Source organism: Halichoerus grypus, chromosome 4 (genome assembly GCF_964656455.1).
Source record: "Halichoerus grypus chromosome 4, mHalGry1.hap1.1, whole genome shotgun sequence".
NCBI lineage: Eukaryota > Metazoa > Chordata > Mammalia > Carnivora > Phocidae > Halichoerus > Halichoerus grypus.
The window spans coordinates 10,613,059-10,734,954 of NC_135715.1; the positions used below are offsets into that span (position 1 = coordinate 10,613,059).

General features: G+C 43.1%; 1 protein-coding gene, 2 long non-coding RNA genes and 1 other non-coding gene across 8 annotated transcripts; 2 read left to right on the plus strand and 2 right to left on the minus strand.

Annotated features, from left to right (window-relative positions):
- Positions 1 to 19,294: 19,294 nt before the first annotated feature.
- LOC118539395 (uncharacterized) lies at positions 19,295 to 60,712 on the minus strand. Of its 2 annotated transcripts, none has more exons than XR_004919156.2 (3): positions 60,596 to 60,712; positions 44,789 to 44,868; positions 19,295 to 20,534 (listed from the first exon to the last, which is right to left on the minus strand). It is a non-coding gene; the product is annotated as an uncharacterized LOC118539395 (long non-coding RNA). The 2 variants fall into 2 exon arrangements; XR_013446863.1 differs by lacking the exon at positions 60,596 to 60,712 and adding an exon at positions 46,876 to 46,932.
- On the plus strand, positions 54,260 to 117,970 carry TMTC4 (transmembrane O-mannosyltransferase targeting cadherins 4). Of its 4 annotated transcripts, none has more exons than XM_036097798.2 (18): positions 54,260 to 54,413; positions 59,915 to 60,130; positions 64,407 to 64,522; positions 65,635 to 65,851; positions 71,716 to 71,803; positions 89,761 to 89,861; positions 92,943 to 93,035; positions 93,266 to 93,430; positions 94,302 to 94,504; positions 95,995 to 96,166; positions 96,253 to 96,384; positions 104,455 to 104,534; positions 104,693 to 104,800; positions 104,910 to 105,051; positions 110,995 to 111,109; positions 112,471 to 112,583; positions 115,472 to 115,541; positions 116,722 to 117,970. In XM_036097798.2, the coding sequence occupies exons 2-18, from the start codon at positions 59,969 to 59,971 to the stop codon at positions 116,868 to 116,870; spliced, it is 2,226 nt and encodes a 741-aa protein (XP_035953691.2). In that variant the 5' UTR covers positions 54,260 to 54,413; positions 59,915 to 59,968; the 3' UTR covers positions 116,871 to 117,970. The 4 variants fall into 4 exon arrangements, with proteins under 4 accessions (XP_035953691.2, XP_035953673.2, XP_077926248.1 ...); XM_036097780.2 differs by lacking the exon at positions 54,260 to 54,413 and adding an exon at positions 54,499 to 54,614; XM_078070122.1 differs by lacking the exon at positions 54,260 to 54,413 and adding an exon at positions 54,499 to 54,614 and having other exon boundaries at positions 89,764 to 89,861.
- Positions 58,982 to 59,945, minus strand: LOC144381553 (uncharacterized). The gene is made up of 3 exons (XR_013446864.1): positions 59,836 to 59,945; positions 59,612 to 59,748; positions 58,982 to 59,111 (listed from the first exon to the last, which is right to left on the minus strand). It is a non-coding gene; the product is annotated as an uncharacterized LOC144381553 (long non-coding RNA).
- On the plus strand, positions 64,729 to 64,835 carry LOC118539407 (U6 spliceosomal RNA). The gene has a single exon (XR_004919164.2). It is a non-coding gene; the product is annotated as a U6 spliceosomal RNA (small nuclear RNA).
- Positions 117,971 to 121,896: the final 3,926 nt, after the last annotated feature.

Genomic DNA, 121,896 nt, shown 5'->3' on the forward strand with positions numbered 1-121,896 from the left:
GCAGGGATCTTTAGGAGACTTCTCCAGGAACAAAGGACCTGGTGGTGGGTGCCATTGCCCTCCCCAACCCCCGAGCCTAGACTCATAAGCATCTATGGGAACCAGCACAGCACCAACACTCTCCACCCAGCTTGCTAAAAGCACACCCCACCACTGAGCTCTCCTGAAGACATGTCCCCTCCAGCCTTTGGCAGGAATTTTCATCTGGGACATATTCCTCTGTCTCATCATTTTGTCTAACTCTCTCTGTCTAGGTTGCTAGTGGCTACAGGTCCCCTCTTACAATAGACCTGCACAAACCTTGCTAACACCACATGCCCTCTCCCCATGTTCTCCTGCAAACCTGCTCTGCCCAATATGCCCTTGGCTAGAGCCCATTCAAAGTGGTGCCACAAGCCTGGTAGAATGCAAACAGCTCCAACAGGGACCAGCACCACTCCAAAGTGACTCCTGCCCTGGGGAGATAGAAAGATAACCACACACACAAGTCCAACTGTAGCCCCAGCAGTGGGCTGGGAGCAAACATCTGATCTCAGTGTAGGCCCTGCCCACCAACCAAAGCTTCTCAGGGGACAACACAGGGGAAACATCCTGCAGTTCAGTGCAACCACAGCTCTGACACACACCTGGTCTGACTCAACTCAAGCCCTAGGTGGCCACAGACTGGCCCACTACAACACAGGGACCAAACCTTGCCCACAATAAGGCAAAGAAGCATTGCAGATGACTGCCCTGAAAGCAAACCCAGCTCAGCCACAATAGTAGGGTGCACCCAACATACATAGGAGATAACCTAGACATAGAGAGTTAGACAAAATGAGGAGACAGAGGAATATGTCCCAGATAAAAGAACAGGACAAAATCACAGCAAGAGAGCTAAATGAAATGGAGATAAGTAATATGCATGATAGAGAATTAAAGTAATGGTCATAAAGATATTCACTAGACTTGAGAAAAGAATGGAGGAACTCAGTGAGAACCTCAACAAAGAGATAGAAAACATAAAAAAGAAACAATCAGAGATAAAAAACTCAATAAATGAAATTAAAAATACACTAGACAGAATAAATAGCAGACTAGAAGAAGCAGAAGAACAGATCAGCGACCTGGAAGAAGAGTAATGGAAAGCAATCAAGCTGAACAAGAGAGAGAAAAAATAATAATAATAAATGAAAATAGACTAAGAGACTTGGCAACACCACCAAGCACAATACCATTCACATTATAGGGATCCCAGAAGAGGAAGAGTAAGAAAGGGGAGCAGAAAAAAAAATCTATTTGAAGAAACAGTAACTAAAACATTCCTGAATCTGGGGAAGGAAACAGAAATTAAAATCCAGGAGTTATAGAGAGCCCTCCAAAAAAGCAACGAATAAGGACCACGCCCAGACACAATTAAAATGGCAAAAAGTAGTGATCAGGAGAGAATTTTAAAAGAAACAGGAGAAAAGAAAACAGTTACATACAAGAGGAAACTCCATAAGGCTATTAGCTGATTTTTCAGCAGAAACTTTGCCAGACAGAGGGAGTGGCTTATTCTCAAAGTACTGAAAGAAAAAAAACCTGCAGCCAAGAATACTCTATCCAGAAAGTCTATCATTTAGAACAGAAGGAGAGATAAAGTTTCCCAAACAAAAGTTAAAGGAATTTATGACCACTAAACAAGCCCTACAAGAAATGTTAAAGGGCACTTTTTGAGTGAAAAGAAAAGAGCCTAAGTAGAAGTGAGAAAAGTAGGAATCACAAAAGTAGTAAAATTAAGTATATTAAGTATATCTATAAAGTAAGTTAAGTATATCTATAAAAATCAGTCAAGGGGATTCACAAAATAAAAGGATGTAAAGTATGGGGGTGGGGAGAGTAAAGAATAGGTTCAAACTTCAGCGATAATCAACTTAATATAGATTGCTATATGCATAAGACGTTATATATAAACCTAATGCTAACCACAAATCAAAAACCAGTAATAGATATGCAGAAAAATAAAGGGAAAGCCAGCAAATATGTCTAAAGAAAGCCAGCAAACCATGAGAGAAGAGAGCAAGAGAAGAAAGGAACAGTGAAGAACTACAAAAACAACCATAAAACAAGTAACAAAATGCCAATAAGTACATTCCTATCAATAATTACTTTGAATGTAAGTGGACTTAATGCTCCAATCAGAAGGCATAGTATGATGGAATGGATTAAAAAAAAAGCAAGACCCACCTATATGTTGCCTACAAGAGACTCATTTCAGACCTAAAGACACAGGCAGATTGAAAGTGAAGGGATCGAAAAATATTATCAGTCAGATGGAAGTGAAAAGAAAGCCAGGGTAGCAATACTTAAATCAGATGAAATAGATTTTAAAACAAAGACTGTAACAAGAGACAAAGAAGGACACTATATAATCATAAAGGGAACAATCCAACAAGAAGCTATAAAGAATTGTAAATATTTATGCACCCAACATGGGAGCACCCAGATACATAAAGCAGCTAATAACAAACATAGGGGATGTAATTGATAGTAATACAGTAATAGTAGGGGACTTTGACATCCCACTTACATCAGTGGATAAATCATCCAAACAGAAAATCAACAAGGAAATGGTGACTTTTGATGACACATTGGACCAGATGGATCTAACAGATATATTCAGGACATTCCATCCTACAACAGCTGAATACACATACTTTTCAAGGGCACATGGAACATTCTCCAGAAGAGATCACATATTAGGCCACAAAACTAGTCTCAACAAATTCAAGAAGACTGAAGTACCATGCATCTTTTTTGACCACAACACTATGAAACTAGAAATCAACCAAAAAAAAAAAAAAAAAAAACCAATCTGGAAAGAAAACAAATACATGGAGCTTAAATAACATGCTACTAAACAATGAAAAGGTCAACCAAGAAACCAAAGAGGAAACCAAAAATACATGGAAACAAATGAAAATGAAAATAGAAAGGCCCCAAGTCTTTGGGATATAGCAAAACCTGCCCTAAGAGGGAAGTTTATAGCAATACAGGCCTACCTCAAGAAGCAAAAAAACTCTCAAATAAACAATATACCCTAACACCTAAAGGAGCTAGAAAAAGGAAGAACAAACAAAACCCAAAAACAGTAGAAGGAAGAAAGTAATAAAGATTAGAGCAGAAATAAACAAAATAGAGCTTAAAAAACAAAGAACAGATCAGTGAAACCAGGAGCTGGTTCTTTGAAAAGATCAATGAATTGATAAAACTTTAGCTAGGCAACAGAGAGACAGAGGGAGAAATCAAATAAACAGAATCAGAAAAAAGGTGGAGAAATGAAAACAAACACCCACCACAGAAATACAAAGGATTATAAGAGAATATTATGAAAAATTATATGCCAACAAATGGGACAACCTAGAAGAAATTAATAAATTCCTAGAAACATATAACCTACCAAAACTGAATCAAGAAGGAATAGAAAATTTGAACAGACCAATTACCAGCAATGAAATTTAATCAGTAATCAAAAAACTTCCAACAAACAGAAGTCCAGGACCAGATGGCTTCACAGGTGAGTTCTACCAAACATTTAAAGAAGACTTAATACCTGTTCTTCTCAAACTATTCCAAAAAAAGAGAAGAGGAAGGAAGCTTCTAAATTCATTCTATGAAGCCAGCATTATCCTGATGTCAAAACTAGATAAAGTCACTACCAAAAAAGGAGAACTATAGGCCAATATCTCTGATGAACATAGATGCAAAAGTCCTCAACAAAATATTAGCAAACCAAATCCAATAATACATTTAAAAAATCATTCACCACAATCAAGTGGGATTTATTCCTGGGATGCAGGAGTGGTTCAGTATTCACAAATCAATCAACATGTTACATCCATCAACAAGAGAAAGGATAAAAACCATATGATCATTTCAAGATGCAGAAAAAGCATTTGACAAAGTACAACATCCATTCATGATAAAAACCCTTATCAAAGGAGGTTTAGAGGGAACATATCTCAACACAATAAAGGCCATATGTGAAAAACCCATAGTGAACATGATACTCAATGGTAAAAAAACTGAGAGTTTTCCCCCTAAGATCAGGAACAAGACAAGGATGTCCACTCTCACCACTTTTATTCAACATAGTACTAGAAGTCCTAGCCATAGCAATCAGACAAGAAAAAGAAATAAAAGGCATCCAGATTGGTAAGGAAAAAGTAAAACTTTCACTTTTTGCAGATGACATAACACTATCTATGGAAAATCCTAAGACTCCACCAAAAACTACTAGAACTGATAAACAAATTCAATAAGGTTACAGGACACAAACTCAATATACAGAAACCCATTGCATTTCTATACACTGATAATGAAGTAGCAAAAAGAAATTAAGAAAACAATCCCATTTACAATTGCACCAAAAATAATAAAATACCTATGAATAAACTTAAACTTAACCAAGGAGGTGAAAAACCTATACTCTGAAAACTATTAAACATTTATTAAAGAAATTGAAGATGACACAAACAAATGGAAAGATAGTCCATGTTCAGGGATTGGAAGAACAAATACTGTTAAAAATGTCTATACTACCCAACGCAATCTACAGATTTAATGCAATCCCTATCAAAATAACAACAGCATTCTTCACAGAACTAGAACAAATAATCTAAAATTTGTATGGAACCACAGAAGACCCTGAATAGGCAATGCAATCTTGAAAAAGAAGAAGAAAACTGGATTTTTCAAGAAGTACTACAAAGCTGTAATAATCAAAACAGGATGGTACTGGCACAAAAATAGACACACAGACCAAAGGAACAGGATAGAAAGCCCAGAAACAAACCCAGGATTATATGGTCAATTAATCTTCTACAAAAGAGGCAAGCATATACAATGGGATAAAGATAGTCTCTTCAGCAAATGGTGTTGGAAAAACTGGACAGCTACATACAAAAAAAAAGTGTATCTAGACCACTTTTTACACCATACACAAAAATAAATTCAAAATGGATTAAGGACGTAAATGTGAGACCTAAACCCATAAAAATCCTAGAAGAAAGCACAGGCAGTAATTTCCCTGACATCGGCCATAGCAACATTTTTCTAGATATGTCTCCTGAGGCAAGGGAAATAAAAGCAAAAATAAGCTATTGGGACTACATCAAAATAAAGTGCTTCTGTGACAGCAAAGGAAATAATCAGCAAAACTAAAAGACAACCTACTGAATGGGAGAACATATTTGCAAATGATATATTCAATACAGAGTTAGTATCCAAAATATATAAAGAACTTACACAACTCAACACCCAAAAACCAAATAGCCCAATTTAAAAATGGGCAGAAGACAAACAGGCATTTCTCCAAAGACATACAGGTAGCCAACAGACCTGTGAAAAGATGCTCAACATCATCAATTATCCGGGAAATGCAAATCAAAACCACAGTGAGATATCACGTCACACCTGTCAAAATGACTAAAATAAAAAACACAAGAAACAAGTGTTGATGAAGAGGTAGAGAAAAATGAACCCTCATGCACTATTGGTGGGAATGCAAACTGGTACAGCCACTATGGAAAACAGTATGGAGTTTCCTCAAAAAATTGAAAATAGAATAACTATATAATCCAGTAATTCCACTACTGGGTATTTACACAAAGAATACAAAAACACCAACTCAAAAAGATACATGCACCTCTGTGTTTATTGTAGCATTATTTACAATAGCCAAATTATGGAAACAGCCCACATGTCCATCTATAGATGAAGGACAAAAAAGATAGTGTAGCCTGGTGATGGGTATTAAAGAGGGCACATTCTGCATGGAGCACTGGGTGTTATGCACAAACAGTAAATCATGGAACACTACATCAAAAACTAATGATGTAATGTATGGTGATTAACATAACAATAAAAAATTTTAAAAATATATATAGTGTATATATATATATATATATATGTATAAAACAGAATATTACTCAGCCATGATAAAAGAATGAAATCTTGCCATTTGTAGTGACGTGGATGGAACTAGAGGGTATTATGCTAAGTGAAATAAATCAGAGAAAAACAAATACCACGTGATTTCACTCCTATGAGGAATTTAAGAAACAAAACAAACAAACAAAAAGACAAACCAAAAAATAGACTCTTAAGTACAGAGAACAAATGATGATTATCAGAAGGGATGTGGGTGGGGGGATGGGTGAAATAGGTGAAGGGGATTAAGAATACGCTTATTAAGATAAGCACTGAGTTATGTACAGAATTGTTGAATCATGATATTGTATACCTGAAACTGTGTGTTAACTACTGGAATAATAATAATAATAATATCACCTTAGCTCTTATTATTTAAAGGGGTTCATTTGTTTTCTTTATAAATACTTTTATCAAGTAGATAACTATGTGCCAACCATTTCCTAAGAGCTTACATATATTAACTCATTTAAACTTCACAACAACCCATTTTACGGGTAAGAAAACTTAGGCATAGAGAGTTAAAGTAACTTACCCAAGGTCACGCAGCTAGTAAGGGGCAAAGCCAGGCTTTGAACCAAAGTAGCTAGTGTTCAGTTCATGAACTTAATAAGTACATTAGACTTCCCATAATTTTGTCAGTTTAAGGAAACAAAATTTGTCAAAAATAAAGGAAGAAAACTGATTTTAAAAGATAAAAGCTGAAAATAATTAAATAGAAAAGATAAAAAGTATGGAAAGAATGATAAAAACTAACACCTGTTATTTCAAAAGATTCCTAAAACAGAAAATCCCTCAAAAACATAATCCCCCAAAAAGAGAAAGCTAATACATAATTCTTAGGAATGAATAAATAGATTTAACTATAGATGTGAAGTATATTAAATATCAAAAATATTAGATGCACTTTATAATAATACATTTGAATATCTAAAAACAAATTAGTATTACAGAAAGCAATCCAAAAGTAGAACACCTCAAAAGACCAATACCAAGAGATGAGATTGGAACATTAAAGAGCTAGTTTTTAAAAAGGCATATGGTCCATTTGGTTTTATTGCTACTTTCAAACTTTTGGATAAGAGGAAATTTTTATTTCTTAGCCTTTTGTAGACTAGAAAAAAGTAGAAGACATCCTTAGTATGACCTTAATATGAATTTCAGAGAACTATGCACATGTGTTTCCCTTTTATAAAGTAAACAAAAATGTAAGTCTTACATATGTGTATACGTGTTGTTCAAGCAAGTTGTGAAAGGTTATAAACCAGGTTGCTAGTGTTATTTGAAGAGACTGAAAGTTGGGAGGAGTGGGGGTTTAAAAATGGGCTTTGAGTCAAACAAAGCCAAGTTTGGATCCCAACTGTACCATCTCCTCTTTTTGTGACCTTGGGATTCTTAGATCTCTGTCTTCATATGGGGTTATGATAATAACCAGTGCATTTAAAATGCCTGGTGGTAAAGAAACACTGGCTGTGGCAACTAGGATTCCCTTTTTCTCCCAATGTGCTTTTTGTAGTAATAAGAAATGAGTGTGTGTGCGTCCCTCAAGTTCACTTCTTTCAATGTCAGCTGTTTCCTGAAATTCCTATTCTGCATGTTTGCAGTGGTACATAGGCTTTCTAAAGTCTCCTACATGGTATTATTAACTTGCAAATTTCCAAACTGTCATTAAAAAAATCAGTTGGGAGGAGGCCTTTCAGCAAAGTCTAGATGCGACTTATGAAGGAAGGCTGTCTTCAAACAGATTTTGCCTGTTTCCAATTTTGCAAAAATTCACAAATCCATCCCCCACAAATGTGCAAAGAGAAAATATCTAGTCACTGGTTTTAGAGATGTGGGCACAAGCCGTGGCCACCATAGTCACTGGCTCACTGACTCTAAAACATACCCAGTGCAGGAGTGGGAACACTAAAAGCAGTCATGTGGGTGTCTGGAGGTGAGAGTTGTTACTGGGTGTAGCCTGTCTCCTAGCAACGATTATACAAAATTAACTCAGAGGGTTGACCTCTCTGATGTCCTAGTCAATTGTGCTTCTCTCCAGGTTAACATGAAATTACCCTTTACTGAAGAGTAGCAAGCAGTATGCAGACCAAACCCTCCCAGCCCAAGGATGAAAATGTTTAATGGAAAGGTGCACACACTTCGTTCTGTTCAGCCCTTCTCTCTCTTGTAGAAAAAATTCATCTACTCTACACAAAGCAAGCCTGATTGTTCTGTATCACCTTTTGCTGTCCTGTGTGATCACAAATTGATTGAGGGGTGACACATCCTAGTCACATCCAGGTGCAGCAGGTATAGGGAGCTGCTCGGTAATTACTGAACTCATCCTTTGTCCTTTGAATAGATGGACACAACTGCTGTCCCCCTCCTGAGTATAGGGAACTTCCCACTCTTACCATAGATTGTCATGGTTAGTGTCGTTTATAATTAAATCCATCACTTCTTTTAGATGAATTCTTTTGTTCTGGAAGAATAGACCCCTGATCATGTTGGCCAAAGGTGCTATAAACTAGAACACAATGACAGATCAATGACCACTTGGAAAATAAATGCTCTATGCCAACCTAAGTGCTCATAGTGTGTGTTTGTGTTCAATGCAATCCAACACAATGTTGAGGTTTCACAATATTCCTGACATATTATCATAGAGAAAACTGTTCTTCTGCCATAACATCCCCAGAATTGCTTAAACTCAAGACAGCAAGAAAACTACATTTCTGGTTCTAACAGTGGATGTGAAATTGTGAAATTCATGCACAGAAAAAGACAGGTATCTTTTGAGGACCTGTGTGGTACAATTGGGACCACCATCTAGCTGTCAGGCGGCTGCCAGAGGGAAGAGAAAGAAAACCTTTGGTTGTGGCTCCCATCCTCAGGGAAGGGGAGATTGGGAGTGATGATTCTTACCATCTTATTGTGTACATGACGGAAGACTTCCAGCAACTCATTTTCTAACCTAATAACATAGTCATAAGCTCTACCTTGATATAATTCATCACCTATAATAGACTGAATTTTGTGTCCCACCCCCCCAAAAAATTCACATGTTGAAATTCTGACCTTCAAGGTGATTGTATTAGGAAGTGGGGCCTTCTGGAGGTGATTAAGTCATGAGAGCAGAGCCCCCACGATGGGATTAGTGCCCTTTGTAAAAGAGAATTCAGAGAGTTCTCTCATCCCTTCCAACATGTGAGGTTACAAAGAAAAAAGTGTCTAGGAAGTAGACTCTCAGCAGACCTCAAACATGCCAGGGCCTTGATCTTGGACTTCTTAGCCTCCAGAACTGTGAGAAATAGATGTTTGTTATTTATAAGCCACCGTCTATGGGTTTCTGTTACAGCATCCCCAGCAGACTGAGACACCTGCTAAGGATGATGCTTACGCTGCCAGGCAGATACCAAAGGCTAACATCCAGGCTTTACAAACGGGACTTTCACAGTTCTCACTGAGAAAAACCAAATGCGAAGCACAGTTTAATTTTTGGTAGAACACAAATGCTTTGCCTAAATCCATATTTCTCGCACACAATATATCGGAGCCAAGAAGTGTAAAGGAACTAGAGAGGGTAGAAGAGGACAAGCTAAAGCCATATCTTTTAGGGGAAGTGCCTCTAGAAGCTGTTTTGTTCTGGAAATACGGGCCATATCTCCAAATGCCAAATTAACTGAGGGGATTAGCTCTATAATTCAAGGTTTCCAATTACTTTCACTAGAAAGAAATATCCTGCTGATTGTGCAAAAGTGTTTTCTGGGAATTGAATAATGTGGGTAATTGCCTCAATTCTCGATTATATTTTGGCTGTATCAGTGCCATCCAGTCAGCAACGTGTGAGCTAACTAAAGCTGTAAGTATGTTGGCAATGTAAAGGTTGTCTTCTTCCCACATTCAACTCCACATTCTTCATGATTAGCTCATCTCCTGCGGCCGGGCGCCCTGCAGGACTGGAAAACAGCCAGCAGCTGTCATGGATGCACCAACAGCTCGTGGTTCTCAGTGCAATGCATGTCCCACAGGTCCCTAACTTTGGGGACATGCCATTCACCCCAGCACTGGCTGGCACATTGACAGTTCTGTCTGAGGAGGCGTCTTCACCAGCACTGTCCTCTTGGCAGGGGTTTAGATGATGGGATTCTGCAGATATTCATCTTTTACTTGAGGGCATGTCATCTTGCTAAACGAGGAAGCCGGACAACCTTTGGGGTTCCCTCGGTCTCCAGGGCAGGGGAACACATGTACGCTCACCTTATGCAGCTTCGTCTGGCCTTCTGACAGCTGCCGTCCAGCAGCAGGAACAGCCTGAATGCCTGGCAACCCCCAGTACCAGTGGGTGCAGATCTTGTTGCCCCTTGGCCCCCCACCCAGTGAAAGGTGTGGCGACCTCTCCAGCTTGAGACCACCAGCAAAGGCAGCAAAGAGGTGAACACCCAGTGAGGGGGCAAAGGGTACAGCACTGACATTAAACACCACCTAGGAAAATGAAAAATGATGTTTCACTGACCTTAGCCCAACCCTCTGGCCATCGTCTTGGAGAAATTCCAAGTTTTTAGCCTTCAGAGGAAGCTCTGGCAGAAGCCTAACGTGCTGTGTATGCTTCAGAAATTCATGAAAGTCTTTCCTTGTGGCCCCAGGCCCCGTGGAGGAGGGTGGGAGCTATGGGAGGCACCAGGGTGATGGATGGGGGCCCCAGGGGGGTAGTGAAAGTGGAAAATGGAACAACAGGCTGAGGAGAGGGAACACTGCACCATCGTCAGCCTTTAGGCAGGCTGTGGGTGAATTTCCTTAGTGTGTGTGGGGGGGGTAGTGACATGTAGGATTATGGGAACCAAAGGAGAATAAGAAAATATGATTTGTGTCATTTATTTTTGCCCAAGTTCTAGCTACGTAGCAGCCAAGAAGCTCACGGAGGCCCATGGTCTTGCTCCTTTGCATCAAAACCCAATAGGGACATTTTGATTTATAGTTGAAAAGGTAGCAAAAGAAAGGAATTGCCCTTAAAAAAAAGAAGAAGAAAAGAGGTTTTCTAAATCTCTGTTCAAAGCAAAGAGCCTAAGACAGGGAATGTAGAATACATCGATCTGAAATCAAACCACCATGATTGCTATCTTTGTGGCAGCTGTGTGTGAGAAAGTGTGTATATCTGTGTGCCGTGTGGGTGCCTATATGTGGGAGGGGGACAGGAGACTGGGTAGAAGATAATCTTTGTTTCATATTTGGGTGATTTTCTCGCTTTCATAATTGGGAAATACCAGCACCTTGCTACCCACCCCAATCTACCCAGTCCTTGACGTTACTGTGTTAAGAGCAATAAGCTTGAAAAGACCTAAGAAGGAATACAGACCAATTCATAACTGCTGTAAAAGTTGGGGTGATTAAACCAAATTCCTGATTTTCGCATAGAGCATATTCACTAAAGTTTAGAAGTGGATCTAAAAATTGTAGTATGCACCTTTCCATAAAAATAATCGTTGAGTGACTGTTGTATGTCAGGCGCCGACTCTGCTAGGTTCTAGATACATAATAGCAAACAAAAGTGACCAGGTGCCTCCCCTCAAGTAGCCTGAAGTCCAGCCCGGGAGAAAGACCTTGTACGGATTATATATAATTTAAAATTAGATAAACGTTCTAAGAAACAATGCAAAAGACTTCAAGAAAGACTCAGGGGAGGACCTGGATTAAATTGTGGGGCCCCAAAAGGCTGAGGCCTAAATTTTAAGAAGGAGCTAGCAGGCAAAGGGAGTGGAAAGGGAGGCCCTGGAAGAGGGCACAGCTTGAACAAAGGCCAGGAGGTAGGAAAGAGATTGTGTGTTTGAGGAACTGAAAGAAAGGAACAGTGGAAGGAGATAGAAACTAGATGTAAATAGAGGCCAGATCATATCAGGTCTTTCCATCGTGGTACCAGTTTTGTATTTTGAAAATAGTAGCTTTACAGTGAAAAAACCTGATAGATACCACGTTAAACAACTAATCAAAGTTAACAGGTGTAATGGCATGTGATAATCATCATATGCCACCTGATAGGATGCACTGGGAAGGACGTAACATCATTTCTCTGGTATTGTTGCCCATAACTGCATAACCTGACTTAATCATGAAAAAAATAATCAAACTAAAGATGAGGGGCATTTTACAAAACAAGTGGCCCATAATTTTCAAAAATGTCAAGGTCTTGAAAGACATAGAAAGCTTGAGGGACTCTTCCAGATGAAAGGAGACTTGAAGAGAAAAGACAACTAAACGTGTGATTCCAGTTCCAAAAAATGACATTATGGGACAGTTGGTGACATTCAGTCAAGGTCTGCATATTGGAGAAGACTATTGCATCACTGTTAAATTTCTGAATTTGACAGTTGGACTGCAGTTTTGTAAAACGTTGTCATTTGGGGAAGCTGGGCGAAAAGCATATAAGAATTATTCGTACTGTTTAAGTTTTAGATTTCATCCTAGGTACAATAATGGCAAACCCTTAATGCGTTTTGACAAAAGGACTGTCTTGCTGTAGTTTAGGTCTTTACACATCACTCTGACCGCTCTGTGGGAAATGGCTCGAAGCAGGACCACGGGGAGGCGGTCCTGGTGGCAGGAGATTTGAGCAAATGGCATCATTTCTCTGGGCCGATCTTCTCGGCTGTCAAATGAAAGGACTGAACTGTCTGTATTTACCAAGGCAGGTTCATGACCTGCACTGGAATCACCTGGGGAACTTCAAACATTCAGGTCCCTGGGTCCCACCCCCTCATGCCGACCTGTAAGGTGTCTCAGTCAGCTCCAGCTGCCGTAACAGAACACCATAGACTGGAGGGCTTCAAAGCAGACATTTATTTCTCATAGTTCGGAGGCTGGTAGGTCCTAGTCAAGGTGCCAGCCAGTTAGGTTCCTGGTGAGAGCCCTCTTCCTGGCTTGCAGATGGCTGCCCTCTCACTGTGTCCTCAGGAGAGGGAGAGAAAGGGGGAGAGGGAGGGGAGGGGGTAAATACCTGAGATAAGTGTGTGAGCCTTTTTACCTGGTGGACCTGTCTCCCACTGCGGTCTGTTTCAGGGACCATGTCTTCATGTCTTGGTTCTAAGACAAACATAGTCCCTTCCTTGATTTGCCTTTTCCCCAAGCACCAGCAAAGCCTGCTCCAGCTCTAACAAATGCTCGAATGGATGACTGAAGGGCTATGATTGTGTTTAACAGTGAAGGGAGAAGCTCGGGGTAGGAATTAAAAAAGGGGGACAGAATGAGGCACCAATTCCAACCTAGCCACCCAGACATCCTCGGCTGGTCCGGGCTCACTGGGATAGCTGAGATGGAGCTTCTTCTTGTTTAGCAGATGACAGCAGGTGCCTCTTGTGCCCACCTCACCTTGGACTCCTGCTGCAGGTGGACTCCTGCTGCATGTGTAGACAGCAGCCCCAAGTAGCTTTCACTCCATCTAGTGTCTGCCCAAGGACCTTCCCTTCACCCCGTACCTCTCAGAGAACTGGGAAGGAGCCCACTCTGTCCATTTCCGTGCAGAGCTTGGGAGTTACGGGAGCAGTTACTATCCTCAGGGCAACCCAGGATGGGAGCCACAGGACAGACGCTCCTCCAAGACCATCCTTGAGTGCACAGTTCTGCTACAGCGGCTCACAAGGGCTGAGGAGACTGATCCCACTGACCCCCAGCAGTGACAAGCCCAGCAACCCTCCCTTCTACTGGCTTTTCTGCCTTGCTTTTTTCACTCTCCCTGGCCCTCACTTCTAGTCTTTGACTTTGAAAAATGAGGACAATTAAGAAGATGGAGAGAAGAGAGCAGAAAGTAGATTGGAGACAAAAAGGAAGGGAGGTTAGAATGGCAAAAGGAGGAGGGAGATCACTGTTTGCTGCTGTTATGTGCACAATGTGTGTGATTCAGGGTAGAGCTTGTAACCTGAACGGGTGGACAGGTCATGGACGAGTGAACGCAGGTACCAGACCCACCCTGGTTATCAAATGCCGGAAGTGTGGCAGGAGGAGCAGGGAAGAGGGAGAGTACAAAACAGCCGGAGCACATCTGTGTGTGCACCAGCAGCCCCAGAGAGAAAGTCACCTACACCGCTGACTCCTGTTTAATAACCGGAGCGACATTGCCAAAGCCATCCATTGCAAAGCCATCTCTCTCTAGCTTTCCAATCAGCTTCAACTGGCTTGATGGGTCCTAAATAAGAGGACCATTGTGCCACCTTCGTGATGCATGTGCTAACGACATAAATATGTAAGCAGTTCCAAATTAGCATTAATTAGCAGCAGTAGCCTGGAAATGCTTAGCATAACGCTGAGAAGCACTAATGGAATTGTGTATCTTTTCCTCCAGAATGAGCAGTCAAGAATCATGCATAATGCAAAAGCAGAGAATGCAGCTGGTAGCAGCAGGCTGGATCACAGGAGATGATTTCAACTTGTTTTTATGATCGTGAAAAACTACCTTTCAGTCAGGCCCCAAAAGCGAATACTATCCTACAGCCCTGGGGGCGTGGACATACGCAAAATCAGCCTACATAACAGTAAATAACAATCCCGCATAGAGCCCCCAACGCTGGGCTCCTTATTGATGTTCAATCCACGTTTAGAGAGTCTCAGGGAGTGCGTGCGGGGGCGGTGGCAGAAAGCAGGTGCCACCTGACCCTGTGGGAGGCTGGTGGAGACACACGGGCTGAGCCCATCTCCGCTGGGGCAGAGGGCTGCTCAGCCCAGGAAGCAGCGCCTGGACGGTGTTGCCTAATCTTGAAATTGTTCAGACCCAGGACAGAAGGACTGCAAGAGAGGAAGGCCTGTAGTCTCCACTCGCCGCCTGGTCCTAGAGCCTCCGAGGTGGGTTAGAGGGCAAAAGAAAATTGAGGAAAATCCCAGAGGCTCCTCATTTTCACCTGTTCTCCTTGCCTTCCCTTTCTCAACCACTATGGGTTTTTGGAGGGTTTTGTTAACAACCAATTCACATACCATATAACTCACCCACTTAAAGTGTATCGAATTAGATAGGTTTGGCTATATTACATTATTCATTTTTTTAAAGATTTTATTCATTCATTTGTCAGAGAGAGAGAGAGCGCACAAGCAGGCCAGAGCGGCAAGGCAGAGGCAGAGGGAGAAGCAGGCTCCCCACTGAGCAGGGAGCCCAATGCAGGACTTGATCCCAAGGCCCTGGGATCATGACCTTAGCAGAAGGCAGACGCTTAACCGACTGAGCCACCCAGGTGTCCCACATTATTCATTTTTTTGAAGTTGTGAAATATATATAACATAAAATCTTTCATTTTAACCATTTTAGGTAGGATCATTTTTATTATCGTAAAATATGTATAACATAAAATTTGCTGTTTTAACAATTTTTTTTAAAAGATTTTATTTATTTATTTGACAAAGAGCACAAACAGGGAGAGTGGCAGTCAGAGGGAGAGGGAGAAGCAGACTCCCCACTGAGCAGGGAGTCCGATACGGGTCCCGATCCCAGGACCCCGAGATCATGACCTGAGCCGAAGGCAGATGCTTAATGGACTGAGCCACCCAGGCACTCCTGTTTTAACCATTTTTAAGTGCACAGTTTTGGGCCATTAAGTACATTCACACTGTGCAACCATCACCAACATCCATCTCCAGAACTCTTCATCCCCCCAAATATAAACTCTCTGTTCATAAAGCAATAACTCCCCATCCTTCCCTCTTCCCCTACCCCCCAGGCCCAGGTAAACTCTAACCAATTTTCTGTCCCTCTGAATTTGCCTATTCTAGATATTTCATGTGAGTGGAATCATACAATATTTATCCTTTTGTGTTTGGCTTATTTGACTCAGCATAGAATCTTGAAGATTCATCCATGTTGTAGTGTGTGTTAAAATTTAATTCCTTTTTATGGATGAATAATATTCCATAATATGTATACACTACATTTTGTTTATCCATTCATTTGTTGATGGATACTTCAGTTGTTCTCACCTTTTGGCTCTTATGAATAATGCTGCTATGAACACTGGCCCCCAAGTATTTATTTGAGTTTCTTTTCAGTTCTTTGGTATACATACCTGAAAGTGGAATTGCTGGCTCATATGTTAATTTAGCTTTCTGAGGACCCACCAAACTGTTTTCCACAGCTACACCATTTTACAGTCCCACCGGCAATGTGTAAGGGTTCCAATACACTTCTTATTTTCTGTTTGGGGTTGTTTGTTTTTTAATTACAGCCACTATAGTAGGTGTGAAGTGGCGTTTCATGGTTTTGACTTGCAGTGCCCTGTTGACTAGTAATATTCAGCATCCTTTCATGTGCTTATTGGCTATTTGTAGATCTTCTTTGGAGAAATGTAGTAGTTTGCTAGGACCGCCATAACATAGTACCACAGACTAGGTGGCTGGCTTAAACAACAGAAATTTATGTTCTCACAGTTCTGAAAGCTGGAAGTCTGAGGTCAAAGTGTTGGCAGATTTGGTTTCTTTTGAGGTGGGTCTCTCTCCATAGTTTTTAGAGGGTGTCTTCTCCCTGTGCCTTCATTCGGTCTTTTTTCTGTGCCTATCTGTGTCCTAATTTCCTTTATGAGGACACCTGTCCTACTGTATTAAGGCCTACCCCAGTGACCTCATTTAATCTTAATTACTTCTTCAAAGACCTTATCTAAATATTGTCACATTTTGAGATACTAGGGGTTAGCATGTCAACATATTAATTTGGGAGGGAGGGGACACAATTCAACCCATAACAAATGTCTATTTAAATTCTTTGCCCATTTTTTTTCAGTTGGGTAGTAACCACTGTGAGTTTTGATGTTGACTGTGTGGTTTTATCTTTTATAGAGGTGAAGGTAGGGATAGAATAGGAGAGAGGAAGGTTATTACTAGGTTTTAAATCTTGAAATGTTTTATTTGATTAGGTGTAAGCACACTCACACTGTCCCAAAGGACATTTTCCCACTTTTCCCTATAGAGTTCCAACCATACTATCTCTCACTAGAATAATGCAATAATATCCAACAGCAGCAAGCAAGAAATCACTATATTATGCCTGAATCATAGTAAATCAGTTTTCAAATGCCTGCTAGACTATAACTTACTTAAAGGCAAGTGTCATTTCTTACCCAACTTTGAGTCTGGCTCAACATCTGAGTCCCAGGCCACGACAGCATTTTCTCATGTGATAAACAAAATAACCTATGCAGTAGCTCTTATTATCCCCACTATACAGCTGAGGAAACAGAGGCTCAGAGGGATCAAGGGGCTTGCCCAAGGTTACACAGTTAAGTAGCGGAAGGAAAGTATAGACCTGGATCTAGCCAACTCATCCTTCCATCCACTGTGATTTCTTTCCCCATAAAGGTAGAAATGGGGTATAAGGGCACAGTAAGCAAGCAGCATTGAACCCATTGAGATTTCTGAGTGAGCCGAGCTCATCTCCAAGGGGTGAATGCTTACCATTTAGAAGGTAGCATTGTCTGTCTTCACACGGTTTTTTTTTTTTCTTTCCGTAGTTCCTAACTTCTTATTTTAAGTCTTGCTAAAATCAAGGGAGATTGCATCTCTTAGGCTTTGCCTACCAAAAGCTTTAACAAAAGAATGGGTCCTGAATGAAGTTGTGCAATGTATTAAACACTCTCCTGTCTCCAGTGGTAAGTAAAAGAGCTATGTAATCAAGTCAATCTCTCCATCACAGCTCAATTTTACACATTCACTGATGAGAATCCCCTTGGTATTGTTAGTATAAGCTACAATTAGTTTTTGAAGTAAGGTTTTCTAATGTCAACATAAAGGAATAATATTTTAATTTCTCATGCACATATCAATTAAGTAGATATTATAATAACAGATAGGAACTCAAGTTCAGTCAATATGCTACATTCATGGTAATTGTAATAGAGACAGAGGATTTTTTTTTTTAATAAAAATTGAGGGGATGGGGCAAAAGGTTATTAGATAACAGTTTCAATACACCAAGATAGTGAAAACAGTCAATGATTATTGTCCTTTTAAAAAAAATTTCTCAATCTAAGACAATGATAACAGCATGCACAAATTATCCACACTGGTTTTCAGCCCTCTGCTGGTGAGATGAATTTTTCTTTTCTTGTCTTTTCTTTTTTTTTCAAATATCCAAATAGGCCTGGACTCTTCTTGGTAATGGACAAAGAAGCTTTTGTAGGCAAGTCCCAGCCCAACTCCATGGCACTCTGTGCCAGCTGCTTCACAAAGAGAAGGTGTCTTACCCTTTATTACTCCCATGCTGGTAATCTGGGCCATGGTGAATCCAGTCATCGCTCTTTTAACTCATTTGATAAGTTTTAATGGGCAGTTTTTCTCCAGTGGCTCCATTGACCAGCAGTCACCAAACTTGTTAGGTAAAGAAGAAATTTATCTAAGGGATTTTGCAAATATTGCATGTTCTTCCCTTGCTGAGTATTTCTCCTTTGAAGAAGGGCATACAGAAGACCCACCTGGTAACTTGTTTAATTAGAATTTTGGGGGCGCCTGGGTGGTGCAGTCAGTTGAGCGACCAACTCTTGGTTTCACCTCAGGTTATGATCTCAGGGTCTTAAGCCCAAGCCCTGCATGGGGCTCCAGTCTCAGCAAGGAGTCTGCTTGAGATTCTCTCTTTCTCCCTCTGCCCCTCCTGCTTATGCTCCCTCTCTCTAAAATAATAAATAAATAAATTGTTAAAAATAATAAGAATTAGAATTTGTTCATTCCAGCTTTTTTCCCCCAAGGGGAAAAAATAATCACATGTATAGAATGTGTGGGTGAAGTCCTTGGTTCATAAAGGGGAATCTGACCAAGGAAGTCTCATAACACCTTTTCGTGTTTGTGTTTTCATTGTGTGCTCTGCTTTACCTTATGTTCTCAACATGCTAGTTGTTCAATGGGGCATAGGCCACAACAGCACATAGTGGGGTATGTTAGGAAGACACATTACACACTGGGTGCCAGAACGATCTCTTAGTAGCATGTTCCCAACTTTCAATGACTATGGTCATATACTCAGGACAGTTTTATAGTCCAAATCACACATGTTATATCAAAAGCATCTGGTCCATAGTTTCTGTAGTTCTTCTGATGAGGGACTATGTGGGTTTAGTAACCAGTAGGATGAGATTAACTTTTCTGATTGGTTGCACAATTGCTCACAATGCTAGATTCAAAGTCTGGCTTCATATGTGGGCTTCTAAGAACAGGGATTCCAAAGCAATCCTACATAATGGTTTGGATTGGGTGGCCAGGCAATTCCCCTTGTTCTTATTCATTTCCTTACCCTATTTCCCCCTTGATCCCACTCAACCAGTGGTCTCTCCAAAAAACACATAAATATATTTGTACAAAAATTTATTGCCATTTTAAAAATTTATGTTTTAAAGGACATATGTCACACAGTTTGCAAGTGATAAAGTATACAATATTCTTCCTTGTAAATTTTAGTCAGTTGATTCTCACAGAACACTTCCCTTGATCTTTTGCGAAACTCTTGTGTCTACGTCAACCCATGGTTGCAACTGATAAGCAAATGTAGTTTTAACAAGAATATCGGTTGATGTTTTTATTTACATTAAGAAGTAAATGTTACTTTTACTTGATCATCGTGGACATTATTGACTTCCTTGTTGAATCAGATAATTTTCTAATGCAGGAAGAATATTTCCTCAAATTTTTGTGCTGTTCACAATGTAATGGCTACAGATGTGACAATCTTAAAGTTTAATCTGCATTGTTAATATTTCCTCCATCCCTTCTTCTGTCTAGACAGTCATTAAACCAATAAATCAAGCCCTAACTTATAGCAGTTGTCAACTCCCATGTCATAAATACTCCCACCATTGCAGACTTCAAGCTACCAAAGTGACATTGAATGTGAACCTGGGGAGAGATACACAGTAGCACACCATTATATACTATTCATATCATATAAATACAGTAGATGTTAAAACCTCAAAAGGTTAGATAGTAAACAGGAAGTGATGAGTTTGTTTTTTTAATATAACTGATTTAATTATAAATGTATGCAATTTAATTTTCAATAATGGCTGTGTTTAACAATTGGTCCTCAAAATTTCTGAATTTAGCCATAAGTTCTTATAAGCTGGTAGGAGCCAGCTTCAGCACACAACTGCACCCAACCCACAGAATCTTACGTTACAACACCAACGTTAGTAGGGAATGCTTTAAACTACAGGTAATAGTATCTGGCTAAGAAGGGCTAGATTTAGCTCCAGGAGGTCAAGGATCTTTGTTCATTGAGATCTGTTAAAGTACCTAGAATAGCTCCCAACATACTAGACATGCTTTAGTAAACTTTGCTGAATTGAATTTGTTGAAATAACAGAGGCGTTTAGTTATCACACACAGTGAGAAGCCTCAGTGCAGGTGGTTCCAAAGCCAGTCCATCCAGGGCACTGGATCAACCACTCTGTGAGGTTCTGGCCTTCTCCTTATGGCTGGCAAGGTGGCTGCCACAGCCCCACTCATACCCTCACAGCACAACATCGAAAGGAGGAAGCAGCAATAGCCATGCTGTAAGCGACATGTCCTCAAGTGCTTTCCTGTTTTCTCAGCTAGGTCAAACACGATCAGTTGCAAGGAGGCTGAGATAGCAGAAGCCCCCTTTTTGGACCCTGTGATGGGAAATAGGTAAAGAAAAAGAAGGTCAGGTGTCATTACACTATCAAATAATTTCCTTGGTTTCCTACTAGGCCAATTCAATGCTAGGAATCAAGTAGTACAAATATTTATTTTGGTTCAAGTGTCGTCTGAATATAATCATTGCTCTGGAATTTTTTATTTGTACTGAGCTCCTTGAAGTATTGTTTTAAAATAAAATGTGTAGGGGCACCCAGGTGGCTCCGTCAGTTAAGCGTCTGCCTTCGGCTGAGGTCGTGATACCAGGGTCTTGGGATGGAGCCCCACACCAGGCTCCCTGCTCAGTGGGGAGTCTGCCTCTCCCTCTGCCCTCCCCCTGCTCATGCTCTCTCTCTCTCTCTCTCTCGGTCAATTGCTCTCTTGCTCTGCACTCTCTCTCTCAAATAAATAAATATAATCTTTAAAGAATAAAATAAAATGTGTAATGAATCCAGGAAGAATCATTACACATTTTATTTAATTTATTTTTTAAAAGATTATAATTAACCTTTTGAAGGAAATCTAGGATCAATTGCTTATGTACAATTTGACTAAAGAAGGTTTGTATCAGATTATCACAAATCAGATTTCTGTTATAATAACATAGCTACAAAGAAAAAAAAAATCCCTTGTAAAAATGCTCTAGCCCATAAAACATTCAAATAAAATAACAACAAATACAATAACATTCTACAGAGAATTTGAACAGTTTTTAGGAATATATTCTCCTGGATTTTGATCCACGTTAGTATTACTAATAAAGAAAACAACTGAAAACTAGTCATACACAAAATATTTGCACTCAAACAACCCTCAAATATTTTGAGGGGCCTCCTTCTACCCATGACTCAGGGAGCCCAAGGAAATAAGTGCAGCTTATTTGGGGATCCCAAGGTCTGTTGGCACAGATTCTGGTCACTGAAGAAGATTCTTTCCCATCTGTCATGATCCAGACACATCTGTGGCAGAAAGAATCCCTGAGTTCAGGAAAAGGCAGCAAATAAATGTCAGAATTAATACCATCTGGGGTTTACTCTTTTCAGACTCAGAAAACAATCATAGGACTTAGAACTACAATGGACTCTAGAGATTATCTTCTTCGCTTACATTCAAAACTGTGTTCTCCTTGCTGAGGTCATTCTAGAAAATGGTTTTATACAGAAGAAATGGGGCATTTTACTCAAGACTTGTGTACTGTAAATCTAAAAACAAAACAACTATAATACCTAGCTTTTCCAAACATGATATAACCGTGGGATGCCCGCCCCCTTTCATTTTGAAATGAAGCACATATTTTTTTTTTTTAATTATGGTAAAAGACATATAATAAGCACCCTGGTTTTGATCAGATTGTATGTTTAGGTAGCTTTGTTTTTTTTCTAATGTCCTGAAGACATTTCTAATATTTCTAATATCTGCAAGATGCTTACCATTTTTACTTAGACAGCCTGTTTGTTTTGGGCAGGTTTCAGGAGGAAGTTTATGACTTACATAGTAGGCAAAATCTCTCCTACTCAAGCCACCCCTTGATAATGCTGTGGAAGAGCTGATATGAGGGTTCTTGCAGAAGGGAGAGAATATATCCTACATGTGGAAGGCATATGAATTGTTGTGACCAAAGTGTGTCCTCTGATGTAGGGTTCAACAATTCATTAGTTGTGTATAATACCCAGTGTAGTGTGTAAACTTACATCAGAAGCTAATGATGTGCTATATATGGGCTACCTGAACATAATAATAATTTTAAAAAAGAAAATAAGCAAATAAAAGCTAATCTAAATTACATTAATAAACAAGGTGTCCTTGGCCAGCCTGTGTTTTCCAAACATTGCCACCACAACAGGTCCTGTCCAATGTGCTCTTCTTACAATGTGACCTAGACGCTCCTCCCATAGTGAGAGGGTCTCTGCCCTCTCCCCACGAATCTGGGTGGAACTTTGAAGGCTTCACCAATATAGTAAGTGGAAGTGACTCTTTGTGACTTCCAAGGCTTAACAGTGCCACACACACCTGCCTTGGGAAGCTGGTGCCCAGAACTCAGGCACAATGCTTGAGGAAGCCCAAACTAGCCTGTGTGGAGAGATGCTGTGGGAAGGGCACATATAGGTGTTTGAGCTAAGAACCTACCTGAGAACCCAGCTGACGGCCAGCACCAAACACCAAACATGTAACTGAAGATGCTACCAGATGATTCTAGCCCCTACCCTTGGGTTACCCTGTGGCTTCCAGTCTTCCCAGCTGAGGATCTAGACATCATGGAGCAAGGACAAGCCAGCTCCATTTCTCCTGTCCAAATTCCTGCTTTACAGAATCTGTGAATATATTGGAAGGGTTATTTTATACTCCTGAATTGTGTGGCAGGTTATGAGACAATAGTAACGGAAATGCATAAGAATGGGAGCTATGTATTTTATTTGCTGGATTTTTCTTTGCCAGTTCCAGGAAAGCTTTTGTGCTTCCTTTCCTTAAAAGTAGACTTTTCTGGAACCCTATCGCTCTTCTGCAGATTACATCCCCAAGATGGAAAGGAAGAAAATGGTTGCATGGGAGAGGGTGGGAGGAAAGGAAGAAAACTCTGGGTCAATCAGAAACTGTAAAGAATCTCTTGAAATTACAAAGTAGGCAAGAATAAAGAGGAAAAACTGCAGCCCAGGATGAAGGTGGAAGAATTCTGCTAAGAGCCTCAAGGGTACACCAGACCAACTGGGAGGGAATCCAGGAGGAGGCGGCAGCTGAGAGCCACCAAGGTGAGAACAGGAGGGCAGCCCCCGAGCATCCCACCTCTTCCCCGGGCTTGGCAGCAGGCAGCCATGGTGCATGTTCTCACCTTCCACCAAGCAGTGGGCACAGGAACTCCGGGAGCAAGAAATAGAGGGCAGGGTCTTGGTATGCCTTAAGGACCAGCTGTGAGAGAGCCTATCCTGACACATCACAGAAGCTTCTGCCACGCTAACTGAAAACAGTGAGTACAAGCCTGAATGGCTGTTCCTACACCCCTTCAACCAGTCTGCATAAATTGTTACAGCAAATCTGTAACACGGAATCTTAACATTAAGGTACCTAAGCAAGAATCAATGTTTGAGGAGAGCCAACACCATAACATAGAAGGGAGCGGGAAGATGAATGGAAAAAGGAAAACGTACAACTAAAGAAGTAGATTGAATAGTGCAATCATAGGAGGTTTTTTTTTTAAAGACATGTAACTATATCAAAGGTTTAAAGAAATAATGTAATCAAAAGAATAGCTAGAACTAATAAAAGCTGTTGGGCATTAAAATTATACTTGTTGAAATTGAAAACTTAATATGATGCATTGAGAAGCAGAATGGGCACAGCTGAGGAGCAAATCAATTGGAAAATGAAGCCGTAGAATTTGCTCAAAAGACACAAAATTAAGAGACTTCATAGAATAAATCTAATTCCAGCATCCATTACAAAAAGGAATTACAAAAGAGCCTAGAGAAAATTAAAATGTAAAGAAATAATTGATTAGAAATTTACAGAACTAAAGTAAAACATGAGGTCTCTGGAAGAACTCATACCCAGTAGGATCATTTTTTTAAAAAAATTATTCAGACACAGTTGATACTAGAGAACAGTCTTGTCCTCATAGCTTAGCTATTGGGATCAAGAACCAAGACCACCTGTTTAAACATGGCTTATGTGTTCCAGGAAATCCTTCCCCAGAAAGATAAGGCTGTAAATCAATAAATACTTGCTGTTTACCTCAGGAAACACCTGAAAACCAATTTGTCTGGGCAAAGGGTATGTGCATCTGGGCAAACAGTTTTCCTCTCTGAACAAGAGTGTTTACACCTGAGCAAACAGCTCATTTATCAACAACAGTTTATATATCAATATTTGCTTTGAGCTTCACTGTGTCCACCAAACTAAACTATTCGTTAGGAATTTTGCCCAATCCTAATCAGTTCCCTGCCTTGAAAGACCTTCCTTAAATCACATGAGCCCTGACTCCAGAACCCTGTAAATATCTTCCCCCTGACTTTCCCCTTCTGAGACACCACTAAGAGCCTCTCAAGGTGATGGTCTCCCTTCCTACAGTAGGTTTAATAAACTCAGCGTGGCTTTATCAAAGTTACTTTCAGTAGACATTTTGGGGAGTTGGCTATTGAAAACCCATGGAGAAACTTCACTGAAATAAAAGGAACACCCTTAAACCTTCTAGAGAGGTATAAACCGGTTACCTGCAAAGGAAGAAGAATCGGGTTGATGTCAGGCTTCGTGGCAACAGCGGTGAATACATAAAGACACTGAAGTAATTATCTTCAGTATCTAAAGGAGAATAACTTTGAGCCTAAAAATCTATACCCAGACAAACTATCCTTTAAAACAGAGGGCAGCAAAGTATGGCCAGTGGGCCAGCCGTCTGTTTTTATAAATAAAAACTTCTTGGAACACAGCATGCCCATTCACTTACCTGTTGCCTTTACATACGTAGTCTGTGGCTACTTGCACTACAACGGCAGAGTTGAGTGGCTATAACTGAGACCGTGTGGCCTGCAAGCCTAAAATACTTATTATTTGTACCATGAAAGAAGTTTCCTAGGGGCACCTGGCTGGCTCAGTCAGTAAAGCATGTGACTCTTGTTCTCGGGGTCCTGAGTTCAAGTCCCACGTTAGGCATAGAGCTTATATCTAAAAAGAAAAGTTTCCTGACATCTGCTTTAACATAAAGCCTACAGACATAAGCTTTCCTGAAGTTTACTATTCAGTCACCCTTCTTGGAAGCATCACGATGAAAATTATGAGGATAGGGAGAAAGGAGGTTCAGGATGAAGAGGGGAGATTTATAAAGGAACAAGTTACAATCACAGCGATAAAATTGTTACATAAAATAAGTATTAAATATTTAAATTTTAAGGAAGACATCCCGTGCGGCGTGGGATTTCACGGAGACAAGTGAGATTGCGAGTAGGTAGGGGAACTCAAAGGGCAATAAAGTTCTTACCTTTTTGTTGGGAGTGTGGAGGATAGAAGATAAGACTAACTCCAGGCAAAGTTTATTACTTCTAGATTATTTCTAGATAATTATGCTTTCTAGGCAATGTTAAGCATTTAAGGGTAAGCATTACAAGTTTACATTTAAGATATGTACATTTCCAAACCTACAGAAGGGAAAAGTGGAAAACAAAAAAATACCAGTTAACCCAGTTAAAGCAACTCAAAAGCATAGTAAGACAAATGCAAATAAGACAGCAGGAATAAATCCAAACATGTCTGAGTTTGGTACATAAGACACAGGTACTTTTAGTTCAACATCGTGTTTATCACGTGCATCCTTCGTGGCAGGCATTATCATAGGCAGTAGAGACAACAATGAACAGAAGCTTACATTCCAGTAAAGAAACAGACACAAACCAATAGGTATGTAATATTTCACATAGGGGTGCTATTTAAGAACAACAACAACAAAAAAAAACAGAGGAAAAAGCTGGCGAGTGATAGAAGTTGGTCACTTTGGAGTCTACTGAGTCAGTCCAAACAATGTGTGACGGGGGCTCAGATTAGGGTGGGATTTGTGGGAGTAATGGCAGTGATAGCATTTGGGGGAGATTTTATTTTTATTTTTTTTATTTTTTGGTCTTTAAATTTATTTAAGTGGAATCCTATAGCTTAAGTTTTTTTTATTTTATTATGTTATGTTAATCACCATACATTACATCATTAGTTTTTGATGTAGTGTTCCATGATTCATTGTTTGCATATAACACACAGTGCTCCATGCAGAACGTGCCCTCCTTAATACTCATCACTGGGCTAACCCATCCCCCCACCCCCGTCCCCTCTAGAACCCTCAGTTTGTTTCTCAGAGTCCATAGTGTCATGGTTCATCTCCCTCACCGATTTCCCCCCCTATTGGGGGAGATTTTAAAGGGAAAAATGACAGGATTTTCAGTCGGAATCTATGAGAGGTAGGAGTCAGGTTACATTGGCGCATTACCAGGAACACTCAGTTCTGTGTTAGAACATACAGACCAGTGCACCATCAGCCATATTATTTGTAATATTTGAAGTTGCCAGCCATCCCTGTGTTGCAGGGTTCTTGTCTCACCAACTCCAAGAAAGAATCTTGCGGACAATAGGGGGAAGGGAAGTGAATGTTGACTAAGGGAAGGTGAGAACAGAAAGGAAGGCTCTTTTTTTTTTTTTTTTTTTTTAAAGATTTTATTTATTTATTTGAGAGAGAGAGAATGAGAGAGAGCACATGAGAGGGGGGAGGGTCAGAGGGAGAAGCAGACTCCCTGCCGAGCAGGGAGCCCGATGCGGGACTCGATCCCGGGACTCCAGGATCATGACCTGAGCCGAAGGCAGTCGCTTAACCAACTGAGCCACCCAGGCGCCCCGAAAGGAAGGCTCTTTACAGTGAGAGGTCCCCAACGGGTTGCCATTGAGGACTTTTATGGCAGGTCTTTTATAGAAAACTGACCAGGGAACTTGGTAAATATCTTGTCTATAACACTGAGGACAAACAAGGTAGATTTGTAAATATCATGAAAATATCTCATCTATATTTAGAACAAATAAGGTGCATTTGTTATGTTCCCTTCTCTCTGGCTAATATCTTGTGTCTATAACATTTCTCCACATCTGGGATTTCTGTGAGCCTGGTTATGTGGTCCCCTGCATGAGCCCCTGCATGAGCCCTACCTGTCTCTCTCTACCTTGCCTCGTCTGTCCCTTACTCACATGGACAATGCAGACTTAAATATGCCAATAAAATCTTGGGCATGGCATCTCACATCCTAAAGATGGCTCAAATTTGCAAAGAAAGAACTATTCCTTCAGAATAACAGAGAGTTCTCAGAAGCTGTTCTAAGAACCGCCCTTGGGCGCTCCAGAGCAATTTCCTGTTCTAATTAATAGATTAGCTCTGGAGAGGTCACGACCGACATTCTGTGCAGGTGTGGCTGATGAAAAGCTGCACGGTCACTTGGGTAGCACAGTGATTTATTCAACCTTTGAGATTGAAGAAGTGGGCACCCCAGCTGCTTCACAGTCCCTGAGAACCAGGGAAGGCTGTATTGGCGCTGAATTCGAAGCGAGGCATTTGGTCCCTCACATCCACCAGCAGCCCTTAATGTCCTCTCATTGGCTTTCCATCAAGCAGCCACTATAATTACAAACAGACCTTTGAATCTTAAATATTTCAAAGTGACGTCATCAGAGAGACATGGAAGTTGGTTTTAGGCTTTATCTTTTTGTTGTTCTTGCAACTTTCTTTCAGATAAAAACAATATAAATCTTAATACTTCCGTTTTTCTGACCAGATTTTCCAGCATTTTTCACATAGGATATAGAAGAGACGTCTCTTATCTTCCAAAATGCTGTATCAAGGAAAGTAAATGATGACTGGAAAAACCCTTCCTTTCTCAACCTGATGTTTTATGTTACTAACTGGTTTCCTGGAAAAGTGCTAACAGATTGCAAGAGAATTAGATATAGGACAGTTAGGCTTGGGAATGAAGAGTAACCAAAATATAACTGATTCCTATGCCATCGGGTACAAATGCTATTTCCATGTGCTAACCTGATTAACCTGCCACCCACCCAGATCAAGTCAGCTGAGTTCAAAGTCCCTGAACTTGCAGAGAATTCTGTCATCCTGGGTTACTGTCCTCTTTTGCTTTTTTTTTTTTTTTGGAATCTCTGCCTTCTGGCATTGGGGTTACAGATGTCCCTTTCCGAAGATTCAGTCCCACACCCCAGAATTGCCCAAACCACCCCCACCATCAAGCTAGACTGGATCCATCACTCTGTGCCATGGACTGAAATTGTCCCACAAAAAGTTCATGTGTTGAAGCCTAAACCCCCTATTGGCAGTATTGGGAGGTGGGTCCCTTGGGAGGTCATTAGGTCTTGAGGATGGGCCCTGTGTTGGGATGAGCGCCAACAAGGAGATGAAGACACCCAAGCTCGCTCTCTCTGCCACATGAGAACATAGCAACAAAAGCCATCTGCAAACCAGAAGAGGATTTTTGCCAAAACCCAACCATGCCGGCACCTTGATCTCAAACTGCCACACTCCAGAACTGTGAGAAATAAATTCCTGTTGTTTAAATCCCCCCAGCCTGTGGTATTTTTGTTATAGCAGCCATAATTTACTAAGACGCCCAATCCCCTCTTACTCTGTATTCATCTTCTATTGCTACTATAACCAGTTACTACAAACTTAGCAGGTTAAAACAATACAAAAATGCATATTCACTCGTGGAATTCTGGGTGGGTTCAGCTGTTTCTGTTCTGGGTCTCAGAGGCAAAATCTAGAGGCTGGCCTGCCTGGGCTCTCTCATCTGGAGGCCCTGGGGGGAATCTGCTTCCAAGCTCATTGATGTTGTTGGCAGAATTCACAGCCTTGCAGCTATAGGGCCAAGCTCTGTTTCTGGAAACCTATCTGAACTCCCTAAGGCTGCCTACATGCCTTTTTTTTTTTTTTAAGATTTTATTTTTATTTATCTGACAGAGAGAGAGAGAGACTCAACGAGAGAGGGAACACAAGCAGGGGGAGTGGGAGAGGGAGAAGCAGGCCTTCTGTGGAGCAGGGAGCCTGACATGGGGCTCGATCCCAGGACCCTGGGACCATGACCTGAGCCGAAGGCAGACGCTTAACAACTGAGTCACCCAGGTTCCCCAAGGCCACCTGCATTCCTCATTCTGATTCCCCCTCCCTCTTCAACCCAGCAGTGGCACATAGAATTCTACTCGCACTTGGAGAGTCTCTGACTTCTTCTGCCCTTTCTCTTGGACTCCATTCAGAGAAAGTAGTTAGGCTTTAAAGACTCATGACCACATGGGTTCCCCCTCTCCTTCCCCCACCTGATCCAGGATAGTCTCCCTATCTTCATGTCAACTGGTTACTAATTAGAAATCTTTATCACATCTGCAAAATCCTTTTTGCCATGTAATGTAACATATTCACGGGCTCCAAGAATTAGGGTGTGGACATCTTTGGGGGACCGTCCTGTCTACCACCACCACCCCAAGTTTCCTTTGCTATCAAGCAGATCCAGAATCTATTGTGCCTAGAGCAAGCCCTCTACACACAGGAAAGCCTTTGGGTGCTACACCAAGCCCTGCAATCTACCTACCACCTTGATTCCTCAACCCGACCCATCGTCCTGCCAGGGCTCTGATCTCCTTGGCATGACCTGAGCACCTATCTGAGAAGCTGGTCCTCCTCCCTCCCCAGGAGCTTGCCCACAGACTGGTGTTGTGCTACAATTGTACAGCACTCCCAGAACTGCCTGATACCTCCCGAACATCTTTTATCCAACATGCCCTGCCCCCAGGATCCAGCACCAGTACTGACAATTGCCAGAATCAGCCTCCATTCTCTCCCCACAATGGCCACCAAAAAGATTCTCCTCTCTATAGCTGGCAGCAGAAGAGCAGGAACAATAATAAGCTGCAAAGTTGTAGATTGCCTGTGTAAAGCATAAATCAGAACCAGTTTGTTTTTCTGTTGGAAATCCAATCAATATTTTTAATGAAACCACATTTTGTAATCTATAGATGTAGGTGATGTGTTCCCCTAAATCTTGCTTGTTTTGAAACGTTTCTCCCCTAAAAGAAATATGTACTGGCTCTCTTTTCTCTAAACCCAGATGATATAAACACGCCAAGAATTTATATAATAAAGATTTGATATTTCCCAACTTCCTTATCATTTCTACTCTGCTTTCAACTCCTACTCAATATATTTCCCTAAGGGAGTCTAACTTCTTACCCAATTCACAAACAAAATCCTGACACAAAGAACAGCCACAAAACCTGTAATAAGAAGGGATAGGAAGGGCAAAAAATCTGCATGCAAATGTTAACAAATATGCTCCTGGATACCAGCCAGTGGTGGCTAGATAACTGATCTCTCTCTCCTACTTGGTCTTCCATCCCCCCAAGTCTTGAGTGTTTCCATATACACAGTCCATCCTGTGACCTTGAACACAAACCATGTGACATAATTTTTAAGTATTTATTCTGTGGTCCTTGTATTGGTGTTAATTTCATGTAAGTATCCACGACTCACAGTCCAGAAACTCAGGTACAAAAACCCCCCATCTCTTTATTTACATAAATCAGTCTGATTTCTGATTCAATACCAATAATGCAAGTCTGGTGGAAAATGTAACCTCGATCACTTTCAGAGTTTCCCGATGGTTCCTTGGAGCATTCTCTAGGTTATGGAGGTTTGTCACTGTTCTGTGATTAGTCCTCTGGACAAGGGTTATCAGGTTATCACTTGCATGGCCCAGCATGTGGGAGCCCATCTGCCTAAATAAGCTAAGGCTTGCCGCTCCCATTTCTTCCTTGGGTCCAAGTACTTCTGGGAAGCCATAACCAAGACGTCTTCCTCCAAGACCCTCAGACTTCCCTCTCCTTTTATCTAAATTCTTCCTAATCTGTGGTGGAGAGAGGCTCAGATGGAGAGGGGAAAGCTCCATCACACCTCTCAGTTCTCTTCTCCACAGCGTCAGATCTCCAAGCAAAACAGTCTTAGTGGGGGTCCCTTATCAGGGATCCACAGTCTTATCTCTTCAATGGCTTGGGTTTGGAAACAAATCAGTCAGCCCCAAGCCTTCTCTGAACATGGAACATCAGGGTCTACTATCTGTTTGAATAAGGGGGATAAAGGGAGAAAATTGGGCTGAAATACAAATATCTCAAAATGCTACTTAGCCAATAATAATGAAATACACAGCCTTTCTCATTCAAAACAGTTGATATTTGACAGAGAATGCCTGAAGTCTAGATGAGCCCCTGCCAGTTTCAGTAATTCAAGTTTTGTTTGAGTCCTGAACTAGGAGGGGATATCAGTCATAGCCGCCAAAACTGCTCTTTCCCCTTGAAGGTCAAACAGCAGCTCTCCTTTTTCAAAAGCACTAGTGTACAAAAATTTAAAAGAGAGATTATTTAGGAAAGCACCATCCATGAGTGTTTTTCAGCTAGTTGCTGAAAGTTTGCCTTCCCAACCTTCCCTGACAGAATGAATTACTCTTTCCTTTATTCCCACACAGTGGGAAATTTGTAGGTATTTTTAGCACTTACTTTATTCTGCCTTCTCTGTGTGGCAATAAATGAAGACCACCCAGTTAACAGGAAAAGGCTACTTATTTTTTTAAAAAAAGATTTTATTTATTTATTTGAGAGAGAGAGTGAGCAAGAGAGAGAACACATGAGCAGGGGCAGAGGGAGAAGCAGGCTTCCCGATGAGCAGGGAGCCCAACATGGGGTTTGATCCCAGGACCCTGGGATCATGACCTGAGCCAAAGGCAAACACTTAACCAACTGAGCCACCCAGGCACCCCAGGAAAAGGCTACTTATTTAGAGCTGGCTGTGACAAGGGAGTGAGCCACCACCACTTGCATTTCACAGAGACTGCAAGGAGGCAGCGGAGTGGAAGCACTTTATAATGGAAGAAGGGAAGGCTCTAGGGGTGCCCTGATTGGAAGCTGTTGGCCTGGGGAAGCTGGAGGTAGGTCAATTGGGAGCACAGAATCCTGAGCCCAAATTGGTTAGGGGTGCCTATTTGGCTTACTCTGGTTGGTACTAAGGTGGAAGCAGAGACCAAAAAAAAATTAGGGAACTGTCAGATATTAATTAAATCCTAGCCACTTGGGGCCAATCATTATAGGGGTTATTATTTGGCTCCCTGGACTGGTTGCCAGAAATAGTGGTCTGACCTCCCTCCCGCAAGTTTAACTTATAGACAGTAGTCTGGCTTTCTGAGCTGGTTACCGTGATGGTGGATTGGTTTCCTGAACTGGTTGCTGCAGATTTGAGGTCAGAATTTTATTTTTATAGCTTAATTTTTTTACCATAGGTCTGGCCATTGTCCATTTTATATTCAGTCTCTCATCTATTATAGTTGGCTCTTTATGTTCATGATTATAAGCTCCTTGAGAACAGAGATCAAATCTTTGTGTTTGTGTTTCCAAGGCCAAGAGTCTAAGACAATTATTTTGAAAATTAAATTGAATCAATTTCACATATATGTTTTTGGAAGTAAACTGACTATATTCCATTTTCCCTATTACAGTCATGGGGTTTATTTTTCCCTTTCACACAAAATTCTAAATGCCCAGTACTGTACCATCCTCCATTTGAGGCAAGCTCCCCCTGCTAAAAACTCTCCAGACTCCACTTGTGGCCGATTTGACCTCAATTACATAACTGTCCTCTTACCAGCTTTGTATATCTCCTCTTGCCTGGATTCTGTGGAAATTAAGGTGACAGGTCACCAATGAGATGCAGAATACCATCTGACAGGGTTCATGAATCAGCATTTTATTGTTATGAAACAGAACTGTATCTACCTTTCCCAAGTTGGCTTAAAAACAAGATGTATTTGTATTGAACCAAGGTTTCCTTGTGTAATTTCTTTCTAGAGTATGTTTTCATTGAACTATACATTTTTACACCTTTATTTTGATTGCCTGTATGGGACTAACATAACCCTCTCTAAGAAAAATAAGGTAGGTAGTTTCAGGGATCGAAGAGATGGTTTCATGATTTTTAAAAATTGTTTTCTTTTTTCTTTTTCCACATAGATATTCATGCCACAAACCTGGGTGTGATCCTAGCCTCTCGCCCCTCCGTCATTACCCACATCCAGGTATCATATTGCCAGTATTACCTAAATATTTCAAACATCTCTCTTCTCTTTCTTCCCACGGCCACCATGTTGGTGTTGCAGGCACCCCTCACTCCCATCCTGGACAGCTACAAATGCATCTTGCCCGGTGTCCTGACTCCAGTCAATGCCCCACACTGGCAAAGATTTTTCCACACTGAACATCTAGGCACATCACTACTCTACTTATATCCTATCGTGGTTCCTCACCACCTGCCAAATAAGCCAAAATTGTGACCATGGTTTTGGTGGTCTAACAACCATCTGACCCCTTCTTAGTCTCCACTCTGTCCCCCTAGAATCACCCAACTTCAGCCACATGGGACAAAGTGCCAGGCTCTAAAAGAACCCAGATTCTCTTGCTCACTTGCTTTTGCACATAACTTCATTCTACTTCATGATTCAGATTAGTGGCTGGTCTTCCCTGATGTTCTTTCCCCAAGACTGAGTTCTATTGGCTTAGCAAAGTACCTGGGGCAGAACAGGCAGTCACTACCTACTTCTCTGATACAATAAACAGATGCACAATTTACAGTATGCTCATGCAGCTCCTAAACTAGGAACTCATTAGATATCTTTCCTCTAAGTCCCCTAACATCCTGCTTCACACCCAGTCACACCTCGGAAACTACAGCTTTCAGTGGTTTCCCTCCAGACAATGGTGTGCTGATCTTTGTTTGGTAACTGGTTCTCCTGCAGGACAGAGCCCTAATTTGTAGTATTTGCCAATTTCTGCAGTGTAAACTCTCCCATCCAGGACCAGCTACATAATTTATAGGGCCTGCTGCAAAATGAACATGTAGGGTTGACTGTTAAAAATTATTCAGAATGTCAAGACAGAAACAAGAAAGCATTTAACCAAACATGAGTTCTTGTGCAAAGACACAGATTTCACACCCAAGGAGCACTCGCTTTGGCCAATGAACTCTGAGTTGGGAGATTTGCACAATCAGCTTGTGCACAGGTGAGCCATTTCCAGAATACCACTGCCTCCAGTACCCAGAGTACTTAGCATCACACAGAAGGCCTTCTCTTTCTACCTCTACAGCCCCATCTTCCAGTCCCTGCCTTACCTTCCCTTACAGGAATAATGACCCGCTTGTATTCCTCCAAATACAGCATGTTTTTCATGCTATGCTATATTGTTCATGCTGTTTCCTCTGACTGCAGTTTCTTCTTCCCACTCCTTCCCAAAGTCTTCATCTAAATGGCTCCAATTCACCCTTCAATGCTCAGTTCAGACAGGAACTTTCTCCTCTGGAACGTTTCCTCTGAAATCCCACTGACCCAGAGATTCTTCTAGAATTTAAGGGAGGGTAAAGAATGGAGAACAAGAGGTCAGCCTGTTACACATTTCTCCCCTTGCAAAAGGAACAGTAAGAATCAGAATACCTTTGTTTATATTTCAAAGACATTATATTTTGATGTAAAATGTGCTGAACCAAGGATAACTTTAAAGAGGCCCTTTTCTCCCCTGTTAATGGCTTTCCCAGGTGAGAGAATCAGACTGCCTAATTGCTGTCCCTATAGCTTTGGTCTGAACGCAAATAACTAGGTCTCTCCTCTCTGACTCTCTTCTCTCTCTGTCTCTAATTGAGATAAAACTCACATACATAAAATTAGCCATTGTGGAATATACAATTCAGTGACATGAGTACATACACAGTGTTGTGCAATATCACCTTTATCTAGTTCCAAGACATTTTCATTACCCAAAAGGAAACTCCATGCCTATCCCCACTCTGGCTCCCTCTCGTCCCAGCCAACCACAAATCTATTTTGTGTCTCTGGATTTATCCCTTCTGGATATTTCATATAAATGGAACCATGCAATACATGCTCTTTCATGTTTGGCTTTTCACTTAGCATAATGTTTTCAAGATTCATCCATTCATCCATGTAGCATGTGTCAGAAATTCATTATTTTTTACAGTTGAATAATATTTTCTTGTATGGATAGACCACATTGTGCCTATCCATTCATCAAGTGATGGACCTCTGAGCTGTTTCCACCCCGTGGCTGTTGTGAATAATGTGGCAACACGTTTCTGTGTAGACACGTTTTCATTTCTCTTGTCTTTTTCGTGTCTACCTAGGAGTGGAATTGCTGGATCAAAATTCTATATTTAACTTTTTGAGGAGTCTTCTTGCTTTTTAAAGTGCCAGATGTGAGGAGTATTCAATCCATTTGAAACATGCTGGTGGGGATGGAGACCTGGAATGGGCTTTCTGTAACCTCCAGCGGTGTCCCCTCCTCTCTGCTGCGCAGTAAGACCTCCGTGTACCACACCACAATGCACCAAAATTATCCATCTCCAGTGTCAGGGACGCTGACTAGCCTGCAAGTCTTTGTACAGCAAGAGCCAGTGTTGTGTTTAGTTGTATTAATTGTGCCTAGCACATAGTAGGAGCTCAAAAATGTTGGTGAGTCTAAATCAACTCACGAACAATTAATTTAGACATCATCCTTCAGTGTTTTGGTCCTTGTTTACTAAAAACACCATTTTTCCTCAGGATCCCCCACAGAGAGCTGCTGATAGGGCACAGCACCATCATCTAACATGAGGGGCATGTAAATTTGGAAAGCAATAAACCCCAGATGTAGTAATAACAAGGACGACATCACTGCTCCGGGACAGTACATTTAACTTGTGTTTAAATTAAAAGTGAAACGCGTTTAAGTATTTCTCAGCTCTCAGTACAAGAACTCATTATCTTGAGCAAAATACAATCTTGGATAACACTGACAATAAAGCTAAGTGTTGTGTCTGTAAGAAAAATTATGTCAGTGATACGCTGGTTGTGTTATGTTTCTATTGTTCAGAACGTTTGGCCTGCAAGTTCACCCACTCTGCCTCTGCAGAATAATGAGTATATTATAGGATCATGGAGAAGGACACAGTTAGTTTTTTAAATGTGCAGTAAACTCAGCCCTGCAGTGAAATGGAACTCAGTCCCAGCTGCTGCTCGGTTGGCTTTAGGTGTTATCTGAATATGATGCCTGCCATTCAGGGACCTGCGCATGAAGACAACATGACGCTCTGTGAAACTCCCTGTCATTGCAATGAGGAGATCTTTTTCTCCCCGCTGTCAACTCTCCCTTGATATTGAGACGCTGAGGCTAAGAATGATCAGACACCGATTAAGCCACCGCGATCGAAGAATTATGCAAGAGGACGACTAGGCAAGGACTGTCTGCTCCTGAGAGATAAATTGTGAAGCATGCAAGGGGAAGAAATATTCATTCTGGGTTAAAATGGGTGGTTTCAGGGTGGCGGACCATACGTGGAGACCAAGTTCACCGTCTCCTTCTAAACCCGCCCTTCTTTCTGTGTATATGGTGTCCCCGTCTCCCCGCAGCCGAGACTCAGGATGAGGCACCAGCTTAGGTGCCTTCTGTCTCGTCCTCCGTGTTAGCTTCCGCACTCGCCCACACAGCCTCCAGAGCCCCCTCACGTGGGTCCCATCCTTCACCTCCTGCTGCCACATCCTACAAACAGTTTAAGCCGACGGTAGCTGGGTTATTGAAATAGCCTTCTAGCCGGCTTATGGCGTCCAGATTCCCTGCACTCTAACTTATTTATGAATCCGCCTCACAGGAAAGCTAATTCACATTGAGAAACTGCTAACGACAGCCCGCTCCCTCCAGAATAAAGTATAATGGCTGGCTGGGTATTCAAAGCCCTCCGTAACTTGGCCCCAACTTACCTTTCCTCACTACAGTTAAAGTGAACTATTTCACATTCCTACTCTCTTCGGTGGGGTTCCCCAGGGTCCCTGACATGAAGATTAGTGTGCAGGCAGCTTATGGAAGAAGCTAGACACAGGCGGAGAAAATGCCTCCCTCCAAAAAGATGGGGTGTAATTTCCCATGGAGGGAAGCTATGGGAGCATGAGGCTGATCGAGCAGAGGAAGTCTGCAGCTTTTTTTTTTTTTTTTTTTTTAAAGATTTTATTTATTTATTTGAGAGAGAGAGAATGAGAGAGAGCACATGAGAGGGGTTAGGGTCAGAGGGAGAAGCAGACTCCCTGCCGAGCAGGGAGCCCGATGTGGGACTCGATCCAGGGACTCCAGGATCATGACCTGAGCCGAAGGCAGTAGCTTAACCAACTGAGCCACCCAGGCGCCCTCTGCAGCTTTAAAGTGAGCCTCAGAAGCAAAGTTTACTGGTCTTCCTACTCCTGCACCAGCAAGTCCTTGGCTAGGGGCTGGGTGGGCAGGGGGCAGTGAAGGTGAGATGTAAATTCTAGGCATTTCTGGATCTCTGTGCAAGGAGGCAAAACTGGCCCAAGTGGTTTAAAGGCAGTGTCAAAGAGTCACAGGTGCAGACTCTTTGACCCAGGGGGGTGGGTGCATGGGGTGGAAGATGAGAAAAGGTATAGGGACCTAGAGGATTTGGGTGGAGTGGTAACAATGTCTACCACACCGACTTGGTATCTTCCTCCTGTGGCCAGGACAGAGCTTTTCATCTCCACTTCCCCAAAGCATGGCCAGTTTGACAGCCCAGCTTAAGAATGTCAACCCATCTTCCCTAACCAACACACACACACACACACACACACACACACACACACACCCCAAATGTCTATGAACAGATGAATGAATAAACAAAATGTCATATATCCATACAATGGAATATCATTTGACCTTAAAAAGGAACAAAATTCCAGTACATGCTTCAACAAGGATGAAACTTCAAAATGTCATGCTAAGGTGATATAAGTCAGACACAAAAGGGAAAGTATTATACGATTCCGCTTATATGAGGTAGGTAGAATAGGCAAATTTGTAGAGACAGAAAGTAGAATGGTGGTTGCCCGGGGCTTGAGTGGGGGACGGGGTGTTACTGTCTAATAGGTAGAGTTTCAGATGGGGATGATGAAAAGGTTCTGAAGATCACAAGAATTTTTTTAAAAGTGCAGCAAGAACTTTCAAAAAAATGCTCCTAATAAATAGAGGTGAGGGTTCTAAGAATTTTACCGCATCCAAATATAAGGATATCTCAAAAAAATCTAAGTTTCAACCCATTCTTTGTTCTGAAGGTGGATGCTCTCCTCCCATAGCCGAACCCCTTCGGAGTCCCTCAGGCACCTTACCAGGTGCCTCCTGGTGAGTGTTCAATAAATATGTGCGGAATGATTTTTCTCAATTCAAAGGAAGGCCCAGAACCCAGCCTGGGATCAGGATAGAGAGCTAAATTGCTGTATATAATTCAGTCACATAAATTTTTTAGTCTTGCCCAGGGAGTTGGAGGAAAAAGTTTGGAGTGGATGTTAGAACATGGGAAGTAATTCAAAGAAGAGAGACAGGGTGAGAGAGGCGGCCAAGCAACATGGAGGAAAGCCAACCTTTATGAAAAAGTTGGCAAGTGAGCTATTCTCTGTGCTGAGTTTAGGCAAAGAACTTCAAGATGGAGATAATTAATACTGGAATATGGAACTAGGGAAGAGCGTAGGATCAGAAGCTCCAAGGAAATCCTCAGAAGTCTGTAGTTAGGGTGCTTAATACTTTATTATACATGAAATGTGTGCACACACATACACATACACACACATATATACATATGTGCATATGTATTTACGTATCTGTGTGCACATATATACACATACCAGGATATACCTATTCATACATATGTGCCTACATTTATAATGCTGTATATATAGATAAGTATATAAAATCTCACTGGTTTTAGGAAAGATGTCTAGAACAATTATGCTCTTTGATTTTACTATGAAGAACTACATGATGCATAAAATTCTCATGCTCAACATACACTTGTGGCACTTCTTGCATTAGACTATAATAATTTATAATCACCACAACTCTTTGTTAAATGCTTCAGTAATGGTCCACCTGTGTCAGTCACAACATCAGTAAAATAGCGTGGGCTATGCACAGGTCACCCACAGCGGCTTGCTCTCTCTCTCTCTCTGCAACTTCTAATCAAATAGCATGGCAGTATATAAAAAAAAATTAGTGAACAATTGTTGGTTTTGTAAAATCAGTTATCACCAACTGACTGTGACACAGACACCCCAGAGTTCCGTGTTCCTTAGAGTGACCTAGGCAGGTCTTCTTAGGTACCACCCCTAGGACATATTTACAATGCTCTGGATGGTGAGGGTAAAGACAGGAAGAAGGAAATAAAGCCACATTAAGAGTTCTATACTGCTTCCAAAACCAATGAGTCTTGGCAAGCTCAGCTATTATGGACTGAATTATGTCCCTCCCAAATTCTTATGTTGAAGCCCTAACCCCTGGTACCTCAAAATGTGACTATTTTGGGTTCTTTAAATCGGCTCTTGAAAGAGGTGATAAAGTTAAAATGAGGCCATTAGGGTGGGCTCTAATCCAATCATGCTGGTGTCCTTATAAGACAAAGAAAACTTGAACACAAGAAGAGACACCAGGGGTGCACACAGAGAAAAGATCACAGGAGGATGCATCAAGAAGGTGGCCATCTGCAAGCCAGCGAGAGAGGTCTCAGAAGAAACCAAATTAACTGTCACATCAGTCTCAGACTTCTAGCCTCCAGAATGGTGAGAAAATACTATCTGTTGTCCAAGCCACACGGTCTGTGGTATTTCGTTATGACAGCCCTAGCAAACTAATAAAACAGCCCTTCTTACCTGCCTCTGAGCTAGCTCACCGTCTGTAGGAGTTGGTCTGAAATGTGTCACCACAATATGGCTCTCTTCATTTTCCCACCCGGGATGCCAGAAATCAGGGCAGTGAAGGCCATTAATGTCCCTTTATATGGGAAAGAGACACTGGAAAACAGATCGTCAACAATTGAGATAATACACTTGTGTCCGTTAAAATCTGACCACAAGCCCTCAATCTCGTGTGAATGAGTGAAGAGAGCAGACACCAGAGGCACCGTCTTCTCCATACCAGAAGCTGGCTCAGCATGATAAAGTGTATTCATCAGCATTTACATGAGCCAGTGCTTTGGTTGATCTGATTGAAATCACTCAAGTATTAGGCACCAATGACATGCTGTCCAATTGCAAACCCCACTTGTCAGTAAAGGCAGGACCCACTGGAGGAAACGTAAAATGGGTGAGATGGAGTTGATGGATTTATTAAAAGTTTTATTGCCGAAGTCAAGAACTGTAATCCTTTCCTACTTATTTAGAAATCTACTGCTGCACTTCATCAAAATCTGACACCCTTCTGGCAGGTATTATGAAAGTGGTTGAATAATACTCGCTTAATTAGATTAATTGTGTGCTATAATTATCTAGAGAATTTATTCATCTTTATCTCCCTTCTTTTTCCTCAGCTCTTTCCTTCCAGGATGTTTACCAGTGGGTGGTATGTTCAAGATGGCAGGACACTGAGAGAGTGGGAGAGAGAAAGCAATTGCTGAGACATTTGTCGCTCTAAAGACATTTCCCTCCTTTATTCACCTCTGGGCCTCTGTGATCCACCTCCAAGGAAGGCAGCATCACCACCAGGAGAGACGAAGGGTTTGGTTTACAGCTAGAAATGAAGAGGAGGTTGGTTTGAGGTGGAGACACATGAGAATGGAGGGTACAGATGTGTGAAGAAAGGAAAGAAGAGTTATAGAATTGTGTCCTCTGCCAAAAAAAAAATATGACCTTTTTTGGAGATAAGGTCTTTACAGAATTAATCAAGTTAAGAGGAGGCCATATTAGAACAGAGGGGGCCTTTAATCCAACATGGATGGTGTCCTCATAAGGAGAGGAACATTTGGATACAGACACAGTGGGAAGACGGCCATCTGAGGACAGAAGCAGAGACTGGAGGGACACCACCACAAGCCAAGGAACACCTGGAGCCACCGGAAGGTGGAAGAGGCAAGGAAGGGAAGGATCCTCCCCTAGAGCCTTCAGAAGGAAAATGATCCTGCCAACACATTGATTTCAGACTTCTGGTCTCCATAACTATGAGAAAATGAATTTCTATTGTTTGTGGTACTTTGTTACAGCAGCCCTAGGAAACTGGTACAGGGAGAGAGTGTAAGGAGCTAAAGGAACCCTCCTAAAGGCGCTTACCTCTGTAGTTCCCGAGATATTGGCAGCGCTCAGTAAACATGTTTAAGTTAATAGACTAGAATGAGAGTCACTGCCATGTACATGAGGTGCAGAAAATAAAAATGGGAGAAGAAATGTGTGAGCCAATGTCACATAATCTTTGATTTCTTCCCCACTGGCTAGCTCAGTACCTTCCAGAGAATAGGTGCTTAATGAATGCGTTGATTAATTCATTTCCATCATCATCTAACACTTGTTGATGGACTCTGGGTTCTGCAGTGAGGTCATTTGTTTTTTGAAACTGGAACAGTGATTGGTCTGAAAAAGCAACTGGGCATCCCATCATACGCAGTTTTACCTCCTCTTGGTGTGAGAGGAATGAGGGCGAGGAGAATAAGGAGGCAGGACAAGAGGAAGAAGAAGAGAAGGAAAGAGAAGAGGAGGGGATGAAAAAGGGAAGGAAGAGAAGTTGTTCAGCTATGAATGTGTGGGAAGCAGTGTCACTTATCCCTGATCCATCTGTAGAGAAAGTTTCACTTCCTCAATCCTCCTTTGGGAGAGAACTAACATTACATGGAAGAAAATAATTTCCTGCCTCTGTAAGTTCCTGCTCACTGAGAACCTGGCTCAGCAGGCTTAAATTATCCAGGGTGGGGAAAAATATTTTCAATGAGACCAGAGGAGGAATTTGGGTAGTGTGCCTCTTGAAAGGAAGAGAAGTGATGGTGGCGTCGGCAGAAGGACTAGAGGTGGGGAGGAGCCCACAAAAGAAGGTGATGTTGGGGTGAGATGAAGTAGAGGGCCTGTGGTTGGGCATGCCTCAGCGATGCATCTTTCTCGCACAGTCTACCCTAAGTCTGGACTCACCTGCAGGCTTTTTTTGCCCCACATGATGTGAGCTGGGTCTGAAGACATCTGGGAGCTCGAATGAAATCTGCTGAGCCAAATCCACATGTTCATTAGGATATAGTTTCCGTTTCCACATTATCACAGGCAGCTGGAGCTGCAAACATCTGGAGACTCAACTAGACTGGAATGTCCAAGAAGGCTCACTCACAGGGCTGGCAGTGGGTGCTGGCGGTTGGCTGGGAGCTTGGGTGGGCATATTGTACAGAGCATCTCACATCATGGTGGCCAGGTTTTGAGGACAAGCATTCTAAGAGAAAGGAAGCAGAGGCTCTGCCAGTCCTCATACTGACCCTGGTTAATTTCCACTGCATTCTCTTGGCTAAGTGGTCACCAGGATGGCCCAGATTCAAAGGGACGGGAAATAAACTCCCGTCTTCTAGTGGGGAGAATCACCAAGAACGGGTTGCCATCTTTAATTAACTATAGACAGCTAATGGAGCTTTTAAAAATGGGAATGTCTTCTGTGCCCATTAAAATTGTTTGCTTTGCTTCAGTGTAAACTTATCTCCAGTCTCTGTGAGGAATGTATATTGTTTATAAAAGATTTGTATAAGTGGATTTTTTGGTTTTTTGGAAAATCCAAACAAATACTGACTTTGCCTCTAGATTAATGTAAGATAAAATAGATACAGCAGGGATGGATGCAGAAAAACAGGCAGAAAAGGACCATGAGAACACATGTCCTTGATAATTCAAAGAAAGTCAATATGTTCCCTAAAACTGATAAATAAATACATAGAGATATAACAGTATTAAGTTACAGAAATAGATGCGGTGCCTGGCTAGCTTAGTCGGTTAAGCATCTGACTTTGGCTCAGGTCATGATTCCGGGGTTCTGGGATGAAGCCCCCTGTCAGGCCCCCTGCTCTGTGGGGAGCCTGCTTGTCCCCCTCCTCCCCACTCGTTCTCTCTCTCTTGTTATCTCTGTCTCTCTCTCTCTCTCTCTCAAATAAATAAATAAATAAATAAATAAATAATCTTTTTTAAAAAGTTACAGAAATAGGGGCACCTGGGTGGCTCAGTCTGTTGAGCGTCTGCCTTCGGCTCAGGTCATGATCCCGGGGTCCTGGGATCGAGCCCCGCATTGGGCTCCTTGAACAGCAGGGAGCCTGCTTCTTCCTCTCCCTCTGCCTGCCTGCCTGTCTGCCTACTTGTATCTCTCTCGCTCTCTCTCTCTGTCAAATAAGTAAATAAAATCTTAAAAAAAAAAAAAACTTGCAGAAATAGTCATTATGAATAATAAAAGTAGAAATATTTAAAATAGAGGATCTTTTTTTTTTAAGATTTTATTTATTTATTTGAGAGAGAGAACGAGCAGTGAGGAGGGGCAGAGGGAGAGAGAGAGAGAGAAGTAGTCCCCACTGAGCAGGAAGCCTGACGCTGGGCTCCATCCCAGGACCCGGACATTATGACCTGAACCGAAGGCAGACGCTTAACCAACTGAGCCACCCAGGTGCCCTATAAAATAGAGGATCTTATAGAGTAGAAATGGACACCAAGGGGGTACAGAAAACATGAATTTAAAATTTTTTAAATATTTTATTTGTAATATTTTTGAAACAAAGGTAAATTTTTTCTGCCTCTCAGACTGACAAAGATTAAATATATTGACAAAACCTATTTGGGCAAGGTATTGAGAAATAGGCTTTTATGGACTGTTACAGTAAACATGAACAGGTATAACCCTTTCAGAAATGTTTTTGCAAAATGTTTGCATATTATTACTAGCAATACCACTTCTAGGAGTTTACCTTAAGATGATAATTTTTTTAAAGATTTTCTGCTCTTTCTTTTTTAAAAAAGATTTATTTATTTGAGAGAGAGAACAAGTGGGAGAAGGAGCAGAGGGAGAGAATCTTCAAGCCGACTTGCCACTGAGCAAGGAGCCCAACACAGGGCTCGATCTCATGACACATGAGATCATGACCTGAGCCAAAACTAAATGTCGGATGCCTAACTGACTGAGCCACCCAGGTGCCCCCACCTTAAGATGACAATTACAAAAAATGTCAAAAATGTAGGCACAGAGATGTTCAGCATTGTTTATAATGATGGAAAATCAGAAGCAACCTAAATGGCCTTTATAGGGAACTAATTAAGTAAATTATGCTATAGACACTGTGATAACCTCCAATCATTATAAATGATTTCTAGGTCCACATTTATGAAAATGGAAAGGTGTCCATGATAAACTATTGTGTGATGATGCTGGTTGTTGGTTGCAAAATACCAGTGTTTATATAAAGCTGTATACACATACTTACATGTGTCTATATGCACCAACATAGTCATCATGATGAGGTAGAATTTCCAGTATCTTCTCTCTTAATTTTTCCGCTTTACTTAAATATTTTACAATAAGTAACTTTTTAAAATATAAAGCTAACTTTGAAAAGAGCTACGAAACCACAATAACAGCATTTGCAACAGTTCAAGATTATACCTAGTCCTTTTGTATATCAACTACTTGGGAGAGATGACAGCATTTTATAAAATAAATACCATAAAGAATAACACAAAGCACACTCTGGCAAATGCCATAAGCAGACAAACAGAATATCATCATCTGTTTTGAATGAAATAATTCTACCCAATTCTCTTGAATGTTTTTCCAGAATAAAATAACACAATTCTAGGCAGAAACCCAGAGTTTTCATATCAAGGAGAGAAAAAAGGAAAGATTCACTTACTTGGGGGTAACTTGCATCAAGAAGAAAATCAGGCAAAATGTTACCGAATGTCCTCTAACCAGTTGAGCCATATTACCAACCTGGGGGAGAACCAAGGTCATTATCACTTTTAGTTTTCTAATTTCTTCCTTGAGCCCTTACCTGCCCTATTTATCAGAAATTTCATTACCTCCTTCTGGAAAGCTTCCTTATACCTGCCATCTCAGTGCCAAGAATTCAAAGTTCAGTTGCCCACGCCCTAGGCCCAGGCAGAGGAAAATCTGAGTTTTGCAGATCAAGCCCAGCACCATCTCTCTGGGGCTGCCACCATGCCTGATGGATGCCCAGTTAGCAGTTACGGCTTCTTGGTTTCAAACACAGTCATGTTCTACACCTGGACCTTAAGGTTATATCACCTTTAGTTCAACTACATGCTCGGCCATTTTTTCCAGCATGACACTCTGCTAGAACAGATTTAGGTAGACTACAAATATTTAATGCCTGCGGTGAGCCTAGTTCACCAGCCCAGATACATCCTCACCCAAATAGATAGATTACGTAAGTAGATAGGTAGGTAGGTAGATAGGTAGGTAGGTAGATAGGTAGGTAGGTAGGTAGGTGAATGGATAGATAAATGGGTTCTCATTTGAGTCCTAGGTGACCTTTCCCATCAATTGACTTCAGCTGGGTCAGAGCCATCTTGATTCATCAGAAAAAGCCTCAACATGGAATCTCAGGAGTGAAAGGATAGCAGATGAGCCTCACTCCCCTTACTCCCAAATCTATCCACCTGCTAATTCAGGAACTGTCTCCACCAGCCAGGGTTCTCCAGTACAAAGTCTAGCCAAAAAGGCTCCTGTTAAATGACCAGAGGAATGGATCCCTACTCAAATTACATTTGTATGGCTGAAGGGCCCTTGACGTGACTCCTTTCTCCAGCCCCCCCAAAATTTACTCTAAAGACACTTGTTACAGAGGCTAACCCAGATAAGTGCTGTTAGCTCCTCTGTTAAAAAATCCTAAATCCTGGTTAACTGGATATCCTATTAAAAAGCTATCATTTAAACAACAAAAAAAAAAGGGCAGGGAAGCCTAAAACTTAACTTAAAATTTCCTCCTCTGTTCTGAATGTGTGTCAAGACCTACTCTCCTGAATCAGCCTTAATAATTCCAGGGACACATTACATACCCAAACAGCTCATGACAATGACTTCTCCCAAAATGGTAACCGAGTGACCTGAGACCTGCACTATTATTATTATCAAAGCCTTTTCTATGATTATATTCAAGCATCCCTCTGTGATCTAGACCTTACTTTTTTATTAGATACATACTTAGTGTCTTTCCTTTGTATCATATCAACACATATAGAGCTAGCCTCAGCTGGATGACTCCGGTTACAATGTATGAGACATCAGTGGAGGTGGGACTGGGGAAGTGACTGCTGTTGTTAAGAAAAAGTCTTTAAAACTTGGAAATAAGGCCAAAAAAAAAAAAAGTAGGTGGCGTGTCCCTTAACTCTCTTACTGGGTATATTAGGTTGAATACACACCACACACACACACACACACACACACACACACACACACACACAGAGTGAATTCATGTCCTTCCCAGAACCTCAGAATGTGACCCTATTTGGAAATAGGGATTTTGGAGATGTAATTAGTTAAGATGAGGTCATACCGGAGTAGGGTGTGCCCTAAATCCAATATGGCTGGTGTCCTTAGAAGAGAAGAAAGACAGGGAAACAGACACACAGAGAAGAAATGCCCTGTGATGGCAGAGGCAGAGATTGGAGTGATGTGTCTACAGGCTAAGGAGCCCCAAGGATGGGCAGCAACCAGGAGAAGCTAAGAGAGAAGCGTAGGACAGATCCTCCCTCACAGCCTCCAGAAGGAACCAGCACTGGGGACACCCTGATCTCAGATATCTGGCCTCTTGAACAGTGAGCAGATACACTTCTGGTGTTTTGAGCTCCCCAGTTTGTGGTAATTTGTTACAGCAACTCCGGGAAGCTTAATACACTGGGGCATTGTTTAACAAGCTCATCCAAGAATTATTAACTTTTTTAGGGGATTGTCACTTTATTTGCTTTTTCTACTTACTATTAGATAAGAGGTCCATCTCTGTGTGGTTACTGTTAACTTGTAAACCTTGTCCAGTAGAGATGCAAATAACTTCCATCTAGCAAAAAGGATAATCCTAAAGGTTACAATTTTATTGCCCTGTAGAGATATTAACCAGTTTTATCTCACACTTAGCAAAGTTGTATCAGAATGTCTTTTCCGGTGAAGGTAATTCCTATTCCTCTAATTCTTATTGAACTGGTTTTACCACTTCTCTAGTTCTCTCATTAGAAAGCTGAATGAAATCTTTAACACTTCTTCATTCTATACATGTATGGGAGTCACGTTTTCAACCTTTTTGAAAATTATACCTTAACAGCACCAGAATCGTCAAGGTCAAAACATCCTTTTGAGGTCATCTGATTCAGTGACCCTCTAAATGCAGGAAAGAATTCCTTCCTCTGTAGGTTTGATAGGTTTGTTCAGCCTATGCTTAGAGATGTTACTTAATGGGGAACTCATGATTGTTTTTAAGGTAACCCTTTCATGGTTAGGTATTTATTATTTGAAGGTTATTTCTCAAACTGAGATACATTCTCTTTCCAACTCTTACCCATTAGTTTTAATTGTGTTTAACTGAGCACAGAATCTGACAGCCCTTGGGATATTTGAGATCATACCCCTCTTGGTATTTTCTTCCCTGGGCTAAACAGAGATTAGATTAGATTAGATTAGATTAGATTCCATAGATGCACACTAGAGTATCCCTCTTAGGTAGCCCTATTGAATTTGGAAGTTAAATTCAACAAACACAATTTTTGAGCTTCTATAATGTTGGGCCCTAAAGGCATAGAAAGGGAATCACACCACCTGAATTGTGGAGAAAATGCTACATTTATAAACAAATCTTTATAAGAACAACTAATAGGTTGGAAAAAGTCTCACGGCTTTATGGGATCCAATGAAGACCTAAGGGAGGGCATGATTAATTCTACCTGGGTGTTTGAGAAAGGCTGACTTCCCCAAGAAAGTGCTCCTTGAACTGGGTTCTGAAAGGAAGTGGAAAGTCTCTGGAAGGTCAAGGTATGATGGATATCTTGGACAAAGGTAGAAAAAAAACAAAAAACCAAGGGAAAATCCTCAGATAGTCACAAGGTAGTAGAGTGCCCTCCAAATTCCACGAGAGCTGCAACAATATAAATGTAATTCATAAAAAATAAATTATAATCATGGAAATGTAACCCATTACTAAAAATGGAGACAGGAGGGTGGTGGTCTGCACAAACACCATAAACGAGCTTAAGAGCAAGAATTTGTCAATCCAAAGAAAGGGGAGCATATGGGAAAGATTCTAGTATTTTGGAGGAGAAAAGCAAAAATTTGAAGAAACAGTAATCAAACAGGAGGCAATCTTGTGTAATGACTCAAAAAACGGGATCTGGTGCCATGTTGCCCAGCGCAAATCCCAGCTTTGCCCCTGGCTCTCTGCATGACCTTGAACAAGCTACCTGACATCTCTAAGATCGACTTCCCCATCTGTAAAATGGGGGAAATTAGCACACTCCAAGGGTTATCAGGTTCATATAAAATCATCCATGAGCACATGTATCATATATGTATGTGCCTGACACATACTAAGCTATCAGTGAAGATTAGCCAGTATTATTGCTAATTATCCTATGATTATAATATTTATTTTAAGTAGAGATTTAAGGTAAGACAGCTGGAGAGAAGGAGACAGGGAGAAGGAAAAGATAACAAGCTGCTGAGCAAAGAAATATTAAAGATCAGGCAAAGGAAGATTGAAAAGAAGAAAGGAGGGGCGCCTGGGTGGCTCAGTCAGTTAAGCGTCTGCCTTCAGTTCAGGTCATGATCCCAGAGTCCTGGGATCTGCCTTCAGGTCAGGTCATGATCCCAGAGTCCTGGGATTGAGCCCCGAGTGGGGCTTCCGATCAGCAGGCAGCCTGCTTCTCCCTCTTTCTCTGACCCTCCCCCCCCGACCCTGCCCCCCTGCTCATACACTCTCTCTCTCTCAAATGAATAAATAAAAAAATCTTTAAAAAAAAGAAAAGAAGAAAGGCTGAGGAGATAAAGATGCAGGTTTTGAGAAGGAGTCTGTATAATTCTTGGTTGATGTGCACCCCAGGCCATGTAGGGGCAAAAGAGAGAACTGGTTAAATCATGACCCTTTCCTGGCCAGGCCACCTGGCCCTGAATCCTAGTTCTACCCAATACAGCTGTTACTTAGCTTCTCTGGTGCCTCAGTGTCCACATCCATAAAATAGGAGACAATAATAGGTCTACCTTCTAAGGTGTTGTCTGGACAAGATGAATTAATATACATAACATGCTTAGGGCGGTCCTGCACAGAGTAAGCACTTTTTTATTCTCTCTTCTGACATCATACTGTTTTCTCCAGTTATTTTAGGGCTTAAAGATGAGATTCAAATATAACTACATTGGCTAGACAAGCTTGTTTGCTTAATGTATTATTATACACCTAGTGTTGAAAATGCACATTAAAAATGAAAATGTATGGAAATACTATGCAAAATACGATGCTTTGAGATTAAGCAAATAAAACCATTTAGCATTTCTCTCCAAAGCATTTTTAGTGTTTATACCAAAAATATCTACACTTGCAAATATTGATTGACCTACAAAAGTTCTTAAACAACTCTTGTGAAATTTGGGAATTCTAAAAACAGAGATGATCATGGGCCTCTTGAAAAGAGGAAAATTTAGACAAAATTAAAGAAAGCAGGTAGGTAATGTAAGAATAGAGCAGATGGCTAACTTGTTGAACTTGGGTAAACAGGTGAAAATATGTTTCCCCAAAATTAGACAACATATGAAAGGGAGGTTTATATTATTTAGCATCACTAGATATTCTTTAGCTTAAGAGGAAAAAGGTATCTATTCCAACCTGTACCCTGGATTAGATTTTCTTCTTAGCTCCTCAGAGACCACGGTCCATATCATTTTTTTTCCCTCCTTTACCTTCAATCTTGCCCTCTCTTCTGGTTCTTACTTCTCAACATATAAACAAATTAAAATCTTTCATGCATTAACAGTAAAATTCTCCCTTGACACTCTATCCCCTTCCAAATGCCATCTGCTAAAACATCCTAATGGCTACCTCTCCAACATCCATTCCTCCCAAAAGAAACTCTAAATTGCCAGCGCACCAACTGCCCCCACCCCCTGTGATTTAGGGAAAGTAATTTCCCTCCAAAAGGCTCAAATGGTTCATCTCCCTCCAACAACTTTTTTTTGAAAAAGATTTTATTTATTTATTTGAGACAGAGAGAGAGAGAGTGTGTGTGTGTGTGTGTGTCTGTGTGTGTGTGTGTGTGTGTGTGTACAAGCGGTGGGGGAGGGGTAGAGGGAGAGGGAGAAGCAGACTCCCAACCAAGCATGGATCCCAGGACCCCTAGATCACGACCTGAGCTGAAGGCAGATGCTTAACTAACTGAGCCACACAGGCACCCCTCCCTCCGACAACTTTTGACACCTGCTACTAAGAAAAGAGAAAGGGAAAATGTATGGGGGGGGAGACAATACTTACCGTCTTCTCAGTTCTAGTTCTCTCCAGCCCCAAATACCAACCTTGTTAGGCATTTCAAGGATTTAAATCTCCAGCTACATCCCTCAGTTGTGCACCCAGTCTTGGCTCCACTAAGAAATGCTCTGGTTAAATTTGCAATGACATGGATGGAACTACAAGGTATTATGCTCAGTGAAGTAAGTCAGTCAGAGAAAGGCAAATACCATATGATTTCATTCATATGTGGAATTTAAGAAACAAAACAGATCAACATAGTGGAAGGGAAAGAAAAATAAAATAAGATGAAAATTGGAAGGCAGGCAAACCATAAGAGATGCTGAACTCTAGGAAACAAACTGAGGGGTGCTGGAGGGGGGCAGTGGGGGGAAGGGATAAATGGGTGATGGGCATTAAGGAGGGCACTTGATGTAATGAGCACTGAGTGTTATATGTAGCTGATGAATCACTAAATTCTTCCTCTGAAAGAAAGAAAGAAAAGAAAGAAAATGAAAGAAAGAAAGAAAGAAAGAAAGAAAAGAAAAGAAAAAAGAAAAGAAAAGAAAAGAAAAAAGAAAAGAAAAGAAAAAAAAGAAAAGAAAGAAAGAAAGAAAGAAAAAGAAAAATGCACTGGCTTCTAAAAAAGAAAAAAAGAAATGCACTGGCTGTTAGACTCTGGACCTCTGTGCCTCTTTTTCCTCATCCATAGGATTAAGATAATGATATTCACTTGTTAGAGTTTTTGTGAGAATTTTTTAAAATAACATGCAAAGGGTTTAGCACGGTGCCTGCCACACAGTAAGCACTCGACCAACCTGTTTTCTATGTGTGATGGTGACCCCCACCTGGGAGTCAAGGGGTGGAGGGTCAGTGTATGAACCTGCATCTCGTACCTTTTTTTTTTTTTTAAGATTTATTTTAGAGAGAGTGAGAGAGAGTGCGAGTGAGGGGAGGGTCAGATGGAGAGGGAGAGAGAGAATCCTCAAGCAGACTCCCCAGTAAGTGTGGAGGCCGATGAGGAGCTTGATCCCAGGACCCTGAGATCATGATCTGAGGTGAAATCAAGAGTTGGCTGGTTGGCTGCTTAACTGACTGAGCCACCCAGGCACCCCTGCATCTCATACTTCTTAATAAACCATAAAATTGGAGCACCTGGGTGGCTCAGTCAGTTAAGCGTCTGCCTTCAGCTCAGGTCATGATCCCAGGATCTTGGGATCGAGCCCAGCATCAGGCTGTTTGCTCAGCGGGGAACCTGCTTCTCCCTCCCCCTCCGCTGCTCCCCCTGCTTGTGCTCTCTTGCTCTCTCTGTCAAATAAATAAATAAAATCTTCAAAAAAATAATAAAAATAAACCGTAAGATTGTAAAAGTTGGAATCAGCACCATGTTCACCTTAATATTCACAGAGCCTGCCTCTTCCTTGGCACGTGGTAGGATAACATTTTGATCATGGCTGGCTCAGCAATTTATGGAGTAGAATTCCATTGGGTTAAGTCAGGAGATTCCAATTCTAACTCCAGCATCACCAATAACATGCAGTATGACTTTCAGAAATGTACTCCTTTTGGAGAGACATTGTTGAGTGCCTGCAAGGGTACAGTACTTAAGACAGCCATGGCCCTTACCTCCGTGGAATTCACAGTCTAATGATGGAGATAGACTTCATACAATGATCACATGGATAGTTAGTTACACTTGTGATAAGAACAATGAGAGCATATAAAGAGGGACCTAAGGGTGTTTGGGGAGATAATTCAGGGAAGGCTTTTCTAAGAAATTGACATTTGAGCAGGGACCTGAAGGATGAATTGGAATTAGCCAAGTGTCACAAGAAGAGCAGGAGAAAGTGCTGCAGGGTATGTGAACAGCCCAAGATGGAAAGAAGCATAACACACTCTAGGACTATAAAAGGCCAATGTGGCCGAGCTCAGGAAACACAGGCGACAGGCGCATGAGACCCACGGGGCCAGGTCATGCAGCATCATTCAGGCATTCTCACATTATGCCTTTGTTGATTTTTCTGAAGGCTTGTGTCTTTATCCAACCACTGCTTGTAATTCAACCATGATTTCACAGAAGGATTGGATCTCAATCTGCTCTTTTCCCAATAAATTTATTGTGACTAAATCTGATATGTGATCTGTTAAGCTATTTTTTACCCTGTATAAATAAACCCATTAAACTAAAATCTTTTAGCTTCAGCACTAAGCACAACACATTTTAAAGTTTAATCTGCATTATTAACCCATCACTTTCTTAAGCCTAGAGACAATCAGCAAAACAAATTAAGCCCTGATTCATAGTGTTTGGCAATTTCTATGGTGTAAATACCCTCGCAATGACCAATTGCAATCTGCCAATGTGACATCACTGAATGTGGGTTAGGAAGACACATGCACAGCAGCATGACATTTTTATATATGGCAGTGGAAATGGAAAGAAGTGGGCAGACTTGATAGACATTTAGCAAGTACAACCTTGGTGATTTGTTAGATGCCAAGGGTTTGGAAAATACTGTGGCAGTACCATCACTATTACAGGGAGACCTGAGGAGGAGAAAGCAGTGAAAGCATGCATTCTATCTGGGACGTCTTCCATCCCAGGTGCTAGTGACACAACCAGGGGGAAGCTGGATAAATGGGTTTGAAGCTCAGATAAATAAGGGACTGGACTGTAAATCTGAGATATATTGATTGAAACGTTGGCAGTGGATTAAATCATACAGGGAAAAATTGTGGCATGAAAGGGCTGAGACCTTAAAAATATGTCCTTTGGAAGTCATCAAGCAGCAGATGAGCAAAGTAAGGAGACTGGGGAAAACAGGAGAGCAGCAGACCACTATCACCAAAAGAAGTGTGTCTGAGGAAGAATTTTGCTGAGAGATCAAGTAAAATGAGAAAGGAGAGTGTCCTTTGGATTTAGTGATTATGGGTGACTACAGGAAAGGCAATTTCAGCGGAATGTGGAAACCAAGAAGACTAGAAAGGGGGGGGGAGGCGTGGGGACCGGCAGCTCTTTTTTCAGTTATGCGGAGTAGGAGAGGGGACCGGGTGGCAGCTGGAAGGGCGGGGTGAGGGCAGAGGAAGGCTTAGGACTGATTAAATGCTGATGATTGGAATCCAGTCGAGAGAGAGAGAGAGAGAGACTGATCTCAGACTGGACTCTGTGATACTGAGGGGAAAGCGGGGAATGGAGGGTGGAATCCGTGCTTTAAGGAAGTTTGTGTGTTAGGCGGCGGAAAACGGAAAAGGTTTCTCTCCTTTTGCTGAGGCAGCAAAGTGATTACTGAGATGGGCGTTACTGGCGGGTGGAGTGGCAAGCTGGTTGGGAGTAAAGTTTCGGGCAAAGTGGCTACTGGTGAATGGACGCCTGAATGTCGGATCTGGCCAGGTGAAGTGCCACAGCAGGGTTCGTGCATCAGCAGGAGAATGAAGACCTGAGCCGAGGAAGAGGACCCATTAATAACAATAGGCGGCAGGGCCTCGGATGGAAGAACGCAGTTTCACTTGTGTTCTGAGAGGCACAAAGTGGAGACCTACAGATTTGAAACAACTCCTCCCAGACAGGAAGAAGTCAGGCAGGCAGAACGTGGAGACACACAAATTTAAAACAACTCCTCCCCGACAGGAAGAGTCCTGAGGGTTCTCATCCAACTCCTTTTCCTGCAGGGACGCTGCAGTCCCTCCGCGGAGCGCCACCGACAACGCTAGAAGCGCAAGACAGACCCGGGACAGGCCCCTCGCCCGCGGACGGCAGGAGGCGGGCCCGCCCGCGCAGCCCGCCCCCCGGGACCAGGCTGGGGGCCGCCCCTTCCCGCCGGGCCCCGCCCGGCCTCCGCGCCTGGAACTCCGCTTCCTGCACTCCCGCAGACGCCGTCTGTCCCTGCGCCTCTTTCGCCGCCGACTAGCGCCCTCTGGCCCGACGTCACCGGCGCGTCCTCCAATGAGCTGAAGAGGAACGGGCTGCGGCGTGAAAGTGACCGCAGGAGCAGCCAATGGCCGCAAGGACAGGGCGGGCGGAGGCGGGAGTGTGAGAGTGAGCGCCCGCGCGCGTGGGGAGCTGCGGGCGGCGCGGGCGGCGCGGGCGGCGCGCGGCGCAGGGCGGGGGGGCGCGGCGGGAGGGCGGGGGCGCGGCGCGGGCGGCCCCTCCCCCTGCCCAGCTCCGGGCGGGCGCCGAGAGCGGCCGGAGTTTCCGCGCCCGGGAGGGAGATGCGGCCGCCGCTCGGGCTCCTTGCAGGTAACGCGCGGGGCGGCCCCTGCAGGGCGGAGCGGCCGAGCGTGCCGCGAGGCGAGCGGAGTTGGGCGCGGAGCGGACGCGGGGTCCCCGCTGTCGCCGTGCCCCGAGCCCCGCGGGCCGGCCCGGGCCCGGCGGCGGTGCTGCTGGGAGTTGGCTCCAGGACCTGGGCTGCGGCCGGGGCCGGGGTCACGGGGGACGCGAGCCCCGAGCACCGTGCGCCCCGGCGTAAGCTGCACGCGGGACAATGGGCGCGGCGTGAAGGGTGCGCGCTCCGCCTGCCTGCGCCCGGGCTCCTGCGCCCCTTCCGCCCCGGGTTGTGGTCACGCTGCCACCCCTGTTTGCTCCAACTGCACGGGCGCTCCGTACCAGGCGCCTGAGGCGCGTCCCCGGAGCGGCCACCTGGCCGCGAGGCCCCGCGCCTGGCCGCCAGCTGGCCGCGGCGCCGGCGATGGCTGGGCACAGCCGGGCCTCTTGGCCGCCTGCCCTGGGTTAAAGGCAGCTCCCCTGCAGCGCCGCGAGTGCCAACTCCTCCGCGCTGGCTGCCGAGCGGAGCGGCGGGAGAGCCGCGTGCCACCGGCCGGGGTGCCCGGGGCCACCGAGCTGCCACTTCCCCGTGCGGGTTTGGAGTTTAGGGAAGCCGAGCAGGTGGTGCAGCCGCCGCCTCACCTCCTGCGAACTCCGCGGGGCTTCTGGTCTTGTTGATGTTTTGACTGTGGGCTGTGTGTGTGTGTGTGTGTGTGTGTGTGTGTTTCTTCCTTTCCTGTTCCTTTTTTTTTTTTTTTTTAACCACACACAAAAGAAGGGAGGAGTTAGAAAAAAAGATCAAGCCAGCGCGCTGTGAACCATCCAACACTGTTATCTCTGGAAGAGCAGATGGATGAGGAGAATTCCTTGAGGAACAGTTACAGTAACGACTGACTGGACCCCCTCTCTGTCCCCTCTCCCGGCAGTCCAGTCCTGACCGTGGCTGCTACAGCCCCAGATGGACGTGGGGTGAAGTGATGCGGGCTGACTTAGATGGGAAAATGGCTACAAGCTAGCAAGCTGGAAACTTTCTGGGACAGCGTAACTGTGAATGTCGAACCTCACCCAGTCATTCTTGCTGTAGGCAGGCATGGCTCTCGCCTGTTACTGAATTTAAAAGAGGAAAGGCTATCACAAGAGGAAGATACTTTGAGTAGCATTTTTTTTTTTCCAGCTCTGCCTGGTGGAAGGCGGTGGAGATGACAGGCTCCCATACCTCCAGGGCCCCAAGAAAGGAGCTGCTAGCTCAAGTCTCCAGATGCTGGGTCAGAAATGATGGTGTTCTTTAATCTGATTTCCAGAAGCCCTGTCTCGGCTCAGCCTGGCAGAGGGCAGCTTGCGTTTGGATGGATTGTTACTGATGAGGTAGAAAGGTCGGCCAGAGGCCAGCAGGCCCTTCCATGCATGTGGAGGAATATTCTGTAGTAGGTGGCTACCGCTACTGTTTCAGGGTGAATCCTTTAGGTTTAGTCTCACCATTCCTGTTTTCCTGCAGTCCAAGGCTGCTGGGTCCCCAGGGTTCACAGCTTCGTGACCTGTGTTTTCAGGAGGTGGGGTCCTTGTTTGAGGTGTTTTTCACCATTGATGATGGATTAATTTGTTTTAACCCCCTAACAATAGAGGCTTCATATTAGAAGTTTTGCGAAATTGAGACTAAAGAGCCTTTTGCTTTGTTCCAAATTCAGTTCCCTCTAGGGCCAGTTAATTCTGAACAGTGCGAAATGAGCACAGGAGTCAGAGAGGGGTCAAAGCAGTGGCTCTATCACTGGTCAGACTGGCCGCAGCACCACTTTGGACGGAGGCTGAGGCCTCCATGAGGCTCCCTTCTTTTTACCTCATACGGTGAATTTACCATCCAGCCACACCCCGGAGCCAAGGCTCCCAAGCAGGACACCTGGAGGAGAGGAATGGGACAGTGCAGCTGGGGACCTGTCAAGAGAAAAACAGAATGTGGGCCTTCCTATTTCATGGCCTGTGAACAGACAGGGGTGGAGGGGTGGGTCCACTGGTCTGTACCACCTCACTCTGGCAGGACTTCTACTTGAGCACCAAGCCTGGGATCATCACAGAACAAAGGCCATTTCCTGTTGGAGGAAGCGAGGTTGGGAGCAGGGTCACTTTGTTACACTCCGCAGCTTATGCGGGACATACACACACCAGCCAAGCACGCAGTGCCCTGGGCCCATCCAAAGAAGGGCACCTTTTTCTCAGTGATATCAGGACACCAAATAGGCTACTGCTGGCCTGGGTTGGGAAGCCCATCTGCAGGAATAAAGAATCGATGGCCACATCAGTGTTCCCCAGATGGGAGATCAGGGACCAGGCACAGGGAACCAGTTTCTCCAAAATAGTAACAGTAAGGGGAACTAATTGTTTCCATACATTCTGTCCTCTAATCCTTATGACAACCTCCCGAAGTATACAGTGGTACCCATTTGTGCCGAAGAGGAACTGATCCTCAAGGTCTCAAAGGTAGCAAGTCCAAGTCAGCCTGCCTCCAGAGCCTGTGCTCTTAACGACACCCTGAGAACTTTGCATAGATTCCTAACACATTGGAGCTTTTATTGCATTTGCTAATCCACAGTATTTTCTGAACTATCCCAGTGTATACACTAATCATCATGCCTTCAGTGAAAAGGGCATTTTTGAGTATTTTCAGGGACAGCAAAGTAGTGAGAACCTTGGTGACTTGGGAGGGAAGCCGCAATGAGGAGACAGGAGGCCAGCAGAAAAGAATAAGGTGGAGGGCAAGGAACGGGGCAGACTCTAGGTTCCCTGATGTCCCTGCAATAGAAGAGGCGGAGAACATTCTGAGATTGACTCAACTGTCCTGGCGATTGAGTCTGGGCCTGGCCCACCAGGGTACTGCTGATGTTCGGGTCCACAGTCTTCCTTCCGTATATCCGGGCTGTCGCCTGAGTACCAAAACGATTCACCTGTATTATAAATACTCTGATATGAAAAGTGGAGCAGGACAGTGAATTTAGGAGCACAGATTATCTCTTGCTTCGGTGTTCTTCCCGTATAGGTATTGGAACCTCACAACAGCCTTTTGTGGAATAATATTCAAATATTTGGGCCTAAAGCAGGTAACATCAAGACCAGCTCTGTGACCATTCTCAGCTCACAGCTGATTTATTTTAGGGTGCCTGGGTAAGTGGCTCAGTCGGTTAAACATCTGACTCCTGATCTCAGCTCAGGTCTTGACCTCAGGGTCAGGAGTTCAAGCCCTGCATTGGAGCTCAATGGAGACTTACTTAAAACGACAACAAAAACTGATGTATTTTCCTCTATATTAATTTTCCAAATCCAAGAACAGTTTTATTCCCTCTGTGTTAAGTCGTGGTATCTTTCTAACTGCATGGTCTTTGTGATTTTTTTTCACATTTTTGTTTGTTTTGCTTTGCTTTTTTAGTAGCAGTTTCTTTAGCTGAAACGTAGACATAGTGGTAGGGGCCTGCGTGGTGACCTGTATTGTATTTGCGGCTGTACTTCGGATATCACCAATGGTCTATACTTTCAGTGGAAAAGAAAAAAGGCAGCAGACAATAGCTGGACTATTTCCCCCCAGCATTTGCGAGAGTGTGAGTTACATTAAGTGGGAGAAGCTTGAGGGACCAGCAGTGAGGGAGGTGCAGAGCCTTTCCTCTCTGCATTGTAATCTGGACCCCTTTCCAGCACCTGGAAAGGGGCAACGTTACCAGAGGATGGTGTGTCCCATTGACTGTTGGATCTTTCTCCACATTCACTCAGATAAAAGCCTACAGAAAAGATGTCTGTGACCTCAGATGGCCTGTTTTGCTGACTTCTTATTGATTCCATCATCTGGGGTGGATCTAAATACATCTAAACTGCCTTCCCAATCAAGGGCTCTGGGATTCTCTTCCACCTTAGCATGAAAAGACTGGGGGCCAGGTCCCTTCCTAGTGTAGACAATAAACCAGAATGCTAAAGGGGATCTTAAGAAATAGTTCTGTGCCTGTGCTTTTACCCTTCTTAAAGAAAGTGCTTGTAATCATAGTTACCTCCCCTGAACATTCATTAAAGCCAGACAGCAGTTCTAATCACTTTAGGTGGGTATTTTGTTTAATGGCAACTACGTAAGGTAGAACAGTTATCCCCATTGTAGAGGCTAGGAAACTGAGGCCAGAGAGGTTAAGTAACTTGTCCAAGGTAACACAAGATTGGAACCTGAACAGTTTGAGCTAAACAGGATTCTGTAAATCCAAAGAAAGCACCTGTTGAGGGAGTAGCGGGAATAGGGACGGATAAAATGTGATTTGCAGGGTAGTTTGATATTCGGGCAAGTTCCAAGGCAGGAAGCTCTCGGGCAGTTCTCACCACTGGAAAGTTCTTATGCTTTGCTGAGTGGCACAGGAAGTAGACTCCAAAAGGGCAGGTGACATGCACAAGGTGCAGAACAAATAAATGGCAAGGCAGAGAGACAACCCGTTCTGACTTTAACATTTTTGCCTGTTTGAAAAAAAAGTTAAAAAATAAGAGTGTATTTTTAACTTGACTCTTTCTTCAACATTGAAGGTTATATCCTTACCTGGACTAGCTTTTCCTCCTCTCCTTTAGGATTCAGCTCAGCCTTTTCTGGACTAAGGTATTGTCCTAAACCAATGAGTCTACAGTGTTCTCTCCTTCCTCTGTGTATGAACCTCTCAGCTGGCCTTTGGGCCCTGCCTCATCATCTGTGTTAAAACCCCTCTCTCTGGATTTTCATCTAACTGGCATGAGTGTCTGAGTTTTGAGAGAGACTGTAAGCTCTTTCAGAATCAGGACCATGTTTATACACTAGCACCCCCTCCGCGCCCCCCCTGCCCCCCCCCCCCCCCGCACACACACACTGTGTTAAGACCCAACAAGGAGTATTTATTGATTTCTCTTGATAGGATGAAGCAACATGCTAACTTTTTTTTTTTTAAACTTTGGTGTAAACTAGTTCAAGGACTATAAAAACAACTTACCTTATGGGGTTGATATATACAGGATTCCCTGAAATCAGTGTTTCTCAAGATAATCCAGTATCAGAAACCCAAGGGCTTCCGGTTTGGTAGGTGGCAGATGGGCCCAGGCGAATTTACATGTGTCCCAGGTGACTCTACTGCCCACAGAAAACCACAACTTAAAAGTTTGTAATGATCACAGCCTATAAACTCACAGCATAGATGGCTGTCTAGTTCTTACTCACTTAAGGTACACGTGCCCACTGCAGAAACATTCCTAACAGCGTGTTGATGAATACTTGTGTCTTGTCATTTTTCTTGTAGATTTCTAACCAGCATAATGCTGGAGCGAGAGACTGGCAGCCGGCAGTTTGCAAAATGGCCGAGCTGGACGCCGATTTGGATCGCATCATTCCGTCTTCTGTTCTTCCTCCTTTCTGGGCTAAGTTAGTGGTGGGATTTGTTTCCCTCGTGTGTTTCGCGCGTAGCTACGATGGAGATTTTGTCTTTGATGACTCTGAAGCTATTATTAACAATAAGGTACTGTATTGTAACTCCTTTTCAGTAAACTTAGGTTAACCATTTGCCTGTTTCTCATTAATAATCGAAGTTTGCGTTGAATAATTCTGTGTTAAACTTTGGTTAAGCACTGTTGTGTTTGGATTTCCCACTTCTTAGGTCGCATCTCCTCGACTTAGGGTCCCTTTTATTGCTGGAAGCAGGGTCTCCAGCCCCTGCCTGACCGCAGGCTGTACTCTCCCCACGTCCCCTGTCCGAGGCCCCACGTACTCTCCCCACGTACCCTCCCCATGTACCCAGTCTACACGTGTATCAGAGAGACCGTTTCTCTCAGATTACAAGGCAAGGAAGGGTATTGCAAGGCATTGCAGACTAAGTCTTTCAGGTTTTATGACAAATTTCCAGAATTCTAGGCCACAGCTGTTCTCCCCGCCCCTCCCCCTACCCCAATATGCATTTGCTACCTTGATGGATGAGTCTGATCACCTGCCAAGAGGTGCGTCCTCAGCAGTAGGCAGCCAGCGAGTTGGCATCTTCTTTGTCCTTTGCTGATAGCATCAGGATAGTCTGCTGGCAGCTGCTGGAGGGTGAGGAGTGTGCTGTCCGTGGAAGCTGCAATTCCTGCTCGTTTCTTGTTTTGGAGACTCAAATTTGCTGAGTTTGCAAAATCCCAGCCAGTTTTGCTCACCAGTGGGTGCTATATCGATGCAGGAAAAATGACACTGTCTTTCACTAGCTAGAGATAAGGAAGAAGAAATAGGTGTGGGGGAAGGGAATAAAAAGATTCAAGTGAGCTAAAAGGAAGTCGGAACAAGAAACTTGGATGTAGGGAGAGCCCAGAGGAGAAAGAACTGGGAGATGGCACAGATTAGAGTCTTTGTGACAAGCCAGTTACTCAGCAGACACTTTATGCACGTGCCTTAACCACTGAAGAGAACCTGAAGGAATACACGAATCTCTTTCTCTGCGGTAGATGCAACTATAGCAACTCCTTGCAACACTGTGGTTGAATGCTCTTAAAATTGCTCTTAAAAATGCTCTTAAAAAAAGTTCATCAAGTCATGGATTCTCCTAAATGAGAAAAAAAAAAGTCATTCTCATATTGAAAATGTTGAGAAAAATCCACATGTGTTCTGTGGGGCGAGGGCAGGGTGGGAGTGGGGGTGACTTGTGCAGGTATTGAGTTTGTAACGTATTATCTGTACTTGATTTTCTCTATTTTGAGGACACAGACTACAGCATCCTTGCTGTTTGTTTTGAATCCAGGTTCTTCCCTTGCCATTTTCCTCAGGTTCACCCTGAAGTTACACAGCGTTCGTTTCTTTTTTGAATCATGCTTAAAAGCAAGAGTTGTTAAGTTTGTAGCTCCCAGCAAGTATGTCCCATTGGTGGTTTCATCGCTCCAGTGTTGCTTTTCGAACAAAAATATGAGAATATGACTTAATTTTAAAGCCCATTCTTCATTTCTTTGAGAGCCTCTTGGATCTTCTACTTTGACAAAGTGGAGGAGAGATGGTGTTACCTTAGAACGTATGTTGAAGAGCTCTGATGAACAAGGCAGGGGAAGGCACGAGCTCTGTTGTACTTGGGATGCCCTGGTATGCGGTTAGAATGCTTCCTTCTGTGTGCGGTAAGGCAGATGAAGCCATTTTGTGGCTCTGCTGCACATTGTCTTGGCAGTGTTTTCTAGAGCATCACACTGTGCCCCTTTGTTAACTTGCTAGCCCTCCTTTTTTCCTTTCCTGTCTAATGAAAGGCTCTGCTCTGTTCGTTGGCACGGTGCCCACAGTAATGTGAAACAGGCTGTTCCTGGGTTTTATTGGTGTTGAAGACTGTTTTCCAGATGCTTCCTTGTAGTGTTGAGTTGCCTTTTTTCATTGAGATGATGATTTTCTTTGAGACAGTGGAGTTAGCGGGAATTTCAGGCACACGTCTTTTCCATAAATCATTATGAGGAAAAATTGACCTTTCTTCCTGTAGTGCACCCTGCTGTGTGTAGGCTACACCTAATCAAATATTTAGAGCTTCGTTGGTGTTCATTTTCTGCTCAAATGGAGGGAAAGAGCATCCGCCCAGCTCCTTCACAAGTGAAGAGGTACTTCTGGGACAATGCAAAAGAAAAGGGACTTCCAGTTTTGTAACTGAGCCAACCAAATTAGTGGGTGGTTTCCGAGACCATCATGAAATCTCGAACTGACTCTTAGAAAAGGGGTCAGTATGCTTAAGGACTCTGAAGCTGATACACAATGGAAGGGAAATTTACCCTCAAAGTGGGTATCGGGTGACCAGCTTTGCCTCTATCACCCATCCTCAAGCCTTGCCCTTTGAGTCAGTAAGGACTGAAGTCGTGATACTTCCTGAGCTCCCCCCAGGTGCTGTAGACCCTGGTTGCTCTTCTGGGCTGGCCATATTGGATGCATTTCTGCTTGAGGCTTTCCCCACCTTGGTTGTTAGAAGCTGCCGAGACTGTCCAGGTTGGATGCAGACTCCACCTGTTGGAGTCAGGAGCTAGTCACACAAAGAGGACAGGATCTGGAGGCAGCTGGGCAGCCTCAGCAAGGTGTCTAGTGGTGTGATCTGTGGGTGTGCTTCTGGCTATGGTGCCCCAAACCTGGGAGCCCACCTGGGAGTCCGTGAGCCTTGCCATCGTCTTTAAAGCAGTCCTTTTTTGCTTATGTTAATCAGAGTTGATTCTGGTTCCTGCTACGAAGAGTCTTGACTGATACACTGTGCGGTGCATAGCATGTCATAATTGCTAGTCTCTAAAATGTCCCTGTTTCGTTACGCTTTAAACAGAAAATCAACATTCACTTTCGTTGCTTACTCTGTGGTGCCTTGTCTGCCTCTTCTTGTTAGACACAGTTTAAGCAATTTAGTCTTACATTTTTTTAAGATTTTATTTATTTATTTATTTATTTATTATTTATTTATTTGAGAGAAAGGGAGAGAGCGTGAGTGGGGGGAGGAGCAGAGGGAGAGGAACAAGCAGACTCCACTCTGAGCACAGAGCCCAACACGGGGCTCAATCTCACGACCTGGCGATCATGACCTGAGCCAAAATCAAGAGTCAGACACTTCGCTGACTAGCCGCCCAGGCACCCCTAATTTTACATCTAAATGTTTTTTAAAAAGATGCATTTTTAAGCATCTGTAGTATAGGACCAAATTAAATTACCTTAATAGTAAGATAGGTATCATTTTTTAATATTTAATGATTTTTATCTTTAAAAATTACATGGGGGGCACATGGGTGGTTCAGTTAGTTGGGCATCTGCCTTCAACTCGGGTCATGATCTCAGGGTCCTGGGATTGAGCCCCACATCAGGCTCCCTGCTCGGTGGAGAGCCTGCTTCTCTCTCTCCCTCTGCTTCTCCTCCTGCTTGTGTGCTTGCTCTCTGTCTCTCAAAGAAATAAAATCTTAACAAAAAAAATAAATATAAATTTAAAAAAGAAAAATTATGTGGAAGTTGTTTTTTCTTTAACATTTCTGTTTAGCTCATGATCAAAAATAAACAGTATGTGTTTGTCCACTCATGTTTTAACTGGGATATTTTAGGGAAATTACCTTATGAATATGAAAGAGCTGTGTGATCCATGAGTTCATTCCGCTGTATCCTCCCCCACCTACACGATGTGGCCGGGCCTCCTGGACCCCCAGTCCCGTGGGGCAGACACATGGGAGTTAGAGATTATAAACCGCCGGCGTGCCGGGCACTGTAAGGACAGGTGTGAGATGCCGGGAGACCCACGGAAAGGGAATTGCATCAGCTAAGGAAGGTCACAGCTGGCTGGCTGAGATGTGAGTGGCGGGAGGAACTGGGCTGTGAAGAGCTGAGGGGTAACCGGTGGACACCTATGCGTGCCAAGCCTTTGGGATAGGTGGCAGCAGGTGCTGAGTGGGGTTAGGACAAAGGTCAGAGTCTGAGGGAGATGAGCAGGCAGAGCTCAGCAGGAGCCCGAGCACCCTGGGCTGGGGCACCCACATCAGGACGTAGGTTCTGTCCTGGGGGAGGAGGGCAGCTATCGTAGTGTTTTAAGCAGGGTAGGGCGGGTGACCCAATTTGCGTTTTGGAGAGATCAGCCTGGAGAGCATGTCACAGGGCGCGGTGGATCCGCTGGGAGGCCTGGCGGTATCCTGGGGGAGAGATGATGGTGGTTTGGGCCAGGACTGGTGGGAGGGACGGAGCAGAGGGGAATGCGCAGCTCCAAGGAAGAGCTTGCCGTGAGGGCTGAGATGCGGGATGGGGGAGGGGGAGGGACTCCTTTGTTCAGAATGCCTTCTGCTGCGTTCTTGCAGGACCTCCGAGCAGAGACGCCCCTCGGGGACCTGTGGCATCATGACTTCTGGGGCAGTAGGCTGAGCAGCAATACCAGCCACAAGTCCTACCGCCCTCTGACCGTCCTCACTTTCAGGTAGGTGATGGCGCAGGCTGTGTGGGATGCTGTACCAAGTTCAATGTGATAAGCCTCCCGGTGCAGCGGGGGGAGTCGAGCCAGGGGATCCTGGGGGAAAATATGGTCTCACTCATATGGGTCTCCAAGAAGCACGTGCTAATCCCAGCTGTTAGGAATAGGTCACAGGAAGATGGAGAGAATGTGCATGAGGAAACCTGACTCCAGGGCTGGCTTTGCCGGTTCGGATCCTGAAAGTGGAAGGATACAGAGAAGATGAGCATTGGTCCCTGTGCAGGATGACGTGCACATTAGGGAAACGTTCCATATTTTGCACATTTCTTGGAGGTTGGGCCTTTGCTGGTTAACACTGGAGAAAAAGTGTGAGTCAAGGCAGCTTGTGGCATCTAATGAAATTGTGGGTTTTTTTCCGCTACGAAAATAATAAGGTAAAAATCTTCCTACTATTACCAAGTCAATGTGCGGAAACAAAATTAAGCTAAAAACACTCTCAGCCTCCCCCTCCCCCTCCCATTTGCGTTAGGTAGATTTATTCACCTCACCAAAATTCCCATTCGTAGCTGTTTCTCAGGTGCACTAAACACGTGTGTACAGATCTCTCCGAAGCAGAGAAATGATGAATTAGAACGGCTGGGGAGTGAGCGGCAGTCAGGAATAAGAATCCCTGACCGTGAGAATTGTGTTTTGTTGGGATGGAAGGCTGATGGACGAACTATCAAGGAGTGCTTTTGTTTTTTGGATAAGCAAGTTACGGGACTATCTTAAACCCAGGTCCCTATGGGGAGCCAGGAGGAATGTGTGCTGTATTATATTACCTTGGCCTTTTTAGCGCTTAAAAATCTGTCCAGTTTTCCTTTTGCTTTTCCTCTCCACATTATCTCCCACTCCTCTGAGATGCTCTTCTCCTCCATTTTTCCCCCTGCAGTTAATTATATGCTCTCACCCTTTCTTCAACCTTCCTCACTTGATAGGCATTATTTATCTTGCTGTCACTTTCGGCAAACCTCCTCTTCTGCCCGGAATACTATTACTCACCAGCGTTTTCCTTCAGATGGTTTGCGTTTCCTATTGCACGCTTCTGCGCATCTGGTATGAACCCCCTTCACTTACAGGATTAACTACTATTTGTCTGGAGGCTTCCACCCCATGAGTTTCCACGTGATCAACATCCTCCTGCACGGTGGCATCTCTGTCCTCATGGTGGATGTCTTCTCCGTGCTGTTGGGCGGCCTGCAGTACACGAGTAGAGGCCGGAGGTTGAACCTGGCCCCCAGATCGTCCCTGCTGGCCGCTCTGCTATTCGCCACGCATCCGGTGCACACGGAGTGTGTAAGTAGTGTCCGTCCATCCGTCCGTGGCGTCTGTCCTTGCGTGAGGACAAGGAGCCTGTCATATGTTGGCTCGTTCCCTAAAACAGGCTTCCCTCGAATAGTCTTATCGCGGTAGAAAGGATACGGTGCTACACCCTGCCAGACACTTGAAACAATTATTTGCGGATCCAACAGGTCTCTCTTATGAAAAATGCCAAGTCCCCGGGGGGTGAAGACTTTGTCGTCACCGTATGATAGGATCTCTGGTAATACTTTCTGTTTCCCTTATATGACCACACTGGAAAGGGTAAATGGTGAATATTGCCTGGTTTGGGGGCCTAAAGGCCAGAAGCGAGGAACTTGTCTTCTGCAAAGGGTCGGACGTAATTTTCCTACGTTCGCTGAGAGCTGTCTAAGGGTAGAACTTAAAATCTCACACTGAGGAGAGGCCGGCACACTTTGACTTGCCCTGGGAAGGTGTGGTTCCCACTCCGTGCTGGGGATTGGTCAGGAACTCTCCCACCTTCCTTCTCTTCTTCGCCACCTGCATTCTTCTCCTCCCCTTGGAAGACTCGTCCCAGGTGGCCCAGGTGATGGGGCAGAGGGTCCTAACCTTACTGTCCTGTGGGCCACGCCTTTATTCTGTTGAGCTGCTGCTGAATATATTTGGTACACACTGTGTTGGGATTTAACTAGGTGTGTGGGAATTTCAAGAACCACCCAATCCCCACTACCATGGAACCCTTTGAAAGTGAAAGTCGCATGTTTGCTGAGGTGAAAGATTTGATTTTAGCCATTCATTCTGTGAGCATAAAGTACCTAGTATAAAATACTACATGGTCCTTATTACTTCTCCGCAACGGATTTCTGCATTTCATGTGTATTTAAATCCCCACGTTTAACCAAATGTATTGAGCATCTTGAAGTGAGTTTCAAAATATTGAACAGAATTTCTCCCTTTAGCATCTGCTTTTGTTAAACGCTGTTCTTCGGTATGAAGGGGATTGTAGAGCTGTTATCACAACCTTCTCCTAGTATCTTATCACTTTAAAGCTTTTTAAAAAAAATTCTCATAATGTTTTACTTTAGCAAATTCAGAGGACTGACAATCTGGAAACTGTTGTAAGAGATTTGTTATAGACTATTTATATGTAACTGTGAGCAAATTAGAATTTGCTTCCATGTGAGCCCTCCTATGGCTTAAGTATTTGTTGGGACCCAGAAATAGTGTACGCGTTGATCAGAAATAGGGAATTTCTGGCAAAAGTACAGATTTACAGTTTGGGTCCTCATCTAATTTAGTGGGATCTTAAAGCAAAATGAAATATTTGAATTAGTAACCAAAGGAATTTTTCTAAAATTCTGATTTTAAATGTTGAGAAGTTAGTTTATAGAAAAGTTTGAAATACCAGCAAGTACAAGTGGATGCACACACACAGGAACACACCCATGCCCCAGTAAATGCAATCTGGGAAAATGTTAACCCGAAAATTCTACACTCGAAGCATTTAAAAAGAAGCCAAGGAAGGTCTGGCTGTAGGAGAGAAGGGAATATTTGAGAAAAATCTCTTCATCTCCCCCACCCCTCCATTCCATCAAAGTCATTAAAATTCAGATTGCAAGAAAAAATTATGGGTCATTAAAATTAGCATTTTTTTTTTTTTGAGATTTTATTTATTCATTTGAGAGAGAGAGAGTGCATGAGCAGGTGAAGAGGGAGAAGCAGACTCTCCACTGAGTGGGGAGCCCAACACAGGGCTCGATCCTAGGACCCTGAGATCATAACCTGAGCCGAAGGCAGACGCTTAGCTGATCAAGCCACCCAAGTACCCCCAAATTAGCATTCTTAAAACAAATAATTTGTATGTTCATCCTTCATTGTTCTGGCAAATAGGGAGTATTCAGTTTCCTCCTATCTACACCCCCCTCCCCGTTATCCCCCATTCTACATTTAACCCAGCTTTAAAAATAAGCAGAAAGCAGGACCCAAGGAGCTAGGTGGAAGGAGAGCCCTTTGAAGCCCCCAGCCCAGGGCTGGGGAAGCAGCCCTGGGCGGTGGACTCTGGATGACATGACGGCCCTTGGCACAGTGCCCCCAGACTGAACAGTGATCTAGAATGAGGACTGGGGGTTGGGTGGTTATTGTGCTTCTCTTTACATTTATTAAGGGAAAGCAATGGCGGTGTGGGCCCCTGCAGGTTTTAGTAATATAAATTTCTTTGTATTAAATTCATGTGTTTTGTGTCTTTACACCTTCTTGATGTTAGCATTGAGAATGTTTTTGTCCACTGCAAATAAGAACCTGAATTTCCCAGTCTTCTAGGGTGACCAGCCACCCACTTTGCCCATTATTAAGGAGGTTCTGGGACATGGGACTTTCCACTTTAAGACTGGGACAGTCCCAGGCAAACCATGGTGCATTGTTCAGTCTTCCCACCTCCCGGTCCCCAGTGGGTAATGAAATAATTGTAATTAGTGTTTTTACTTTTCAACTGATATGGATGTCTCTCATTTTCAAGTATACCACCCAAATCACTCTGGGGTATTTGTAGGCATATAAGGCCAGGCATTAGGGGAGGGAGGAAAGCTAAAGGAGAGGGTTGCCTAGCCCCTTGTCTGTGGCCATCAGGATGGAGACCCCAAGGACACCAGTGCCACCGTAGGTTTTCCTTTTCCTCAAAGTATTGGTAAGGATTTCAAGTTGCCTGGATTTAGTATCAAAGAGGGAAACTCAGGCCTCCTTAGGAGTTCTGTCTGTGCACAAACCCAGAGTTTAATACTGAAGGTATTAGGTAGGGAAGATTCCCACTTTCCCTTCCTCTAATTCCTTCTTAACAACCCCTATGCAGTTTGTTCCTAGTGGGGAAACAACACGACCTGCTCTATAGATTTGAGGGAATTTTCTCTAGAAAACCCCAATATGAGTGTTAACGGTTACCTCTGTAGGGGTGGAAACATTTTCCCTTCTTCCCTCCTAGGTTCTTTGGCTGGCCTTATAATTAAATCGACATAAGATAGGTTAATGGGAGAAAAATTTAATTTCTGGAGCCCCATAAAATGTACTGGAGCCCCATAAAAATATGAGATTCAAAGAAGTGTCCAAAGCAGGAAGGATTTCTAAATTTGTGAAGAAATGGCAGGACAAAGGGGTTTGCGCTTGGGGTAGTGAATTAATGAAGTAACAAGGGTTGTTTATGTATCCTTCTCAGGCCCTAAACTCCCTACTTCTGGGGATGAGGATGCCTTCTAGCCTGCTAATAGAGGGAGGGTGCTTTTCATAGGAGAGATTTATTTCCTGCTTTCAGGGGGACAAAGGATGGTCAGATCGTCCTTTTGAGAAACTGGCTATTTCTCAAGTACCTTTAATTCAAAATAATCAATATGCCAAAGTGGCATATCTGAGGATGGCAGAGTCTGCTCCCTTTCACTTGTAAGAAAAAGAGAACAGCCTACAAAGGCTATTATAAAGACCTTTGCCTAGAAATACATACTATGCAAATATCAGAAAAGAAAAATAAAATCTCTCTATAGTCTTGCCCATTCCCCAAACAAGTGGACTCAGTGCTTCCTTGGATAGCCCTTAAAAATGTTTTCTCTGTGAAGTCTGTCTTTAATCATGATGTCAAAAATTCTTTGTAAGGACTAAATCTCTTTTTACTTTAAAACACCTGCCATACTTTTTAAAATCTGTTTTTCTTTATGTCGGATAATGTCATGTACAATTGCTTAAGCACTTGGGAGTATTTTCACCAACTAGCCAAAGAATGTTTGTTTAAAAATAAGCTTATCATGGGGGCACCTGGGTGACTCAAGTCAGTTGAGTGTTTGACACTTGGTTTCGGCTCAGGTCGTGATCTCAGGGCCGTGAGATCAAGCCCCACGTTGGGCTCTGTGCTCAGTGTGGAGTCTGCTTGAGATTCTCTCTCCCTCTCCCTCTGATCTTCACCCCACACACACACACACACACACACACACACGCACATGCATGCTCTATCTCTCTCTAAAATAAATAAATATACATTTAAAAAAAATAAGTTTATCATGTTTAACCTTCATTTTAGTGCAGGTCTTTAAATGTACCTTAGCTATCTAGGTAACAGGTGGTTAAGGCTGGTTGTTTTGGCCTCATCCCTGGTATTTATCCAAACACTTCCCTCCCCTCACTCATTTCAGTAAACCTTGTTTTCCGACCCGTCACCACCCCACCCTCTGCTTCTCCTGAGCCCCTTACTTTAGGGACCCCTTTGGATAAGCTTCTCTGCATGGGTTTGGATTACTTTATGTTCTGTGAGGCTTTGGGATTCAGGGCCATCCTCGGGCGCTGTAGATAGGTGCAGATGGAAGATGCCCCTCCCTTCCCTCTCGGTGTCCTGGCTTTGTCACTCACCACAGTGCCCTCACCGCAACACCTGCCTCTCATCCTGAGCTCCGGTGCCTTTGTCCATTCCTTTCTGCCCCCGCTGCTTACAGAAGCACGCGTCAGGATTCTTGTGGGGAACTAACAGTGAGCCCGCACCTACTGCGTGCCAGGCGCACCTACTGCGTGCCAGGCACTGTTCAGTTTACCTGCAGCCCGATTTTCCCGGGTCCCTGACTGAGTGAGTTGCAGGCTGGAGTATTCAAGAACTCCCATTATGTGGTCCCTGCACTCATGAAGTCATTGTACTGCTTAACCCTCTGGCATATTGGCATGCTTGTTCCAGATCTGTTGAACCTTTGTTTGTCCTTAGCTTCCTTCTTGGGAGGGTTTTCCCTGTGGGTTGGATTCATCAGCTCCTTCAGTCTTAACAATCATGTGACACCTTGCATTGCCACGTGCACTGCTGTCAGAAATTAACGATCAAAATGGATAATCACCTCCAGCATTTTATATCTAGCCAGGGTAGTGGGAAATTATTGCTCAAAGGCATTCTTTTTAGCCATTGCTTGTCCACATAGTTGGGAATCAAATGTAAACATAGTAATTGCACGTTAATTGTTTATTCTCTTACCTCCATTTATAGCTTCGTCTTTATTCTGTCCCACATTTCATAGTCCCCGTCCTTTAAGAGTAACTTACCAGCTACTGGAGTAATACCTAGAGAAGCCCAGTAGAGCTTTGGTATGTCACCTCCAAGTGCTGGTTAGCCAAGCGTGCTACGTAAGCCAGACCCACACTCCCGAGTGGAGTTTTCTGTCTTTCTCTGCCAGGAGATGTGTGGAGAACGGTTACTGGATGTGATGTGAGACACAAATTTTACATTGCTTTGTTATCACTAAGGTAAAGAAGGAGAGGGCAGTCATGGCGGAAAGAAATGGTAGACATTTTCTTCTGTCTTCATCTTCCTTCTCAATCACGTTCGAAGCATTCTGCTTTCCAGGTTAACCCCCCCGAACCGGTTTTGGTCTTGAAGGGAGGAACAGTGGCAGAGGTGGCTTTGCGGGATTGTTCCTCTACCTTTTTCTGTTTGCCTGATGACTTTTCACATTTACTTCCCACCTTTCCTCCATGTCTCCAATCAAATTTTCTTTACTAAATATTCTGCCCTTTGAGCTGATAACATTTTCCGTTGTAAATCCACTCGGGGGCTATCAGCAGCACAGGTGTCTGGGCTGTAGGGTGCAGGGTGCTGTGATGGGGTTCCTGCTCCCAGAACAGCCAGCGGTACACAATCCTGCCCATCCCGATCTCTCGGAAGCAACTAGCTCAAGTCTTAGTCCAAAGAGGGAAAAGAAAACCCTATCGTAAGATAAGACCACAGGACTGTTGCACAGTCATTTTAATAGATGACAGAATCTAGTAAGGTTTTTGCCTTTCATTTCTAAGAAATTTTTTATGTTTCCTAAGTTTAGGATTTTTTTAACTTTTTTTTTATGTAAATCTTTTTTTCTTCTTCTTTCAAGGTTGCTGGTGTTGTCGGCCGCGCAGACCTCCTTGGGGCCCTGTTCTTTCTGTTATCTTTCCTTGGCTACTGTAAAGCATTTAGAGAAAGTAAGCATGATGTTTGCCTTCTTAATTTTGAGATGGGAAATTATCGGTTTATATAATTTTATCATTTTGAGAGAATGTGGGCCAAAAGGTCTCTCTTCAGCTACGTGTTTACTCCGTTGCGTTTTTAATAATACAAAGTTCATACATTAGCATTCACACGGGAGCCTTCTAGGGTGGTGAAACCAAGAGTTTCTGCTGTTCCCTAAAGCAGCTGTGATTGATTTTTGTCATTTTATTTGCAGTAAAATTGCAGGGGAAGAACACTTTTGTTTATTCTTTATTAAAACCTCTCCGGGAGAAAAATAGAAAAAGTCTAAAATGAATGAATAGCTGTGGATATGGACCTGGATTATGAAATTCTTGGTTTTGTCATTGGTATTAATATGTACAAAGAAAGTCCTTGTTGCTGGAGTTGAAATGGCTCATTGAGTGTGTGTGTTGGGGTGGGGGGGGACGTGGAGGAATGGCTTGGGGCGGCACAGCAGGTGCATTGACCGAGATGCTGCAAAATCCCTGTCTGAGTCTGCTCAGTGTATGGATTCCAGTCATCCCCAAGTCAAGTCGGACCTTCCCAATTGCTTTATCGTAGACACTGGATGTGATGAATTCAGCTTATGTACCTGTCATGCCTACAAGCTCCAGCAAAAGTTCTACACTCAATTTCTGTTACCTGGAGAAGTCAGAAGTGTATGGATTGTAGAACTCTCCTTGTATCTCACAGTTAATGGTTTCTATTTGGGGGAAGGGGACAAGAGGGAAGGTGAGTGGGATGATTTCCTCTGGAATGTTGGAGTGGAGCCTTTTAAGCTTTAAGCAGGAGCGCACGTGGACCTTGGCCTGCTTGAGGCTTTTCCACAGAGTTTCTCAAAGCTCAGGTGTGGTCCAGGCTGCCAGGTCTTTCATATTATTGTCATATACTAATACTTGTACTTTGGTTTCTCCCGTGAATTTATCTCTTATTGATAATGAAGAGCAGAGCCCTCATTCAGAATTTTGTGCGCTGGGGCTGGTGAAGTGGAAATGTCAGGGTTACTAAATGAAGGGACCCAGGAGCCAAATCCAGCCTGTTATCCCTTCTCATGTGGCCCGCAAGCTAAGAATGAGTTGTTTTTTCCAAGTACGCATTGAGCTATCTAATTTATCTAAACTATCTAATTTAACGGTCACTGCGGCAAATTTTAACAGTGATTTTTACATATTTTTTTACCACTGCAAAAATGGTGCAGTTTCTTTTTTTCCATAATTAAACTTCCACAACACCTCGCAACCACGAGTATTCAAAAGAATTTTTTTTAAAAAATCACATTTTATAGATCTTAAACTCATCTTCAGCATTTAGCTCAAAGGTCTCACTGTCCTCAAAAAATCATTCTCCTGCTAAACTCAGCTGAAAGTTTCTATCCCGATAGTGAAAAGACGGTCTTTGCTGGCCCATGGTAATTCCTTTCTCATTTGGCTGAACGCAGCCAGCGGAAGGCTCAGACTGGTGGAGGAGGGAGGAGGGACGCGAGGGCTAATTTTCCCCAGCACGAGAAGGCACCTGAAGCTTGATGGGAGAGCGGACCTGGAGAGGCTTGAGGGAAGGGTCCAGGCTCGGTATCCGGTCAGAGTCCGTGCTGGAAGAAGAGGAGGAGGAACGCTTGTCATGCTTGTGGTGCTGGTGCATCTTTTTATGAACTTTCTTCATTTTCTTCCCCATTTTCTTGTCCATCACCATTCCTGGTCCTACCAGGCCATGTGCCAAGGGATTCACAGGGGGCATGTCCGGAGTAGGTGCTGCGTGAGGACCATGGGGTTGGCATCCTGGATACCCTCATTGTGGCACCAGAGGAGGGGGCGCACCCTGGGTCAGGGGAGCTGGATTCCCCTGGGGAGCCACTGGCAGAGTTGAAAGAAGCCTGGAGGACAGGCAGGATTGGCAGGCGGTGGATGGGCAGGATGGGGGCCTCCGGGCATCGGGCCCTGGCTGCCCGGCACGGGGATGCCACACGTAACGGTGTTCCGGCTGCCTGCACTTGACTCGTCATCAGCTCTCTGCTTTTTACACTTTTAAATGGTTGGGAAATAAAAAACGGTAATAACCTTTTGTGACATATAAAAAGTGACATGAAATTCAGATTCCAGTGTCCATATACAAAGTTTTATTGAAAGAGGCACACCCATTTATTTTCATTTTGTCTGGCCGCTTCGGCCCTACAATGGCAAAGTTTCTCAGCGTCCCTACACACCAGCTGGCCTCAAAGCCTGGGACACTTCCTGCCTGGTCCTTTGCAAAGTTTGCCCTGCTCTGAGACAGGTGATTCCCACGGTAGCTGTCACCATCTGAGTGGTTCCAAAATTTTTTTAGTAATGATTAACAGGGGTTTCCAGCAGTTTTTATTTAGGAACATAGATGACTTTGCTGTTAATATAATAGCTGCCATTTCTTGACCGTCTATGGGCACTTGTATATATACGTATATATATTTTTTCTCAATTATGTAACAATCTTTAAAGTAGGTGGAATTACTTTCCCATTTTTCCAGATGTTGCAGTAACTTTGTTGGGGGTCACATAGCTATTTATGGCAGAACTGGGTTCACACTGGAGTCTAACTCACTGGAGTCTAACTCACTTCAAAGCCAAGGCCAGCTGCCTTGTGCTCATCTGCTTCCCTGTACTCATTGGACCGATGAGGCAAAGTTTATCAAAACCATCATGAAAAATAACCGGGGGTGGGGGGCGGGCACCTGAGTGGCTCAGTCGGTTGAGCATCCGACTCTTGATTTCGGCTCAGGTCATGATCTCAGGGTCGTGAGATGGAGCCCCATGTCAGGCTCCACCCTCAGGCGGAGTCTGCTTGGAATTCTCTCTCTCCATCTCCGTCTGCCCCTCCCCAAACCCCCTCCCCGCATGCAGTCTCTCTCCCTCTTGAATAAATAAACAAACAAACAAACCAGGAGGCACATTCAATTCTGTTAACAAATTGTTAAAATATTAGGCATGATAATGGCATCACAGGTGTGTTTTAAAAAACAATCCTTTTCTTTTAGAAACACGTGCTGAAATATTTATGGATGAAATGGTATAATGTCTGGGATTTACTTCAAAATACTCTGAGAGGAGGCAGGAAGCATGTTGTCAGATTAGCCAGAAGTCAATAATTATTTAAGCTAAGTTAGGGGACATAAAAGTCACTAGAGCCATATCTCCACTTTTGTATGTTTTTTGTTTTTTAGAAGAGTTGGTTTGTTTTTTTTTTTTAAAGGCCAGGTGAGTTACCAGATTAAGAATCAACAGATTCTGATGACATGCTTTTTTAATCTTTAAAACATTGGGTTTATCTCAGACAACTAGACGATATATTCCTTAGAATTTTTTTCCTCCCAACATTACATGAAACAAGTGAATAGTTAATGACTTAATATTTTTCTTATAGAAGTGGGAGGGAAAATTTAACACCAAACTGTAATAATATAATTTAACAATTAAACATGAAAAGCTCAAAATATTAGAATAGGCAACTAGAATAAATTTACAGAATTTTTGAGACAAAAGAATGCAGTTGATACATAAGTAATAAGCCAGACAGTAACTATGAACTCATTTCCCAATTTTTAAAAAAGACACCTTTTCTAAAATTAAAACAGTTGACTCTGCTTCCCGCCCCTCCCCCACCGCCTCCTCTCCAGCCCTTTGCCCACGTGGGGCCATCCCTGAGGCCTGGGGCTCTGCCTCTCCCCAGGTCTCTGTAGGTTTGGAAGACAACCATTTAGAAGGTTGAACGGCATCTCCTTCGTTTTATCTCCCTCCCTACGACTCCTAGGTGGTGTCGCTCCCCATGGTAAATGTTGGCGAGGCCGCTTCACCACACTGTCTGCTTTCAGGATTCTGAAACAGTTTCTAACACAGTCTGCCTTTCAAGAAGTGCCATCCTAAGGTGAAAATGCACAGCGACCAGATTCCTCTCTTGTGACTTTTTAATGTCCTGGATACCAGTGGGAGTTCCCTAGCAGATGTGAAAAGCAAAGCATTAGTTCTATTATTTAAACCCCAATAGACTTTTTCCCCTTATTTTTATTGTGGTAGAATAGACATAACATACAAGTGACCATTTTAACCATTTTTCATGTACCAGTTGAGCACACTAAATACATTCCCCTTGTTCTGTAACCATCACCACTGTCCATGTCCAGAACTTGTTCATCTTGCAAAACTGAAACTGCACCCATTAAACAGTAACTCCCCACCCCCGCCTTCCTTAGCCCCTGGCGACCACCATTCTGCTCTCTGTCCATGAATTTAACTGTTCTAGGTACGTCATGTAAGTGGAATCATACATTTGTCCTTTTGTGTCCGGCTTATTTCGCTGAGCATAACATCCTCAAGGTTCTCCATGCTGGAGCACATGTGTCAGCATTTCTTTCAAGGCTGAATAATTCCATTGTATGTATATAGCACATCTCATTTGTCTGTTTATCTGTCGGTGGGCATTTGGGTTGTTTCTACCTTTTGGCTACTGTGAATAATGCTGCTTTGAACATTGGTGTACCCAAGAGACTTCCTTTTAACCCTTACTTTTTTTCTACAAAAAGATTTAGGCAGGGTTGTAAACTCTCCTAGTTTGGATGTTCTAGGTATTTATAGTTATATACCTTGAACATCCATGGAGAAACTATCCATAGTTTCCAGGAGTGGTTGGGGAGGACCTGTGAGATTTTTCACTCACGGTCCCTCCTCCATCCCGTCCTGTACAGGTGGAACGTGGGGCAGATTGTCTCGGAGCATCTGTTCTCTCAAGCCGACGGCGCTGCTAGGACACAGCCAAAGGGTGACCCCAGTGGCCCCAGACTGTACCAGGCTCACTCAGAACTCGGTTACACCCAACCGCTCTGCACCCCCTTTTGTTACCATTATTTTATCATACTGAGATAAAACCACTAGTTTTCTTGTGACTCACCGTGTTTCTGACACAGCAGAGAGGTTAGGGACAGCTGAATAGAACAGCTTCCAGTACAGAGAATATTGGTGGTAACTTTGCTTCCTGAGACTGAAAGCTAACTTAGCAGTAAGCCATGTCCAGCCCTTCCTGGGGCTGAGACCTCCCTACCTATCATGATCATAAAATTCCTGAGGACACATGGCGCCAGGGATTTGGTGGGGGAAGCGGGGTGGTGGGGGAGGAGTGCACCTGACGCAGCCTCAAAGCACATCGTGTGGCTTTTCCGTAAGACTGGGTCCCAGTGGGAGTGGGAGAGGGGGTCCATTTACTGCTCACTCCCTTGCTCATTTCACACGGTGGTACTACATGTTCTTCAGGTGGCAAATCTGGATTTGCAATTACAGAAGATAATTTATCAGTCGTATTTTTCCTAAAGAAAATTAAAAATTAAATCTGTTGGCCTTTCCCAAAGATGACTCTATTTAAAGTTTTATGAAGAATCATTTTATTAATTTTAACATATCCCTGCCTTAAAGAATCTATTCCTTATTCTGAGTGCATGTCAAAGACATCAGAAGTGTTTTTTGAAGAAAATCTAAATGTTGATAGATTTAACATGTGGGACACATAATTTAGGAGATAGACTAAAACTTCTTACTACTTCTAAAGATTACTTTGGTGAAATAATGAAAAAACTATCAGGAGACTAAAAGTTCTTCTGTCAACTGAACTGATACATGTATTAGCCTCCTTTAATGTGGAGTATTCTCGCAGAATGGAACAAAACTAAAGACATCTTACATTCTTTTCTTGGTTCCTTTAACATTGATCATTTTTTTAAAGATTATTTATACGTTTGAGGGGCACCTGGGTGGCTCAGTCATTAAGCATCTGCCTGCTTGTGTTCCCTCTCTCACTGTCTCTCTGTCAAATAAATAAATTTAAAACAAAAGATTATTTATACGTTTGAGAGAGCGCGCACACGAGCAGAGGGAGAGGGAGAAGCAGGCTCCCCGCAGAGCAGGGAGCCCAATGTGGGGCTTGATCCCAGGGCCCTGGGATCATGACCTGAGCCAAAGGCAGACGCTTAACCGACTGAGCCCTCCAGGCGCCCCAATACTGACCTTTTTATTTCACAATGTACATATTTTGATATGCATCTGTTTTGAATTCATTTGTAAATTACAAAATTATTTCTGAGAGCCATCTTTACAGAAGATACGTTTTTTAATAAAGCCTCTGGAAACTGATACCAAAGGTAAAAGTGCTCTAATGTGTGATGACTTTTCAACAAATACATTGATTCTTGAGAAACTGGTGCAGTATATTCCAGTCCTAATGGAACTATGTTAACTGTAGTAGCAATATGACCTTTCTTTTTCGGTCTACTAGCATTCTTTTGACGTTTATATATTTGCTTTAAAATGGGAAAGAGATTGTTGGGCCTTTAATGTGATGTGTGTAAATGTTGTCCAGAAAGTTAACCCGGAAATATTTAATGTTTGCACACAGATAGCAGTGGTAGATGTGACTTCTACGGAGAGAATATGAATAGATTGGGGCACCTGGGTGGCTCAGTCGTTAAACCGCTGCCTTCGGCTCAGGTCATGATCCCAGGGTCCTGGGATCGAGCCCCACATCGGGCTCCCTGCTCGGCGGGAAGCCTGCTTCTCCCTCTCCTACTCCCCCTGCTTGTGTTCCCTTTCTCACTGTGTCTCTCTGTCAAATAAATGAATAAAATCTAAAAAAAAAAAAAAGAATATGCATAGGTTTTCATTAGGTTGAAGTTACTTAGAACAGAAGACAAATGGACCAATTAGGAGGTCTTTGAAAAAGTGTTGACCTCTTGTCTACAGCACCCCCCCACACACACACACCTTCCCAGGATCTGTTTTCCTGTTCACTTGAACCCCCCCTTCAGGAAAAGGAAAGAGTAGATTAAAATGAAGCCTGTGGCCCTAATTCCAGACTGGAATGGTCTTTTACAGTCCCTGTCAGCTTATTCAGCTATTGGAAAATGTAAAGCTAGGAGGTTGACCCTCTCCGCGCATCCAGCCTCCGGGTCTTGACCCTGAAAGTTATTATTGGCTGTGGTCTTTTGTGTCCTTTCTGTCCTCTGATTGTATCCACCTGCCCAGGTAGGCTTTGAGTTACAGATCATGATCATTTTTTTTTCTTGTGAGTTTAAAGTAGGTGGTTGAAAACATCCATCCCTCAATCTGCACTCTCTATCATTCTGAGTTGGTTTTCACTGCTCTTTTCAGTTCCCATGTATTGTTTTCACATCACAGAGTATGGAGGGCATGATTGAATTCGGCCTACCAAGTTCCTTGCAGGTGTGGAGGCACAGAGAAACCTGGATTCGAAAGAGAAAGGCTTACACTCAGTTATTAGCTTACTGGGGGGAAGCCCCATGTCTGAAACAGACAGCAGTTCTGTGATCCTCCCCCCCCAATGGCTCTGTGCCCTGAGCCCCACCTGGTGGACCCGGGAGCAGGCAGAGCAGGGCAGGACACAGTGACCAGATGCCCCACCCTGGCCTCCCCCTCCCACCCGGCTCCCCTCACATCAGACAGCCCCCTTTGCTCTGCCAGCCACCCCTCCCCTCCTTTCTCTCAAATGCCCCTTTGTTTCATTATCCACACCACAACCCCCCCCGCCCCGCCCCAGGACTGGTGCCCATGAAGTTTGCTAGTCTCTGTTGACAGAGGCACTATGGTTTCAGCCACTTTTCTGTGTTTCAGATTTTCCATACTCCTTTTTAACATACTAAGAGTAGAAACTAATTCTTTGTTTATGGAGAACAACTCTCTGGAATAATCCTTACACATCATGTTAAGGTTCAACTTCATACCTATGGTGGCTAAGAGTCTTTTTAAAGAGGGGCAAGACTCATATACTAATAATAGCTGTGCAGAGAAGAAGCAGTCCGAACAGGGGCACCTGGGTGGCTCAGTCGTTGGGCGTCTGCCTTCGGCTCAGGTCATGGTCCCAGGGTCCTGGGATCGAGCCCCGCATCGGGCTCCCTGCTCAGCGGGAAGCCTGCTTCTCCCTCTCCCACTCCCCCTGCTTGTGTTCCCTCTCTCACTGTGTCTCTCTCTGTCAAATAAATAAAATCTTTAAAAAAAAAAAAAAAGAACCCTATATGCAAAAGTAATTCTGGTAAGACATCCATGATAACACTTTTTCTGATTCTATTCTAAACTAGCATAGAGGCTTATCAATTTGGTCATTCATTCTTTCACCAATAATGAAACATTAAGGGTGTCCTTTGTACCAGTTCCTGTGTCCTGTGTTGGGGATACAAAAACTAGAAGGACACAGTCTGTGCCTCAAAGGGCTTACAGTCTAGTATATTTTGATTAAAATAAAGCTGTCAGTATTCACAATGCTCAAGGAGTAGAATGTTCTGGTTTTCCATACTTCCTTGTTAGCTTTTTCCTTCCTGTACGCAACTCGCCCTGGGCACTCAGTAAGTAGTTCCTTCTTGTCATAGTGCATTTAGGCAGCATTGATGACTATGGCCTTTGTACTGTTAATTTCTTTTTTTGTTTGTTTCCCTTGGAATGTGCATTTTCTTTTTTTTCTTTGAGATATAATTGACCTATCACGTTTTATTAGTTTTATGTATACAAAACAACAATTCAATATTTGCATATATTGTGAATCGATCACCACAACAAGTGTAGTTAGCATCCATCACCATATATAGTTACACATTTCTTTTCTTGTGATGAGAACTTTTAAGACCGACTCTCTTGCAACTTTCAAGTATGCAACGCAGTGTTGTTAACTCTAGTCACCATGCTGTACATTCCATCCCCAGGGTTTGTAACGGAATCTTTACCTTTTGGCTGCGCACCTTCCCTCCTCTGGCGGCCACCAATCTATTCTATCTATGAGTTTGGTTTTTAATTCTACATCTAGGGGCGCCTGGGTGGCTCAGTTGGTTAAGCGACTGCCTTCGGCTCAGGTCATGATCCTGGAGTCCCGGGATCGAGTCCCGCATCGGGCTCCCTGCTCAGCGGGGAGTCTGCTTCTCCCTCTGACCCTCCCCCATCTCATGCTCTCTCTCTCTCTCTCTCTCATTCTCTCTCTCAAATAAATAAATAAAATCTTAAAAAAAATAAAAAAATAAAAAAAATAATTCTACATCTAAGTGAGATCATGCAGTATTTGTTTTTCTCTGACTTATTTTACTTAACATAATGCCCTCAAGGTCCAAACATGTTACAAATGGAAGGATTTCCTTCTTTTTTATGTCTGAGTAATACTCCATTCTGTTTACACTGTGCATATATACATATATGTACACACAGTAGGTATTTTATATGTATACTATATATATTATAGTACAGTAGTTTATACTGTATATCTTATGTGTATAATACTGTACTGTAGTGTTATATACTGTAGTGTAGTATGTTATACTGTGTTATGGTATTACATGATATATTATAATATACCATAGTATATAGTATATCGTGTGTATATACATATATATAGTATATAGTAATATGCCACAATATTACATAGTATTATATATGCTGTGTATTTTATAGTATATGTAACATATAGTATTTTAGAGAGAGAGAGAGAATGTGTGTATATATAAACATGTATGTATATGTGTATATAAAACAATTGTATATACGTATGTGTATAAAACAATTTTTCTTTATTCCATTCATCCGCCAGTAGACACAGTCCTCATGTGTTGGCTGTTTTAAATAACGTAGTGAACATGAGGGTGCAATATCTTTTTGAGATAGTGAGTTCATTTCCATTGGATAAAGACCCAGAATTAGAATTGCTGGATCATATGGTAGTTTTGTTTATGCTGCTAATTTCTTTCATCTCTGTTAAATTTCCTTCAGTCCAACAGAGCAGAGTGGTTGATACTAATGGACATTCAGGTGTATATTTTTTTCATTTGGACTTTGAGATATATTAAGAAATAGTCACTCATTTTTTGTCTTCCCCTGTCTCATCAGTGTGGATTGTACAAACAGCCGAGGAGTAAACACATGCAGTGAACACATTGTCATGGCGATGGCGAGTCCTTGTGCCAGACGCTCATGTTATCCACATGTTTGTAAGTGTTCCACCGAGAATCAAAGCTCCATTGTGGTAGAAGTTTAGTCCAGTATTTATTGGATGCAAATAATAATGCTATTTATTGTTTAAACTTAAGGTTTAAAGTGACCTGGTCTTTGTTCTTTTGGGATCTGAACATAAATTCAAAGAAAGGCCTAGCATCAGGTGCATGGAAACTTGTAGTTCAAGAAAGGTTTTTAATATATTTTATAAGGGAACAAAACATTGAGTACTCTGAAATTAGTGGTTTTAACTAGTTAAAAAGCTCTTTCAAAGGATACATTTCTTTTTGATAACCTCATTAGCTTTCTTTATAGATGCAGTGTCTGTTATTATAAAGCTTAGGACAATTTTTAACTGCCAGAGTTTATTTAACAAGCAATTCTGTGCTAACCTCTAGAATCCTTACATTTTCAGAAAATAAAAAAAAACTACTCACATAATATTTCTGTCTGCTTTTTTTTTTTTTTGTGATGGGGTGCTTAGAATATCTCCATGCAGATCTTTTGCTACAGAATCCTTTTTAAAAAAATAAATGTCTTTATGAGGGAAACCATACCTTTTTTTTTTAAGATTTTATTTATTCATTTGAGAGACAGAGTGAGCGAGAGAGAGAGAGCACATGAGCAGGGGCAGAGGGAGAGGGAGAAGCAGGCTCCCCTGTTGAACAGGGAGCCCGATGTGGGGCTCGATCTCAGGACCCTGGGATCATGACCTGAGCCGAAGGCAGATGCTTAACTGACTGAGCCACCCAGGTGCCCAAAACCATACTTTTTCTTCAAAAAAGAAAAACACAGATAAAGTTGACGGTGCGCTCGTCATCATTTCTGAATGCCCAAAAAAAACTGTTATTCTTATGATGAGACATCTTGTCAACATTGACACCTCTTTTAAAGCCTAGTATTTTGGATTGAAAACAGATAATCTCTCTGCACAGTAAACATGGTAGACTAGCCAAAACAATTTCTCTCTCTCTTTTTAAGATTTATTTATTTATTTATTTATTTATTTATTTATTTATTTATGAGATTGAGACAGAGCAACAGGGAGCATGAGCAGGGAGGAGAGGGAGAAGCAGGCTCCATCCCAGGACCCCGGGATCATGACCTGAGCTGAAAGCAGATGCCTGACCAACTGAGCCACCCAGGAGCCCCACAATTTCTCTTTTAAACAAATAATTTAAAATACTTGTTTCATGGGAGTGAGGACTGAGCCACCCAGGCACCCCATAATAAGAGAAATTTAATTAGTTCATTTATTGTGGGCAGGAGAGAACCTTTTTAAGAGGGGAATGAATCTGCTACATACCAAGAACAACCATTTGAAATTCTAAGCTATTACAAAAGACAAGGTCCCAAGTATTAGTTGTTGCAAGTCCTTAAACTGTTTGCTGTATTGCTCTCCTTATGGTAGTTCAGGCAGCTAAATAAAGTAGAATAGCTCTTACTCTTGGGGCATCGTGTGCTCACATTTTCATTCTGATTTAAGACATCTGTTTTTCTTTGACTTAGAATCATGAAGCTCTAAAAAAAAAAAAAAACAACAGGTGACTGTGTAACTCCCGTAGCCTAGGACTCTTGCTTCTAGATTTGGGGTCCTTGCCGACTGAGTTCTGACGGTGGTATTCACGTTTATTTTCTTTTCTCTGCCTTCGTGTTTCTCTGGTTCCTGCATTGCTTGATTTCCCCCCAAACAGGCTGGTGTTTGAGAACGGCCACGTTTGACGTCTTTCATTCAGCAGGGGTAAGCACGGCCTGGCTGGCCCCGACTTTTGGAATGGGAGCCTGCTGCTCCTTGTGTCTCGCTGGCAGAGGGAGTCGGGGCCACCTGTCAGGGTGGCGTGGTTCCCACACACAACACGGCGTGCCAGTTTTGAGGCAGTAGGGATGCCAGGCATTGAGCGGTGAACAGGGTAGCTCGTACAATGTGATGCTTTTTCTGAAAGAAGATCTTCCCCCCAAGATAGTAGTGCCAAATCCAAGGCACACGCTTCATTAAATTGATCACATCTGTTGGCACTTGTGGGTGTTAGCACTGACAAGTGTGTTTCTGTTCGTGCATTTTGGGGTGGGGTTTTTTTTTCCCCCTCTACTCCCTCCACTCCATTAGCCTTTGCCTCCATTTATCTACGTGGTCGTATTGTCTTAGATGCTGCAGGCATATAGTGAAACAAGGAAAACATTTTCTAAGCCAGTCTATTAAGTTCTGGATCATAAACTGTTGATGTTTGCTAACGCTGCATAATTATCCTGGAGCAGGCGGTCTTACGTGATGAGAGATGTCACATGGTGTAAGAATGGTTCTTTTCTTCTTCCCCTGGGTCACTGGTGATTACAATTTAGCAGACTGGATGCAGATGAGACAGAGAACTGTGGGTACATGCAACATCCCGAGATGCTTGCGTGTCGCTACATCCCAGTTAGAATTCCCTACTTGGGGAAGGTTTTTTTGAATAAAAATATTCATAAGTGCAAATGCACCGGAGGTGACATCTGGCTCTCAGGATTAATTGTTACTGTTTCTAACAGCTCTAAATTGAAAATTAACAATCAATTTTTGCTGTACCTTTTCATTATTCCTTATGTAATTTTAAGAACTTTAATTCCAGTATAATTGACATACAGTGTTATATTAGGGTTATGTCATTTTTTTGTTAAATTTTTTTTTAAAAAAGATTTTTTTTCATCTCATGATGGAGATTTTTTCCATCGTGAGGAGATTTCAAGACATTAAATTAATATCAAATGAAAAGATGTGACTTCTGGCTGTATTTGTTCACATGGAGCACATTATTAACTTTTTGGTATATAAATTACATATCATAATTGCATAAGAAATATGGTAATATAATAAGACTTCTGGTAGACATAGAAATGAAACTGTTGACTCCCCAAATCTTTGTCGAGTGCCAGCTGTATCGCAGGTGGCCTATCATCATCTATTTCAGCTGTACTATTAAAATGCCCAAACTTGGAAATAAAAGAATGGCTTGCATTAGTTACTAAATAAGAGTGTACTCACAAAAATGCAAAGTCCAAATTCATCTAGATATGCTGTATCTTGGCAACTATTAGCATTGGTCACCTTGACAAATCAAGACTCAAAAAAAATTTTAATCTGGAGAATTACACAGGTAAAAACTATGCTAGCGCAGGTCATATTACCAAAAGTCTACTAGGCTGGGCTCAGAACCAGTTTCCCCGTTGAGTATTTAATTTTCATAAGGCCTTTCCTGACCACCCCTGTACTGGAAATACTGTCAGTGCTATGTACATTGGCCTTGGTTTATCATGCACATGCATACCACACATTTGTAAAGAGGACCCCTTTGATTTATATGAAATCATTGAAAAACAGTTAAATTAAGCTTTCCTGTTTGAATTCTGGAAAAAGTGAAGTGTTTGTGTGTGCCTAATCTTACGACTCCCAGTAATGTCAAGTGGCTAATCTGGTAGGAGTTGCAGGAGAAAGATTTAAAAAGGCAAACTCACTTCATATTTTCTGAGTTTTCGAAGGCTTGGAATACAAACAAAGCCACATGCAGATCATTTCATCTGTGAACTGGGTCTCTGAGCACATGGTATAGACAGTAAGAAAAACAGCATGAGCCATGCATGTAATTTTTTTTTTTTTTAGATTTTTATTTATTTATTTGACAGAGAGACACTGTGAGAGAGGGAACCCAAGCAGGGGGAGTGGGAGAGGGAGAAGCAGGCTTCCCGCTGAGCAGGGAGCCCGATGTGGGGCTCGATCCCAGGACCCTGGGACCATGACCCGAGCCGAAGGCAGATGCCCAATGACTGAGCCACCCAGGCGCCCCCATGCATGTAATTTTTAAGTGTCTAGTAGCCACATTATAAAAAGACACAGGTTAGATGAATTTTAACTACACTTTTAGCCAAATATATCAAAAACATGATAATTTCAATATGTAATAATCAGTATAAAAATTATGAAATATTTTATATTCCTTTTTTTCATACCGAGTCTTCCAAATCAGGTGTGTATTTTATACTTACAACACATCTCACTAGGGACTAGATAGATTTCAGGAGCTCATCAGCTAGAATGCCTACTCCTCTGGACAGTGGCGGAATCGAATTCGGTTTTCTGAATGTGAGGCCATCACTGGGTTTTGTAACTGACGACTGAAATTTTGCCTTTGATCAGAAATTGCCACTGTTGAGAAGTGGCATAATACTTAATCATCACTGTAACTGAAGAAATTTCTTCAGCAAAGAAATATTCGCTCTCACACGTCTTTTACCAGACATGTCTGCACAAAATCAAAAGTATAAGAGATAATTACAGAGTGGTACTCTTCCAAAAGAATCATGATAGAGGATTTGAGAGGTGTGGGGTGTCCAGGTCCCTTGCTGAAATTTGGGATTTGAGAAGTGTGATGAAATTATGGGGTGAGCTTAGGGAGAAGATTATCAGTAAATCTGAAAGCTGTGTTTTCTATATAAGTTATTTTTGTGTATTCAGTGAAATCTCTGATTTAGCCATCTAAGGAGAAAACCATTTTAAATTCCAGGCAAGTGGAACATGAGCCCATTACTTCCACATTTCTGTACTAATTTAACTTTGTGTTAATGGAGTGCTTCAAGAGCCGTCCTTTGGGTGTTTTAATGGAGGGCCTGGGGATTTTTTTTCCTATTCAAAGCCACTGGTCCATGGTGGGGGGAAATTCATCCAGGTTACGCAGTCAAGTAAAATACAAGCTAATTCAGTTTTTCTAGGAGGGAATGTAAAATGATCAAGGGACCTTCTTTCTTAAATTTTTTTTAAAGTAAGTTCTATACCCAATGTGGGGCTTGAACTCACAACCCCGAGATCAAGAGTTGCATGCTCTACGACTGAGCCAGGCAGGCACCCCAAGGGACCTTCTTTACATGTTAAGAACAGGGAGCATTATATTGGGAAGTCCTGTTATGTTTCATGTAGAGTTCCAAGCACAGATTGTGGGAATCAGGAAGCTTAGAAAAACCCAATCCAGGCAGTAGGGGAGAGGTCCATATGGTTCCTAGTGAATCACCACACCTAATGCTTCGTGGACGTGGAAGGGGCAGGCAGAGGCTGGGGCCCACAGCACATCTCCCACTCTGGCCTGGAGTAGATCCTGTTGTGAGGGGCCTCCCTGAGGGACATGGGAGCCGGGCTGGGGGTCATTTACTCCCTTTATCTGTGGAGGAGACCCCCCCCAAGTAGTACATGAGTTCATTTATAATTAAAGGTACCTATTTACCAACCAACCGCTAACATGAGAAAATCCTGAGAGTGGTTTGATAGACTCAGGAAGACGTGTGATGGGAGAAACGCTCAATGGACCATATGTCCACCAGCATGGAGAGGACAAGCCTTAAGGGTGGCATCTGCCATCCATCTCCGTCACATGTCCGAAGGCACGGTGCATTGTGAGCTGTGGTCACCTCCATTGAGCCAGCTGGACCCCTGGGCTGTGCGGCGAAACTTGCGAGGCCTTTCCTAAAATCATCATTCAAAAGGAGCTAACCAGGGTGTTCGCTTTAGGGTTATTTTGGCCGTGATTTTATGTAAAAGCTTTGGTGTCCAGGATGGCATCTGCTTTGATGCTGTTTGCTGATGATCACTAGCAAATACCCCCCAAAAATAGTAAGTTCCCATAAATATGTAAACACTCAAATACACATTAGTTTAAGGGGGTTGGTTCTTTTGGCTCGTAATTGTATTCTTTCGGTTTCACATCCGTGGAATGTCATTAATTTCTGCAAGTGAAATGACCCTTCGCTGGCTTGATGAGACTCTGTATACTCCTCTAGAAGGGTTTTCGGTCATGAGAAGTTGGCTTCCAGGCACGGTGCCTCCTGAACGATTGGAAAGGTGCTAGAGGAGAGCAGAGCCAAGACCTGACATCAAGGGAGGCAGGTGTGGGCTCACCCTAAGAAAAAATATTCCAACAACCCACAGTTTCCAACCGAAATGGGCTCTTGCAGAAAGTTAATCCCCATCCCTGAAGGTCCTGAAGTCAAGGCCATGTGGCCCCTGCTGGAAGCGTCTTGGAAAGGATGCCAACACTTCCAACACTTCCATCACTTGTGCAAGGGAGATGGTCTGCACAACTTCTAAGAGGCACTGCTTCTATTCCTGCATGGTGGCCCTACCATTTGTTAACTTATGGCCCCTTTCTGGTGGACAGCGGACGGCAATTTTATTCACCAACCACATGTTGCCTTTCCAGAGTCAGTCAGGTGTCATGGATTCCACCAGCAGAAGTCTGAGCTGCTCCTACGAGCCACGCATAGCCCCAGGGATGTGGCTGGGAGCAAGCTTCTTCTTTAGGGTGATGCTCTCCAACCTTTCGCGAGCATCAGAAGCACCTGGAAGCCTGGTTAAAAGGCCAGATGGGCTCCACCCTCGCGTTTCTGATTGCACAGGTGTGGGTGGGGCCTGAGACTCTGCATGACTAACAGGATCCAAGGGCAGGTGCACAGACCACCCATTGTCAGTACCACTGGTTCGGGGCAGTGGTCCCAACTGCAGGTGATTTCTGTCCCCCTCCTCCCAGGGACATTGGGCAAAGCCTGTGACATTTTTGATTGTCACCACTGAGGGCTGGGAGTACTGCTGGCATCTAATGCCTAGAAGCTAGAGATGCTGCCGAACACGCACATAGTTTTAAAAGAAAAAAAGGATACGTGAAAGGCTATACAATGCAAAGTAAGACTTTCTCCCTCCACTGCCCAAAATTTTCTTCTTAGAACTGTTCAGAAACTACTGTGGTTGGTTTCTTGTATGCTTTCCAGATATGATTTGCATTTACAAGAATGTTTATATAATTTTTAACACAAATGGCCAGGTAGTTCACTTTTCCCCTTTCAAATATACCAGTAGGTAGGTCATGTTGCTTCCATTGTATAGATGAGGTCATTGAGACTGTGAGTGTAAGTAATTTGCTCAGGGTCACGTAGTAAACGGCAGAGCTAGAATGTGGAATTCAGTTTTCATCAGAACTGAACCAAGATGCATAGGCAGCCCAGGCAAGCTCTCCAAGCAGGTGCACTCCTGCAGGTTTGGCTCTCCAAGCAGGTGCACTCCTGCAGGTTTGGCTCTCCAAGCAGGTGCACTTTGCCCTATTTCAAACCGATGTCTTTTTTACGTGTTTGTTTACCGTCCGTGTGGATGAGGAGGTGAGGGCCTTCCAAAGGAAGAACAGAGATGAGCACCACATGTGGCCTTTCCTCTCCTTTCACGCAGTTCAGCTCTGGCCCCCAAAGTGCAAATACCTCCCACGAAACAGTATGGAGCCCAACCCTCCCTTTCCAGAAGGCAGTTCAGGGACTTTTGGTGGTGACTTGAGCTCAGTCTCACCCCAGGCTTCGTACTACAGAGTTCACATCCGTAGGGATGTTTTGGCTTGAGTCCCCATGCAGGTCAGCAGCGCAGCCTGGCCTGCGCCTTTCCCTGGACTCCTCTGTGGGCGGTCGTAGGGTTTCTCGGGGCCGCTCGGCCAGTGCCATCCCCCCCGTGCCAGGAACAGCAGTCGCTGCTGGGGTCAGCCTGTGACCAGATGCAATGCTTACACTTGCAGGGGCAAGTCTCAGTACCGCTTGTCACAGTGGCCTCTTAAGTGCCTGGCAGGTTGGGACGAAGGAACTTGCCCCATTGCGAGCCTGCCGTGAGCTAGCTCTGGGCCCAGGGCTTCACCGAAATGCCTCCCAAAGGCTCTGGGCACCTGCCAGGGTCTGCCTTGAGGCTGGGTGTGTATATCATTTAGAAGGGGCTGTCTAACCAGAAATGCGGAACGTAATACACTTGCCCACAGAGAAATGCTATCGGGAGACCAAACTCTTTTTAAACTGTGGCTATTTTAAGGTGCATGCTTAGAATTGTAGTTCCTGGTGCTAAGAAGCCTGAGCTGTATCGCATGGCTTTTATGTTTGTCATTTTTCTTAATCAGCAGGTAACAAGGAGGGAACACATTCTACGTTCTGGGTGTTGCTGAGTATCCTTCTGGGAGCAGTGGCCATGCTGTGCAAAGAGCAAGGGATCACCGTGCTGGTAAGACCCGAGATGCAGTCAGGCCTGCCCTTTCTTCCCCTGCGGTAGAGACGTCCTGGGCTGGCCCGGCCTCTGTTTCCCAGCCCCATTGCAAGCCTGTCATAGACCCTTCCGCCAGTTACTTGTGCTTTCAGTACATCTGATGTTGCATGGAAATGGGCTGTCTCAGTTGATGATCTTTAGCAAGCAGTGGGAAGTTCATACGTGGAATATAAGAAATCGTGCAGAAGATCATAGGGGAAGGGAGGGAGAACTGAACGGGAAGAAATCAGAGAGGGAGGCAGACCACAAGAGACTCTTGACTCTGGGAAGCAAACTGAGGGTTGCGGAAGGGAGGTGGGTGGGGGATGGGGCAGCCGGGTGATGGGTATTAAAGAGGGCATGCGATGTGATGAGCACGGGGTGTTATACGCAACTGATGAATTACTGAACACTACCTCTGAAACTAATGATATACTATATGTTGGCTAATTGAATAAAAAAAAAAAAAAAAAAGAGTGATTAGCTCCTGGGGCGCCTGGGTGGCTCAGTCAGTTAAGTGTCGAACTCTTGGTTTTGGTTCGGGTCGTGATCTCAGGGTGGTGAGATGGAGCCCCGCGTCGGGCTCTGAGCTCAGTGAGGAATCTCCTTGAGATTCTCTCTCTCTCTCTGCTCCTCCCACTTGTGCGCTCTCGCTCTCTTTCTCTCTCTCTCTCCCATAAATAAATCTTAAAAAAAAAAAAAAAAGGCAGTGATTAGCTCTCATGGAGAGGTGCTGTAGAAAAAGAGGAAAGAACAATTTAAGTTTTCTGCGGTGCTCTCCTGTTTCGGCAGTTCTAAATACAGTGGGCTGACCCCATCCCTGCTTCTGGTCCTGGTTAGAGAAGCATTGAGTGTATGTTGCGCTCAGCTTCGACTGGAAATATCAAAGAGGAAAGGAGGAGCCTCTGCAGAGTACAGATGTATACCTCCTATGTCTGATCAGAATTGAAGCCCCAGGGAGGGAGAGGCATTGAAATCCACTTTCCTTTTTTTCTTTCTAGCCAATTTTATGCTTGACTTTATTAGAGGAAAATTTAGAAATTAGGGCTGTGATTAGGGGTAGAGAAATGGAAAACAAAGATATGGGATTTGAATGGCCCATATAGGAATAGCTTGGGAAAGAAAGAGCAGATAAAGCTTTATGGGGTTTGATGTAACTCAAAGCAAAGATCCATGGTTTTATCAGGCTCAGTCTATAAGATTAAGATTAGATAGCTAAAAAATGGCATAGAAAGAATTATTGTGCAAAGATACTTGAAGTTCATGAGTTGTTTTTTTTTTTTTTAAGTTCTAAGCCCATGTTTCTCAATCTTGGCATTACTGACATTTGGGGCTAGATCATTCTTTCTTATGGGAGGGCTGTCCTATGCATCGTAGCATGTTAAGCAACATCCCTGGCCTCTACCCTCTAAATGCCAATAGGACTCCCTTGGTTGTGACAACTTAAAATGTCTCTAGACATTGTCAAGCATCCCCCAGGTGGCAAAACCATCCACTGCTCTAAACCCTTGCTTCTCAAAGACCAGCAGCATCAACACCATCTGGGAGCTTATTGGAAATTTATTTGGAAGCTTATTGGACCTCCAACCCCACCCCCAGGCCTGCTGGGTCAAAATCTCCATTTAACAAGGTCCAAGGTGGCTCCCGTTAATGTTTGAAAAGCGCTAAAGAACTAGGTTGAATTTATGTAACTAAAGATATGGTAAAATTTAGCTATTTCCAAAAATGTGATTAGAATGTGGACATTTTGATAATGCATTTAAATGGGAAGTTGGAGAGTGCCAAACAGAAGTGATGACAAGATCCCCTCATGCCTTGGGGAGAAAAACAAATGGTATAAGACAGCAGCGGCTCAACAGGGAGCTTCTGCCTTCTAGAAAATGGTTTACACCCGGGCAGAAATGGTCTGCTGTGACCCACTAAAATCCTGTATCGCCTGAGTTGATGAAATCAGAATTCTTTGACATGATTAACCCAGCACTGGCCTGTGTATTGGATAATTAATGGCTTCTAGCATTTATGGGAGAGGGTTAAGTAGGGATGTCATCCTTGCTCTGGAAGCCACCAATTACCACTGGCTTCTGATGATTTCTGATCTTTTTCCCCACAAAGCCTCACATTAAAAAGGTTAGGGTCATTTAGGGGGAACTTTAACCATATACGCCATACGTATTGTGACCACCTTATCTAGATGGGGCAGGGAGTTCCACAAGATGACGTTGCCTGCGGCGAGAGAAGGGAATCCAAGGCTCACCTAGCTGCCATCTTGGGAGTGTAGTTTCCAAAGTTGACCCAATGGTGTCCATCCCAGCCAGGTGCAAGGCGACACCAAGAGGCGGAGAGTGCCCAGATTATAACCAACCTCCAAAATGGTGCGTCATCACTTCTACCCACATTCCGGAGGCTGGAACTCAGTCATATGACCACTTGTAACTGCAGGACTGGCTGGGAAGTGCGGTCTGGCTGTGTGCCCAGCAAGAACTGAAAACCAGCAGACGGGCTAGGAGTCCGAACCTGAGAGATCTCTGAAGCCCTCTCAGAGATTATTTTGTATGTCGTGCCCCTGCTATTACTGCACTTGCTGAAATCGGCACGCACTTGGCGTTCTGGGGGTGCGATTAATTATTTACATGGCTGGGTTGTCGAGTTTGATGGCTGCCTTTCTCTTCTGAGGCATAATTATGGTGCAGGTAACCCCTCTGTCACATCAACTAAGAGACTGTTTTATAGTAAAGGAAAAACAAGGGAAGAGGGACCTCTGCAGAACTTCTTCTGGGAACCCCAAATGTCCAGCCATCCTGAATCTTTAAATACTCTTCTAGGCAGACTCTGAAATTATGACCAAGAGGGATTTACTAGATAATAAATTTGAGATATTACCATGAGCTGATTTTATAGGAACAATAGTGGGGTGTCTGTTTTAGAGATGAAAACTCCTTCCATGATTATCTTATCCACTGCAATTCTTGTCAAGATTCAGTAATAAAATTGTGAAGTATAATTGCTGCCTAATCAGAGCGAGGCTCTCCCGTTACTGATTGCCTTGCTTTGCTTCCTCAGGGTTTGAATGCAGTCTTTGACATCTTGGTGATAGGCAAATTAAATGTTCTGGAAATGGTCCAGAAGGTACTACATAAAGACAAATCAGTAGAGGTGAGTATAGACTTTTGTCTCCAGCCCAGACATGGAAAATGTCAAGTACCAGCTGATTTAAAATGCCATTTTCAAAATATTTCTTGCGGTTTTGAATCTTGAAATAGCTGGCCCTTTTAAGCTACGGTGTCAGCGTAGTTCCGGCAGAATTGTTGCACGTTTGTACCTAGCTTGGCTGCACTTCTCTTTTGAAAATCTGCGCCATCAGGGGCTTGGCGTTGTCCTTTCAGAACTTTGGCGTGCTCAGGAACGGGGGCCTCCTCTTCAGAATGACCCTGCTGGCCTCGGGGGGCGCAGGGATGCTCTACGTGCGCTGGAAAATCATGGGCACCGGCCCGCCCGCGTTCACCGAGGTGGACAACCCCGCCTCCTTTGCCGACAGCATGTTGGTCAGGGTGAGTGCTGAGCCTGTCCCCCGCTGGATTGTCTTCTCTGCCCACCAAATCCCACCACCTTTGTCCTCCTCTTCTCGCTTCCCAACACACCCACAAAATCCCCCATCGGCGGAACACCTCCACATTTGTTTGCTCTCACTAAGGATATTCTAGGATGAAACCCGAGTTTTATTAGGGGATGGAGAGGGTGTAAGCCCTTTGTATTTCCATTCGAAACAAAATTAAAGAGCAGTGGTTCTTTCAAACATCAGGTTCCCTGCTAGCCTCACTAAAGTGTCCCCTGACCCCATTACTTTTGTTGTAAAGAAAACTGATGTAGCGGGATTAAGACAAAATACAACCACATCGGTTACATATCTTTAAACGTCCAGCAGTATCAAGACTCCCTTTATTGTAAAGCTTCGCTTTTTCTGAAGGCAAGGTGTCAAGCCACAAAGTCTTAGCTGTGCATTTCATAGAGATAGAAATCAAAAGAAGGGAAAGCCCTGTTCTTAATATTGTCAGACACACAGGTGACCCCCGGGCCTCAGATTTCCTGGGTCACAGACTTTGGGCATCACTAAGTAAATGGGACATACTTTGACCAGAAATATAAGGGACGTATATAGCAGAGTCTGGTGGCTTCGCTGTATTTTTGTCTATTACAATCTGAACGCCTTTAATAAATTGCAAACGATGGCCTCGTGTCCAGTATCACAATGGGCAATATTTTATTTTATACAACTGCTCTCCGTGAATGGAAGCCTATGGATGCCTCAAAAGTGGAGCTTCAAGGTGTGTGTGTGTGTGTGTGTGTGTGTGTGTGTGCGTACTACATACACATGTAGAAGTTCTATATCAAATACATGTTTGTTTTCCTTTTGACTGACAGGCCATAAACTATAATTACTACTATTCACTGAACGCTTGGCTGCTGCTGTGTCCCTGGTGGCTGTGTTTTGATTGGTCAATGGGCTGTGTCCCCCTCATTAAGTCAGTCGGCGACTGGAGGGTAACCGCACCAGCCGCTCTCTGGTTGTGCCTAATTGGCCTAATATGCCAAGCCCTGTGTTCTGAAGACAGCCACAAAAGAAGGTAAGAGGCAGCACTGAATTTTAACTTCCACACGGGATTGAGTCAGAGCTTCTCGCTCAAGCCAGCACTGATCATTTTAACAGTTTGGCGGAAGTAGTGTCCAAGGACATTTATTTCCCGTACGTATTGCCGGCGAGGATGAGTTCCGTCCCTTTGGAATCCATTGCCGGCTTCAGCTGGTGGGGAGTGGCCTTGGAGGAGGGGGACAGATGACTGCTCTCTCCCCCGCTCCCGCAGGCCCCATGAAGTAGCATCTTGAGATCCTTTTCGAGGTAGGTGGTAAAGAGTAATTTATGGTCAGAACAGAGAGTGTAATTGATGTGAGCCGTGCCCATTGTTTCACAATTCTCCTTCAGAAAGCCCTGGTGGATGCCCTAGCGAGTCCTTCTGTTGTTTCGTAGAAAATAAACTGCTGCCCCAAAGAGACCATTCTTTCTTGCCAAAAAAAAAAAAAAACGAAAAAAGAAGAAGAGAAAAAGAGGGTGATTGAGAAAATAATTGGGGAAAAGCAAATGTGTTTCATGAGAACAAAAACTATTTAAGGTGATTGATTCCCTTTAAGCATAAGTGCTTATGGAATTAGATTAGTAATTTCTCAAAATAAATAAGGTTTTAAGTTTATCTATTACATTGGTTCATAATTCTAAAGGGCAACTAACTTTAGTCCCAGTTCACTTATACACGTGCAATAGTATTTTTTTAAATATTTTATTGATTTATTTGAGAGAGAGACCACGCACATGTAGGGGAGGGGAGAGCATGAGCAGGGGGACGGGTTGAGAGAGAAGCAGGCTTCCCTCTGAGCAGGGACCCCTAGGCAGGGCTCGATCCCAGGACCCCAGGATCACGACCTGAGCCAAAGGCAGACGCTTAACCGACAAGGAGCCACCAAATTTGACCTGGCTTCTTAATTGTTCTTGTGTCACATGGAACACTGGACATGTTGCCTCGTTCCACAAGTGCTTTGTTGCTCAGCTTTCTTTCTGCTTGACTAACATTTGCGGTGATGTAGCTCCCAAAAATGATTTCGTTTATTGCAGATTTTATAAAGTTTATAAAGTCAAGTATTATTATTCCTGGTAAGGTTGGGGGGGGTGGGGGTGGGGGCGGGGGCGGGTTTTTTCCCCATGAAAACTATATTGCACTAATACACCCAGTGATCTATTCAACGCTACATGGTTTAAGGTGGGGTTAAGAGTAGGCGAATTAATAAGGCCTCACAAAATGTAATCATTCTAACCTTACTCATATGGACTGGACAACTTACAAGTCTTATCCCTGCATTTGGTGTTAGTGAGATCTTATGACTTATCCTAATACTGCCAGGCTAAGCCCTAGGCCCTACGGATGACATTTCTTTGCTACTGCTGACACCTTTCCTCAACTGATGACGTGAAAGAAAGGGGGCTTTTATCACTATTTTAATGTTGAGTAGGAATTTTTTTTTAAACGTCTGAAAATAGCCATTTCACTTACTTCTCATTTTCCAGGATCCTTACACTGGGCCTGGGATTTCTCATTATCCCATTTCTTCCTGCAAGTAACTTGTTCTTCCGAGTGGGCTTTGTGGTTGCGGAGAGAGTCCTCTACCTCCCCAGTGCGGGGTACTGCTTGCTGCTGACTTTGGGATTTGGAGCTCTCAGTAAACACACTAAGAAAAAGGTATTGGCCCAGAGTGGTGCCATTCATACCCCAGACGAGTGGACGGATCTTCCTAATGACACTTACTGTATCTCTCTATTCCTAAGAAATTGATTGCTGGTGTCGTACTGGGAATCTTATTCATAAACATACTGAGGTGCGTGATTCGCAGTGGCGAGTGGCGGAACGAAGAAGAGCTTTTTCGAAGCGCCCTGTCTGTGTGTCCTCTCAATGCCAAGGTATGTTGGCTGCCGTGTTTCTTTAGAAAGACTTCAGTTCAACAGCTGAGTAAGAGAAATGTTTACCTTCACATAGAATCTAGCATAAGACCATGACCAAATACTTGGTTTTTTTCTTTGGTTTTATTAATGATCTTGATAAAACTTACTACAATTCCACTTGGCCAAAATAATTCAAAAGAAATCATTACAACCAGACAATGTCAGTGAAACTGCGGATTACTTAGATGAAGTTTGGCTCGTCTTCCAGTTGGTCCACGCAACCGCCCTTTGAAATGGTGGCAGGGCGGTAACCACACACATCCGACTGCGGCTGGGGGAGGGGCAGAGTCAGTCCATTCAGAGCACACCTCAGAACCTGTGCTCAGGTCACAGGATTAAGTCCTCCTCCAATCTGTAACTTGAAGACGACACCACTTACGAATGGGCAGCGCTTTGGTTCAGGAAGTTTAAATTATGCCGTCTGGTGTTTCGTAGTACACATTGCTCTCACCTGTGGTTTCTCAGTTTGCGATTCCTTTCATCAGATTAGGTAAAAATAAACGTGTAGACTTCAAAATTGGCAATGTTTTCATTGAAGCCGTCTGGTAGGAATTTGTGTCACTTGTATTCTCGATGAATCCAATCTCTTCATTTAACCCGCTGTGCCTTTTGGGGCAAAACTAAACTGTTTTGAACTTTCAGTGCCCTTATCTATAGAAGGGAGATAATGTCTGTCTCTCGGGCTTATTGTGAGGCCTTAAAGAAAGATGGCGTCCAAAGAGCCCTAATATGGTAGTTAGAACATAGTAGGTGCTCAAGAAATGTTAGCTTTCTGGTGCTCATTTTGGTTTTGGTTTTCTTGTTAAATGGCAAGAAGAGAATTCTACTTGCTCAAAATAGGAGGCCAAGGGGTTTGGTTAGAAGAATTTTCTATTGGTATAGATTACTGCTAAATAATGATATATTCTCTCTCAGGTCATCAGAATAGGAGTTCCTAGGATGCTTCAATGTGATCCTCTAGGGGGAGAAAAAGAGCTCTCTGGAGTTCTCTCTCATTTCCATATCCTATATTTAAGAGAAAGAAGTGATTTCAGGCAAAATTATTTGAATAAGTCTAATGAATAGTTGGCATCTTATTGTGATCCTGAAGTAAAGAATAGTATAAAAAGTGCTAACTCCTTGTTTGTCTTTTTCTTGGATTAAAAAAAAAAAAGATCTTGTTCATGTTTTATAGTTAAGAGACTTAGATAAAAGAGTGAATTACTTCAAGCTTTGATCCTTAATTTGATTTGCTGACCTATCCATTTATTTTATGCTACTAAAAATAAATTGCCTGTGATTTAATTTCATAAATGTTAATAGATCTGCTTTATTTTTGCTTTTCTGTTTGAATAGCAGTAATTATCCCTTCTATTTATATAGTGCTTTCCCACAAGGAACTCCGATTTCTTTGTAGAGGCTCTATAATTAATCTCTGTTATCCTCCCTCTAAGGTTTTGAGAGAGAGGGTTTTCTTTATTTTTCCAAATGGGAGAAACTGAGGCATAGAAGGATGGAACTGATATTATCTAGATGAGTAATTTCGGTGGTAGGTAGAGACCTGGTATGATGTGCTGCCCAGTAAGTAAGGGGGAGGGGTGACATATGTGATGTTTGAGCCTATAGGTCTGCCTTAGGAAGTGATTTCTTATGTTATAGGATAGAAAACACAAGGTGTGCACACATGGACACACACACAATCATATGTCTGCATGTGTAGTTTTCTTTTTTTTTTTTTTTTTTTTTTTAAAGATTTTTTCTTTATTTATTCATGAGAGACAGAGAGAGAGAGGCAGAGGGAGAAGCAGGCTCCCAAGGAGCAGGGAGCCCGATACGGGACTCGATCCCAGGACCCTGGGATCATGACCTGAGCCGAAGGCAGACGCTTAACTGTCTGAGCCACCCAGGCGCCCTGTAGTTTTCTTTTTTAAATGTAAGACATACATGGGACGCCTGGGTGGCTCAGTTGGTTAAGCGTCCAACTCTTGGTTTCGACTCAGGTCATGATCTCGCGGCCCTGGGATAGAGCCCTGCATTGGGTTCTGTGCTCTGTAGGGAGTCTGCTTCAGATTCTCTCTCCCTCTCCCTTCCACTCACTCTCTCTCTCTCCCAGATAAATAAATAAAATCTTTAAAAAAAATTTAAGACATACATACAAGACCTCATCTTCAAAATGGACCCAGTGGTGATAGTCCTTTTTTTTTTTTTTTAAAGATTTTATTTATTTATTTATTTGAGAGAGAGAGAGAGAGAAACAGCATGAGAGGGGAGAGGGTCAGAGGGAGAAGCAGGCTCCTCGCTGAGCAGGGAGCCCGATGCGGGACTCGATCCCGGGACTCCAGGACCATGACCTGAGCCGAAGGCAGTCGCTTAACCAACTGAGCCACCCAGGCGCCTGTGATAGTCCTTTCTAAGAATCTTTTTCAGTGTTACCTATGAGCAAGATAGAATCATGGGGTTTTTTGTTTTTGTTTGTTTACCTTTCCAATATAAATTGCAGTATAATTAAATTAACTTTACTTCCTTTTTTTCTTCTTTTTGGAAAAAAGCAAGGCTCATTTCAGGGAAGAGACCTCATTTAGGAAGACACTGGTCTCATTCAGCTCTGTTGCAGGAAATACATTTTCTGTATTGGCTTCCACTTTATATTCATTGACTACTAAGTAAGTATTTGGCACCTGGCTCTAGATTGGGCTCAGATTTACAACTGAGACTCATCTTTTTCAAAAGCTTGCGGTGCCAGTGCACGGTCAACGGTGGGATCACCCACACTGCCTTGCACATGGTGGGCACTCAGTATTAGTGATGGAACTGAGCAGCATGGAAATTAAATTCCTTTAGCCTACAGTGGATGAGATAGCAAGTATTTAATTATATTTACAGTCACTTTTCATTGTTAAAGCTTAAAGTATGTGCCACTTTGGATCAACTCTGAGATACAATTCTAAGTTCTTTTAACAAGGAAGAGGATCAAATACCCCAATGAGGTATTTCCTTAAGGATGAGCCAGAATGGTTTATAAGATTATTTTTGTGTGTAAAACATTTTAACATCAAATGGGAGCAGAGAATTTGAAACAAACCGGCTTTAGCTCTGGTGCTAACGCACCGTCCGTTGTTGACGTCCGTGTCATGGGGCTACAATGGTGGTCTTTTTGTCTGCAGGGTCTGTGCTAGTTAGATGCCTCAGCATATGAATCACAAAGGCTAGAGGGAAAGTTCAAGAATAAACAGGGTTTTTCAGTCTCTTCCATTGTATGGGAACAAAATCATTCATTCTTTAAACACTGTTATAAGGGAACTTATGAGGGTTTGGGGGTTTGTTTGTTTACAATGGGTTATCTAGACAGCTGTTTTCCATTCAGATACTTCCCTCCCTATAACCCGTAGGATGAGGCCGGCCTCTGGGCGAGCCTGTTTATCTCAGTTCTTAATTATGGACAGCTTGCCTTCTAGGGCTGTATCAGATCTGTAACGCATTCCATGGAAATAAGCACAGTCTGAACCCCCGGAGGGCTCCGTCTTTCTCCCCTGATCTGGTTGCTGGCATTCTGGGCGTCTAACAGAACACCGTGTCTACTGCAGAGGGCAGTTGAACTCTTTGTCTGAGCTTTTTATTGAGAAAACAGAATTTGCCCATAAAAAAGGATGGCAGAGGCGGGAGTCGTGTGTTGAGTAGAAGCTGAATTTGTATTCTGGGGACCACAAGCGCATCGCTCACCAGTTGGATTCTCCAGTTTGGGTTCTTTTGTGCGCGGGACGGGAGGTGAGCTAGCACACCCAGACTGGGGCTGGGGGAGGCACGAAATGAAACCGTTCAGAGCACGCTTTGCAGCATTCGCTGTAATCTGAAGATGCGGATGCCTAGGAATGGACAATAGTATGGTTCGGGAAGTTTAAAGTACACTATGTGCTGCTCAGTACTATACATTTCTATCCCCTGCTTGTGATTCCTTTTGTCGGATTAGATAAAAATAAATGTATAGACTTTAAAATTGGCAGTTAAATCTCTGGTACCTGTGTGCTTAAAGGAATGTCGCAGTGTTCCCTATATGTTCCCAAAAATACTAGTATTTTTGAAGACAAGCTGTAACTCTAGGTGAAGATCGATAAGGCAGGAGGTGGTTATATTTTCAGAAGGGTTTCTGAAGTATACAATGTAATGCTACTTGAAATGTGCTTAAACCATTACCGTAGTTCATGATATATTAACTGGGGGCTTAGATGAGAGACATTTATCTTCTCACAGTTCTGGAGGCCAGAAGTCCAAGATCAAGGTGTCAGCAGGGTTGATTTCTCCTGAGGCCTGCAGATGGCCGCCTCCTCACGGTGTCCTCACCTGATCTGTCCTCTGTGCACGGGCAACCTTGGTGTCTCTCTCTGTGTGCAGAGCTCCTCTTCTTACAAGGACACCGGTCAGATAGGATCAGGGCCCACCCCGATGGGCTCAGGTTAACTTAATTTCCTCTTTAAAGGTCCTGTCTCCAAATACAGTCACATTCTGAGGTGCTGGGGGTCAGGAGATCAGCAGATGAATTTTGGGGGTGGGGGTACAATTCAGCCGTTAACATGCAACAAAGAACATTATTTACTTTAAGAAAAATAACAGATGGCGTGAATGAGTGGGTCTAGAAATCACCTCAAGCAACCGGCCCCATCCTCACCCAGCGCCCTCAGATATGGGCGTGATATAGTGAGAAAAACACAGGTTTTGGAGCCTGGCTTCAAATGCAGCACCACCCCCTTTGGGTGAGATGCTTAATGGTGCTGCAGCTGTCCCCCAACTCGGGAGGGTGGGTGATAGTAGCCGCGTGACAGGGCTGCCATGCAGAGAAGTCACATACATATATGGTGCCGGCCCCACCCAGGCTCATGGCAACCCTCAGCACTCGCCAGCTACCAGGATTACTGTTATCAGGAGCTACGCTGAACACACCTGATTTGAATACATCTCTGTGAGATCATCTCGTCTGAGATTACGATTGGCCTAAGCATCGTAAGCCTCTAAAAAGAAGCCTCATAAATACTTCTGATAATAGTCCTTGTGATTCTACAGTTCTGCCCCGGGGTCATTTTGGGTCCCAGCCCCTTTCCTTGTAACTTTTTCTGAGCCCATGTACAGTTGAGAAAATGCCCATAGGTCGACCTCCCTGGTGCCCTCAAGTGAAGCTGACCTGAGAATTTCTGGTAGCTTTGCAACTATGAGTCCAGTTTCTTCTAGTCAACTTTACCATCCTCTTCAATCATTAAAAATGCTCTCCTTGTTCTCTCTTCCTCTCTTCTTGACATGGAGGCAAAATTCTCATAACATAAAGTTAACCATTCTAGGTCTTCAAAAAATTAAACATATAATTACCACATGACCCAGCAATTCCACTTCTGGGTAGATACCCCAAAGAATTGAAAGCAGGATTTCAAAGAGATGTGTGAACACTCATGTTCATAGCAGCATTGTTCGCAGTAGCCAAACGGTGGAAGCACCGAAGCGTCTGTCCATCGACAGATGAATGGATGAACGAAATGTAGTATAAGCATGCAGTGGAATATTACTCAGCCTTGAAAAGGAAGGAGATTCTGGCACCTGCTACAACGTGGATGAACCTTGAGGACATTATGCTAGGTGAAACAAGCCAGTCACAAAAAGACAAACACTGTGTGCTTACACTTCTGTAAGGTTATCTAGCGTCATCAAATTCATAGAAACAGAAAGTAAAATGGTAGCTGCCAGATGCAGGGAGAAGGGCAAAGGGAGAGTTACTGTGGAATGGGTACAGACTTTCAAATATGCAAGATGAGGAGAGTTCTGGAGGTTGGTTGCACAACAGTGTGAATGCACTGAACCCTACTGAACTATAATCACCCAAAACTAATGAAACATTGTGTGCTCAAATAAAAACAATGTTCTTCACGGTTAAAATGGTAACTTTATTTTACCACAACTAAAAATTGATTTTCAGAATAAAATGATCATTATTAAATACCTTTTTAAATTAACTATTTTAAAGAGAACAAGTCAGTGACATGTAGAGCGTTCACAGTGTGGCCAGACCCGCACTTCTCTCTAGTTCTGGAACATTTTATCACCTGGTTCTCTTTCTGTTGCTACATTATCCCCTGGTGGTTTCTCCAGCTGGTAGTTTGATTAGCAAGGTTGAAACAAGAAAGTCTTACAGGATCTTTTCCTCCCCTGGCTGTCTTGCTCTGCATGATCCCAGGACCCGTGGCTGTACCGCCTCGGCCTCCTGCCACGTTGGCATCCCCAGCCTGCTCCTCTCCTGAGCTCAGGTGGCCACCTTGGTCTCTCTACTTGGGTTCTCCAAGGATTTCAAAATCAGCCTGATGCCTATCCCCCCAAGCAAGCCCAGCCAACCTGTCGTATCTGCCTGCAAAGCCATCACATCCATTCAGTTCTGGAAGTTAGAAACCTCGAGTTCATTCTTGACGTGCTTCCCCACTCTTATCAATCCATCAGCAATTTCTGTGCTCTTTGCTTCCACAGTGTTCTTCCAGTTCTTCTGCTCGTTCACCACCACCCTCGTTCAGTCTGCTGTCCTCCCTTCCCTGGGCCTGCAGCCTCAGGCTGTCCCTGGACCCCTGACATCTGCTTCTTCCCCACTCACATTTCCCACAGTGTGACTAACTTGTTACAACTCTGATTATGACCTCCTGCCATCCTCCTACGCCTGGCTTTTGTTATAGGTTGAATTGTGCCCCCAAAAAGGACATGTTCAGATCCTCACCCCTGGTACTTATGAATGGGGGCCTTGGTACAGGGTGGGCCCTTAATCCGGTATGACTGGTATCCTTATAAAGAGAGACACAGACACGCAGGGAGAAGGCGATGTGAAGACAGGCAGAGATTGGAGCCAAACAGCTGTAAGCCAAGGATCGCTGGTGACCATCAGAAGACAGGAGAGAAGCTTTCTCCCTCAGAACCTCCAGTAGAAACCAACCTCGCTGCCCCTTAATCTTTGCCTCCAGAACTGTGAGGAAATATGTTTCTGTTGTCTTAGCCACACACACACACATCCCTCCCCCTAGCTTGTGGTATTTTGTTATGGCGGCCCTAGGAAGCTCACACACTTACAGACCTTGTGCTGGCCTTTTCTGCTTCTGGGCAAAGACCAAACGAGACCTGTCACCGCTTGGGGCTCCCTGTGCAGCCTGCCCCCCACACCCTCCGGCCCGGTCTCCCTTGCCCTCTGCATTCCGGTGATATTGGGCATCTTGTAGTCACTCAAGCAAACACACTAGGCTTCCTCCAGCCCTAGAGCCTGCCCATTGCCCACTCTGCCCGGCATGCTTACTCCAGCCCCTTTAACTAGTGACCCCCTGCAGATCTCCACTGGAGGGAGGGCCCTTCCTCAGGACAACCCGCCCCCTGCCCGGACCAGGCGCCACCCTGGGGACCCACCGTCCTCCACGGCCCCGGGTGCCTTCTCGTGACACACTTTCCAACAGGGTCATTGGACTCACAGCCGGGGCTTCAGGAGCCGGGGGTCCGACAGGTCCGCTGGGCACGGTGTCTCTGACGTCCAGCAGTGCCAGGGCTGAAGGAATGAGGGAGGGAGAATTTCATTAGCATAAACGAGAATGTTTGCAATGCTACAGAAGAAAGGTGTCCTATAAGAAAGGGCTGTAGTTGTTAAAATGCAGAATCCTCATTTCTCCCTCTCACAGCCATGTGTGGTTGGATTTTGCATCTCAGCCCTAATGGGGCAGGAGGGGAGCTGAGGGTTTAGCACTAATCCCACTTTGTAATTTTCAAGGTTTCTTTAGGTAAATATTCTTCTGTTGTACCTAAGTGATATCATCTGCTTGTTGCACCCTGTCCTTCCCATCTTTTCTTACAGGATGGGGGATTAAAGCATGACCCTGGCCTGCCCTCTGTAGGGATTTAGCCAAAGTTCTAGCGGCGTGGGTTATTTGGTTTATTTTGTTTTGTTTTTTACCTTTCGCTCTTGTTTTCCGTGAGAAGCTGCGATACGTATCCCTGCTCCGAACAAAGAAGCCTATCAGCTGATGGCCAAGTTTGTGTCTGTATTTTCAGGTTCACTACAATGTTGGCAAGAACCTGGCCGATAAAGGCAATCAGACAGCCGCCATCAGATATTACCGGGAAGCCGTGAGGTACTGCGAGCGTCTTGTCTCATTCATATCCATGTCTTGTTTTAACTGTCGAGGATTAAAAAAAGACCCCAACTTTAAGATGTCTTTGCCAATTCCTGACAGTTTAGTGAAGACCGCTGAGCGTTAACAGACAGCTTGGTTTCTCTCTCCGCTTGCAGACTAAATCCCAAGTATGTTCATGCCATGAATAATCTTGGAAACATCTTAAAAGAGAGGAATGAGCTACAGGAAGCGGAAGAGCTGCTCTCGTTAGCTGTACAAATACAGTAAGCATGGGTTTGTAGAATTACGCCCGTGGCAAAGAGAGGAGCTCCGGCATTCTGGGGTCTGAGCCTTTCTTTTCCTTGTTTCTCTTTTTAAAAAATGTTCTTCCAGGCCAGACTTTGCTGCCGCGTGGATGAATTTAGGCATAGTTCAGAACAGCCTGAAACGGTTTGAAGCTGCTGAGCAGAGTTACCGGACAGCAATCAAACACAGAAGGAAGTACCCAGATTGTTACTACAACCTCGGGCGGCTGGTAAGTGTAAAGTGTCCAGAGGCTACAGAAGAAAAGCTTGGTTTTTCCCTTTTTATAATAAAATGGTAGAAGCACCACTCATGCTAGCACCCTGCACCTTGTAAAGTTCTTTCGCATATGCTCGTCACTTGAAGGTAGCTGTTTGATTTCCTCGTCTGTAACTTTTTAAGCTCTAAGTAGAGAGCAATTCAACTTGAATTAGCCAAGTGTAACTTATCTCCTAGGCCACAGGTTAAACCAAGGAATAAATCCGAATTTTTTAAGTCCCTTGTGCTCTGTAAAACAGTACTCTGAGAGTCACTTCCTGAGAAACATGAGTTTCTCGAATGTTTCAAAAACACGAATAAAAGCTGAGATAAAAAAACAAATCCATAATATGGTTTCTGAGCTTCCATCTTCCTCCTCCAAAGACAGCTCCCTGCATCCCCAGACGTTCGTACTAACTGTTCTTTCTGTAACAGAAGGCTCGGGGGGATTTATTTGAAACCGCTTTGAGATTGTCCAATGGAAATAGGAAAGAGTGTGTTCCATAGTGCCTTTCTTTTCTTAGTTACTGACTAAAGATCTAATTGCTCTTGATTTTCTTTTCTTATACTTTATTTCTTTATTCAAATAAATATTGCAACAGTAGTTAATACAATAAGTTCAGTAATCTTAAAATGTGAAAACATGTATTGGTAAATGATGGTGACATGGATTCTGTCATTGCTTCTGAAAAACCTCCATGAGGATGCACAGCTCAATCCTTATAGCTCTGGATTTTCTTAATGAAGAAAAGAACCAGACACACAATGATGTGAGGTGATGTAGGTGTTATAACTAACCTTATTGTGGTGATATATACACAGGTATCACATCATCACGTTGTACACTTTAAACTTATGAAGGTTCTACGCCAATTGTATCTCTGTAAGGCTGGGGGAAAACAGACTTACCCACAAACAGCAAAATTCCTTAAATAAGAATGATTATATTCTCCCTTGAGTTAAGCCTTTAATTTGGTTTCAAGAAACTAACTACATAGGTTCCTAATATATTCAGTTTGATTAAATGAAATTGTTAAGGGAAAAAGGTTTTGCTCATTTAGCCACACTATATGTGGAATACACATATAGTGACGTGACTTTTAAAAGAAGTTTAAGATACAATTTTTCAGATTTCATCCAGCCTAGCCTCACAGGTACGATGACATCACAGTTGTTTTAAAGAGATGCCTGTTTGTCCTCACTTTAAGGGTCTGGAGACTTCTTGGTTTTATGGAGTCCTTATGTTATCAAAACCAGTGGTTCCCAAAACTGGTTGAATATCCAAGTCCTCCCACCCCATCTTAGATTTATGGAATCATAGGCCCCATAGATGATCTGTATTTACAAAACAAACCAACAAAATTCTCCAGTCATTCCAATACCCTGTTGTTGGCCCTGCATTTGGGAAGCAGATCTATCTGAGCATTGAGAAGACAGACTGACCAGCTCAGAGCAGAAGAGACTGTTGGAGGAGGGCAGCCTAGAAAACATGAGTTGCTTTAAGGATTATTGAAAATCCAAGCTTCAGTTCTTAGCATGATGGGAATGTGTTTGGTCTAAACTGCTTTGTTTCTGGATTGGGTAGCAGTGATTTTGCATGTTGTGGAGGCAGAATTTTATGAATGGAGGAAACTAAGTGACAGGAACGTGTGGCTAATGATGGTGAAATTTTACTTCTCCCACTATGCATATGTCCCTTTAAATGAGCAAGTACTGCATGTGTTATAAATTTTAAAGTGAAGTGGCTTTGTGTTTATTATTCAAAGAATAGAAAACATGTTTCACTTATGATGTATCCTGGGAAGATACCGTCTCTATATGCATGCTCTAGTGTGGAAAAGAGGAATTGTTTCTCCCTGGACTTGGAGGAAGGTGGCAGTAATGTGACTGAATCCATGTAACAGCAAGATGTTTAAACAAGGAAAATTGATAGCAGGCAATTCCTGTTGTCCCACATAACTTTCTCCAGAGCCACTTGGCCTTTCCCACATTTCTGTTTCTTTTTACATTTTATAATTCTGTGCCTTACGATCTAGTTACATACATGGATGTTGAAACAGCTTTCTCTGTGAAACCTGAAGATTCAAGGAGAGCTTAAATTATTCTAGTGAGAAGCTGTTGAAGGCAGATTAAAAAAAACTTTCCTCTACCCTCTTAGGTTCTGTCTTTGAGGCCCTGCAACTTAGACTGACTACAGACAGATTAACAAGAGAAAAAAAAAAGTTTATCCAGACATGCATTGTGCATACACATGGGAAAAACTCAGTGATGAGTAACTCAAAGAGGTGGTTAGAACTTGGGTTTATATAGCATCTTAACAAAGAACAATAACTTCATAGAGAAGTGACAAGAGAAAGGAAGAGGTTTTAGGCTTCGAAGGGTGGCACATTGTCAGAAGGTAAATACGGGTGGAAACTAACGAAGGTTTGTGTGGGTCCTTCTTCATGGCCATAAAACGTCCCCAGGAGAGGGGGATTTATGGCAGTCCTTATGTCTGTGTTTCTGCTTTTAGTCAGATAAGGGAAGTTCCAGGAAGGTTTCTTTCTGCATCTGTCAAATCTCAAATGTCTTTAGTGCAATAATCCTTACATCTGAGTGGTATATTTGGGATGGCATATTTTGATCCTCTATATTGTTCTCTCTGGGGATGAGGGTGGGAAGACAGTAAAACCTCACCATAATGATACAAGTAGAGACCAAAAACTTCAATCACATACAAGGCAGGGTGGATCCTTGCAAAGTCAATGAAGTGAGAATGGGGGATGGGAGCAAACTGGGTATTATCTGAACACTTGCAGGGATGACTGTTTCTATTTACTGTGTCTAGTACACTAGGACTAGCACGACATTATAGTTGATATCCATATGAATTCTTCCATTTTTTCTTCTGTTCTGGAGGTAGTTTTTTAGATTACTGTTTGCAGAGTGTATCTGCCTACAGTCTTCCAGGTTACACTTAAGGCTCTAATACTTGGCAGTATTTTTCCTTCCCCTAGTAACTGCCTGTCACTGCAGTTCCTTGGGGTTTAGAAAATAGAGAATTTATGCTAAATAAGCCCTTTGTAAGAGTTGGATCCAAAGAAAAGAAAACAGACTAAAAGTCAGGATTTTATCCATGTGCTCCAGTCCTTGGAATTCATTCCCACGTTCATGTAGAGGATCATCTGTAGTATTAAGTATATTAGACTTTGTAGCACTCTTTGTGTATATTGTTTACTAATTATGCTACCGTGAAATGATCTTCCTGTGTTCCCTTCTGCCAACTGTTCTTATTTAAAGATTTTGCTCTCCATTGTTGTTTAATTATCCAGCTTTTGCCTGCTTGACAGCCTAAAAGCACTGAGAGCTTAATCTTTAACAGCTCAACCAACACATTTATATATTGGTGAATAAGATGAACTTAGTAACTTAAATTTTTCTTTTTAAAAATCCTCCTTAGTCACTCTTTAGTAATGAGAGACAGAAATGTGCTTTGAATTCTGCGCCCTTATAAGAAGGGAATATAATGCAGTTTCCTTGTGAAATAGAAAATTGGGAAAAGCTGGATTATTTGCGACATGTTACCATTAGAGAATTTCAGTAATAGTGACTGGAGATATTAACTAGAGACGATTCATTATGCAAGGACTGATCGTATCAATTAGGAGCCATTCAGGAAAACAGAAACCATGCCAATTATTGTATTGTATTTAGCTAGTTAGTTTGTTTGTTTATTTATTTATTTATAGTAATCTCTATACCCAGCCTGGGGCTCGAACTTACAACCCCAAGATCAGGGGTCGCATGCTCTTTGGACTGAGCCATCCAGGTTCCCCCATGCTAAGTATTTTAAATAGAGAAGATTCTATGTAGGGAATTGTTTAAACAATTGTTGGAAGGCTGGATGACAGAAATGGAAAGATGATGTTAACTCTGAGTATAAGGAAACCCTGTAGGGTTACGTGAACAAACAGGAGGAAATGGCACTACCAGAATATAAAGGGGCTGCCATCTCAGGAGCCACCATAATCTCAAGAGCTAAAATCATGAAGGAGGACCACTGCTTCCAGCCTGGCAGTGGAGGGGGAGACATAGCCCCTTCAGATGCACGGCCAAGGAGAAGGAGGGACAGTGTGAGAGTGGGGGAACGGGCCCCTCTTGCAGCCATCTGATGTCACCCATGACTCCTGCTGGCAGAAACCTAGCAAGGAGCCAAGTGGCAAAGGACTCTGAGAAATGTGTTTTGCAGAGTGCGGAAGGATGGGCATAGAGCTCATGGGTAAATAATGTGTGCATTACCTGTCCCCTGTCTGGATGAGTAGTTCTGGCCAAATCACCATTTTTCTCTGCTTCCCTTAAAGTGCTGGTTCACTTCATATAGATGCTATAAGAAGGGGAGAGTTGAGACAAAATAAAAGTACAGTAAATTTTACCTGATTCAGTCTGTTGTTCTTCAGTAAATAGTAATAATAAGAAGAAATAATAAAATATGTGAAGAATTTTGTTGTGTAAATGAAGTTTTGTTGGTTTGCCTATGTATTAAGAATGTCACCACAGATTTTGTCCAACTGACTCAAATGCATGTCACTCGCTAGAGACACTTGACCAAGAAATCAATGGAAACTCCGATACAAGCAATTAAATATTGGTATAATTAACACCCTTAATTATTTTACTTTTTGAACTTTTCACATCATTTCCTTACTTACAGGGTGAAATATTGTGACTGGAGTTTTCTGAGTCTCATGGGAAATCTGACAACATCATCAGCAAATGGATATTCATAGGGTTTCCATAATTAAACCCTTATTTTCCTTACCTAATATGCCACCTGTTTGCTGTGTGGGTGGGTCATAAAGTCAAAATGTTTCTGTTGTCTAATAAAAAGACTTTCCAGTTAGGAAGGAATTGCCTTAAACTTGGATAAATTGTTATCATTTGTAGTTTTTGCAGAGGTAAAGGAACTAAGTTCATTCAAATAAGATGGGCATTTGAACTGAGTTAAAGAGGGCAAGAGGATCACCTGCTAGAAAAAATCCATCACTTTCTCCCTCGGAATGCTCTTATTAACCATGCACATTGAGAGCCACACATTTTGTGGTGTTTTCAGTGTTAAACGACACGCCCTCTCAAAAGAAAGCAACAGATAATTCTCTCCTTCCTAAAGGAGGCAAACAGGCTTCAAATTGCCAAAGCAGGGCGCCTGGCTGGCTCAGTCCGTAGAGCATGCAACTCTTGATCTCGGGGTTGTGAGTTCAAGCTCCACGTTGGGTGTAGAGATTACTTAAAAATAAAATCTTTAAAAAAAAATCGCCAAGGGGTTTCATGTTGCCACTTAAGACTTTCCCAAGGAGTTCACTAATATGTCTGACACACTCATCACTTTGTATGTAGCTTAGATGTAGGCAGGAAGAGCCTACTAAAGCATCCTTCACAAGGTGAATTTGACATATGTAGCTGTTACATTAAATATTTTATTTACCGCTTTAAATAATACCTTACCAAAGATAGACTATGTGAAGTCTTTCTAGAAAAAGAGTAATGATTAGGTTTTTAATTCATGTCTCTCCAGGAGTCTTAAATATTAGTTGACGCCTAGAATCGCTAAATTATGAATTACAGTCAAGAGGTTGTAGGCTCAGGAACTAGACCACCTGGTGCTCATTCCTGTTTACCATTTCTAGACACATAACTTTTAGCAACATGTAACTGAGAAATTAACTTAATTTCTCTGTGCCTCCATTGTTCCATCTGTACAATGGGGATGGTTATCTACTTCAGTGAGATATTTTGAGGATCAAATGAGTTACTGTGAAAACTTAGAAGCTCAGTAAGCACTAGTTAGGCTTTGTTTAGTTTGGGGTTTGGTTTTGGGTATGTCTTAGAGGAAGCAACGACATTGGAATATTGATTTTTCAGGGCCGTGCTTTATTTTCAGTATGCAGATCTAAACCGCCACGTGGATGCCCTGAACGCGTGGAGGAATGCGACTGTGCTGAAGCCGGAACACAGTTTGGCTTGGAACAACATGATCATACTCCTCGATAACACAGGTACAGAAAGGCGCCTTGCATACATCAGAGGACAAGACGCCACAGTACCATGCCACTGGATAAGTAGGAAACAGAGTATATGTGCTTTTTTTCTCTAGTGTGTATGAGTTAAAAAAAAAAATTAATATGGGCTAATATTTTACATGACAAAAATTATTCTTATAGAAAATAGAGTTTCCTTTGACATATTGAAATATGTGTGTTTGGGGGAAATGACACTTGGAATTAGTGCTGAGCCATAGGGGAAGATGGGCGCTAATATCTCATTTCTTCTGGAGCCCGTGACCTAGCATTGTCCGTCGTCTAGGCTGCCGGAGGTACCCAAAAGTGAACAATAATGGCTTTGGGGTTAATAAATGCAAGGTCCATGCTCTACAGTTCATGGACTCTTCTTAAAGGAGATGCCCCCAAACCTACACTCAGAGCCATAGATTCTTAGTTGAGATATAATGCTAACAGACTTGACAATGTGGTTTCTCAGCCAGGATCTTAGCTCCATCAACTGGGAGTAACTCCGCTCCCCTACTTTTGAAAATCCAAGCATCCCATAAGAAATGATAGTTTTAATTTGGCAGAATTTCAAGCCAGTGAGCCATCTAAGCAGTGTGGAAAAGAGATACACACTTGCTTCTCATGGAGGTATAAAATGTGTACTTCCACATGATAAATACTCAGTTATTAAAGTGTTACTATGGATACTGTTATCCTACAAACTGGTTTTCTCCAATTTAGGTGTAACTGGTATCTGGGGAAAAATTAAAATTAGGTTTTATGTGCTTTTACAGAATTTAATCAAAGGCTGTTTGTATATTATATCAGAATTGTGCTGGACTGCAGTGGTTTTGCAACTGATCGCGTCGTGTGTGTGTGTGTGTGGTGTGTATGTATATGTGTGTGTTGTGTATATACGTGTATTTGTGTTGTGTATATGTGTGGATAGGTGTATCGTGCATGTGTGTGTTGTATGTGCATATGTACGTTGTGTAGATATTGTATGTGTACATGTGTTATGCATTCTTTTTTTTTTTTTAAAGATTTTATTTATTTATTTGACAGAGGGAGACACAGCGAGAGAGGGAACACAAGCAGGGGGAGTGGGAGAGGGAGAAGCAGGCTTCCCGCTGAGCAGGGAGCCCGACGCGGGGCTTGATCCCAGGACCCTGACAGATCACAACCTGAGCCGAAGGCAGACGCCTAACGACTGAGCCACCCAGGCGCCCCATGTTACGCATTCTTCATTGATTTTCTTAAGGAGTTATTCCTAATCATTGTGTACAATGCACATAAGCACTGTTAGACAGAATGAAATACCAGTACAATGTTAACATGTTTTCTTAAGTGTTTCTGTGTTTTCCTTGCAGGTAATTTAGCCCAAGCCGAAGCAGTTGGAAGAGAGGCACTGGAATTAATACCTAATGATCACTCTCTGATGTTCTCGTTGGCAAACGTGCTGGGGAAGTCCCAGAAATACAAGGTGTGTAAACCGGAGGCTGCGATTTCTTGCGATCAATGCCAGCATCTGACAGAAGCCATAAATGTTATTTCTGCCCAGTTAAATTCAGAATTAGGCCAAAACAGTGAGAGCCGTGCACCAGTGTGACTTGGTCAATTTGCTTTCTGGAGAAGCCGCCCAAAAGATGGATTTGCAGGGTCAGACTCCCATGTCCTTTCTCATCAGCGTTCATTACCGTTGCGCAAACGTGGGGAGGGGAGGAGAAGCCCCAAAGAAGAGGCAGTGACAGCTCATCCTAGCAGCTGCCCCAGCCCCCACCCTGGCGCCTGCCAGTTTCTGCACTAAAGGAACAACAACCCATGGGGAATACAGGACTGGTGCTTGCTGCCTCCAGGTTTCTCCACGTCTAGAGTTATGTCATAGGTCATCCGCAAGGCCCTGGAAAGGCTGACCAACGGAACCACAAGATACGAGATCCGGGCTCTCTCTGACCTGGCTCCCAGGACTGGCCAGGAGTGGACTATGAATCAAAAGGGGCACGATGCCCTGTGTCCCTAAGGGGACTCAGGGTTCCTAACACCCGTGATCTCAAACTTTAAATTTATGTGTCAGAGCCAGGGAGGGACTGTGTTAGATGCAGCTGGCCCAGATTCCTCCCCACAAGAGGTGCTGTCGCAGTTGGCGGGGTAAAGTCAGGCTCGGTGCACTTCTAACTAGCATCCTGGGTTTCTAACACAGATGTTACAGAAAACACACTTCCAGAAGCAGGACCTTAATCCTTCGTGACAGAAGGATTTTCTTTCGGAATCCAGAGCTATGTCTGATTGTGATCACATGAGGCCTAAGGAGGTGATTAATTCATGTTTGTCCCACGTTATTTACTTCTCTTCTGCTCATCAGATATCATTATCAGCATAGTTTTCCACAATAACAGTAAGATATTTCATGCACGGTCTCTCATTTTCAAATATCAGGGAGTTTAAAAAAATAAAAAATTAAAATAAAATAAATATCAGGGAGTTTAATAGCTTCAGTATATGTTTTAACATTTCTAGCTTTTGCTCCAGAGGATGGTTTTTGAGGGGGTTAATTTTTATTTTTTATGGGTTTACCGGTGTAGAGCTGGGGGAAGAAGGTAAGGTTTGTGGTTTTCCCGTCTCTTGACCTCTCCAGCCTTCTCCATCAGCCTGGGACAGCTCTGGAGCGTCCAGCAACCACCGGCTACAGCTGGGCATTTTCAGGATACAGCTTATGTAACCATTGTATTGATTTTTCTATCATCCCACAGTCTATAAACTAGAATTCTATTAAGGGGACAGAACCCACGGTTCATTTGGCTTCCAGTTCACATTGTTCTTTTTTTTCCCAGATAAAGTAGAAAATACTCCATAGAGCAGAACGGAGAAGTGGGTTTCCTATATTTCTATACATTTTGCATCCTAATTGTCTAGGCCAGGGTGCTGAGCCTAAGATAAGGAAAGAGAAGAAATTTTAAAGTCGATTTAAATTCCCTGGCCTTCCTATTCCTCAAGCTAAATGGTAGTGTTTGAAAGTCGTCAGAAAGCATAGCTACTTAGAGCATAGCTACAAATCTATACAATCCATTTGCTGTGTTTTCCAATGCACCTAACACGGCAGGAGAACCTTAACACTACCTTGAAGGAGTTTCAGCTACTCTAACTTGGCACATTGACACTGACTCTGAGTTCTGGAAGTGATGTTTGCTGACATCTTGTATGTTACCCGGATGTCTTCATTCAGTCCTTTTTGGATGACATTTCCAAAATACAAGTTTTTCTCTGCCAGCTCTCTGTAAAAGGTTGTGGTTTCAGAGATGTTTGCCCAAATGCCCAGCCTGCTTCTCAGGAGTACCACAGGCCATCTCAGGACAAAGAAATCTGTCTTCCTATACTTTATAAAATGTGTGATCCTAGATGTGGGAAGCCCGCTTGGAAAACTCACAGAAGGTGCAGCTAGAAGGAGCAAACGCATCCCGAACCAACAACTTCAGTGTTTCAGCTTAGTGTTTGATACTCACTAACACATGTGTGTCCCTTCGGGAACACGAATGTATACGGTATGAGTAGCTACCCCGGCAGGTGTCAGCAAAGAACAGTTAGGCATCTTTATTTCCTGGTATTATGGTCGAATGGGACCATCCAGGCAGCCATGGTCCAATAATGATAAGGTGAGAAGACACTTGGGCATGCCTCATAGCAACCCGATTGGAAGTGAGCACTATTTGGAGGAAATGCAAGTCTATACAAGAATCAGTTCACACCCATCAGGGGCATTTGGTCGTGGTCATACACAGTACTGTGACCGCTTAGATGACAGATGGCCGTCCCTCCCTCATTCTCTCTGCTTATTTTTTCCAGATGAATGGGCTACTTATGGATTGCTGAGAGGGTTGTGAGTTCTTGGGGGAGGTTAAATTGGCCCCGGCTCCTACCTTGAGAATCCTGGAAATGAGCTCATTGAGGCTGACTGAAAATACCGATTTTGTGGGTGTCCTCAATCACCCAGGCTTTCCTGGCCATTTGACTTGGCTTATCCTCCACTGCACCCTGAACAGAGCTACTTACTTCAAGTTGCAAAATTCCATCCCCTTCCGGGAGGCGGGTAGCAGAGCTCATTAGCATATCCGCCCTCTCTCTGCTGCCCCCACTGCTTTCCACCCCCCCATCTTCCCCTCACTGTTACCCTGTCACCTTTCCCTGTCGCATACTTCCCTGCCTGCCCTTCAGAACCTCTTAACAGGGTGTGGTCCCGCTGGCCTTCCCAGATGTTGCTGGGAGAAGGCCACAGTGGTACACAACGAGGACATTAAAAGTTTGAAAACCGTAAGCAGCAAAACTGTGTGTGGCTTTTGTGTAGTGCAATACCTTATTTTTTATATCATTCTCCAGGAATCTGAAGCTTTATTCCTCAAAGCAATTAAAGCTCATCCAAATGCTGCAAGTTACCATGGCAATTTGGGTAAGGAAATTTTTCCATTTGGATCCTGTTGAAATTCTGTGTGAGTTGAAAGAAATGGGTGCATTTCTGTAAAATCGATATTGGAAGAATGGTTTTTTCAAGCCTAGCCTGTATTGGCCTTTATAATCTGGTTCTAAGATGTGGTGTTTTTTTTTTAAGAAATTAACACATTAAAAAGGTAGGTATATAATAGTCATATTTACAAATCATAATTGTATGACCAGACCAACCCCAATAATCCCCCCCACTCATTTTATCCCCTTCTTATGATCTACTTTGATTTTCTTCCTTTGAAAGATCCTAGAATGTCAAACTGAGAGGTACTTTGGAAGTCTCTGGTCTAATTTACATCCTTTCCCTTCTTCCCTAGTGGGCCTTCCATTATAACTGACTTCCTCTGTGTTCTTATATTCTCTCGTGTCTTGGCTAAACGTGCATCTACAATGATCTATGCCTTAGAATTCCTTTCTTCCATTTTTACATCTCAATAATTAAGATTTTTAGAGCGTTACAGTGTCAATGTTTAGAATGCTCCACATGTGAATACGTTTTTACCAAATCTGTTCTCTACCGACTCTGTAGCTTCTCGTTGTGAAAATCACGAAGCAGCAACAGTTGCCCTTCTGCCCATGTAAAAAGTTACTTTTACTTACAAAATCACAGTAATAATCAGATGCTTTACCATCTTAATAATTAGATTTTAGATAGCGTTCTCTGGTCAGATCTTAATGTTAGAGCCCTTATTTCCAGCTAGCAACAAACAAGCTATTATTTTGCCAAAAGATGTAGGGGCATCTTTATTCAGATGCTGGACTTCTGCAGGGCTCTGAGCGGTGATGGAGCCCAGCCCTATGCAGCCTGACTTTCTGGAAATTTTCTGGCAACCTTAGTGTACTCTTCCCTTTACTGCTTTATGTAATAATGTTGCTGTAGGGAGATGGGTCATGTCTGGTGATATGCAGAATCCCAGGAGTAACTGGAGGTGGTTAAACGGATAATCACCAGGGAGTGTGGTTATGATAAATAAAGTTTGTGGTACAAACAATATTATTTTAAACAATGATTTTTGAAAACTGTTTGCAGAGGTGCTGTCATATTTTTTTTTTTTTTTATAAGTGGTTGGGAATACTTCAAGGTATTCAGAAGCATTTCCAATGAAATCCATCTCTTGCTGTTTCAGCTGTGCTTTATCATCGCTGGGGACATCTCAACTTGGCCAAAAAACACTATGAAATCTCTCTGCAGCTTGACCCCACTGCATCGGGAACTAAGGAGAATTATGGTCTGTTAAGAAGAAAGCTGGAACAAATGCAAAAGAAAGACGTCTGATCCTTTTTTCTTGCATTTTTTGTTTGTGTGCATGAGGCATATCATTAATATTATGTGGTTATGTTTAACCATTTAAAAGTCTTACATGTTGTTTATTTTATTCTGTTTTTTTTCTATGAAAACAAAGACATGCAAAAAGATTACAGCACCAGCAATATACTCTTGAAAGCTTGATGTGGTTTTTGCATTGAAATTGTATTTTTTCAGACGACTCAAATGTAAATTCTAAAATTCGAAGAATGAAATCTTTTTTAATTAAAAAGAAAAAAGAAAAAAAATTCTCTGGAGCGACTTGCAGTAGGATGAAACCTGCATCTGGGGTGTGAGCCATGTTGTATAGGGACTAACACTATTGTATGTCAGTCGTGAGCAAGAAATGACAAACTGACTCCTACAATTTATATAAATATCGAATGTGTCTGTATATTAGAATTTTTATTTAATGACAAGAAAGAGTAAATTAAGATTTCTGTTTTTTTAATCTTTTTTTAAACAGTGCACTAGGAACTTCACTTGTAAGGACATATATTTATTTGTATTCTTATGTTTTGAACAGGGCAAAAAATTGAATGAAGAATGGAAATTTTAACATCTAGTATATTTATATACTTTTTTCCCCATTGGAAGACACTCACTCCTGCAATAATTTTTGGATTCTCCCAATTTCAGCTTCATAACATAGGAAATTATGTTGTATTTGTATTCTATATAAGCTGTTATTATTAATAGAAAATTCAAGCCATGCTTTAGGCAAAAGCAGGCAGCCTGATATCTTTTTGTTACATCCAGTATTAAGAGGGCTACATATCTATGTAAGTTGCTTTTTTATGTTTTTAGCTGTGAAGCAGTTTTCCATTTGGCTTAATGGAACTACAGTCATTACTATATCCAGAAAATGCAAGAGCTAAATTTTCTCTTAAAAGGAGCCACATTTGGGGTGTTTGTGATAATTTTAAGAATTGAAATTTTTCCTGTCTTACTGGATCAGAATAATCATGTCTGCTTTGTTTTATTGTTCTGTATGTGCTGTTGACCTAATGATTTATGCAATCTCTCTGATTTCTTATGCAGTAAAATTATTACACAAACTGGTATAAAAATGGCGTGTTGCCCTCTTAATAGATGATTTTCGAGTTAGTGAACTTTGTCTTCCTTTCCCTTTAAAATGAAGTGGCCAATTCGTCCTTCTGGTATGTGGCTTCCCTTTGGTGTCAGGGACCATGCAATAGGATTGCACTCTGGAGTTATCCAGGTTTAGAGAATGGGATGAACAGATCCACAATGAGATGCATTTAATTCTCTACACTCACATTTTGGGGGGCAGATCTGCATAGAATTGCCATTTAGAAATTGTAACTTAGGATGGTTTGAGGTACATCAGGAAAGAAAGTGCTGGTGTTTGACATACATCAGAAAAGGAAGTGCTGTGTTTCAAACATTTCTTGAAAGGTCCCAAAATAACAGTAACAATTTATAGATCTCTCGGGGGCAGAAGCGGTCTTATTTATGTTCCTACAGTACTCAGCTCGGCAGATGACAGATGCACTGCAGGCTTGTTGATCTTTTTTGTTTTTAAAGCAAATTTCTTTCTTTAAAACAGTGCTTGCCTTTTGAGAGTAAAGAAAAATATTCCTTGTGAAAGCCCCTTCAGGATTTTTTTTTTCTACCAATACTAAAACTTTTGTGTCAAATCAAGACACGCACATCTGGGACCCCTGCCTGCAGAAGGAATCCCCTTAGCTGTCACCGCTCCATCTCTCGGGATTTCCATCGCGGCTGTCTTCTTTCCAGAGAAAACAGTCATTAATTTGATTGATACTTCAGGCAGTCTTCTGTCTCTGCAGAGCTGAGCACTCTTCCTTCTTTCTCCACCCTTTGGTGGCGGCCACTCTCTACTTCTTGGGATTCTATCCCAACATTGCACCAGCCACCAGAAGCAGGACGCTGTGTCCCGGTTCCCCCTTATTTTATTTTAATGTTTTTATTGCTGATAGGGGGTAGGAGGGGGTTTGTCCAGACAGACATGGGGGAAGTTTCCAGTTTGAGAAATCTCAGAGTCCTGATCCTCATCCTGCAGCTCCCTGATGGTGAAATGGCAAAATCCTGAAAAGCATTTTGCAGTAATTGTCTGTTTGCTACATTTCTTCCCTGTTGACATGCATCTTATAAGTAGTTCTCTTAAAAGTTTCATCCTTAGACTTAGCCTGCTGCCTTGATGGGGCTCCTTGGGATTCTGATTCTATCCTATTTCTTAAGCATGGTCTTTACATTTATTTCAAATTACTGACTTTAAATATCATGCAGAATAAAAGCCTGAGCCCCGCAGGAAAGCATTGGACATCCATGTCCGTATTCACATCTATCAGCTTAGACTTTGGGGTGAGAAAACCTAGATTTGGGTCTGGGTTCTCCCACTGTGATGTCATAGACAAGCCATTTAGCATTGCTTAAGCCTCAGTTTCTCACCTGTAAAATGGGGATAATAAGGCCTCCCGCATGGTCATGAAGTACTTGACCCAGTAGACTCTCAATAAATAATAGTTTCGATTTTTGGAGGAGGGTGTAGATTTTACAGCAAACAGATTTGACCTTAAACGCACTCATCCGCTCATTCAATGCATCTGAGTCCTGGCTGTGTGCCAGATACTCTCCTAGACATACAGTGGTGAGTGGCAGCGGACATGGCCCCTTGCCCTCAGGTAGGGGATAGTACTGTGAGAGACAATAATTATCAAATAGATAATAAGAGAAGAAGGATGGGGCTCCTGGGTGGCTCAGTCGTTGAGCGTCTGCCTGAGGCTCAGGTATGATCCCGGGGTCCTGGGATCGAGCCCCGCATCGGGCTCCCTGCTTGGCAGGAAGCCTGCTTCTCCCTCTCCCACTCCCCCTGCTTGGTTCCCTCTCTCGCTGTGTCTCTCTCTGTCAAATAAATATATAAAATCTTTAAAAAAGAGAGAGAGAGAAGAGGGAGACTGGATCTTGCCTGGAGGGGATCCCTGAGAAGGGGGCTTCTGAACTGAGATTTGCTAGGCAGAGAGGAATGAGTTCACTCGAGGCCAGTAGTTCCTGCCCAGGGGAGATTGGTCCCCAGGTGACAGCTGGCAGTGCCCGTCCCGACGGACGTGGGTGGGAGGATGCTACAAGTGCGCATTCTACGATGCACACGATAGCCCCCACCAAAGAAAATGGTCTGGCCCCGAGTGCCAGCAGTGCCAAGGCTGAGAACACCCGGACTGCGTGCATAAGAAACCCCACATGCAAAGGCCCTTCAGTGAGAAAGCTGGAGTCCTTGCCGAACAAAGTCCAAGGAGGAGGGGGAGGACACTGGCTGGAGCAGGTAAAGGTAACTAGAGCCAGATTTGCCAGGGTTTGCAGACCAAGCCGCCTTAACCACGGAAGGCTGCAAAGCAGGGGGGCAACACGATGGGATTTCTATTTTGAAAAGATCGCTTGGGCTGTCAGTGGGGGAGGAATTGGAGTGAAGAGACCACTCCATGTGTCCAGGGGAAGGATGAGGGCTTGCTGTAACCAAGTGGCAGTGAAGTTGGAGACATGCGAACTGATCTGGGAAATGCTTAGGAGTCACTTGGTGATGGATGGGAGGTGGTGGGTGAGGGAATGCTAGTGCTCCCGTACGGTTAAACATAGATTGATAAAAGCCAAGAGTTAGGACCCAAACCTGGTTGGAGTTTAGCTCTAGAAAAGAGGAAATAAAGTCCCTGTATGTTACAAATTCCACATAGTGACAGATGTAGACACATCTGGACATTGGTATGGTTGGCCAAACCCCAGTTTGGGAATGGAAATCATCAGCAAGGCCAGCCAGAATCTTCACAGAGGCTCTGCCAAATATGATGTCCAACAGATGTTCAGGTCACCGGAGCCCCCTTCACTCTACATGGCATTGGTCCCAATTTGGTGATTTGTATTTTGGGATCCATCATGCATTTCTAGCACTAAACTCACAGCTCTCCATTTCTCTTTCTCCCCTTCTGGGGAGCTTCCTCCTTTAGATTTCCACACACGTGTCTGTCTTTTGGACTGCTTTGTCTCCTCCCTCAGGGCCCTCTCCCTTTTAAATAGAGTTTACCTTATGTTAACTGACTGGAATTTTAAAAAAAACTTAGGAAAAAAAAAAAAACAGGGTTTAGCTTTTCAAAGCCAGTCTATCTTGACTCACATTCTACTACATTTGGGATTGCTGTCACCTGAGATTGTTTTTACTCTCACATTACTACTTTTTTTTCACATTACTACTTTTTATTGGGAGGTCGCTGTCGATCCACGTGCAGTTGTAAGAAATAATACAGAGCTCCCAATACTCTACACCCAGTTTCCTCCAATGGTAACAGTTCGATATTGATACATCTACCAACCTTACTGAGATTTCATCAGTTTTATATGTACTCATTTGCATATTTAGCTCTATGAGATGTTACCATGTGTGAGATTTGTGTGGTCACCACAGTCAAAATATAGAACAATCCCACCACGAGGATTTCTGGTGCTATTCTTACATTACTTTTCCCAAAATATTTTTAAGGTTTTTTTTTTTTTTAAGATTTATTTATTTATTTTAGAGAAGGGGGAGGGGCAGAGGGAGAGAGAGAATCTCAAGCAGACTCCCTGCTGAGCCAGGAGCCTGACATGGCGCTCAATCTCATGTCCCTGAGATCATGAGTCGAAATCAAGAGTCGGACACTCAACCGACTGAGCCACTCAGGCACCCCCCACCACCACCAAAATATTTTCTTGAGCATCATCTGTACCAGCTGCTGGGGATACCATGGAAAGTGCAAACAGAGGGGATTCCCGCCCCTGTGGAGCTTCGGTCTACGTTACCTCAGCCTTAAGCACTGTTACCTGCCCCCTTTCCAGGGGCTTCTCCTAGGGAGTCCCCAGGCCCTTCAGTCAGGCATTCGTGTCTTCTACATTTGCAGCTGTCCAAGTCATACGTTGCCAGGGCATTTTCTTTCCTTCTGTGTTCAAAATTCTTCATCAGTTGGTGAATCTGTTTTTCCTGGAG

What these genes read in the sequence shown, in the direction of transcription:
- TMTC4 (XM_036097798.2), top strand. Translation starts at nt 59,969, where the DNA reads ATGGCCGAGCTGGACGCCGATTTGGATCGCATCATTCCGTCTTCTGTT. An exon ending in ATAAAGACAAATCAGTAGAG is followed by an intron (nt 93,036 to 93,265) that starts GTGAGTATAGAC and finishes TTGTCCTTTCAG; the next exon opens with AACTTTGGCGTGCTCAGGAA. An exon ending in GGAAGTCCCAGAAATACAAG is followed by an intron (nt 112,584 to 115,471) that starts GTGTGTAAACCG and finishes ATCATTCTCCAG; the next exon opens with GAATCTGAAGCTTTATTCCT.